The sequence below is a fragment of the Trichomycterus rosablanca genome, chromosome 15, assembly GCF_030014385.1.
Source record: "Trichomycterus rosablanca isolate fTriRos1 chromosome 15, fTriRos1.hap1, whole genome shotgun sequence".
Lineage (NCBI taxonomy): Eukaryota > Metazoa > Chordata > Actinopteri > Siluriformes > Trichomycteridae > Trichomycterus > Trichomycterus rosablanca.
This window is the reverse complement of record NC_086002.1, coordinates 24,900,731-25,040,730: the sequence shown is the minus strand read 5'-3', so window position 1 is coordinate 25,040,730 and position 140,000 is coordinate 24,900,731. Positions and strand designations below refer to the sequence as shown.

The window sequence follows — 140,000 nt, the reverse complement described above, 5'->3', positions numbered from 1 at the left end:
TCCAGGTCGAAACCTAATAAAGCTGGTTGAGAAAATTTCAAAGAGTGTGCAAATCTGTCATTAAAGCAAAAGATGGCTACTTTGAAGAATCTAAAATATAAAACATATTCTGGTTTGTTTAACACTTTTTTGTTTACTACATAATTCCATATGTGTTCCTTCATAGTTTGGATATCTTTAGTATTAATCTACAATGTAGAAAATTTTAAGAAATTAAGAAAAGAAAAACCACAGGAATGAGAAGGTGTGTCCAAACTTTTGGCCTGTATTGTGTATATATATATATATATATATATATATATATATATATATATATTAATTATAAATAACCATACAACAATAATAAAAAAAAATCTTTATCTCTATATCTGTTTTTTCTCTCTCTATTTTATTCAAAGAGCTTAATTAGTATGATGTTGTAGTACTTACAGTATTGCTAAAGCATTGAAATGACAGAATATGAATGTATATACAGGGAAAAAAGGAAATATAAATTAAAACAATAAAAAGTAATAAAATAAAAAACATGTATATATGGAACACTTTCTCTTTGTGGGTTAATTCAGACTGTTCCTCTGTTCGGGTGTATCAGTCCGTGTCTCTCAGACTGTTGCAGGCAGATACATACTGAGCTGCTACAGTGCTTCTCTCCTTCTCCTCTCCTAACATGATGCTCAGTTTCTGACTGCTGTTATTTATGTAGTATGTAGATTCAGATTCAAGTAGCTCTATAGGCATGACAGTAGAAAATAATATTGCCAAAGCAGTACAAACTATAAACAGTAAAACTGAACAGAGAACACAAATAATAGACAATAAAAAAAATATTTGTCTAATTTACATAAAGATATACAGAGGATATAAAAATGTTCTTAATAAACATATATAGGTGTGTGTGTGTACACAAATTTGTTACCCACTGTCTCTCAGGTGGTGTAGCGCTGACAGTGTGCGGCGAGCGTTTTCTGTAATTTTTCTAATTCTGTAAGTGTTTGGTAATTTGGGATTTGTTGTTTAAATCTGTCTGTGACATTTTCTTGTGTTGGTTTGAATTTTTGGCAGTGAAGAAGGAAGTGCATCTCTGTCTCCACCGTGAGATGTGGCTCCAGTTTATATTTACTTTTTATTTCACGATGGTATTCTAGTCTACTGTGAGATTGGATTTGGTTCTCCCAGTGTTCTAGATACCTGTTCTTACTGTTAGCTATGAGCTGTTGGACAGTGCTGTGATCTATGTGATCTATACAGTACAATGGGCTGTATCACACTAACAAATAATTTACTTCATTGAGGTGAGAATGTCAATGTTGTAAAATCTCCTACTGATTGCGTACAGGCCTCTGCCGGCTTTTTCCTTTAGTGCATTCACTGCCATGCTGAAACTCCCTGATGCAGTAATGCGTACAGCCGTGGCCTAGTGGTTAGCGTACTGGACTAGTAATCAGAAGGTTGCTGGTTCAAGCCCCACCACTGACAGGTTGCTGCTGTTGGGCCCTTGAGCAAGGTCCTTAACCCTCAATTGCTCAGATTGTACACAGTAACTGTACTGTACGTTGCTTTGGATAAAGGCGTCTGCTAAATGCTGAAAATGTAAATGTAATGATGAGACCAAGGTAAGTGTACTGCATTGTGTGCTCCAGGGCAGTGCTGACCATGGTAAACTGGTGCCATGTGTTCCTGACATCTAGGTTTGTTTTTGGAAGACAAAAATTTTTGTTTTCTTCAGATTTACTGTTAGGGCCCAGTTCTGGCAGTACTGCTCCAACAGGTCTAGGTGCAGCTGCATAGAGTAGAAATTTTACTTCCCCGTCCTGCAGAGTGAGTCCGGGGGCTGCACACTAATTCATTTATGTAGATATTAAACAGTGTTGGACTCAGACTGCAGTTCTGCAATTCTGTGTTGTGTGTTGTGTATGTTTGTCACCAGTTCTTACAGCACTTTTGTTTCTTAGTAGTATCTGTGTGTGTTTGAGTAAAATGTATGTATACACACTCACACACACACACACACACAAATACATAAAAAAATACATACATAAAAGAAAACACATATACAGTACATGTGTAGGGCAGTTGTAGCCTAGCGGTTAAGGTACTGGACCAGTAATTAGAAGGTTGCCGTTTCAAGCCCCGCCACTGCCAGGTTGCCACTGTTGGGCCCTTGAGCAAGGCCCTTAACCCTCGATTGCTTAGATTGTATACTGTCACAGTACTTTAAGTCGCTTTGGATAAAAGCGTCTGCTAAATGCTGAAAATGTAAATGTATGAACGTAACAGCTACATGACATTTTGTTCGTGTGTTTTCACATTTTGGCCACCAGATGGGAGCCACGCTCCACTAATTGTCTATTGGTTTTCCATAACATTATAAGTAACTAGTTATATTATAAGTTACTACTACAACTACCTTCACCAATAATAATTTTATTACGAAAACAACTATAATAGAATTTTTTTTTTGATTATTATGAGTAATTATGATTATTTACAGTTAATATTTTACAATATGTCTGTCCTAAAATGCCTGTAAGTACCCTGTGTTCAGTACTTAGAATAGTATTTAATTATTGATATTAATATATTATTCTGATCTCTCTCTCTCTCTCTCTCTCTCTCTCTCTCTCTCTCTCTCTCTCTCTCTCTCTCTCTCGCTCTCACTCTCACTCTCACACTCTCTCTCTCACTCACTCTCACTCACTCTCTCACTCTCCTAAACACATTTTTACCCACATGTTTTATTCACCCTACACCTCCTCCTACACCACTGCAGGTGTTTTAGATGTTTTTTTTTTTTTTTATCCTAACGTGTCTCTAATGCTACTTTCACAAGCACTGAAAGGTTTCTAAAGCTATTTGATTGTTTTATTTCAATTTCACTACAACTGTACTGATTTGACTTAATATGATTTTTTTATCATACACTGCTCTGTTCTCCCACTCTGTCTCATATCCTAGTATGGGGTTTTTTTTGGGTTACATTGTCATGTCTCTAATGGCTATCTGTCCCACCTAAGTGTACAGTATTAAAAAATGCGACAAATATGGTGATTATGAAACCCCTGGCAAAAATTATGGAATCACCACTCTTGGAAGATGTTCTTTCAATTGTTTAATTTTGTAGAAAAAAAATAAATCACAGACATGCCACAAAACTATCATTTTTCAAAATGTCAACCTTCTGGCATTAAGAAACAATAAAAAAAAAAGAAACAAATATAATAGTTGTTGTCAGTCACAATTGCTTTTTTTTTAGATCAAGTAGAGGAAAAAAATATGGAATCACTCAAATCTGAGGAAAAAATTATGGAATCATTAGAAAACACTGCACCATTATTACTTTGTTGCACCACCTCTGGCTTTTATAATGGTTTAAACTCTCTGAGGCATGGAGTTAACTAATGACAAACAGTATTCTTCATCAATCTGCCTTCAACTGTCTCTTATTGCTGTTGCCAGATCAGCTTTGCAGGTTGGAACCTTGTCATTGACCATTTTCTTCAATTTCCACCAGAGATTTTCAAATAGATTGAGATCCGGACTATTTGCAGGCCATGCCATTGACATTATATGTTTTCTTGAAGGAAAGTTTTCACGTCCTTTGCCCTATGGCAAGATGCATTATCATCTTGAAAAATTAAGTCATCATCACCAAACATCCTTTCAACTGATGGAATAAGAAAAGCGTCCAAAATTTCAATGTGGACTTTGGCATTTATTGAAGACCATCTCCCCTGTGCCTTTACCCGACATGCAGGCCCATATCATCAACAACTGTGGAAATTAACATGTTTTCTTTAGGCAATTATCTTCATAAATTTCATTGGACAGACACCAAACAAAAGTTCCAGCATCATCACCTTGCCCAATGCAGATTCGTGATTCATCACTGAAGATCACTTATATCCAGTCACCCACAGTCCACGATTGCTTTTCTTTAGCCTACTTTAATCTTGTTCTTTTCTTTTTAGGTGTTAATGATGGCTTTTGTTTGGCTTTTCTGTATGTAAATCCCATTTCTTTTAGGTGATTTCTTACAGTTCAGTCACAGACATTGACTCCACTTTCCGGCCACTTGTTTCTCATTTGTTTTGTTGTGCATTTTCTGTTTTCAAGACATATTGCTTTAAGTTTTCTATCTTGATGCTTTGATGTCTTACTTGGTCTACCAGTATGCTTCCCTTTTACAACCTTCCTATTTTGTTTGTACTTGGTCCAGATTTTAAACACAGCTTACTGGGAACAACCAACATCTTTTGCGACATTCCACAATGATTTATCTTCTTGAAGGAGTTTTATAATCCTCTCACTTGTTTCAACTGACATATCTTGTGTTGGAACCATGATTCATGACAATCTGCTTTGTGCAACAGCTCTCCGAGGTGTAAGCACTCTTTTTAAACTGAAGAATAATTAGCAAATCTAATCTGCTGCAGATGTTTTGTTTTTAAACTGCAAATTACAGAGTGATTCCATAATTTTTTCCTCAGATTTGAATAATTCCATATTTTTTTCCTCTACTTGATCTAAAAAAAGCAATTGTGACTGACCACAACTATTATATTTGTTTCTTTTTTTTATTGTTTCTTGATGCCAGAAGGTTGACATTTTGAAAAATGATAGTTTTGTGGCATGTCTGTGATTTATTTTTTTTCTACAAAATTAAACAATTGACAGAACATCTTCCAAGAGTGGTGATTCCATAATTTTTGCCAGGGGTTGTAGTACATTGTAATAGGGTTTAGGGTTGCATATAAGTCCTGTTGAATTTCTTTTTTTAACATGTTTAAAACTGCAAAATGTTTAAAATTAACTTTATTTACAGAAAAAAACAAACATCAAATCGATTGTGGAACAATTTAGCGGTAGAGAAAAAAGAGTGGCGACACTCCCATAGGGAACTGTTGTAACTTTTTTTTTTTTTTTTTTTTTACTACTTTTACTGGAGTAATATTTTACCTTGGATATCTCTACTATAACTCAACTACATGGTTTCTGTAGCTTCTCCACCTTTTACATTAGACAAAATGAACTTATGCATATTTATAATGAATTCATTAATGTATTACATGTAGAAATCAAGGTTATAACAGTTTTGGATTTTTCATTATAGTTTAGTTTTATTTCGTTTTGACTTTATTTTCTCTAATTTAGGTTTTAAAGTGGGTTTGCTAGTTTTTTTATTAGTTTTTATTATGTTTAATGCTTTAGTTTATGCTAATGTTTTAGTTTAGCTTTTATTAGTTCTAGTATTGGTTTGAGTTTTTTTTATACTTTGGGTCATTTTTCAGGTGCAGGATTTAAAAAGGTCAGAGTAAATATTGTGTAATAAAAACTCAACAAAAGATACCATTTAATTTTTTTACATTTTTTTTTTAAGACTGTTGAACAATAAACTGTCCACAAAACTGGTAACAGTCCACATAATAGCAGCCGTAAGTGCAAAATGTGTATAATACTGCTACTGAAATGAAGTTGTTGACAGTTACCATATTTCAGCCAGTTTTTTAAAATGAGTCTGTTTACATGAACTGGTAAAAGTGAGGATCTTTACCTGTTCATAACCCTGCCACTGAAAACAGGCGCTCATAATATGAACCATTTCTAGATGCAACACCAGTGGTGTAACTAGGAGCTCATGGGCTTCAGTGCAAAAAAAAAATGTTGGGCCCCCTCAACAAATTGCATCTGCTGATAGCTGATCAGAATGAATTAAAAGTCACTCAGAAGTTACACTTCAAGTTCAAATTCCTGCCTCTGGTATTTTTAATGCACAGTTTTTTTTTATTTTACTTAACAAAAATATTGTAATATAATAATAAGGACCTGGCGAGTGCAGCCAGTGGTAGTGAGGTGAGAGGTTAATGTTGTGGAGGCCCCCCTGCCATGGGCCCCGGTGCACCTTCTGTATCTGCCGTAGTTTTTCCTGCCCTTGTAATTCACACAAGAACTATTTTTCCTTAAAAATGTTTCCTCTCACCTGTCATGTAATGTGAATTACACATCTAGTGTCTGGCCCTTTAAGAATGTTAAGTGTACTATAGTGCGCAGGGAGCGAGTGTGTAGGGAAGCTATCAGAAGTTCTGTTCATCAGAGTTCTGCTTCATGCACTTTTAAGGAACGCAAATTACCACAGAGACGCAAATTTACGTGACACAAACAGCTCAGTAAAAATAGTTTGATTAAAAAATTTTCATTATTAAAAATGTATCGATTATTTTTTTTTTTATCTCGATTAAAATTTTTAACGCTTTAATCGCGTTAATTACCGTGATTAACGACAGCCCTAATAATAATATAAACTATTTCATGAGACACACATCAGTCCGGGTCTCTCAGACTGTTGCAGGCAGATACATACTGAGCTGCTACAGTGCTTCTCTCCTTCTCCTCTCCTAACATGATGCTCAGTTTCTGACTGCTGTTATTTATGTAGTATGTAGATTCAGATTCAAGTAGCTCTGTAGGCATGACAGTAGGAAACAATATTGCCAAAGCAGTACAAACTATAAACAGTAAAACTGAACAGAGAACAAAAATAATAGACAATAAAAAATTATTTGTCTAATTTACATAACGATATACAGAGGATATAAAAATGTTCTTAATAAACATATATAGGTGTGTGTGTGTGTGTGGGTGTGTGTGTGGGTGTGTACACACAAATTTGTTACCCACTGTCTCTCAGGTGGTGTAGCGTTGACACATACTGTGCGGCGAGCGTTTTCTGTAATTTTTCTAATTCTGTAAGTGTTTGGTGATTTGGGATTTGTTGTTTAAATCTGTCTGTGACATTTTCTCCATTTTCAAATGGATTTCTGGATCAATGTCATTTCCAAACTCATACATCTTTTGTTCAGTTTTATCAAATGTTTTAAAACTCAAATGATCATACTCACTCCATAGTTTGTGTGGAAGCTTTATATAGTTCTTCATTTGTATGGGTTCAAATCTTTCAGTTCCTTTTGTCATAATTACTTTGGCTTCCTCCGGTGTTCCGTTTAGCCGTATCATCACTTTACAGTTCCTAGTCCATGTGACTTGTATTTTATGTTGTTTTCTAAGTATACGTGCTTGTCTTGCAATATCTGCATTCTTTTTGGTAAGATTCTCATTGATGTACACTCCTGTTCCCTTCAGCTTCTTCGCCTGCCTCAGTAGTTCAGTCCTGTGCTTTCTATTCACAAACCTGACCACTATGGCAGGCTTTGTTTTGCTGTTTTTTTCTGGGCAGAGTATGGCAAGCTGAAATATTGTTAGTTTGTAAGTTTATATTCTTTCTTTCAAATAACTTTTTAACTTGCCATTCCAGAGATTGCAGTTCCTCTGATGAGACGTCTTCACCATCTTTGCATTCAGCTACACTGGCGTAGGATCTATGTGAAATTTCCAGTCTGCTTATTATTAAATCTTCCATCTTTGTATACTGTTCCAGGTCATCAATTCTTCGTTCTAATCCATAAATGATTTTGTCTTTTTCTTTAACTCTGGTCTTTAACTCTTTAACTTCATCCATTAAGTCCAGTAGCATGCTCTGCTGTTTCACCACTTTACTCAGTTCCGCAGACATAAAATCCAGAGATTTTTTATCTCTTCTATTTCCTCAGATATGTTATTGATTTTCTTGGGTAGCATGTTGTTCAGTGTCCTTGTATTATGATAGATAGTACAGTGTAAATAGCATATCGGCCTTAGAACATAATAGATAGCTTAGCTTACAATGCTCATAAATAAATGACAAACATGAAAACGCGAAGGCTATTCTATCTATAATTTTAATACGTTCTCGTTAGTTTTGTAAACGCCTAATACAGTTAGTTATCGTTTTTTTTTTTTTTTTTTTTTTTAAGTGCCGGGTTTGTTTGGCGAGATCAAGGAGTGTAGCATCTCTCTCTCTACGGCTCTGAGTGTATTATAATAACTTTGAGTACAGTGATATTTTGTGTAATCTCCGAAACTCACCACATAGTGAGTCGTGTACAACTCGTGAAAAACAGCAGTGCCCAAAACTAGTAATATATTAATAAATAAATCAAGTATTATAAACATGGGAAGCTAGCTAGATAGTGTGTATGACATATTCAGACAGAATATAAAAAAAAAAAGAGGAAAATTCTCTTAACTTGATAAGATGGGTGGCTCTTAAAAGAGCCGTTGGTTTGCCAGAGCGACTAAGGCGCTTTACTTGGAGCTGGTGTACTTGGTGACGGCCTTGGTACCCTCGGACACGGCGTGCTTGGCCAGCTCACCGGGAAGCAGCAGGCGCACGGCGGTCTGGATCTCCCTGGAGGTAATGGTGGAGCGCTTGTTGTAGTGAGTCAGACGAGAGGACTCACCAGCGATACGCTCGAAAATGTCGTTGACGAAGGAGTTCATGATGCCCATAGCCTTGGAGGAGATCCCGGTATCAGGGTGGACCTGTTTCAGGACCTTGTACACGTAGATAGCGTAGCTCTCCTTCCTGGACTTTCTGCGCTTCTTGCCTCCTTTGACGGCGGTCTTGGGGACGGTTTTCTTGGAGCCCTTCTTGGGCGCGGACTTCGCTGGTTCGGGCATGATGCTGCTGTTTCCTTTAGAGCAAACTGCAAGTGAATATAGACGCTCTACACGCCCGCTTTATTAACCCTGCATGCTGAGTAAGACAAGATGAAACACGTAACTCTGATTGGTCCAAGGTCCTGGGTTTCTATTGGACAGAGAACATACCGTTCCACGCCCCCTTCTGCCCCATTCACTAGAACCTGTTCTTTGTTGTCTGTTCCCGCTTAATCTGAGGTCGATACATGTTTACAAACCGAATATAAAAGAATAAATAGCAATATTTTATTACATTTTATATATAAATATATAGATAGGATAGATGTATGTTTTTTGTTTGTTTTTTAAGCGAGGCATTTGGGCACAATGTTTTACTGTATTTTACACAGAGATCGTGTTAATGATTGTAGTGTAATCTACAGTATGGATGTACATTGGTAGTATGCAAACACGCCGTATGACAGCTAAACAATAATACTAAAATTACTAATGATAATTCCAAGCTTTTAGGGCTACATAAAGTGAATGTGTTATTTTTACTTATAATAATGATTTCAAGCTTTTGGGGCTAAACGACTGATTTGCAAATGTACGCATCTGTGAACGTACTACTACTAATAATAACAATATTAATAATAAAAAAGGAGAACTTTCTCTTTTGTAGAAAATATGGGTGGCTCTTAAAAGAGCCGTTGTGTTAGCGTGGAGGTCTGAACGTTTAACCGCCGAATCCGTACAGGGTGCGTCCCTGGCGTTTCAGAGCGTACACCACGTCCATTGCGGTGACGGTCTTTCTCTTGGCGTGCTCGGTGTAGGTGACGGCATCACGGATGACGTTCTCAAGGAAAACCTTGAGCACACCGCGGGTCTCCTCGTAGATCAAGCCGGAAATACGCTTCACACCGCCACGGCGAGCCAAACGGCGGATAGCGGGTTTAGTAATACCCTGGATGTTATCACGGAGAACTTTGCGGTGACGCTTAGCGCCTCCTTTTCCAAGACCTTTGCCGCCTTTTCTTTTTTTTTTTTTTTTTTTTTTTTTTTTTTTTTCTTTTTAATATTTTATTTAAACTTCATCAGAGTACATGGAAATTACATTACATTATCAAGACAATCATTTACAATTTTAAAATCTTCCACAATTCAGAGTCCTTAAATAAAATATTCATTGTTCGTATTCTTTTCAGTTCAGTTCTTATATTTTTATAAACATTCTCTGCTGAAACAAACTGTTGGTCAATAGTCATTCTGCATCTTGTTTTCCATAATTTAGACTTCACAATACACAGTACTAACCACAAGAAGTCATGTTTATCTTTAGACATGATTTCATCAAAAATACCGAAACAGACGGACTTCATATGAATTTTAATCTCAAGACCTAAATTTTCCATTTTGCTCCATACTTCTTGGGAACGATAACACTCTAGAATAAAATGTTCTAAAGTTTCCTCTGTCTGGCATTTTGGCATAGGGCACATGTTTGTCTTCACAAAACAACTCCACTTCACTACAGATCTCACTGGAAGTCTCCTCACTGCTACCAACCATGTAATATCCCTTAACTTCTCAGATATTTTTTTACATAAAATATTATTTACACATTCTTTCTTTTCTTCCTCTCTAAGGCCTCTAAAATCCACTATATTACAATATTTCAAATCTACTATTAGCTTGTAAATCTTTTTATTAGAATCCTTAATCCAATCTATATTCAAAACATTAAATTTATTTATAAAATCACCATAAATTAATTTATAATAAGGAACTAAAGCTCTAGAGCGGCCTTTTTTCTGTTTCCAATTTGTGATGTTTCCAATCCAATCAGCTTGTCTGTAAATGCCATTTGCAATAATTTTACATACAAAAATTTTTGTTTTAATGGAAAGATCAATTGCTCCTAGACCACCCATTTTTTTCTGTTTATATAAAAGTTCACGCTTAGTTACTTCACGTGTTGAATTCCAAATAAAATTACAACATAATTTATTCATATTTTTAAGCCATTTATCTGTGGGAGGGAAAATACAGGATAAAAATATTATTTTTGATAAGATAAAGGTCTTAACCATATTTATTCTTGTTTTATAACTTAAATTACAATTTTTCCATTTACTAAATTCTTCTTTAATAATTTGTTCTTTTTCTTTCCAGTTATAATCTACACAGCCATTGTTATCAAAATATATACCTAGGACTTTAAGATGTTCAGTCTCAGGTACATCAATTGGAAATTTTTTATTAATGTCTCCAATCCACACACATTCTGATTTTAAAACATTCAGGGTGGCTCCCGACACTTTCTCATATAAGGAGAAATGTTCATAAATAATGTCTAAATCTTTTCTTGTTTTAATGAACACAGTAATATCATCAGCATATGCAGAAATTATAAATTGGTTGTCACCTAATCTAACTCCTTGTAGTCGTTTATCATTTCGAATTTTAGTAATTAATGGACTTAAGCCAAGAACATAAAGGGCAGCACTGAGGGGACAACCTTGTTTAACACCTCTCATGACTTGAAAACATTCTGTCAAATTACCATTAACATTAATCTGCACATTAGATTTTATATACATACACTTAATCATGGCAATGAAATCATCAGAAAAATTATACATTTTCAAAACTTCCCATAAATATTCTCTTGATACAAAATCAAAGGCTTTCTTCTGGTCCAAAGTGACCATATAAAAACTTTCACCACTCTCAAACACCAATTCCCTCGAAATATTTAAATTATCCCACATTAGTCTTCCTTTGATAGCACAGGTTTGTTCTTTAATTATTATTGAATCTAATACATCTTCTAACCTATTCATTATTATTTTTTCTAAACATGTTGTGCCAAAAGAAAGAAAGACAAACAAACAAACAACCCTAAACCCTATGCAACCCTAAACCCTATACAATGTAGTGAATATTGAATTTGAAACAAACAAATAGCTTTAGAAACCTTTCAGTGCTTGTGAAAGTAGCATTAGAGACACGTTATGATAAAAACAAAGATCTAAAACACCTGCAGCAGTGTAGGAGGAGGTGTAGGGTAAATAAAACATGATGGTAAAATTGTGTTGGAATGTGTAATATATAAATGGACAACACCAGTGTTTGTTGCTAGCTTTTGCAGATGTGTGTGTGTGTGTGTGTGTGTGTGTGTGTGTGTGAGAGAGAGAGAGAGAGAGAGAGAGAGAGAGAGTTTAAAAAAAAAAAAAAGTAAAATAGGTGGATATTTACATTTTCAGCCTTTAGCAGACACCTTTATCCAAAGCAACTTACATTACAGTGACAGTATACAGTCTGAGCAATTGAGGGTTAGGAGCCTTGCTCAAGGGCCCAACAGTGATAACCTAGCAGTGGTGGGGCTTGAACCAGTGACCCTCTGGTTACTGGCCTAGTACCTTAACCACTAGGCTACAGCTGGCCCTGGATATGTGTCACCTGGACTGCTAGAGCCATAGATGTTTTGTTAAAGTGAGTGTTAGGGTCATGAATGAGTGAATAACTAAATAAATACATAAACAATGAACACATTAAACACATAAATACATAAAAAATGTGTAAAGCAGTGTTTGGATTCTTCTGTGCTTAACAATACTGATGCAAGTCTTTATAAGTGACATCTGTGTTAAAAATGTGTTTGTATATTCACTGTATTGTGAGAAATGGGACGTTATAAGTCATATTCTGCTAAAGCATAACATTTCATAAACATATTTCAAAGTCAGAAACATCTTGATTAAAGTGAAAGTGGTCAAAGCTGTGTATCAATAGAATCCAAATAAGTGAAAGAAGACATTTTATGTTTCAGTGTTAGCTGTGTTAAAGCCATTTCTGAGTTTTAAAAAGAATTATTATAAAAAAAAAGTGCATCTTAATAAGTGAGATGTATCACATAAAAAAACTTAAAATAGACTTGAATCTGTTGTGTAAGTGTAGGAGCCATGTGTTGTTTTAGAAATGAGTCAGTGTATGTGAGCTCAAATTATAATTTTTTTTATTTCTTTTCTTTTTAGGGGGGGGTGGACTTTTTTATTTTCCTCTCAGTTTACAATTTAAGTGTGTGCGAGTGTATCCAGCTTCACCGTTCGCAAACAGAACTGTGAGTGCAATAGATAGAAACTGCAATTTCTTAACAAAACATGGGCATCTATTTATTTACTGAAGTCAGAAGTAAAGCCGGTTAAGGTTTACAATTTAATTCCCCATTACGGCACTAAACACTGTGAAATACAAGAATGTGAACAATGTACAACATTCAGGTGTGAAGCTTTGCTAGCTCAAATACAAAAGCAACAAGGTCTTTTTATAGCGCTTTATGTACTTTTTGGACATCACAAAGCTGGTCTTGACTGCTTCAAAGGACTGAAAAACAGCAAATGAAGTCATTAAGTTCCAAAAGTTATAGAAATAAGATTTTGTGTATTGTTAATGTGAAAACCTACACTTTTTATGCTCACCTGTTTTCGTGAAAGTAAATTAAGTTACCTAATTTGGGTTAGATACATGTTGGGGTTATCATAGTTTAGGTTAGAAATAACTTGGGGTTATCGTAATTAGGGTTAGAAGGAAGTTGGGCTTAAATTGGACTCAACAGAAATCATCTGTGCTGCATCGGAACACAAGGCACATCTGGAGGTGATGAACCACACCTGGGTCCTCATGCCTTCAGATCAGGTAGCGAGAACAATGAGTTCCAGCCTGAGTGTGAGAACCAGCCGGAGAACCTGCAAACGGAGACAAAAACCCGTCAGAAATGGGAGTCGGTGCTGCGGGACTCAGAGGGCAAAGGTTAAAGTTACACACACACAGTGGCGGCTCAAACACATGAATTACCAAATTAGAAAAGGCATCATTGTGAATACGGTTGTTTTATTACCATTATTACAATAACCAGTCTTATGGTTAACATACAATATTCTGCTCATTCCTTATGCCTTCATCCAGCGTGTTTACATTCTACCAATGTACAGCCATACTGTAGATTACACTACAATCAGTTAATACGATCTCTGTGTAAAATACAGACTGTGTACACCGTGCAACACCAACGCCACTAAATCCTCCTAACAATTTTTATATTACATGAAAATACATAAAAATATACATACATAAAAGAAAACACACACATACACACATAAACACACAGATTTAGTTCGTGTTTTCACATTTTGGCCACGAGATGGAAGAAACGCTTCACTAACCGTCTATTGGTTCTCCATAACATTATAATTACAGTTACTACTACTACTACCATCACCAATAATACTATTATTACAACAGTTATAATAGAAATAAAAATCATTATTATGAGTAATTATGATTATTTACACTTAATATTTTACAGTATATCTGTTCTAAAATGCCTGTAATTACCCAGTGTTGAGTACCTAGAATAGTATTTTATTATTGATTTATTATTCTGAATAAATGTGTTTATAATTGTTGTAAGAATGTAAAGTACATCTCTACACACACACACACAAACACTTTTTCCTAATATTTATAACTGATAAATATAACTAAATTATAACTCGGAACACACACACACAATGGAATAATAAATAAACAAAAAAAGTTATGAAAAGTGCCCATTTCAGTGGAAACATGTAAGTGGCTCTTAAAAGAGCCTTTGGGGATAACTGGATGGAGTGGGATCGTTTAAGCACGCTCTCCGCGAATACGGCGGGCCAGCTGGATGTCCTTAGGCATGATGGTCACCCTCTTGGCATGGATGGCGCACAGATTGGTGTCCTCGAACAGACCGACCAGGTAAGCCTCACTGGCCTCCTGCAGAGCCATGACGGCAGAACTCTGGAAGCGCAGATCGGTCTTAAAGTCCTGAGCGATCTCTCTAACCAGGCGCTGGAAGGGAAGCTTGCGGATGAGCAGCTCAGTGGACTTCTGATAACGGCGGATTTCACGCAGAGCCACGGTACCTGGCCTGTAACGGTGAGGTTTCTTCACACCGCCAGTAGCCGGGGCGCTCTTGCGGGCAGCCTTAGTGGCGAGCTGCTTCCTCGGCGCTTTACCACCGGTGGATTTACGAGCGGTCTGCTTGGTTCTTGCCATCGCGTCTGGAACTCTGCACTTCACGAACTATAGGACAGAATATGTTAGCCCGCCCAACACGCTCTATTTAAGTACCAGAGCCGCTCTGCGCTCATTGGGCGTCTTGATGATGCACTTTTCTCATTGGACGATCGTGCTTACATCAAATGTCGCTTACTGGTCGGCGTTCTGCCGCTGCCTCGTTTCGGAAAACATAATATTTCCTCCATGCTGTTGGCGGGATTTATAATACTTTCCTTTGTTTCTTTGTGCTTTTAAAACACAGCCTACAATCGCATTTAAAGTATATACCTTTTTAAAAAATATATTATTTCGTTCATTTTGCTTATTATTAGTTATTATTAGCATTATTATTATTTTTGTTCCATGTGTATTACACAAACACGTTTGTTGCACCACTTTAAATTGTCTGTATTGTTGGTTTTGCTTCTGCAAGTGATATAAAACTTCATTTATGTATGTATATAGAGATATATGTAAAGATAGAGAAAAAACAAATCGTACATATTGATTTGTTAATTTTACTATGTCATAAATCATGTGAGTTTTATGCCGTGTGAGCCTATGAAACGATATTATATCTTTTTTTTTTTACATTATCTGTGGAAATTGCACTTTTTCTGTGGAAATGGGCGGCTCTTAAAAGAGCCTTTTGGTTAGAACACGAGAGCGAGTTTACTTGGCCTTGGCTGCTTTCTCGGTCTTCTTGGGTAACAGAACAGCCTGGATGTTAGGCAGCACACCGCCCTGAGCGATGGTTACACCTCCAAGCAGTCTGTTCAACTCCTCGTCGTTACGCACGGCCAACTGCAGATGACGAGGGATGATACGAGACTTCTTGTTATCTCTGGCGGCGTTACCAGCCAACTCGAGGATCTCAGCGGTCAGATACTCCAGCACGGCAGCCAAGTAGACAGGAGCACCAGCTCCCACACGGTGGGCGTAATTACCCTTACGTAGCAGTCTGTGAACACGGCCCACGGGGAACTGAAGGCCGGCACGGGATGAACGAGTCTTGGCCTTAGCCCTAACCTTACCACTGGTCTTCCTTTTTAAATATGATCTTTATTAATACATGATTTTCAGAACAAAGTTATTATCATTACATTACAATCCGAACAAGATAAAGAACACAGCAATAACACATACAAAACATAAAATCTATTACATACAAATTTTTACAACTTAAGTATCGACCATGGAAATTTTTTCTTAGCTTTAAGATCTTCAGTTCGCAACCGTCTTAAGTGACAAACAATCTGTTTAAAAACAATGTCAGCACTTATATTAATTTGGTCTATAATTATTTTGCATCTTGTTTTCCAAATCTTTGTATTCACCACACAAATAATTAGCCAGTAAAATTCTTCAATATTTGTATGTACATTATCAAAAATACCATACATTATTGTTCTCATATTTATATCAAAATCCAAATTTAATGTTTTTACTTTATTCCAAATGTTGGTGGTTCTTGTACAGTTCAACAAAAGATGTTCAATTGTTTCTTCTTCCAGACAACCATGTATAGGACATTTAGTGGTGGTGACATAACAACTCCATTTCACAATTGTTCTAACAGGTAGTCTATAATTTATTATTAGCCACATTGTGTCTCTTATATTTTCAGAAATATTTTTAGAGAGTATGTTCTTTATTATTATCTTACTTTCATTTAAATCTGTCTGTCTATACTGTAAGGTTTCTCCATGATAAAATGTATTAATTAATTTATAAATTTCTTTATTTGATAAGTTAATCCAGTCAATATTTAAGTTTGTATGCTTAAATGTGAAATCACCATAAATAAGTTTATAATAAAATACATCTTTTCTTTTCTTTCCTTTTTGTTTCAACCATTCAGATTCCTTTAGTATCCACTTAGCCTTCCTTTCCATTGCTTGTGCTATGTTTTTACAAAATGCAATTTTTAATTTACTGCCTAAGTCAATTGCTCCTAACCCTCCTTGTAACTTTGGTTTAAACAGAAGTGTTCGTTTTGTTACCTCCCTATTTGTATTCCATATAAATTTAATACACAATTTGTTCAGGCGATTAATACATTTTTCATCTGGTGGAAAAACAGTAGCAAGAAATAATAATTTAGATAAAATAAAGGTTTTAATAATATGTATGCGAGTTTTATAGTTAGAGCCTTTGAATTTGTCCAGTTCATGTTTCACTGACTCTTCTTTCTTTTCCCAGTTTAGTTCACGTGCTCTATCTTTAGATACATATATACCCAGTACTTTTATTTCTTCTTTTATATTAACTTCTAGATAGGGTTGTGTATTTCCTCCTATCCAAATACCTTCTGTTTTCATTTGGTTAAGTTTTGCACCTGCTATTATTTCATATTCATTAAAATAGTCTTTTAATATATTGTATTCAAATTGGTTTTTAATAAAAACTGTTATATCATCAGCGTAAGCTGAGATTTTAATTATGTTGTTCTTAGAAAGTTTTATACCTTGTATTCTTGGGTCATTCTTGATTTTATTTAGAAGAGGGCTAATAGCTAGTACATAAAGGGCTGCACTTAAGGGGCAGCCTTGTTTAACTCCCCGTTCCACTAAGAAGGAATCTGTCAAAACACTGTTTACTTTTACTTGTGTCACAGATGTTTTATATAATAGCTTAACCATATGTATAAATTTAGGAGGAAACCCATAGTGTTCCAACACCAACCAAAGATACTCTCTAGATATTAAATCAAAAGCCTTCTTTTGGTCAAGAGCAATAATAAAATAATCGTTAATGTTTTTATTTGTCATTATCTCTCTTAAAGAATTCAAGTTGTCCCACATATATCTGCCTTTTATTGCACATGTCTGTTCCAATTCTATCAAATTGTCTAAATGTTCATTTATTCTATTCATTAAAATCTTAGCAAATATTTTATAATCTACGTTCATTATTGTAATTTGTCGCCAATTATCAAAATCATGTGAATCTCCTTTTTTAAAAATTAAGTTAATTACACTTTGATAAAAAGATTCATGCATTTTGCAGTTATTTATTCCATCATTAAAAGCGGATGCCACTGGTCTTCCCTCGGCCACTCATTTTGATGATCAGATGCGTTAGCGGAACAAAACTGAAGTAAACTTGGAGAGAGCTCGAAGCGGTGTTATATAGGCAAACTGGCCTCTCTCCTATTGGCTTAGAGCGAAGGCTCAGCTGAGCCAATCATAAACGCGCCGTCATGTCTCAGGGAAACACATACACGCCCCCTCACATACTGCCCCCCTCCTCCCCTCTCTTCTCCTCCGTTCTCCCGCCCGTGTAATGTATGATACAGAAAAGCTTCTCTTAAACAACAATTATATTATATTATGTCACAATAACATTTACATTATGTAAAGAGCTCATATACGTGAGTGCACATACATATACACATTTATGAGGATGTGTGACAAAATCATTATTACACATAAAACAGGACCAGTCATACTTAGTGTTAACTCCTTGCTTATCACTCTCTCCACAAAATATGTATGTATGGATGGTTGCATGTATGAATAGTTGTATGTTTGCATGCATGCTTATATGTATGTGTTTAGGAAACGACTCTTTATGGGAGGAAATAGGTGGCTCTTAAAAGAGCCGTTTTAAGAAAATAAAAATAATAAAACAGGAACATGTTTACTTCTTCTTGGGTGCAGCTTTTTTGGCCTTGGCCGCTTTGGGCTTAGCGGTCTTGGGTTTGGCTGCCTTGGCTTTTTTAGGACTTTTGGCTGCCACCGGCTTCTTAGCCTTCCTGGGGCTCTTGGTGGCTTTCTTAGCGGCAGCAGCGGGTTTCTTGGTCTTCTTGGGGGACTTCTTAGCGGCGGGTTTCTTGGCTGTTACCTTCTTGGGCTTCTTTGCAGCGGCGGGTTTCTTTGCGGCCTTTTTCACTTTAGGAGCGGCGGCTTTTTTGGCCGCGGGCTTCTTCGCCTCGGTCTGCTTCTTGTTGAGCTTGAAAGAGCCTGAGGCGCCGGTGCCCTTGGTCTGCACCAGGATGTCCTTGGTCACCAGGCTTTTGACGGCGAGTTTGACGCGGGAGTTGTTCTTCTCCACGTCGTATCCACCTGCAGACAGAGCTTTCTTCAGGGCGGCCAGGGACACGCCGCTCCTCTCCTTGGAAGCGGAAACAGCTTTGACGATCAGCTCGCCGACGCTGGGACCCGCTTTCTTGGGTTTGGCCGCGGTCTTCTTTTTAGGAGCCTTGGCGGGGGCCGAGCTGGCCGGTGCTGGAGCTTCTTCTACCATCGTTGTTGGAGCTAAAACGGCGCTAAGAAAGAGCGAGTGAAGCGCTGTGCTCTGTTGTACAGAGACTCCTCCCTCTTACGAGAGGGGGCGGGGCTTTATAGCACACATGAGAACTGTGTAGACTCAGCTCGGCCAGCGCCCCGTCTGTGTGCTTCCGTGACACATGCGCACTTGTGTTTTCTCATGGCAAATAATGATTAAAATACAAGTCCTGATATAAAATACGAGATAATAAAGTGCACGTCGGCCGAACATAAGCTCTCTCGTTCATGTAAAAGCCCGCAAAGGGAACCTAACGATGCTCTGTTTCCTTGTGTTCTGCTAAAACAGCACACCGCTCCTGATGCGTAAAGCGACGCAGCGCACATTTCACATCTTATTACACGTAAAAATATGCTGAGGAAACCCGATCTTCTTGTAGACACAAGCTGAAAAGAGCAAACAAAGCCTTGGTGTTTTCCACATGTATTTTTAAGCGGATGTGAGCTTCATTTTCTACTAGAAAAATAGACTGTTTAGTGTGAAGTAAAACACAGCTACCAAGCAGGACTAGGTCGAGTCCAGGGTGCTTAACTGTCATGTAGCTGAAAGAACAAATGTAAGAAAAAAGTAAATATAACAATTTAGAATAATAATCATGATAATGAGAAGAATATTTTAATACACTAACATTCATTTCAGTCATTCCTACATATTTGTGCTGTAAGATCTACAGAACATCACCGTGTCAGCTTTAAGTTCACATATACTGACACATTTCTAAAACAACACATGGCTCCAACATTCACATTCTACTGATCTTTCTAACACTCACAAAACAGATTCAAGTCTATTTTAGTGATTTATCTGATACATCTCTTTTATAAAGATGCACTTTTTAATGTTTAACTCAGAAATGCCTTTAACACATCCGACACATACAATGTCTTATTTCACTTATTTGGCTTTTATTGATACACAGCTAAGATCACTTTCACTACAACTAAGATGTGTCTGACTTTGAAATATCACAGATGTCACTTATAAAGACTTGCGTCAGTATTGTTCAGCACCGAAGAATCTGAACACTGTTTTACACAATTTTTTTTCTCTCTCTCTCTCTCTCTCTCTCTCTCGTTGCATGATGGGAGTTGGTGGGTGTGAGTAGCGTGCGCGTGTGAGAGCGAATGAGTCTCTTAAACTAAAAAAACTTATTTTCTGACTTTCCCGATCTGTTTTTTTTCTGATCTGGAGCGTCGTTACACCTATAAAAACACATAAATAAAACCGTGGTATCGGTTAGCGCGCATAATAGCGAGTTTAACGTGATTATTGTTAAGCCGGTGGCGGGGTCCAGAATGGCCGCGGCTCACCTGAGCGGTGAAGCCCGTCCTCTCTCCTTCCGTCACGGGGCGCGGTGTGAGGTGGGTGCTGAGGTACCGGTGGAGCAGGTGTTGTTAGCGGTGGGCGAGTGTGTCGGCTGTGAGAACATCGTGTCGGCGTCTCGCATGAACAAAGCGGTGGTGGCGTTTCTGAGGGAACAGGAACTCGTACACCAGCTAATAGCATCAGGAATCAAGGTAGGAGATAGTTTCTTTTCTGTTACTCCGCTGGGAGGAACAACTAAAAAAGTTACCATCTCTAATGTTCCCTCGTTTATACCAGACGAGGTGATAGAAAGGGAACTGACTCGGTTTGGTAAAATAGTGAGCAGTATGAGAATTGTTCTTTTAAACTGCAAAAATCCTGCATTACAGCATGTAGCTTCCTTTAGGAGAACAGTGCTCATGTTTCTAAAGGAACCTTATTTAGATGTCTCTTTTAGGGTACACCATGAAGAGAAATCTTTCATGTTATACGCAAGCACTGGTAACATGAAGTGCTTTGAATGTGGGGATTTGGGCCATAAAAAGGTCACCTGTCCTGGACTGCTAACACATAAAGTTAAGGGAGTTAAGCAAGGATGTCCACTAAGTGCAGCTTTATATGTGATAGCGATTAGCCCTCTGTTGTTCAAAATTAAAAAAGATCAAATGTTATCAGGGGTTCAGGTTAACAATCAAATGAACAGATGTATAATATCAGCTTACGCAGATGACATAACTTTGTTCATAAAAAAACCAAAGAGAATTAGATAGAATCAATGATCACTTTTTAAATTATGAGAAAGTATCTGGAGCAGTTTTGAATCAAAATAAAACAGAAGCAGTATGGATTGGTGACCCAAATAGTAAACCAAGTCTTAGTATACAAGTAAAAGATGAAATCACAGTACTTGGTATACAAATAAGCAATGAGAATGCATTAGATAAAAATTGGAATAAGAAAATATTAGAAATGACTGAAGAGTCCAACAAATTAATGAATTGGAAAACAAGTTATGAAGCAAAAATAAATTTAATTAATGTCTTTATATTAGCAAAATTATTGTTTCTATCCATTGTATTTCCACCAACGCAAAATATAATAACAAAATTGAACAAAATTTGTATCAGAACAATATGGGGTAGGAACTTCGAAATAGTTAAAAGAGAATTCCTATATAAAGCTAAAAAGAATGGAGGACTAGAAGCAACTAATTTTGGAATAAAGCTTAAAATTAATTATTGCAAACATATTAGTTTAAGCTTAGCTCGAAAAGCAGCTTGGTTAGGGAATACTGATGAATGGGCCAAACTAAGAGGGAAGAAAAGGAAAGATGTCCCCTACTATAAACTCTTATATGGCGACTTTGTCGAAAAATATAGACTTTTGGAAATAAATTGGGTCACGCAGTCCAATAAAATAATTCATAAAGAAATTGCGAATTACATTTATAATGGTATGATACAGTTTAAAGACTGCACAAAAGAGGAAAATGAAAATCTTATAGATTTATTACAAAATAAAATAATATCTAGAAAAATGAAAGATACAATGTGGTTGTCAGCCTTAGGTAGATTACCGGTGAGAGCAGTAGTAAAGTGGAGTTGTTTTGTTAAAACTAACTTATGTCCAATGCCAAATTGCAACGAAACAGTTGGGCATTTACTAGTAGACTGTCAACGCTCCAGAGAAATTTGGAATTGTATTAAGGACTTGGGATTAGATATAGAACTGTCTAGGAAAAACGTCATTTATGGTGGCTTTAACCTTGATAAACTATGTGGAAAAAGACTATTGTACTGGATTGTGATTGCTGTAGTGGTGAATCAAATATGGAAAACTCGATGTAAAATGACAACTGAAAATGTGTATATTGATTGTGAAGATGTAGTTAAACAATGTATGGCCAAATTAAAATGCATGAAAAAATGTAAAATGAAATCTAAACGCATGACAATTCCATGGGACCTTTTTAATGGACTTTAGACAAATAGTGATCGAGTTTAATTAATTCTAAAAGAAAATGTAAATATTTGTATTATTACATGAAATGTATCAATTAATGTAATATTACTGTACGTGTATGATGTAAATGATATTTGTAATGTGATATAAATTTGTACAATAAAGTTTATTTAAAAACCCTAACACATAAAAACACTACAGGGAAGAGACGTACTGTGGTTGCATTGCATTAAGTGTCAGAAAAATCCTCTCTTGTGTAGATGTGCCTGTGTTTGTTTCTGCTTTAAAACATACGTGCCATGACCCAATCAGATTTAACATCATTAAACAAGTTTATAGTTTATTTCCAGAGGTGGAAAGTAACGAATTACATTTACTCGCGTTACTGTAATTGAGTAGTTTTGTTGTGTACTTGTACTTTTTAAAGTAGATTTTACAACCTGTAATTTTACTTTTACTTAAGTATGTTTTGTATTAAGAATTGTAATTCGCTTCATTTTAAATAACATCCGTTACTGAGTAAAAAAAAGAAAGAAAAAGAAAACAATAAAAAAAAACTCGACATTAAACTGTTTGATCCGGCCCGCTGAGCATTTACGCATTTGTGTTCTTTAGAGTCGGGCTTGAGAACTGAATCACTGAGTTAACTAGTCAGAAACGACTCACTCTGTTTCATTATGATGTTGTGCATAAACAACTCCATGAATCGGTTCATTTAGTGAAGAGATTCAGATGTATAAAGCAATCAGAGCTTCACATTCTGGGTGGAATTTCAATCTCTTTCTTCATTGGTTGTTCTATAAATGACAGTTTAGTGAACGAATCACCAATTTAAGCTTTTTACCGGGAAATCCGAGAGAACAAATCTAGTTTTCATTAGTTAGGTGGATAAGACAGTTGGGTCTGGATTTATATATTCTGGAAACATACAAGATGGTTTTATATAAAGTGGATTATATCCTTAATGGAACTATACATGGATATGTAGATCAGGTAAGCAGATAAGTGGTTATGATTTTCTGTTGCTGTGTGACTGATCTGGGTCGCGGTTCTGCTGCTGCTTACGGTTGGCTACGATAGTAAAGCATTATGAAATATTGTGATTTTTTATGTTCATTATTTTTGAGTATTTATTTAAGCATAAATGTGATTGTGAGATTATGCTGGTTTGTTTTGGATTTTGATCATGTTCCTATGACGGTGTAAGACCCATTATATTTTTTATAGGTGCAACCGTAACCACCTAACCCTTCTATTGAGGATAAACAGAAATAATGCGGTTTTGAATTGACAACAGCAGTTGCAGTGTGTTAGGTGTGTAGAGGTTAAATCCACACATGAACTGCTGATATGCTGCATGGTAACGTTTACTCTGAGTACATTTTAAATTACTGAGTAATCTTTTTACTTGAGTAGATTTTTAGACTAGTAATTTTACTCGTACTTAAGTAAAAAATCATTAAAGTAATAGTACTTTTACTTGAGTACAATATTTTAGTACTCTTTCCACCTCTGCTTTTAGGCTATGTCTGGAACATGGCTGCCATCTTGAAAGCCCCCATATTGGATCAAGGGCAAGTTTTTCCAATGGGAAGGTGGTCATGTAGCACATCAAAGATGCCAAGACCGAGACAGACTGTAAACTGTTGCCTGTAAACTTTAAAAGCTCTGGTTAAGTATAGACCGCTACAAGGCTATGTTAAGAGCCCTTGCAGATAGTCAGGTGGCTAAGTGGGTAGCACTTTCGTCTCATAGCAAGAAGGTCCTGTGTTTGATTCCCAGGTAGGGATGTTAGGGTCCTTTCTGTGTGGAGTTTGCATGTTCTCCCCGTGTCCGTGTTGGTTTCCACCGGATGCTCCGGTTTCCTCCCACAGTTCGAAGACGTGCAAGTGAGGAGAATTAAAGACACTAAATTGTCCAAGACTGTGTTTAATATAACCTTGTGAAATGATGAACCTTGTGTAATGAGTAACTATCGTTCCTGTCATGAATGTAACAAAAGTGTAAAACAAGACATTAAAATCCTAATAAACAAACAAACAAACCACTGTAATTTTGGCTTTGTGTTTGTTTTGCCATCAGTTTTGTTAAGATTGTTCATTTTTCTCCTTCTTCCTTACCCACTTTCCCCATTGTGAACAGGAAAGGAGGCAGCCATACATTCATACATGTAGGTATTATTATGTTTAGCCTATTAGGTAAAAAGTGGGTGCTTCCCCTTATATTTTTTTTCTTTGTTAGTTAGTTTAGGCCTGATTAGGCAGTGTAGCTGTTGTTCTTATTTGTTTTATTTGGCACTGTCTACAGTTCACTTTGTGAGTGGGAGCTTTGTTGGATTTTAAGTTCCAGTGTGTACATTTGTGTTCTCTAATTAATACACTTTGTTTGTAAAAACCTGTAACATTTAAAGACCTGCTAAGTGAAGTTGATTTAGCTGGGTATGAATCTGGTTTTCTGCTTATTTTTACACCTCTTCACTGAGTTATGTACCAGCAATTACTGTACCTTTAAACCATGACTAACCATGTACATGTAACAGATATGGTAATATGAGATCATGTGACCATGGTAAAAAAAAAAAAATTTGAGATGTTGCCCTCTTGTGGCACTTTTATGTCTTTGGACTGTGGGAAAAAAACCTTAGCATCTGGAGGAAAACCATGCAGACAAAGGGAGAACATGCAAACCTCCTCTTGTGGAACTTTTGGAGAATTGTAAAAAAAAAAAAGTAATATGATATAATACAAGATCTTGTGATCATGTTGAAAAAAATCTGATGTTGCCTTCTTGTGGCACTTTTAAAGAACTGTTAAAAATGAGTTATGATATGGCAATATGAGATCTTGTTAACAAGGGTAAAAAAAATCTTGTGATGTTGCCCTCTTTTGGCACTTTTGGAGAATTGTAAAAAAAAGTAATCTGGAATGTTAAAACACTATATTGCCAAACGTATTCACTCACCCATCCAAATAATTGAATTCAGGTGTTCCAATCACTTCCATGGCCACAGGTGTATAAAATCAAGCACCTAGGCATGCAGACTGCTTCTACAAACATTAGTGAAAGAATGGGTCTCAGGAGCCCAGTGGATTCCAGCATGGTACTGTAATAAGATGCCACCTGTGCAACAAGTCCAGTCGTGAAATGTCCTCGCTACTAAATATTCCACAATCGACTGTCGGTGGTATTAAAACAAAGTGGAAGCGATTGGGGATGACAGCAACTCAGCCACAAAGTGCTAGTCCATGTAAAATGACAGAGAGCGGATGCTGAGGCACAGTGCGCAGAGGTCGCCAACTTTCTGCAGAGCCAATCAATACAGACCTCCAAACTTCATGTGGCCTTCAGATTAGCTCAAGAACAGTGTGTAGAGAGCTTCATGGAATGCATCCAAGCCTTACAACACCAAGCATAATGCAACACGTCGGATGCAGTGGTGTAGAGCACACCGCCACTGGACTCTAGAGCAGTGGAGACGTGTTCTCTAGAGTGATGAATCACGCTTCTCTGTCTGGCAACCCGATGAACGAGTCTGGGTTTGGCAGTTGCCAGGAGAACGGTACTCGTCTGACTGCATTGTGCCGAGTGTAAAGTGTGGTGGAGGGGGGGGGTCATGGTGTGGGGTTGTTTTTCAGGAGTTGGTCTCGGCCCCTTAGTTCCAGTGAAAGGAAATCTTAATGCTTCAGCAGACCAAGAGATTGTGGACAATTTCATGCTCCCAACTTTGTGTTCCCAGTTTGGGGATGGTCCCTTCCTGTTCCAACATGACTGTGCACCAGAGATAATGCATAAAGACTTAGACGAGCGAGTTTGGTGTGCAATAACTCGACTGGTCTTCACAGAGTCCTGACCTCAACTCGATAGAACACCTTTGGGATGAATTAGAGCTGAGACGGTGAGCCAGGCCTTCTCGTCCAACATCAGTATCTGACCTCACAAATGCGCTTCTGAAAGAATGGTCAAAATTCCCATAAACACATTCCTAAACCTTGTGGAAAGCCTTCCTTGAAGAGTTGAAGCTGTTATAGCTGCTAAGGGTACATCATTTTAAACCCTATGAATTAAGAATGATGCATCACTCAAGTTCATATAGGTGTGAAGGCAGGTGAGTGAATACTTAAGGCAATATATTATATGTCTTGTGACCATAATAGAAAAAATCTTTGTAATGTCGCCCTCTTAGAACACTTTTGGAGAATTGTAAAAAAAAAGAACATGAAATGGTAAAATGAAAACATGTGACCATGTTGGTAAAAAATTCTTGTAATGTCGTGTTTGGTTGTTCTCTCTTTCTGTCATTTTGCAGTACAAGTGGCTGCTGATTGGTTGCAGCCTGTTTTCCACTGCAACCAATGCGAAATATGCCCCCAATCCCAATCCGCTCCCTACTCACTCCGCCTCTCCACTCCACCTCCGTTTGAGCGTTCACGTGGAGTGCTCACCACATTAAGGGCTGTCCCAAAGTAATTAGGACGGAGGGGAAGTGAACTGTAAAACCCTTCAACAGCGAGTGAACACAAGAGCACACTCAACCACCACACTCCACAGAAGTGCAGCTAGGAAAGGTGAATGGAGGAAACACCTTACAAATGTAAAATATTATATTAAATTATCCTCATAAGGTGTAAGGGAAAATTTAGTCTTCTTCAGTCTTTTTAAAGAAAGTAATGAAATCTGTGATCGGTGAACTTAAACTTCAGAAATGGCAAAATTATTTTACCCCAACAATACCATCACTAACATTCTTATCATATTTACAGTTTTTTTCTCAGTCGCTTTGGTGCATTTCTCACATCACTATTAACATTTGCACAACAGTAAGTGCATTTCTCAAAACAATTAGTACAAACTGCAAAACCTAGTTGATAACTTGCAAAAGCGTGTCACTTGCTCCAAATGAAAAGTTCATTCCTCAAAAGCAAGTATTCATGTCAATAAGTGTCAGTGTCATCAAAAAAAAGTCCTGACTCCATTGTTTATGAACAAGATAGTCAAATGGCTTTGTCATGTTTTCATTATGACAGTTCACTCTGTAAGTGTTTTCCAATGCAAAAAAGTCAGATCATGGTGACACTACCTGAAAATGCTCAAGACAGCACTATACACTATTAGCACACCCATCTGAAATCTACAGTTAGGTTACACATTACTGTATTTAGTGAGGTAAATGAGTACAAGACACTCAATATGTATGTTTTACATTTTTACTGAATATGCTCTTTGCAATTCTAATTTGTTCACAGCATTGTGCTATAGCAAAGTACAAACTTATTTACAACAAACATAAGAAACACCCTTTGGGTAGAGCTGTGCACAACTGTAAACAATATTGCAGTACATATTGGAACTGAATTGGAACATACAACATACACAGTACTGCAGAGAATTGTATGGAAGCAATTGATGCATGTCCAAAAGCATTTGTAATTTGTTGGAAGGAATGAGAAACTGCTACTATGATGTGCACAAATGACTAAATCTTGTGGAGGCTGAACTAACAGTTATGAGAATTTTCATTCTGATCAGAGAAATGCACCAAAGCAATTGAGAAAAACTGTAACACCATTTTTTGGAGAATTAAAACATAACTATACATTTGTACTAATTATAAAGTAGCAGGTGCTTGCGTCTCCTAAGCTCATATTTCCGCTTGGAGATGCTGAAATGATAACGGAGCGCAAGACATGACGGCAAGGCGAGAAAAGCATCTATCTGTAGCCATGGTGACGGCAGCTTCCTTATTCCACTCGAAAGCAAAGAGGGCGTCCCAGAGTTGACTCCTGAATTTAGACTCTCCCCTTAATTGGAAGCTCCCTTCACAGCACAGTGTGACTTCATATGGAGTGTGACTCTGTAGTGGAGTGTTAGTGAGGAGGGAACGGTTTGGGCCGATGGTGAAGTGACTAAACATAAGCAGTACAAGTGGCTGCTGATTGGTTGCAGCCTGTTCTCTACTGCAACCAATTACAATGTATACTTTTAAAGCACTGGTTAAGTAAATACAGCTACAGGCTATGTTAAGAGCACATGCAGGTAGACAGACCACTGTAATTTTGGCCTTGTGTTTATTTGTGGCCACCAGTTTTCTTGTGAGCATGGTACAAAAAAAAATCTTGTAATGTCGCCCTCTTGTGGCACTTTTGGAGAATTGCTTAAAAGATAGATGATAGATAGATATAAGCCACAACACAAATAAAAAAAGTCACAACGCAAATAAATTAAGCCACAACATGAATTAAAAAAATCACAATGCAAATAAATTAAGCCACAACACAAATAAAACTAGTCACAACGCAAATAAAAAAAGTCACAACGCAAATAAATTAAGCCAAAGACAAAGACAAGACAAACATAGAGTCTATACTTTTAAAGCACTGGTTAAGTAAATACAGCTACAAGGTTATGTTATGAGCACATGCAGGTCTTGTGATTATTTGTGGACACCAGTTTTCTTGTGACCATGGTAAAACAAAATTGAGATGTCGCCCTCTTGTGGCATTTTTGGAGAATTGTTATGAAAACTAATATGATATGGTAATATGAGGTCTGTTGACCATGGTAAAATAAATATTTGTAATGTCGCCCTCTTGTGGCAGTTTTGGGGAATTGTAAAAAAGTAATATGATGTGGTAATATGAGATCCTGTGACCATGGTAAAAGAAATATTTTCTGTTTTCATGTATTTGTGTTTGGTTGTTCTCTCTCTTTCTGTCTTTCTGCCTTTTTGCAGTACAAGTGGCTGCTGATTGAATGCAGCATTTTATCCACTGCATCCAATGAGAGATATGGTGGAGTGACTGAGGGCGAGGCTTCCAGTAAAAAACACAGCAAGAGACTGGCATGATTAAAAAAAAGAAAAGGATAGAATGTCAAGACAAAGATAGAGTGTATACTTCTAAAGCACTGGTTGAGTCAATACAGCTACAAGGTTATGTTATGAGCACATGCAGGTAGACAGACCACTGTAATTTTAGCCTTGTGATTATTTGTGGCCTGTTTTCTTGTGACTGTGGTTAAAAGAAAAATTGAGATGTCGCCCTTTTGTGGCACTTTTGGAGAATTGCAATAAAGTAATATGATGTGGTAATATGAGGTTTTGTGAATATGAAAAAAAAAAAAAAGATCCTTGTAATGTCGTCGTCGTCTTGTGGCAGTTTTGGAAATCTGTAAAAAAAATTACCATGACATGGTAAAATGAGTTCATGTGACCGAATTGGTAAAAACAATCTTTTAATGTCGCCCTCTTAAGGCACTTTTGAAAAATTGCAAAAGAAAATAGTGATATGATATTGTTACGAGCCTGTTCTCTACTGCAACCAATTAGAGACATGGTGGAGTGACTGGTGGGACTTTCAGTATAAACACAAAAGAAAAGAATCTCAAGAGCAGTTGTAGCCTAACGGTTAAGCTACTGGACTAGTAAGCAGAAGATTGCTTGTTCAAACCTCATCACTGCCAGGCTGCCACCGCTGGGCCCTTGAGCAAGGCCCTTAACCCTCAATTGCTTAGACTGCAAAATATAAGTCGCTTTGGATAAAAGCGTCTGCTAAATGCTGAAAATGTAAAGGCAAAGCTAGAGTGTTTACTTTTATTAATTGATTATTTGTGGCCATTTTTTTGTGTGACCGTGGTAAAAAAATAAATTGTAATGTCGCCCTCTTGTGGCACTTTTTGAGCATTGCAATATGATGTGGTAATATGAGGTCTTTTGACCATGGTAAAAAAAGATCCTTGTAATGTCGCTGTCTTGTGGCAGTTTTGGAAAACTGTAAAAAAAAAAAATCACATGATATGGTAAAATGAGTTCATGTGACCAAATGGGTAAAAAAATATATTTTAATGTCGCCCAATTTAAAAAATTGCAAAAAAGTAATATGATGTGGTAATATGAGTTCTTGTGACCATGGAAAAAAAAATGTAATGTTGCCCTGTTGTGGCACTTTTGGAGAATTGCAAAAAAAGTAATATGATGTGGTAATATGGGATCTTGTGATCATGTTAAATAAATCTTTGTCGCCCTGTTGTGGCACCTTTGGAGAATAAAAAAAAAAAATAGTGATATGATATTGTTACGTGCATGTATTAGTGTTTGGTTGTTCTCTCTTTCTGTCTTTTTGCAGTACAAGTGTCTGCTGATGTTATGAGCACATGCAGGTAGACAGACCACTGTAATTTTAACCTTGTGATTATTTGTGGACACCAGTTTTCATGTGACTATGGTTAAAAAAAAAATTAAAATGTCGCTCTCTTGTATCACTTTTGGAGATTTGTTATAAAAACTAACATTATACATTATTATATAATATTATAGTGAAATGAGATCATGTGACCATGCTGTTAAAAAATCTTGTAATGTCGCCCTCTTGTGGCGCTTTTGGAGAATTGCAAAATAAAAAAATAGTGACATGATATTGTTACATGCCTGAGGGACACGTTTTTTTTTCTTTTATGTATTTGTGTTTGGTTGTTTTTTTTTTTTTTTTGGTTGCAGCGTTTTCTCCACTGCATCCAATGAGAGGCATGGTGGAATGACTAAGCATCAGCAGTACAAGTGGCTTCTTATTGGTTGCAGCCTGTTCTCCACTGCAACCAATGAGCGATAGGGTGAAGTGACTGAGTGCGAGGCTTCCAGTAAAAAAAACAGCAGGAGACAGTTTTGGAAAACTTAAAAAAAAAAATTAACATGATATGGTAAAATGAGTTCATATGACCAAGTTGGTTATAAAAAAATCTTGTAATGTCGCCCTCTTGTGGCACTTTTGGAGATTTGCAAAAAAGTAATATTATGTGGTAATATGAGATCTTGTGACCATGGTAAAAAAATCTTTGTAATGTCGCCCTGTTGTGGAACTTTTGGGGAATTCAAAAAAAAATAGTGATTTCATATTGTTACATGCCTGAGGGACACGTGTTTTTTTTGTTTTCATGTATTTGTGTTTGGTTGTTCTCTGTTTCTGTCTTCCTGTATTTTTGCAGTACAAGTGGCTGCTGATTAGTTGCAGCCTGTTTTCCACTGCAACCAATCAGAGATATGATGGACTGACTGGGGATAAGCAGTACAAGTGGTTGCTTATTGGTTTAAGCCTGTTCTTCACTGCATCCAATTAGAGAAATGGTGGAGTACCTGGGGGCGGGGCTTCCAGTAAAAAAAAACAGCAAGAGACCGCCACGAATAAAAAAAGAAAATTATGTCAATACAAAGATAGAGTGAATACTTTTAAAGCACTGGTTAAGTAAATACAGCTACAAGGTTATGTTATGAGTACATGCAGGAAGACAGACCACTGTAATTTTAGCCTTGTGATTATTTGTGGCCAGTTTTCTTGTGACCATGGTAAAAAAAAAAAAAAGAAAAAGAAAGAAATGTTGCCTTCTTGTGGCACTTTTAAAGAATTGTTATAAAAGCTAATATGATATGGTAATTTGAGGTCTGTTGACCATGGTAAAGCAAAAAATCATTGTAATGTCGCCCTTTTGTGGCAGTGTTTTAAAAAACTGTAAAACAAATTAACATGATATTTAAACTTAGATCATGTGACCATGGAAAAAAAATCTTGTAATGTCGCCCTCTTGTGGCACTTTTGAAGAATTGCAAAAAAAAGTTATTATAATTTTATATAATATAATATAATATTATGTGGTAATATGAGGTCTTTTAACCATAGTAAAAATATCCTTGTAATGTCGCTGCTTTGTGGCAGTTTTGGAAAACTGTAAAAAAAAATTAACATGATATGGTAAAATAAGTTCATGTGACTGAACGGGTAAAAAAAAAAAAACATTTTAATGTCGCCCTGTTGTGGCACTTTTAAAAAATTGCAAAAAAGTAATATGATGTGGTAATATGAGTTCTTGTGACCATGGTAAAACAAATCTTTTTAATGTCGCCCTGTTGTGGCACTTTTGGAGAACTGTAAAAAACAAATTGTGAGATAATATTGTTACGTGCCTGAGGGACACGTGTTTTTTTGTCTGTTTTCATGTACAGTATTTGTGTTTGGTTGTTCTCTCTTTCTGTCTTTCTGTATTTTTGCAGTACAAGTGGCTGCTGATTGGTTGCAGCGTTTTCTCCACTGCATTCAATGAGAGCTATGATGGAGTGACGGGGGCGGGACTTTCAGTAAAAAAGCAGCAGACGACCGCCACAAATAAAAAAAAGAAAGAAAAGAATGTCAAGACAAAGATAGAGTGAATACTTCTAAAGCACTGGTTGAGTAAATACAGCTACAAGGTTATGTTATGAGCACATGCAGGTAGACAGACCCCTGTAATGTTAGCCTTGTGATTATTTGTGGTCAGTCAAAAAAAAATTGAAATGTCGCCCTCTTGTATCAGTTTTGGATATTTGTTATAAAAACTAATATAATTTTTTATTATATAATATTATGGTAAAATGAGATCATGTGACCTAGCTGGTAGAAAAAATCTTGTAATGTCGCCCTCTTGTGGCACTTTTGGAGAATTGAAAAATAAAAAAATACTGATATGACATTGTTACGTGCCTGAGGGACACGTTTTTTTTTTCTGTTTTCATATATTTGTGTTTGGTTGTTCTCTCTTTCTGTCTTTTTGCAGTACAAGTGGCTTCTGATTGGTTGCAGCCTGTTCTACACTGCAACCAATGAGTGATAGGGTGGAGTGACTGAGGGCAGGGCTTCCAGGTAAAAACAGCAGGAGACCGCCAGAAATAAAAAACAAAGAAAAGAATGTCAGGATAAAGATGGAGTGTATACTTAAATCATATACGTATGAAAGCTCTGGTTAATTAAATACAGCTACACGGCTATGTTATGAGCATATGCAGGTAGACAGACCACTGTAATTTTGGACTTATGTTTATTTGTGACCACCAGATTTCTTTTGACCGTGGTAAAAAAAAAAAATGGTGTTGCTTCCCTCTGGTGGAACCTTTGGAGAATTGTAAAAAGTAATATGATATGTTAAAATTCCCAGATTTTACCAATTCTTCCCAGTCTCAGGTCTGCAATCTTGCTGTCATTCTAGACTCCACTCTTTCTTTTAAATTTCACATAAAAAATGTTGCTAAAACTGGATATTTTCACCTTAAGAACATCTCTAGACTGCGCTCCTTTATTTCATTCTCTTCAACTGAAACTATTGTAATGGACTATTGTAATGCTGTTATTTATGGGCTCCCTGTCTCCGGGCTGAAGAGGCTACAGAATGTACAAAATTCAGCCGCGAGGGTCCTAACACATACAAGATCACGTGATCACATAACTCCTTCACTTAAACGGCTCCACTGACTACCCATCCAATACCACATTCAATAAAAGGTTCTTTTGTTGGTTTTTAAAGCCTTGCATGGCCAAGCACCTACATATCTCACTGATTTACTTCATCCATACTCACCTACTCGTTCACTTCGGTCATCAGATGAAAACGTACTTGTTGTCCCCCCTTTCAGGCTTTGTTCTATGTGACAGGGCTTTTAGTATATCTGATCCCAAATTCTGGAACTCCATTCCTGAGAAGCTCCGAGCATGTACTTTGTTTTGGCTGAGCGGGAGTCATCTCTTCCCTTCCTACGCCACCAACCAGACACACCGCCAAAGTTTTTTATGTCGTGTTGTGTATCTTCTCTGGTAGTTAAAAGTTTAACTTAGTTATGTAATATTTTAATCAAACTTAAAAGCAGAGTAGGGGGTGAAGCCCTTTTTTTGTTGTTTGTTTTTTGTTTTCTCCTGGTAACAGTAGAGAGAGAGGCAGGAAAAACATTGTATTTTGATTAGTTTAGTACCTTGTACTGTGGCCGAGAAGTGCAAAACAAATTAACATTTTAGAAAATAAAATTAAAAAAAAAAACTAAAAAAAAATGTACAAGAGCTGAAACACTTTTACCAATGCCGAGACAAATTTACAAACGGCCGATCTGAAGAAAATGGTAGGTACAATAAACAGGAAGTGCTCGTTGCTTACCTGCTGCCAATCAAACTGTTTCTCGGGGGTAAAGTGAACAGAGTTTGTGATGGTAACGCTAAACAATGTTTTGTCTATTTTGTGGAAATAATTTTATCCAGTTCACCTGCTTTTGTTTTTCTTGTAGTCTTGAAGTCCTTAGATTGTTTGTGCAGACATTTAGACGTGGCCTGTTCATCTCTATCTACTGTCCGCTTCTCTAAACATCTAAGGAATTCCCACAAGAAAAACAAAAGCGGGTCAACTGGCTGAAATAATTAACACAAAATGGACAGAACATTGTTTATTAGGGATGGAACATTTGATACCGAGACTTTGAAGCTTGTTTCACTTTTGTAACACTGGACTCAGTGTATTGGAGCTTATATTAAACCAGCAGGAATGTGCGGGACTGATTCAAAGCTTTGGTGCTTTTATCTCACTGACTATATAAGAAACAGTAAAACTACTCTAATAAGTAATGTGTCATTTTTTCTACACAACTACTGTGTCCTGCAGTCTGTAACATGTTTTGTGTCATTTTTGGCCACTTTTTACACAGACACGTAAAGTAACTCCAATAGTTAGTCTACACATATATGTGTAGAACTGTGAGAAAATACACTGTTTAAAAATATATATTTATTCAATTTTAATTACATTTGTTGGATAAAATAATGGCATTTCTGACTAGAAACATAGATTTTTTTTCCCCCATGGAAGATTACAAATAAATTAATAAATAAAAATAAGCGTTAACCAGTCACATTTCTCCTATCAAGTATATCTGTGTTTCATGGTTGATTTCCTCTTTTTGGACCATGCAAGGAAAGGAGCAGGACTCCTCCTTATTGGTAAGTTGCAAAAGCAGTGGGGTTTCAAACTAGTCTAGTATTGAGTATGTTTTATTAATGTTTATTTAGTTCATGCTCATCAGTGTTTTGTTGTGTGTTTTATGAAGTCAAGCAAAGCTATAAAAAGTAGGTTTTAACCCTGTGACCTGTTTTAACTTACAATAGACTCACAATAGACTTAGTTAAGTAAAAAAGGAGGCACTGAATTACATTAATATAAACCTAAGTTTGCTTTTCTGTTCCTATTCAGTAATAAATGTTCTGTTAAACCTGACTAGTCTTTCTTTTTATTGGTATTATTTATCGTTAGCTAACTGGCTAACCGTTAATCGGACTTTTAGTTTGATAAAAATGGCGCCACAACAGAATGACCGTGGATGAGGTTACCATAGCAACCCTCTGTGTTTTCAGTGTTCTCAAGGTAATTTACTTAACTGAACTATTGGGACTATGTGGTTATGGAGTAACATTATTGAAGTTAAATCTCATTATGAGAAGCGAATTTTAATCATTTTAACATTTTTAGCTCAGTTCGTTTTACTAAATCGGTTCTTTTAAATCATCTGTTTAAACGAATCGAAAAACTGAATCGATTGATTCATTAGTGCTTAAGAGAAGCTAATGCAGTCGGTTCGGAAGTGCAGAATTGTTTCAGAAGAATCGGTTCTTTAAATCGAATTGTTAGCAACATTGCTTATTGTTATTAGCATTAAAGCTGGTAGTGGTGGATATATTTAGGGTAAAGCACAACTCTTCCAAAATTCATCATCCGATTTACTTTATTCTGGTAAAGGAAACATTTTAGCTTGTATGCTGTAACTCTAGTTTTCAGGTGACTTGTTTAATAATTTGTTAAACAGCCTATGTGAATAATTAGAGACATGACAAATTTGGAGGAATATTAGTTGTGTTCTGATAACTTATTTGGTTGGTTGACTAATCAGAATGTTATTCAAAATATTAAATGTTGTAAATGTCTAATTCAGTTAATATTTTGTATTGTGATTACACAAGACTCTCTGAGAGAGAAACACAGAACCTTGTAATGATATTTCTGTCTTTCTTTTAGGACAGAGAAACAGACGTTTTACGAGTTTTTGCAACCATCTTTAAGAATGGAAAGAAGTTCAAGCAAGATATATTTTGTACCTTTACTGTTAAACTGTTTGTAATCTTGTTTTAATTTATTACTTGTCACAAAAAAGAATGTTATTTAAACATTTGTAATATTATACAGTAAAATAAAATGGCTACATTTGTATTAGTCTTTATTTTACCCATTTTCTTGATTACACATAATCAACACACATTGTGTAAGAACAACACATTGTGTGTGTTAATTATCCTAACACGGTGGGTGTGCAAAAACAGGATGATACATTTACTGTGTTTAAATCAACATATAGTATGTGTCGTCCCTGAGCACACTCCTCACATGTGTTGAAATTCCACACAGTGTGTGTCGTTTTTAACACATTTCTTTTTAGAGTGTAGGATTACCAACCGCCTCCTAAAATACAGAATCGATCTTTATTTGGAGACTAAACGCCACGTTCCGTATTGAACTGATACAGGATGAGCTTTGTATGAAACTGAAGGATACTGCTGCTACCGTGGGAATTAGAAAGCGTTTGGTTATTATATTAAGTAGTATTCGCTTTTATTCTTAGTAACGGTGTGTGTGAGCAGGTTTATCAGCATAACAACCTGTTTAATACACCGCTGTATGAGTAGCGCAGTGGGCTGAGTGTGTTGTTTTGCCTAAAATATGGTTCTGCCTTATTATTATAAAGAATGAAAATAATATTTGTTAAACACCCTAAATAAAACATTTTGATAATGTTCTCATGACGGTGTAAGACACGTCATATTTTTTATAGTTGCAACCCTAACCACCCCCCTCCTCCCCCACTCAGCTATTTTCAGCACAATCAGGAAAAACTTCAAAAGCTTTAATGAGGCTTCATCTGCACATCACTATTGTTTAGTGTTACCATCACAAACTCTGTTCACTTCATCCCTGCAAAACAGTTTGATTGGCAGCAGGTAAGCAACAAGCACTTCCTGTGTATTGTACTTACCCTTTCCGTCAGATCGGCCGTTTGTAAATTTGTTTCGGCATTGGTAAAAGTGTTTCAGCTCTTGTAAATTTGTTTTTGTTTTTGTAATTTTGTTTTCTAAAATGTTAATTTGTTTTGCACTTCTTGGCCACTGTAGTTTTTCTTCAGTAAATTGGTCCACAATCGATTTGATGTATTACACATGATTTTTTCTGTAACTAAAGTTTAATTTTAATAATTTTAAACATGTTAAAAAATAAATTCAACAGGGCTTCTATGCAACCCTAAACCATATTACAATGTACTATAATCGCCATATTTGTCACATTTTTTTAATATTGTACAATTTGGTGGGACAGATAGCCATTAGAGACATGACAATGTAGCCAAAAAAATAACCCATACTAGGATATAAGACAGAGTGGGAGAATAGAGCAGTGTGTGATAAAAAAAATCATATTAGGTCAAATCAGTAAAATTGTAGTGAAATTGAAATAAAACAAACAAATAGCTCTAAAAATCTTTCAGTGCTTGTGAAAGTAGCATTAGAGACACGTTAGGATAAAAAAAAAATACATCTAAAACACCTGCAGTGGTGTAGGAGGAGGTGTAGGGTGAATAAAACATGAGGGTAAAATTGTGTTTAGGAATGTGTAATATATAAATGGACAACGCTTGTGTTTGTTGCTAGCTTTTGCAGGTTTGTGTGTGTGTGTGTGTGTGTTGTGTTTGGTTCTAGCTTTTGTGCGCGTGTGTGTGTGTGTGAGAGAGAGAGAGAGAGAGAGAGAGAGAGTAAAAAATGTAAGTAAAATAGGTGGATATGTCTCACCTGGACTGCTAGAGCCATTAATGTTATGTTAAATTGGGTGTTAGGGTCATGAATGAGTGATTAACTAAATAAACCATGAATACATTAAACAAATAAATAAATACAAATTGAGTAAATAAGTTTTCAGATTCTTCTGTGCTTAACAATACTGACTTATAAAGTCTTTATAAGTGACATCTGTGTTAAAAATGTGTTTGTATATTCCACTGTATTGTGAGAAATGGGACGTTATAAGTCATATTCTGCTAAAGCATAACGTTTCATAAACATATTTCAAAGTCAGACACATCTTGGTTAAAGTGAAAGTGATCTTAGCTGTGTATCAATAAAAACCAAATAAGTGAAAGAAGACATTTTATGTGTCGGTGTTAGCTGTGTTAAAGCTATTTCTGAGTTAAACATTAAAAAGTGCATCTTTATAAAAGAGATGTATCAGATAAATAACTAAAATAGACTTGAATCTGTTTTGCGAGTGTTAGAAAGATCAGTGGAATGTGAATGTTTGAGCCATGTGTTGTTTTAGAAATGTTTCAGTATATGTGAACTTAAAGCTGACACGGTGATGTTCTGTAGATCTTACAGCACAAATATGTAGGAATGACTGAAATGAATGTTAGTGTATTAAAATATTCTTCTTATTATCACCATTATTATTCTAAATTGTTATATTTACTTTTTTCTTCCATTTGTTCTTTCAGCTACATGACAGTTAAGCACCCTGGACTCTAGTCCTGCTTGGTAGCTGTGTTTTACTTCACACTAAACAGCCTATTTTTCTAGTAGAAAATGAAGCTCACATCCGCTTATAAATACATGTGGAAAACACCAAGGCTTTGTTTACCCTTTTCAGTCTGTGTCTACAAGAAGATCGGGTTTCCTCAGCATATTTTTACGTGTAATAAGATGTGAAATGTGCGCTGCGTCGCTTTACGCATCAGGAGCGGTGTGCTGTTTTAGCAGAACACAAGGAAACAGAGCATCGTTAGGTTCCCTTTGCGGGCTTTTACATGAACGAGAGAACTTATGTTCGGCCGACGTGCACTTTATTACCTCGCATTTTATATCAGGACTTGTATTTTAATCACTATTTGCCATGAGAAAACACAAGTGCGCATGTGTCACGGAAGCACACAGACGCTGCACTGGCCGAGTTGAGTCTACACAGTTCTCATGTGTGCTATAAAGCCCCGCCCCCTCTCGTAAGAGGGAGGAGTCTCTGTACAACAGAGCACAGCGCTTCACTCGCTCTTTCTTAGCGCCGTTTTAGCTCCAACAACGATGGTAGAAGAAGCTCCAGCACCGGCCAGCTCGGCCCCCGCCAAGGCTCCTAAAAAGAAGACCGCGGCCAAACCCAAGAAAGCGGGTCCCAGCGTCGGCGAGCTGATCGTCAAAGCTGTTTCCGCTTCCAAGGAGAGGAGCGGCGTGTCCCTGGCCGCCCTGAAGAAAGCTCTGTCTGCAGGTGGATACGACGTGGAGAAGAACAACTCCCGCGTCAAACTCGCCGTCAAAAGCCTGGTGACCAAGGGCACCCTGGTGCAGACCAAGGGCACCGGCGCTTCAGGCTCTTTCAAGCTCAACAAGAAGCAGACCGAGGCGAAGAAGCCCGCGGCCAAAAAAGCCGCCGCTCCTAAAGTGAAAAAGGCCGCAAAGAAACCCGCCGCTGCAAAGAAGCCCAAGAAGGTAACAGCCAAGAAGCCCGCCGCTAAGAAGTCCCCCAAGAAGGTCAAGAAACCCGCTGCTGCCGCTAAGAAAACCACCAAGAGCCCCAAGAAGGCTAAGAAGCCGGCGACCCCCAAGAAGGCAGCCAAGAGTCCTAAAAAAGCCAAGGTAGCCAAACCCAAGACCGCTAAGCCCAAAGCGGCCAAGGCCAAAAAAGCTGCACCCAAAAAGAAGTAAACTTGTTCCTGTTTTATTATCTTCATTTTCTTAAAACGGCTCTTTTAAGAGCCACCTATATCTTCCCATAAAGAGTCGCGTTTCCTAAACACATACATACATATAAGCATGCATGCAAACATACAACTATTCATACATGCAGCCGTCCATACATACATATTTTGTGGAGAGTGTAATAAGCAAGGAGTTAAAAACACTAAGTATAACTGGTCCTGTTTTATGTATAACAATGATTTTGTCACACATCCCCATAAAACTGTGCGTATAAATGTGTATATGTATGTGCACTCACGTATATGAGCTCCTTACATAATGTAATTATTAGTGTAAATGTTATTGTGACATAATATAATGTAATTGTTGCTTAAGAGAAGCTTTTCTGTATCATACATTACACGGGCGGAAGAACGGAGGAGAAGAGAGAGGAGGAGGGGGGGGGGGCAGTATGTGAGGGGGCGTGTATGTGTTTCCCTGAGACATGACGGCGCGTTTATGATTGGCTCAGCTGTGCCTTCGCTCTAAGCCAATAGGAGAGAGGCCAGTTTTCCTATATCATACAGCTTCGAGCCTTCCCCCGGTTTACTTCAGTTTTGTTCTCCGAACGCATCTGATTATCTAAATGAGTGGCCGAGGGAAGACCAGTGGTACCTGGTAACTGAGTTATTAAACAACTTGCCCTATGTCTCCCAGTGTTGCCTCCTCACCTCCGGTGGGGAGGCACTGGGCTCGGCTTAGATATGTGGGCGACAAGGAAGCTCCAAACCGCTCGGAAGTGGGTTTTCACCTTCTCCAAAGCGAATGGATTAACGCCACAGACATCTACTCCTTTATTGCTCTCCCAAACAGAAAGGACTTTGAAATATGTTTTTTCCGCTCACAGACTTTGGCAAAATTCACCAATATATTTAGTAATGGTGCAGGAAGTGGTTTCTGGAAACACTGGGAACTGGTTTCTTCAATTCCAAATGACGTAAAGTTCATCGTTGTAAAGTTCTGGACTGGAAGAGTTGCGGATGAGGATGTCGATCAGTACATTATGAGGTTTGCACATATACTACAACCTGTTCAAAAACCAGTAGACCAGTTTGGAATATGGTATGGTGTACGGAGGTACAAAATAAAAGTCAAGAGGGACGATGGTGGAAACCTAATGCAAATCCCAAACTCCATCTCGATGGGGCCGTACAACGGGAACATCACCTTTCCTGGACAACAACAACGGTGCTACATTTGTACATCTTCAAGTCATCAAGCTAAAGAATGCGACACGATTAAATGCTGGAAATGCGGTCAACTGGGACACAAAGCCAAACTATGTGACAATTCTGAGATCTGCAATTTATGCAGACAAGAAGGACATTCATACTTTTCCTGCCCACAATCGTATAGTAATAGAACTAAAATTCTGCAAAGTCCTTGTACAGTATCCGTCGTAAATGTTGCAAACACGCAGCTGCCTGCACAGACGCCTTCAACTCAACAGCAAATAGAAGAGGTACTTCCGACTCAAGAGCAAAAGAAAGATCAACAAGAAGAGAGTTCAGATTCTGATGGATCCACCACTACCTCCTCCGATACAGACAGCGACACCGAGGACTCAACATCTTCAAACGCTACATCTGATGAAGAACCTCCCCCGATACCCAAAGTTGATTCAGGTGAAAGACAAACTGACACCACAACAATGAATGATGAAAATTCTGTTCAAACAGTAATAAAAAAAGCTAACTCACCTAACACAGTTAACATAGTGGCTGAAAAAAAAGGCATCTCAAAAAAGAGACGTAAAAAAATTTCATCTATAGCGGACACGAGTAAACGAGTAAAAGATGCAGACTAAATATTGTTAGTTGACATCTTACCTGAATGATCTCATTAGGTATTAAACGTAACACTTAAATTATTTTAAAATGACATTGAATATAATATCAATAAATGTAAGAGGGATGAAATCTGATAAAAATATGAATATAAAAATAGCTAAATTTATGAATAAACGCTGTGATATAATATGTTCCCAAGAATTAAGATTGACAACTTTAGAAGATGTAAAAAAAATGTCTTCACTATGGACAATAGGAGAATGTATTATATCAATAGGTAAAGATAGAGCCGACGGAATTGGAATCTTTTTTAAAAAAAAAACAGTAAGAATAATTAAGACTAGACATCTTGTGCCGGGTCGTCTACTTTTGGTCGACTGTTTTTTTAATAATAAAAAAATAAGAATCATAAATGTTTATGCACCCACAGATCGTTCAGGTAAGATGAAAATACTACATAAACTTCTCGAGATACTATATGTTGGTTTCCCCGTAATAATGTGTGGAGATTTTAATATAATTTCTGACTTAAAAGATAGAATACCGTATAGGGATATACCTTTATCTAGGGATGGTAAATTTTTAAACAAAATATGTGAAATGTCAGAGCTAAAAGACGCGTTTAGACAGATTTACCCGATCGATATTGGCTTTACTAGAATGGACAAATCAGTTAAAACAAGGATTGATAAAATATATGTATCACAAAATATACATGTCAAATCGTATAAAACTGAGCTGTTAGTTGATTCTGATCACCTAGCTCTAAATGTAAAACTATTATTATATAGATATGAACAAAAAGGTTATTGGAAATTAAATACTCGTTGTTTAAAAGAAGAAATAATTATCTCCGACACTAAAAATGAAATTAATAGGATAAAACAACTAAAAGTATTAACAAGATCAAATATTGAATTATGGCAAGTTTTAAAAGAACAAATTAGAATGTTTTTTAAACGAAAATGTAGGGAATTGCATCAACAAAATAACGACATTTATGATAAACTGTTGGATGAATATATTGAATTATTTACAAAATCTGGGTTGACCTCTGAAGAAGAGAATAGATTAAATGACATTAAAAAAAAATTAACTGAAATTAATGATGAACTAACTATAAGCCCTCAAATGCAAGCAGGTCATGACATAAATCAACCAGCAAATATTACAAATATAATTAAACAATTAAGAGAAGGAAAATCAAATAAATATATTGCCGGGATACGAAATGATAAGGGAAAAATAATTGAGGATGAAAGTGAAAAATGTATATTAATAAGAAATATCTGTGAAAAGATGTATAAAAAAATAGAAGTAGACATTACAAAAGTGCGGTCCTTTTTGAGTACATGCACAAAAGATACTGTTTATTGTTCAGAAGACCTAGGAAGACCTATATCATGTGATGAAACTCTTATTGCCATTAAACAACTAAATAAAGGTAAATCTCCCGGCACAGATGGCATACCCACCGAATTCTATCAGTTATTTAAACAAGATGTGGGGGAATTATTGGCATCCGCTTTTAATGATGGAATAAATAACTGCAAAATGCATGAATCTTTTTATCAAAGTGTAATTAACTTAATTTTTAAAAAAGGAGATCCACATGATTTTGATAATTGGCGACAAATTACAATAATGAACGTAGATTATAAAATATTTGCTAAGATTTTAATGAATAGAATAAATGAACATTTAGACAATTTGATAGAATTGGAACAGACATGTGCAATAAAAGGCAGATATATGTGGGACAACTTGAATTCTTTAAGAGAGATAATGACAAATAAAAACATTAACGATTATTTTATTATTGCTCTTGACCAAAAGAAGGCTTTTGATTTAATATCTAGAGAATATCTTTGGTTGGTGTTGGAACACTATGGGTTTCCTCCTGAATTTATACATATGGTTAAGCTATTATATAAAACATCTGTGACACAAGTAAAAGTAAACAGTGTTTTGACAGATTCCTTCTTAGTGGAACGGGGAGTTAAACAAGGCTGCCCCTTAAGTGCAGCCCTTTATGTACTAGCTATTAGCCCTCTTCTAAATAAAATCAAGCATGACCCAAGAATACAAGGTATAAAACTTTCTAAGAACAACATAATTAAAATCTCAGCTTATGCTGATGATATAACAGTCTTTATTAAAAACCAATTTGAATACAATATATTAAAAGACTATTTTAATGAATATGAAATAATAGCAGGTGCAAAACTTAACCAAATGAAAACAGAAGGTATTTGGATAGGAGGAAATACACAACCCTATCTAGAAGTTAATATAAAAGAAGAAATAAAAGTACTGGGTATATATGTATCTAAAGATAGAGCACGTGAACTAAACTGGGAAAAGAAAGAAGAGTCAGTGAAACATGAACTGGACAAATTCAAAGGCTCTAACTATAAAACTCGCATACATATTATTAAAACCTTTATTTTATCTAAATTATTATTTCTTGCTACTGTTTTTCCACCAGATGAAAAATGTATTAATCGCCTGAACAAATTGTGTATTAAATTTATATGGAATACAAATAGGGAGGTAACAAAACGAACCCTTTTGTTTAAACCAAAGTTACAAGGAGGGTTAGGAGCAATCGACTTAGGCATTAAATTAAAAATTGCATTTTGTAAAAACATAGCACAAGCAATGGAAAGGAAGGCTAAGTGGATACTAAAGGAATCTGAATGGTTGAAACAAAAAGGAAAGAAAAGAAAAGATGTATTTTATTATAAACTTATTTATGGTGATTTCACATTTAAGCATACAAACTTAAATATTGACTGGATTAACTTATCAAATAAAGAAATTTATAAATTAATTAATACATTTTATCATGGAGAAACCTTACAGTATAGACAGATAGATTTAAATGAAAGTAAGATAATAATAAAGAACATACTCTCTAAAAATATTTCTGAAAATATAAGAGACACTATGTGGCTAATAATAAATCATAGACTACCTGTTAGAACAATTGTGAAATGGAGTTGCTATGTCACCACCACTAAATGTCCTATACATGGTTGTCTGGAAGAAGAAACAATTGAACATCTTTTGTTGAACTGTACAAGAACCACCAACATTTGGAATAAAGTAAAAACATTAAATTTGGATTTTGATATAAATATGAGAACAATAATGTATGGTATTTTTGATAATGTACATACAAATATTGAAGAATTTTACTGGCTAATTATTTGTGTGGTGAATACAAAGATTTGGAAAACAAGATGCAAAATAATTATAGACCAAATTAATATAAGTGCTGACATTGTTTTTAAACAGATTGTTTGTCACTTAAGACGGTTGCGAACTGAAGATCTTAAAGCTAAGAAAAAATTTCCATGGTCGATACTTAAGTTGTAAAAATTTGTATGTAATAGATTTTATGTTTTGTATGTGTTATTGCTGTGTTCTGTATCTTGTTCTGATTGTAATGTAATGATAATAACTTTGTTCTGAAAATCATGTCTTAATAAAGATCATATTTAAAAAGGAAGACCGGTGGTAAGGCTAGAGCTAAGGCCAAGACTCGTTCATCTCGTGCCGGACTTCAGTTCCCCGTGGGCCGTGTTCACAGACTGCTACGTAAGGGTAATTACGCCGAGCGTGTGGGAGCTGGAGCTCCTGTCTACTTGGCTGCCGTGCTGGAGTATCTGACCGCTGAGATCCTCGAGTTGGCTGGTAACGCCGCCAGAGATAACAAGAAGTCTCGTATCATCCCTCGTCATCTGCAGTTGGCCGTGCGTAACGACGAGGAGTTGAACAGACTGCTTGGAGGTGTAACCATCGCTCAGGGCGGTGTGCTGCCTAACATCCAGGCTGTTCTGTTGCCCAAGAAGACCGAGAAACCATCCAAGGCCAAGTAAAGTCGCTCTCGTGTTATAACCAAAAGGCTCTTTTAAGAGCCACCCATTTCCACAGAAAAAGTGCAATTTCTTCAGCTAATGTGTAAACAAAACAAATGTAATATCGTTTCATAGACTCACACGGCATAAAACACGTGATTTATCACGTTAAAATTAACAAATCAATATGTACGATTTATTTTTTCCCTATCTATCTTATCTTTACATATATCCCTATATATGTATACATTAGCCAAGTTATAGATCACTTGCAGTAACAAAACCAACAATATAGACGATTAAAAGTGGTGCAACAAACGTGTTTGTGTAATACACATGAAACTAAAATAATAATAATGCTAATAATAACTAACAACAAGCAAAATGAACGAAATATTCAATAATATATTTTTTAAAAAGGTATATGCTTTAAATGCGATTGTAAGCTGTGTTCTAAAAGCACAAAGAAAGAAAGGAAAGTATTATAAATCCCGCCAACAGCATAGAGGAAATATTATGTTTTTTGAAACGAGGCAGCGGCAGAACGCCGACCAGTAAGCGACATTTGACGTAAGCACGATCGTCCAATGAGAAAAGAGCGTAATCAAGACGCCCAATGAGTGCGGAGCGGCTCTGGTACTTAAATAGAGCGTGTTGGGCGAGCTAACATATTCTGTTCTACAGTTCGTGAAGTGCGGAGTTCCAGACGCGATGGCAAGAACCAAGCAGACCGCTCGTAAATCCACCGGTGGGAAAGCGCCGAGGAAGCAGCTCGCCACTAAGGCTGCCCGCAAGAGCGCCCCGGCTACTGGCGGTGTGAAGAAACCTCACCGTTACAGGCCAGGTACCGTGGCTCTGCGTGAAATCCGCCGTTATCAGAAGTCCACTGAGCTGCTCATCCGCAAGCTGCCCTTCCAGCGCCTGGTTAGAGAGATCGCTCAGGACTTTAAGACCGATCTGCGCTTCCAGAGTTCTGCCGTCATGGCTCTGCAGGAGGCCAGTGAGGCTTACCTGGTCGGTCTGTTCGAGGACACCAACCTGTGCGCCATCCATGCCAAGAGGGTGACCATCATGCCTAAGGACATCCAGCTGGCCCGCCGTATTCGCGGAGAGCGTGCTTAAACGAACCCACTCCATCCAGTTATCCCCAAAGGCTCTTTTAAGAGCCACTTACATGCTTCCACTGAAATGGGCACTTTTCATAACATTTTCTTTTATTTATTTGTGTGCGTGTGTCGGTTCCGAGTTATAAGTTAATTATGTTTATCAGTTATAAATAGTAAAAACGGGTTACATAAGTACAGCAGATTAAAGATTGTCAGGTGGCGTCTTATAACACATAATTATAATATTGTATTATAACATACTGATTAATAATTTTTATAGTGTGTATGTTTACGGGGTTCTGTTAAGCATTAAGTTAGTACGAGTAATATAGTCGTTATGAGTAGTAGAGTAAATTATTATTCAGAATAATGTATTAATGTCAATAATAAAATACTATTATAGGTAATTAACACAGCAATTACAATTTTGAACATATTGTAAAATATTAACTGTAAATAATCATAATTACTCATAATAATGCATTATTTCTATTATACATTGTTGTAATAATAGTATTATAGGCAGTAATAGTACTAGTAGCTGTAATTATAATGTTATGGAGAATCAATTAGTGGAGCGTGGCTCCCATCTCGTCGTTAAAATGTGACAACACAAACTAAATCTGTGTGTATGAGTATGTATGTGTTTTCTTCTCTGTATGTATAATATGTATTTTTATGTGTGTGTATATATATATATATATATATATATATATTTATATATATATATATATATATATACATAAATATATATTAACTGTCCACTTGTCATAGACTAAAATCTTTACATATTACAATACACTGACATTCATTTTATTTAGTGTTACACATTTGTGCTGTAAGTTCTACAACTACACATTTTTTATTTTTTTTGTTTAATGTTTTCATTTTGTAATTTTTTTTTTCAGTTTTTTTTTTACTCAGACATCTCTCTCTCTCTCTCTCTAATTTACTCAAATTTTACTCTAAATTTTCTTATTTCAACTACCATTTTGATCATAAACTGAACATTATCCCCTGGTATAGATTTTATTGGCTACATTGTCATGTCTCTAATGGCTATTTGTCCCACCTAATTGTACAATATTAAAACTGAGACAAATATTGCGGATCTACTACATTATAATAGGTTTTAGTGTTGTATAAAAGCCCTGTTGAATTTTTTTCTTTTTTCTTTTGTTTCTTTGTTTGTTTCTTTTTTATCCTGTTGGCAAAGCATTCCTAAAAACTGCACAGCGTACATCAGTTACAATAATAGTTATGTGGAAAACATTGGATGGATCGTGAGCCGATTTACTGTGAAAAACAGTGGAGGCACTAGCACGTTCTATAAGATCTACTCCGAGCAACTGCGGTCACAGTGGGCGGTCGCTGCTTAACTCCGCCCCATCGTCTTCAACTAGGTCCAATAGAGGGAAATAACAGGCTCGCTGTGAACGCTCGTCCTGCATTGACTCGCTTAATCTCGACGAGAGCAGTAACGATGTCCGGAAGAGGGAAGGGCGGCAAATATTGAAATATTGTAATATAGTGGATTTTAAAGGCCTTAGAGAGGAAGAAAAGAAAGAATGTGTAAATAATATCTTATGTAAAAAAATATCCGAGAAGTTAAGGGATATTACATGGTTTGTAGCAGTGAGGAGATTTCCAGTGAGATCTGTAGTGAAGTGGAGTTGTTTTGTGAAGACAAACATGTGCCCTATGCCAAAATGCCAGACAGAGGAAACTTTAGAACATTTTATTCTAGAGTGTTATCGTTCCCAAGAAGTATGGAGCAAAATGGAAAATTTAGGTCTTGAGATTAAAATTCATATGAAGTCCGTCTGTTTCGGTATTTTTGATGAAATCATGCCTAAAGATAAACATGACTTCTTGTGGTTAGTACTGTGTATTGTGAAGTCTAAATTATGGAAAACAAGATGCAGAATGACTATTGACCAACAATTTGTTTCAGCAGAGAATGTTTATAAAAATATAAGAACTGAACTGAAAAGAATACGAACAATGAATGTTTTATTTAAGGACTCTGAATTGTGGAAGATTTTAAAATTGTAAATAAAATATTAAATAAAAAAAAAAAGAAAGGGCGGCAAAGGTCTTGGAAAAGGAGGCGCTAAGCGTCACCGCAAAGTTCTCCGTGATAACATCCAGGGTATTACTAAACCCGCCATCCGCCGTTTGGCTCGCCGTGGTGGTGTGAAGCGTATTTCCGGCTTGATCTACGAGGAGACCCGCGGTGTGCTCAAGGTTTTCCTTGAGAACGTCATCCGTGATGCCGTCACCTACACCGAGCACGCCAAGAGAAAGACCGTCACCGCAATGGACGTGGTGTACGCTCTGAAACGCCAGGGACGCACCCTGTACGGATTCGGGGGTTAAACGTTCAGACCTCCACGCTAACACAACGGCTCTTTTAAGAGCCACCCATATTTTCTACAAAAGAGAAATTCCTTCTTGTTTATTATATTATTATTAGTGTTTAGTAATAGCACGTTCACTGATGCGTTTGTAGATGTGCAGATCACTCGTTTAGCCCCCATAGCTTGAAAGCATCATTATAAATAAAAATAACACATTCACTGATGCATTTTTTATCAGTTCACTTATGTAGCCCTAAAAGCTTGGCGTTATCATTAGTAGTGTTAATATTACGTTTACTATCAGATCTCTCGTTTAGCCTTCAAACGGCGTGTTTGCATACTACCAATGTACAGCTATACTGTAGATTACACTACAATCATTAACACGATCTTTGTGTAAAATACAGTAAAACATTGTGTCCGAATGCTTCGCTTAAAAAACAAACAAAAAATTATCTATCTATTTATCCTAACTATAAAATATTGATAAATAAAATATTGCTATTGATTCTTTTATATTCGGTTTTAAAACATGTATCGACCTCAGATTAAGCGGGAAAAGACAACAAAGAACAGATTCTAGTGAATGGGGCAGAAGGGGGCGTGGAACGGTATGTTGTCTGTCCAATAGAAACCCAGGAGCTTGGACCAATCAGAGTTACGTGTTCCAACTTGGCTTACTCAGCATGCAGGGTTAATAAAGCGGGCGTGTAGAGCGTCTACAGTCACTTGCAGTTTGTTCTAGAGGAAACAGCAGCATCATGCCCGAACCAGCGAAGGCCGCGCCCAAGAAGGGTTCCAAGAAAACCGTCCCCAAGACCGCCGGCAAAGGAGGCAAGAAGCGCAGAAAGGCCAGGAAGGAGAGCTACGCTATCTACGTGTACAAGGTCCTGAAACAGGTCCACCCTGATACCGGGATCTCCTCCAAGGCTATGGGCATCATGAACTCCTTCGTCAACGACATTTTCGAGCGTATCGCTGGTGAGTCCTCTCGTCTGGCTCACTACAACAAGCGCTCCACCATTACCTCCAGGGAGATCCAGACCGCCGTGCGCCTGCTGCTTCCCGGTGAGCTGGCCAAGCACGCCGTGTCCGAGGGTACCAAGGCCGTCACCAAGTACACCAGCTCCAAGTAAAGCGCCTTAGTCGCTCTGGCAAACCAACGGCTCTTTTAAGAGCCACCCATCTTATCAAGTTAAGAGAATTTTCTTCTTTTTAAATATTAGATCTGAATATGTCATACACATTATCTAGATAGCCTCACATGTTTATAATACTTTATTTTTTTATATTTATTAATATATTACTATTTTTGGTCACTTGTTTTTCACGGTTTGTCCACGACTGTCACTATGTGGTGAGTTTAGGAGATTACACAATAAAATGTCACTGTACTCTTAAAGTTATTATAATACACTCAGAGCCGTAGAGAGAGAGATGCTACACTCCTTGATCTCGCCAAACAAACCCGGTGCTGTTAAAAAAAAAAAAAAAAACGATAACTAACTGTAACTGTATTAGGCGTTTACAAAACTAACGAGAACGTACTAATATTATAGAAAGAATAGCCTTCGTTTTCGTGTTCATCATTTTATTCATGAGCATTGTGAACTGATATGAAATCGATGTTTTCCACTCGAGCACCGTACTGTACCTCATGCGGTCTTTCCCAATCCGCTCCCTCCTCACTAACACTCCACTACAGAGGGACCCTCCACGTGAACGCGCAAACAGAGGCGGAGTGAAGAGGGGGAGTGAGTAGGGAGCGGATTGAGATTGGGGGGATTGGGCTCCCTGACGGCACTTCATGTTTACATTCCGTTTCTGCTCTCCACGCTAGCCTGCAAAATGACCACAGCAAAAGTTAAGTTGATGTTTTTCTGATGTGTCATGAATTAGTTTATATTATTATTAGGGCTGTCGTTAATCGCGGTAATTAACGCGATTAAAGCGTTAAAAATTTTAATCGCGATTAAAAAACAATCGAGGAGATTTTTTTAATCAAACTATTTTTATTGAGCTGTTTGTGTCACGTAAATTTGCGTCTCTGTGGTAATTTTTGTTTCTTAAAAGTGCATGAAGCAGAACTCTGATGAACAGAACTTCTGATAGCTTCCCTACGCACTCGCTCCCTGCGCCCCTATAGTGCACTTAACATTCATGAACTTTTACCAGTTCATGTGAACAGACTCATTTTAAATAACTGACTGAAAGATGGTAACTGTCAACAACTACATTTCAGCAGCAGTATTATACACATTTTGCACTTACGGCTGATATCTTGTGGACTGTTACAGTTTTTGTGGACAGTTGGTTGTTCAACAGTATTTGAAAAACATTTTTAAATGGTATCTTTTGTTGAGTTTTTATTACACAATACTTACTCTGACCTTTTTGAATCCTACACCTGAAAAATGGCCCAAAGTATAAAAAAAACCTAAAACTAATACTAGAACTAATAAAAACTAAACTAAAACTAAGCATTAAAACAATAATAAAAATTAAAAAGAACTAGCAAACCCATTATAAAAACTTATTAAAACTAACTAAATTAGAGAGAAAAAAGTCACAACGAAATAAAACTAAACTATAATGAAAAATCCAAAACTGTTATAACCTTGATTCCTACATGTAATACATTAATGAATTCATTGTGAATATGCACAAGTTCATTTTGTCTAATGTAAGTGCTGGAGAAGGTACAGAATGTAGTTGAGTTAAAGTAGAGATATCCAAGGTAAAATATTACTCCAGTAAAATTAGTAAAAAAAAAAAAAACATTACAACGGTTCTCTATGGGAGTGTTACCACTCTGTTCTCTCTACCGCTCTGGATACACTTAAAATATCGTCTCGTTATTATTGTTAGGATTGAAGTTTTGTTTAAGCTGAGAGTGTAATGGTCAACTATTATCATTAAACAGCATTAAGTGGCTCCATTTATATGCATTCTGACACACACACACAAAATTCAACAGGGCTTCTATGCAACTCTTAACCCTATTACAAAGTACTATAATCGCCATATTTGTCGCATTTTTTAATATTGTACAATTAGGTGTGACAAATAGCCATTAGAGACATGAAAATGTAGCCCAAAAAATAACCCATACTAGGATATGAGACAGTGTGGGAGAATAGAGCAGTGTATAATAAAGAATTCATATTAGGTAAAAGTAGTGAAATTGAAATAAAACAAACAAATAGCTTTAGAAACCTTTCAGTGCTTGTGAAAGTAGCATTAGAGACACGTTAGGATAAAAAAAAAAAAACATCTAAAACACCTGCAGCGGTGTAGGAGGAGGTGTTGGGTGAATAAAACATGAAGGTAAAATTGTGTTTAGGAATGTGTAATATATAAATTGACAACGCTTGTGTTTGTTGCTAGCTTTTGCAGAAGTGTGTTTGTGAGAGAGTAAAAAATGTAAGTAAAATAGGTGGATATGTCTCACCTGGACTGCTAGAGCCATTAATGTTTTGTTAAATTGGGTGTTAGGGTCATGAATGAGTGATTAACTAAATAAACAATGAATACATTAAACAAATTAATAACTAAAAATTGAGTAAAAAAGTTTTCAGATTCTTCTGTGCTGAACAATACTGACTTATAAAGTCTTATAAAGTGACATCTGTGTTAAAAATGTGTTTGTATATTTCACTGTATTGTGAGAAATGGGACGTTATAAGTCATATTCTGCTAAAGCATAACGTTTCATGAACACACTTCAAAGTCAGACACATCTTGGTTAAAGTGAAAGTGATCTCAGCTGTGTATCAATAAAAGCCATATAAGTGAAATAAGACATTGTATGATCTATTAATTAATCTATATGACCAATTAGCCATTACTTATTCAGGAAAGTTTAGCTTTACTTAAAAATATTGTCCTACACAGGTTCAGTATTTATATTGTAGAATTAATCATGTTTTAATAAAATAAAGACATGAAGCACAAAAGATCCTCTGTACTTTGTATAGTTTATTAAACAATTCAAATTCAAATTAGTCTGTGACCATGTTTGATATTAAACTTCCTCTTGAGACTGTAAACCTTCTTGTACAGTTTTTCCTCCATCAAGTTCCAGATTAAGTTTCTGGAATCTTTCAAATGTATATTTCAGCTTCACAGGAAACTCAAGGTTCAAGGTACTTGAGGCCATTGATCAATCCCATTACCAGCATGCATGCCCGGGCTTGGTTTCCACATCCGGGTTGTCCTCTATCAGAATAGACACGTCTACCAACTCATTCTCAGCAATTGGATTATGGATCACAAGCACCTTCATGGTTTGGTCCACGTGGAGCTCACATTCATTCTTCATGTTGAAAAGTAAAAAAGCAAAGGAATTTTAAATATAAAACAAGTATGTGTGTAATCCTGTAAGTATCTTCTTGAAAAAGCTCTTCTTGATGTTCCCCAAGGTACTCGATAAGGTAACAGATAACTGCATCCCTTTTTACTCAACACTCTGCAATGGTAAGGAGACGTTAATAATTCAGCCTTTATTCATCACATCTACATTAAAGCATAGTGAAATTTGTCTTTGCACTCTGTCTTTGTTGGAAAGTTGGGTTCAGAGCATGAGGGCAGTTATAGCACAGCTCCCCTCTCAAGATCAGGAACTCAGGGTGTTATTTCTCCCAATCCAAAAAAAAAAAACAGGTACAAAATATTAAACATAAAAATTTATTTCACCAAGATATTCATACACTCAAACCTGGCCTAAACTAATAAACAAACTTTAAACTAAACTTCAGTGCATCTCAATTATTACACCACCATTACAACTCCCACATGCCCAACCAAACAAACTCCTTTTTTTCCCTTAAATACTCATGAGGGTTTGGACCAAACCAACTATAGGTAACATAGCATTTCCTAAGTTCACCACTATCAAAAAGTCATTGGTCTATGACAATTACATTGAGACAATCACAATTATATAAATCCCATTAACCATCAGTGCTCGGGTCCTTTGACTCCCAGCACAGCTGCCTGTATGCCTGGTGCAAACCTGTAAGTACAACAAACCTTTTTTGGTTAAAAATTAACACTACTAACCCTACAAACATTTATCCCACGTTTTACCCTTATTCCCCTTCAATTAAATAATCAGTAAATGATTTAATAAGTAAATGATTGTGGTGTTTGTACATTACAGTCCATATAACCCTTGAAACAACATTAGCTTTGTTACACAGGGACTTAACACCTCGAGCTAATTACACCCATTGTAAAAGTGTCAAATTAAAAAGTACCTCATTTACAGTGGATAGGAGAGGACGCATCTCAGCACCAGCAGCTCCTCCTCTGGCACGCATTAGCTGCAGAAGACGTGATGTGTACCCATCGAGATTAAGCATGAACGTCTCTTCCAGGGCAATTGTCGTAATATGACGGAACTCCTCTTTGATCTAGTAAATAAGTTTGATTTGATACATTTGATAAGAGTTGACAAGGAAAGCAGCAGCAGTTTACCTACCAGTCCTGCAGATCATGTTCTAATATCACAAAGAAAGCCTACTATAATAAATCAGATATTGATTTATGACATTATGCATCACACTGGAATCACTCATACATCAATCCTAAATCAGGTTAAGTTCTGTATATGCAATACAACATTTAAAATGATTTAAAAAAAGCAATTAAAGCAAATAACAAGGACACAGACAGGTTTCTTTTTACTTAAATAACAAATATTAGATTAGATTCAACTTTACTGCAATTTTGCAGAGTCCAGAATACAACTGAATAAGAATATGACATGGTCATGGTCATATTCATGTAAAAAAGGGACTGTGCCAGTTTAAAACATTATTGCGCTGTAATATGAACTGCTCATTTAAACATGGAAAAAGACTATATTATTCAACACTGCTGTAGGCCATTTCACTTGGTGAACAACTATTACACAGTTAAACTTCACAGATATGTATAATTACTACAGCCTGGTTTTACCTGCACCTGAAAGTAAAACTTGCTGATAAACACAAGTGAATAATTGGTGTGATCATGCAAGCTCACTTTGTCTAGTCAAATACACCAAGCAACATGTACGTAATTCCACTGCAAACACACCTATTAGCTGTTCTAATTATTATTAATTAATCATTGTGAAATTAATTGCCTTCTCTGAAGTTCTTCCTAGTTTTACTCATTATGCTTTAACAGTGACAATGGCACCCGTCTCGTTCCTTCCACTTACTGCTGTCGGCAGGTTACACTTGAGCTGAACACAAACATTAGTGCATAGAGCATCTTGGCATCTGTGTGCATTTGTTGCTTACTTAAGCTGAGCTTAGTAAACCCTGTTTTACGGTACTGGTCATATTGTGTACACAAACCTGTTTAGCTCATCGGTAGGGAGGCACTGTTGGATGAAGAGGTTGGTTGGGATGGCCCATAACTTGTGAGAGTTTGGATGCCCTTCCACATATGCCGGGGGTCAGAGTTGTGGAAGTTTTCCTCAACAGACGGTTTGTATGTGTGTTTGGCTGTTCTGGTGCTCTGTTTCAGATTTGCCCTGGCTAAGCTGTAGGCCTCAGTGTCACCCGATCTGAACGCAGCGTCTCGTGCTTTCAGCAGAGGACAAACCTCTGCATTCATCCAGGGCTTCTGATTGGGGAAGGTTTTCACATGCTTGACAGAGGTGACATCTAGTTTATATAGTATATTACAAATGAAGTGTACATGTCCAAGTCTTTGTCCATGGAGGCTTGAGACAAAAACATGCTCCAATCAGTGTTATGAAACTGATGCTGTAGGGAGGAGATGACTTTCAGTTACAGTGGACCTTCTCCTTTACTCTTACTAAAGTTAACTGCCACTCTGAACGTGCTTCGTCCGTCCAGCTTATATATTAAATATAGTATGTTATATTTTCCTCCAACATGGTCACAAGATCTTTTGATCCAGACTCAAATTTACTGTTCTATTGTTAAATCTTTGTGGCACTTTTGAAGCAAAGTAATATGATATGGAAATATAAAATCTTGTGACCATGTTAAAAGTGTTTGTGATGTCGCCCTCTTGTGGCACTTTTGGAGAATTGTAAAATATCAATATGAAATGATAATATAAAATCTTGGTAAAAAATAAAGAATCTTTGTGCACGTATGGGTTTATTTTATTGGTAAATGTTTATGCTCCATGGTGATTAACACTCTCTCTGTCCAAATGCATGAGCCGCTTTTAGAGATTGTCATGCCTGATGATCCGCAAAGCAGGACAACGCTGAGGCGGGAACTGATAAATTGTTTAAGTCATATAAGTGACGTGAGGATTAGTCGAAAAAGATTTTCAGTCGAAAACAAATACTCATCCTGGTAGCAATCTCCATTGACATGGTGACAATCAAGTAACTTGTTTTGTTGTATATTGTGCGAGTGCCGATTATCATCGGTGGTGAGAATTTTCAGGTTTTTTTTGTAACTTTGTGTTAATTTAGCTGAAGTACATACGGATTGTTTTGTGTTTCCTCATGCCGTCGCTAGAAATTGTAAAGGAAGTCGAACCCTTGTATTTGTGTGTGTATGTGTCTGTGCCTCCTGCTCAGTGTTTCAGCTAAATTAAATGTACCGTCACTATGTACAGTCAGGTGGTTGTATTTCAGGGCCTGGGCAGGTAAGTAAGGGCAAGCCCATACATATTGCTACAGGTAAGAAGCCATCTGTCTAAATACATTAAGTTGTACATGTATTTTTGTTAAGACAGATAATCCTAGTGTAGCTAGGTTTTGTTTTGTCTTTTGTTTGTTAGGGAATTTGTTATGTTTTATTATTTTCTTTGCTTTAGCACCACCTAAGCCCAGAGCCTCATGTTTTTTTTTCTTTATTATGTAAATTTATATTGTATATATTTTATTTATAGATTGTACCATAAATATCTGTTTTGTGAATTGTTTTTCTCATTTTTTCCAGTAAAAAGTCAGTACAATCCAGAGTTTGTGTCTGGGTCTGTTCGCTCTCTGCTAGTCTGGTACTTTACAAAAGGTTATTTTTTTAGATACTGACCCCATCAATACCCCTATACCATCAAAAGGAATCGTAACATTATAGTAAAACGAGATCTTGTAACCTATGTTTAAATTTTTTTTGTGTTGCCGCCCTCTGGTGGCACTTTTGGAGAATTGTAAAAAGTAATATGATATGTTGAAATTCCCAGATTTTACCAATTCTTCCCTGTCTCAGGTCCGCAATCTTGGTGTCATTCTAGACTCCACTCTTTCTTTTGAATCTCATAAAAAATGTTGCTAAAACTGCTGATTTTCACCTTAAGAACATCTCTAGACTGCGCTCCTTTCTTTCATTCTCTGTAACTGAAACTCTCATTCATGCACTAATCACTTCCCGACTAGACTATTGTAATGCTGTTCTTTATGGGCTCCCTGTCTCCGGGCTGAAGAGGCTACAGCATGTACAAAATTCAGCATCGAGGGTCCTAACACATACAAGATCACGTGATCACATAACTCCTACACTTAAACAGCTCCACTGGCTACCCATCCAATACCACATTCAATATTAGGTTCTTTTGTTGGTTTTTAAGGCCTTGCATGGCCAAGCACCTACATATCTCACTGATTTACTTCATCCACACTCACCTACTCGTTCACTTTGGTCATCAGATAAGAACATACTTGTTGTCCCCCTTTCAGGCTTCGTTCTGTGTGACAGGGCTTTTAGTATATCTGGTCCCAAACTCTGGAACTCCATTCCTGAGAAGCTCAGAGCATGTACTTTGTTTTGGCTGAGCGGGAGTCATCTCTTCCCCTCCTGCGCCACCAACCAGACAAACCGCCAAAGTTTTTTTATGTCGTGTTGTGTATCTTCTCTGGTAGTTAAAAGTTTAACTTAGTTATGTAATTTTTTATTATTATTTTAATCGAACCTAAAAGCAGAGTAGGGGGTAAAGCCCTGTTTTTTTTTTTTTTTTGTTATTCATGACGTTTTCTCCTGGTAACAGTAGAGAGAGAGGCAGGAAAAACATTGTATTTTGATTAGTTTAGTACCTTGTACGGTGGCCAAGAAGTGCAAAACAAATTAACATTTTAGAAAACAAAATTACAAAAAAACAAAAACAAATTTACAAGAGCTGAAACACTTTTACCAATGCCGAGACAAATTTACAAATGGCCGATCTGACGGAAATGGTAGGTACAATACACAGGAAGTGCTTGTTGCTTACCTGCTGCCAATCAAACTGTTTCTCGGGGGTAAAGTGAACGGAGTTTGTGATGGTAACGCTAAACAATGTTTTGTCTATTTTGTGGAAATCATTTTATCCAGTTGACCGGCTTTTGTTTTTCTTGTAGGAAGTTTTTGGATTGTTTGTGCAGATGTTTAGACGTGGCCTGTGCATCTCTATCTACCGTCCGCTTCTCTAAACATCTAAGGAATTCAACAAGAAAAATAAAAGCTGCCAACTGGCTGAAATAATTAACACAAAATGGACAGAACATTGTTTATTAGGGATGGAACATTTGATACCGAGACTTTGAAGCTTGTTTCACTTTTGTAACACTGGACTCAGTGTATTGGAGCTTGTATTAAACCAGCAGGAATGTGCGGGACTGATTCAAAGCTTTGGTGGTTTTATCTCACTGACTTTATAAGAAACAGTCAAACTACACTCTAATAAGTAATGTGTCATGTTTTCTACACAACTACTAGGGCTGCACGATATATCAGTTCAGCATCATCATCGCGATGTGTGCATGCGCAATAGTCACATTGCAGGACGTGCGATGTCATTTAATGCAAATTAAATCAAATACGTCATGCTTCAACTTTTTTGCTGCTTGACACAAAACTCAAATTCACACCGTCCTCGTTTTCCATGACGTATCTACACCAGTATGTTTGAAATCCTAGTGAGCCGCCTCGCTGTCTTACTGCCTACATATGCAGCTGCCTCAGTAGAGAGGATTCTAATAAGTCATTAACTTTTATAAGGCAGGTTATTTGAACGCGCTACTTAGCAATTCCATCGGGTTTCGCGTTTCGCTTTCAGCATCTTGCCATTAAAACCAATAGAATGATGTGGGACGGCGCTAACATGTCATTATTCGACATGTCGATTCGCGTACAGATAACTGTTACATTTGCTGACAAGCCCAAACTTGCAAATAAAAACACCCGTTAAAAATCAATAATTATTTATTTACGTTTGAAAATAACTTTGTCCGCACCGTCAGCTATGTTTACTTTTCTGTGAGAGAAGAGATGCCGCAATGAATTCTGGGATTGCCTTCATCACTAATGACGCTTCCGATTCTCACTCGTTCTTGTCAAAATAACATTGAAATATTAAGATGCCTCAGTAGTGAACTTAGTAAGGCATCTCGGATTTGGAACAGGTGTATAGCTGCTCTTTTGTTTGTATAGTTTTAAAAAAAAATAATATTTACTACTTCAAGAGGTTTTGATTGTGAAATAAAATATTAAATGACCCATTTTGTCAATCTTGTTAGTTCCCTCATGTGATCTTGAAGCTTTCTTAGTTTAATGCTCAGTTTCAACCGAGTACAAAGATGTAGCTTGTCATAATCTCTTGTATCCTTGTAGGCACCACCATTTTTTTCACATATGAGCCCCTTATTTAGAGTAAGATACATGCATTATTAATATTATTAATATATATATTTTTTTTAATCGCAATATACTGTACATCGCAGGAAGAAAATAAATCGCAATGTCAGTTTTTTCCAATAACGTGTCGCAACAACTACTGTGTCCTGCGGTCTGTAACATGTTTTGTGTCATTTTTGGCCACTTTTTACACAGACACGTAAAGTAACTCCAATAGTTAGTCTAAACATTTATGTGTAGAACTGTGAGAAAATACAATGTTTAAAAATATGTATTTATTCAATTTTTATTAAATTTGTTGGATAAAATAATGGCATTTTTGACTAGAAACATAGATTTTTTTTTCCCATGGAAGATTAAAAATAAATTAATTAATAAAAATATGCATTAACCAGTCACATTTCTCCTATCAAGTATATCTGTGTTTCATGGTTGATTTCCTCTTTTTGGACCATGCAAGGAAAGGAGCAGGACTCCTTATTGGTAAGTTGCAAAAGCAGTGGCGTTTCAAAATAGTCTAGTATTGAGTATGTTTTATTAATGATTATTTAGTTCATGTTTATCAGTGTTTTGTTGTGTGTTTTATGAAGTCAAGCAAAGCTATAAAAAGTAGGTTTTAACCCTGTGACCTGTTTTAACTTACAATAGACTTACAATAGACTTAGTTAAGTAAAAAAGGAGGCACTGAATTACATTAATATAAACCTAAGTTTGCTTTTCTGTTCCTATTCAGTAATAAATGTTCTGTTAAACCTGACTAGTCTTTCTTTTTATTGGTATTATTTATCGTTAGCTAACTGGCTAACCGTTAATCGGACTTTTAGTTTGATAAAAATGGCGCCACAACAGAATGACTGTGGATGAGGTTACCATAGCAACCCTCTGTGTTTTCAGTGTTCTGAAGGTAACTTACTTAACTGATCTATTGGGACTTTATTGAAGTTAAATCTCATTATGAGAAGCGAATTTTAATCATTTTAACATTTTTAGCTTAGTTTAGCTCAGTTCGTTTTACTGAATCGGTTCTTTTAAATCATCCGTTTAAATGAATCGAAAAACTGAATCGATTGATTCATTAGAGGTCCTAATGCAGTCGGTTCGAAGTGCAGAATCGTTTCGGAAGAATCGTTAGCAACATTGCTTATTGTTATTAGCATTAAAGCTGGTAGTGGTGGATATACTTAGGGTAAAGCACAACTCTTCCAAAATTCATCATTCGAGTTACTTTATTCTGGTAAAGGAAACATTTTAGCCTGTATTCTGTAACTGTAGTTTTCAGGTGACTTGTTTAATAATTTGTTAAACAGCCTATGTGAATAATTAGAGACATCTGATGACAAATTTGGAGGAATATTAGTTGTGTTCTGATTACCTATTTGGTTGGTTGACTAATCAGAATGTTATTCAAAATATTAAATGTTGTAAAATCTCCTCCTGATTGCGTACAGGCATCTGCCACCTTTTTCCTTTAGTGCATTCACTGCCATGCTGAAACTCCCTGATGCAGTAATGAGTACAGCAGTGGCCTAGTGGTTAGGGTACTGGACTAGTAATCAGAAGGTTGCTGGTTCAAGCCCCACCACTGCCAGGTTGCTGCTGTTGGGCCCTTAACCCTCAATTGCTCAGATTGTATACTGTAACTGCACTGTAAGTTGCTTTGGATAAAGTTGTCTGCTAAATGCTGAAAATGTAAATGTAATGATGAGACCAAGGTAAGTGTACTGCATTGTGTGCTCCAGGGCAGTGCTGACCATGGTAAACTGGTGCCATGTGTTCCTGACATCTAGGTTTGTTTTTGGAACACCATCATTTTTGTTTTCTTCAGATTTACTGCTAGGGCCCAGTTCTGGCAGTACTGCTCCAACAGGTTTAGGTGCAGCTGCATAGAGTAGAAATTTTACTTCCCCGTCCTGCAGAGTGAGTCCGGGGGCTGCACACTAATTCATTTATGTAGATATTAAACAGTGTTGGACTCAGACTGCAGTTCTGCCATTCTGTGTTGTGTATTGTGTATGTTTGTCACCGGTTCTTACAGCACTTTTGTTTCTTAGTAGTATCTGTGTGTGTTTGAGTAAAATGTGTGTATATACACTTACACACACACACTTACGCATGCACGCACGTGCACACACACACACACACACACACAAATACATAAAAAAATACATACATAAAAGAAAACACATATACATGGGTATGGCATGTGTATGGCAGTTGTATGGCATGTGTAGGGCAGTTGTAGCCTAGTGGTTAAGGTACTGGACCAGTAATCAGAAGGTTTCCGGTTCAAGCCCCACCACTGCAAGGCTTGCCACTGTTGGGCCCTTGAGCAAGGCCCTTAACCCTCGATTGCTTAGATTGTATACTGTCACAGTACTGTAAGTCGCTTTGGATAAAAGCGTCTGCTAAATGCTGAAAATGTAAATGTATGAACGTAACAGCTACATGACATGTTGTTCGTGTGTTGTCACATTTTGGCCACTAGATGGGAGCCACGCTCCACTAATTGTCTATTGGTTTTCCATAACATTAAAAGTAACTAGTTATATTATAAGTTACTACTACTACTACCATCACCAATAATACTATTATTACGACAACAACTATAATATTAAAACCAAATTGATTATTATGAGTAATTATGATTATTTACAGTTAATATTTTACAATATGTCTATCCTAAAATATATACCCTGTGTTGAGTACCTAGAATAGTGTTTTATTATTGATATTGATACATTATTCTGAATAATAATTACTGATTATTATTCCTCTTTTTTTGCAAGCTGCAATTTTCTGCTCCCTCTTCTTTACTGGCATGTTTTTGTTCTGTTACTCTGTTAAGTGCGAAGTGAAACACAGCTACCAATCAGGACTAGATCGAGTCCAGGGTGCTTAACTGTCATGTAGCAGAAATGGAAGAAAAATATAAACATAACAATTTATAATAATAATGGTGATAATAAGAAGAATATTTTAATACACTAACATTCATTTCAGTCATTCCTACATATTTGTGCTGTAAGATCTACAGAACATCACCGTGTCAGCTTTAAGTTCACATATACTGACACATTTCTAAAACAACACATGGCTCCAACATTCACATTCTACTGATCTTTCTAACACTCACAAAACAGATTCAAGTCTATTTTAGTTATTTATCTGATACATCTCTTTTATAAAGATGCACTTTTTAATGTTTAACTTAGAAATAGCTTTAACACAGCTAACACCGACACATAAAATGTCTTATTTCACTTATTTGGCTTTTATTGATACACAGCTAAGATCACTTTCACTTTAACCAAGATGTGTCTGACTTTGAAATATGTTTATGAAACGTTATGCTTTAGCAGAATATGACTTATAATTTCCCATTTCTCACAATATAGTGAAATATACAAACACATTTTTAACACAGATGTCACTTATAAAGACTTTATAAGTCAGTATTGTTCAGCACAGAAGAATCTGAAAACTTATTTACTCAATTTGTATTTATTTATTTGTTTAATGTATTCATTGTTTATGTAGTTAATCACTCATTCATGACCCTAACACCCAATTTAACATAACATTAATGGCTCTAGCAGTCCAGGTGAGACATATCCACCTATTTTACTTACATTTTTTACTCTCTCTCTCACACACACACCTGCAAAAGCTAGCAACAAACACAAGCGTCCATTTATATATTACACATTCCTAAACACAATTTTACCTTCATGTTTTATTCACCCTACACCTCCTCCTACACCGCTGCAGGTTTTTTAGATGTATTTTTTTATCCTAACGTGTCTCTAATGCTACTTTCACAAGCACTGAAAGGTTTTTAAAGCTATTTGTTTGTTTTATTTCAATTTCACTACAAATTTGACTTAATATGACTTTTGGTCATACACTGCTCTATTCTCCCACTCTGTCTTAGTATGGGTTATTTTTTGGGCTACATTGTCATGTCTCTAATGGCTATCTGTCCCACCTAATTGTACAATATTAAAATTATAGTATATTGTAATAAGGTTTAGGGTTGCATAGAAGCCCTGTTGAATTTCTTTTTTTAACATGTTTAAAACTGCAAAATTATTAAAATTAACTTTAGTTACAGAAAAAAAAAACATCAAATCGATTGTGGACCAATTTACTGAGGAAAAACTACAGTGGCCAAGAAGTGCAAAACAAATTAACATTTTAGAAAACAAATTTACAACAAAAACAAATTTACTAGAGCTGGGGGGTATTCCAGAAAGCGGGTTTAACAAACTTCAAACTTAAACCTGAACTCCGAGTTGACTTATCTCACCGTGTCATAGCCGGAGTTTTCGGTTCCAGAAAAGCGGTTCAGGGTTAGATTACTCAACTCTGAGTAGATTGAACCCGGCAGAAGCGCGTTCACGGTTACCTATAAACAGGCATTCTCAATGGAGTGGCGATAAATGGATTCACCATGGATGTGAATGAAAGAAAAAGTAGTCCGTAATATTTTGCACCAATAGAACTGTTTATTTCAATGTTTGCATGTGCAGATCATGAAAATGTTTTAAATGTAAAAGTAATACAGCATCGTCCGTAAAAAAAGATGTCGCAAATGGCAAATAAAAAAAAGTTAGTTAAATGTGAGTTAATGCGTGAGTTTAAATTCAATAAAAAAGCTTGTTGAAACATAATTCAACATTTAGCAGAAGGATAGGGCAAAATGTTTAATATGTCAATTTGTCACGATTTTACACGTTTTTTCCCTTTCATTTACTTAATCTAGGTGTAATCCAAGTGGAATCAGATGCACATAGCAGCAGATAAAAATAAAATACAAAAACTGCCTATGTTCAAGGCATGTTTATTACATGTAAATCATTAGTCTGTAGTGCATAAACTGTGGAATATTAAGAACTGCATTGGTACAGTCTGAATACTTTTTATTGCCATCCCTTCAGTGATTGGTGGAGTGGTTTTGAGCCTCCTGCAGATGTTAGTGATCTAAATGTCCCTAGATCCTGATGAGTATAAATAATGTTCTTTAATACAAAAAAAAAACACTGTTGAAGGACGATAAAGAAACCATCTCCGCTGCCTTAGAGTGGGATGATACTGGGAGGCCTACAGAGGAACAGTATATGTTGAACATAGAGCATGGCATTTCATTTGATCTACCATGATGATGTGTGTGACTGTCCTCTAACAGAATGTGATGGGCAGTTCCGATTCAAATGAGGGACCATCCACCTCCAAAGCTCAGCTTAGAACAGTAAAAATGTCTTACCAAATATCTGAAATATTTAGAACACATTAAGCTATGGTTGATCATAACATGCTATTTTTGTCTCTTAATTTCAAGTTGGGTGTAAATAAGATGGATTATACAAGGTCTATCTGGAGTAACAAACTGCAAAGTGTGATCCTCAGGTGGAGCATATAAAACAGTAAAGGCTAGAAATTCAGTTGCTTGAATTTAAGTTGGGTGTCAGTGCTAAGGGTGTATAAATATAAATGTTCTTACTAAAGAATAAGGACAAGGAAATGAACTTGTTGCATTATTTTATTTTCAGTGATCATTAACAGAGCCTGACCATTTGTCTTCAATGTTTGTAATGTGGGGAGCATCACATAGGATCTTGATGAAAGCATCTGCATAAGATGGAGAACAGTATACTATAGGTTATACTAACCTATAGGTTGCAGAACATGTATTAAATGTTACACTGTTTTATTTGACATTCGTTCATTTTTTAAGATAATGGTCACTACCTGTATGTGGAGGAATATTCTGTCTGCTGTTCAAATAATAAAAGACAACATTTTAATAAAATAAAATCCACATCTGTCAGCTACCCACCCACACACAACTGTAACATATATGCATATGATAATATGTGTAAAAATAATACTTGAACAGACCCATAACAGGGCAGTTGCAACATTCATTGATAAGTACAGTGAGGGAAATAAGTATTTGATCCCCTGCTGATTTTGTAAGTTTACCCCCTTACAAAGACTTGAACAGTCTATAATTTTTATGGAAGGTTTATTTTAACAAAGAGAGACAGAATATCAACATAAAATCCAGAAAAAAAACATTAAATAAAATGTATGAATTAATTTGTATTTAATTAAGGGAAATAAGTATTTGATCCCCTACCAACCAGCAAGAATTCTGACCCCCACAGACCGGTTATGTGCCCATGAGGCACACAAATTAGTCCTGTCCCTGTATAAAAGACTCCTGTCACAGAATCAGTTTCTTCCGTTCAAATCTCTCGACCACCATGGGCAAGACCAAAGAGCTATCAAAGGACGTCAGGGACAAGATTGTAGACCTGCACAAGGCTGGAATGGGCTACAAGACCATCAGCAAGAAGCTTGGTGAGAAAGAGACCACTGTTGGTGCAATCATTCGAAAATGGAAAAAATACAAGATCACAGTCAATCACCCTCACTCTGGAGCTCCATGCAAGATCTCACCTGGTGGGGTAAGAATGATTCTGAGAAAGGTGAGGTCAGTCCAGAATTACATGGGAGGAGCTTGTCAATGATCTCAAGGGAGCTGGGAGCAAAGAAATGCTGGATATGACCCCAAGAACACCATCCCCACCGGGCATTTCTCTGCCTGCAAACACGGCAAATGGAGTTGATGCCAAAGAGCTCAATTTTGGTCTCATCTGACCATATCACATTCTCCCAAGCTTTCTCTGAATCATTCAGGTGTTCATTGGCAAACTTCAGACGGGCCTGTACATGAGCCTTCTTGAGCAAAGGGACTTTGCGGGCACTGCAGGATCTCAATCCATTACGGCGAAGTGTGTTACTAATGGTTTTCTTAGTGACTGTGCTCCCAGCTCCCTTGAGATCATTGACAAGCTCCTCCCGTGTAATTCTGGGCTGACCTCACCTTTCTCAGAATCATTCTTACCCCACCAGGTGAGATCTTGCATGGAGCTCCAGAGTGAGGGTGATTGACTGTGATCTTGTATTTTTTCCATTTTCGAATGATCGCGTTTTTTATAGAGAGTTTTTTTCTCTCTAATTTAGTTAGTTTTAATACACTTTTATAGTGGGTTTGCTAGTTCTTTTTAATTTTTATTATTTTTTTAATGCTTAGTTTTAGTTTAGTTTTTATTAGTTCTAGTATTAGTTTTAATTTAGTTTAAATAAGTATTGTGTAATAAAAACTCAACAAAAGATACCATTTAAAAATGTTTTTCAAATACTGTTGAACAACCAACTGTCCACAAAAACTGTAACAGTCCACATGATAGCAGCCGTAAGTGCAAAATGTGTATAATACTGTTGCTGAAATGTAGTTGTTGACAGTTACCATCTTTCAGCCAGTTATTTAAAATGAGCTGGTAAAACATGAACTGGTAAAAGTGAGGATCTTTACCTGTCCATAACCCTGCCACTGAAAACAGGCGCTCATAATATGAACCATTTCTAGATGCAACACCAGTGGTGTAACTGGGAGCTCATGGGCCCCAGTGCAAAAAAAAAAATGTTGGGCCCCCTCAACAAATTGCATACACTGTAAAAAATGAATCAGTGGTCCAGTAGATTTTTTACAAATGTTTTGTGTTAAATTTATTTAATGGAATTAAGTTCTTGAATTTATGGCTATTATTTGAGTAAATTTTACAGTAGTGTTCAAAATAATAGCAGTTCAACACCATTAACCTGATAAATCACTGTTTTTAGTAGAAATGCTATTTCTACATAGCAAAAAATTGACTTGAAAGTGCAGTAGAGTAATGAAAACAAAACAAACCCAACAATTAGGACATGCATGCCGCTCATCCTGAGTAATCGAAGCATTGATTGAAAGGGGGTTGTTCAAAATAATAGCAGTGAGGAGTTCAGTTGGTGAAGTCATTCATTCTGCAGAAGAACGGGTGTCAGTTTTGGCCCTTATTTAAGGTAGGAGGGTGGCAAATGTTGCACAGCTTGGTCATAGCACATTTTCTTCTGAAATACTGGGGAAAATGAGTTGTTCCAGACATTGTTCTGATGAACAGCATACTTTGATTAAAAAGTTGATTGTAGAGAGAAAAAACATACAGAGAAGTGCAGCAAATTATAGCCTGCTCAGCTAAAATGATCTCAAATGCCTTGAAGTGACAACCAAAACCTGAAAGATACGGAAGGAAGCGTGGAACTACTGTTCAATTGGATCGAAGATTAGCCAAAATAGCAAATACTCAGTCAATGATCACCACCAGAAAGATCAAGGAACATGTGAAGTTACCAGTGAGTACAGAAGATGATTAAATGAAGCCAATTTACCAGCAAGAACTCCTTGCAAAGTCCCGTTGTTAAGAAAAAGACGTTTCCTGAATGGGTTCAAATCTGCCAAGGAACACATTGACTGGTCCAAAGAGAAATGGCTCAACATTGTGGACTGGTGAAAGCAAAATTGTTCTATTTGGGTCTAGTGGCCGTAGACAATATGTCAGACGACCCTCGAGCACTGAATTCAAGCCAAAGTTCACTGTGAAGACAGTAAAGCATGGTGGTACAAAATGATAATATTGGGATGTTTATCATACCATGGTGTTACGCCTATTTATCACATACGAGGGATCATGGATCAGTTTAAATATATCAGAATACTTGAGCAGATCATGTTGTCTATAACGAAGAAGAAATGTCCTTAAAATGGGTGTTTCAACATGACAATGACCCAAAACATCTTGGTGACAGACAAACAAGATTGAGGTAATAGAGTGACCAGCCCAATCCCCTGACTTCAATCCCATAGAGAACTTGTGGGCTGACGTCTGAAACACGTTTTTTTGAGGCAAAACCCAAAATTGCAGAAGAACTGTGGAATGTCGTCTAATCATCCTGGACTGGAATACCTGTTCAGAGGTGCCAGAAGTTGATCGACTCCATGCAACACAGATCTCGGAAACAATTGTTCTGCCACTAAATATTAGTTCAGTAATTTAAAGTAAAGAGAAACCTTAAACATTTTTTCATGTTATAGACACATTTTTTGAGTTTTTAAAGAAAAATGCTGGCACTGCTATTATTTTGAACAGCCTAATATTCATTTTTCTTAATTTTCTGTAAAGGATTGACACAAACTGGCTAAATGTTGTTAATGTTTTGATTTAGAATTGAAAGTGTAGTATTTTCAGTGCATTTGCATTTATGGAAATAAAAGTTATTATAATGATTTTGTGCTTTATTCGCTTTTTTAAAATCACTGTTATTTTGAACACCACTGTACTTATTAAACAATGCTATAAAATCTACTTATTTTATTTGTGTGAATATAAAAATAATAAGTTATATAAATAAGTTGCTTTCAATTTGCAAGCACTTCCAGTCTGTGCGCGTGCGTTTTTTTTTTTTTTTTTTTTTTTTTTTTTTAAATACACCTTCTAACCCGCAACGGTTGTGAAGAACCTCCACAACGGAATCCAGATTGCACAGTTTGTGAGCAAATTAACTAAGGTAAGTAATTCTGTTCTATTAATCTGTATAGTTACCAGTTTATTACTGTAAACTTAGAATTAGTGTGTTAGAATGTGTCGGAATGCATGTCGTTATTACACTTACTTTAAATCAACCTCATTATATGTGAGAGATGCTGTAATGAGTCTTGTAGTTTGATTTATTGCAACGTCTCACTTTTCTCATTTGAAAATAGGTTGAACTGTTCTTTAGGCTTGCCACTCACTCACACACACACTCACACACACTCACTCACACACACACACTCACTCACACACACACTCACTCTCTCACACACACACACACACACACACACACACACACACACACACAAACACTCACACACATTCACACACAAACACACACAAAAACTCTCACACACACACACACACACACACACACACACTCACTCACACACACTCACAAACACACACACACACACACACACACTCAAACACTCACTCACACACACACTCACTCACACACACACACACGCTTCTCATAAAACTTGAAACTGTATCTGTCGGAATTTGGACCCATTCTGTCAAAAAGGCTTTTGTATGGCTTCAAACTGATGTTGATTTCAGGAGGGCCTTGATCGATATTACGGAAAACCTGAATTCCTCAGCTGTGCAGTGGGGCTTCGGTCAGGCCACAGGAGTTTCTTGAAGTCGAGCTTTTCTTTATGTGTTTGTGGATTTTGCTTTAGAAGTCGCTTATGACACTTGTTAACACTTGTTTGCTATCGTTGCGGCTGAAACACATGAATTTCCAAATGAGAAAAAGCATCATTGTGAATACGGTTGTTTTTTTGGCCATTAGTACTATTACCAGTATTATGGTTAACATTAAATATTCTTCTTATTATCATCATCATTATTCTAAATTGTTATGTTTATTATTTATTTTTAGTTTTTTTTTTCCATTTGTTAACTGAGGTAGTTAGGTGGTTCATTTTTCAACCTTTTTTAGTAACTTGGCAAACATCTCTTTTGGCTGAGGTAAGTTAGCTAGCTAATAAAAACTTCTCATTTTAATGCATTGAGGAAACAACTTTAACCCAGTGTTGAGAGCAAAGTTAAAACTCGATAACACAGATGATTAGATGAATGAAGTTTTATCTGAAGCTGGAAAAAAGTTTTGCATTTATCTGTAAACATGCTCAGCTTGTTAGAGAAAACATAGTTAACTTAATTTAAACCTCATGTCAGGTTAGTTAACTTGGTTAACCACAACATAACGAGTCATTTTTTTGCAAACCTCAATTATCTTAATATTCAGTCATTTGTGAGACATATTTTAATTATTCCAATTTGGTGCATTTCATTCTAATATAGATAAAACTATAAAAATGTAATTAAAATGAAACTTGTTAATGTGACAATTAGTCCAAAAATGTAATGTTTATTAACTGCATGTTTTGACAAGACAAATTAAAGTATTAACAAATTACTTTTGACCCTTTTCATACCATAATAATTGATGTTGCAGGAACCTGAAGGTTCAGAAGTGGACCAGCCCTCATTGGCAGTAGTTGTGATGATGAACATGAGAGCTTCTGCAGGTGACACACTAAAGGACATCATGATTATTATTGAGAAAGTACATGTCATCACAGGACTAAAAGATAATGCTATAGCTTGTGCTGCCTTCCTTGGCTTGACCTATGTGCTAAACCTCAGTTATCCCAGCCGGCAGACATTACAAAGGCATGGCTGTGGAAGAAGAGAGCCAAGTATTGGACCGGCCTACCAGAGAGAACGTGTGGAGAATTTTGTAAGAAGTGACTATGACAACAACCGTGTACTGTTGCACACCTTAAGACTTCAGTTTTCAGGAACAATGGCACAAAATACACCAGAACACTTCATTGCCAGATATTCAAGGTGCCAAAACATCTTTGTGTTGAGACGGAATGGCAACATTACAAAGTGGTAAATGCTTTACCATCCCAGCTTTTCTGGAAGGTGCTGCAGCCCTGAAATGCAAGAATGGATGTTTACTAACACATGAAATAAAGCTGACCAGGCAAAAACTGAAATTAACCTTTATCGCGTTAATTACCGCGATTAACGACAGCCTTAATAATAATATAAACTATTTCATGAGACACACATCAGGGAGCTCAATCTGAGAACATCAACTTAACTTTTGCTGTGGTCATTTTGCAGGCTAGCGTGGAGAGCAGAAACGGAATGTAAACATGAAGTGCCGTCAGGGAGCCCAATCCCCCCAATCTCAATCCGCTCCCTACTCACTCCCCCTCTCCACTCCGCCTCCGTTTGCGCGTTCACGTGGAGGGTCCCTCTGTAGTGGATTGTTAGTGAGGAGGGAGCGGATTGGGAAAGACCGTATGAGGTACTGTACGGTGCTGGCAGCTCACCTAAAACTGCTCGAGTGGAAAACATCGATTTCATATCAGTTCACAATGCTCATAAATAAAATGATGAACACGAAAACGAAGGCTATTCTATCTATAATTTTAGTACGTTCTCGTTAGTTTTGTAAACGCCTAATACAGTTACAGTTAGTTATCGTTTTTTATTTTATTTTAACAGCACCGGGTTTGTTTGGCGAGATCAAGGAGTGTAGCAACTCTCTCTCTACAGCTCTGAGTGTATTATAATAACTTTTTTAAGAGTAGAGAATAAGTAGAGAGATAAGTTTTAAGAGAGAGAGAGAGAGAGAGAGAGAGAGAGAGAGAGAGAGAGAGAGAGAGAGAGAGAGAGAGAGAGAGAGAGAGAGAGAGAGAGAGAGAGAGAGAGAGTTTAAGAAAAAAGTAAAATAGGTGAATATTTACATTTTCAACAGACGCCTTTATCCAAAGCGACTAATATTACAGTGTACAGTCTGAGCAGTTGAGGGTTAAGAGCCTTGCTCAAGGGCCCAACAGTGATAACCTAGCAGTGGTGGGGCTTGAACCAGTGACCCTCTGGTCACTGGCCTAGTACCTTAACCACTAGGCTACAGCTGGCCCTGGATATGTGTCACCTGGACTGCTAGAGCCATAGCTGTTTTGTTAAAGTGGGTGTTAGGGTCATAAATGAGTGAATAACTAAAAAAATACATAAACAATGAATACATTAAACACATAAAAAATGTGTAACGCAGTGTTTGGATTTGTCTGTGCCGAACAATACTGATGCAAGTCTTTAAAAGTGACATCTGTGTTAAAAATGTGTTTGTATATTTCACTGTATTGTGAGAAATGGGACGTTATAAGTCATATTCTGCTAAAGCATAACGTTTCATAAACATATTTCAAAGTCAGACACATCTTGATTAAAGTGAAAGTGGTCAAAGCTGTGTATCAATAAAATCCAAATAAGTGAAAGAAGATATTTTATGTTTCAGTGTTAGCTGTGTTAAAGCCATTTCTGAGTTTTAAAAAGAATTATAAAAAAAAAAAAAATAGATTTGAATCTGTTGTGTAGGAGCCATGTGTTGTTTTAGAAATGTGTCAGTGTATGTGAACTCAAATTAATTAATTAATTTCTTTCTTTTATTTTTTTATGGGGGGGTTGGACTGGTTTTTTTTTATTTCCCTCTCAGTTCACATGAGTTATGATTTAGGTGTGTGTGAGTGTATCCAGCTTCACCGTAATGTGTTCGCGAATAGAACTGTGAGTGCAATAGATAAAAACTGCCATGGGCGTCTATTTTTTTACTGAAGTGAAACATGGGGTTATATTAGTTTGGGTTAGAAGGAGGTTGGGCTTAAATTGAGCTCAACAGATATCATCTGTGTTGCCTAGGAACACAAGGCGCACCTGGAGGTGATGAACCACACCTGGGTCCTCATGCCTTCAGATCAGGTAGCGAGAACAATGAGTTCCAGCCTGAGTGTGAGTGCCAGCCGGAGAACCTGCAAACGGAGACAAAAACCCGAACCCAGAAATGGGAGTCGGTGCTGCGGGACTCAGGGGGCAAAGGTTAAAGTTACACACACACACACACACACAGTGGCGACTGAAACACATGAATTACCAAATTAGAAAATGCATAATTGTGAATACGGTTGTTTTATTACCATTATTACAATAACCAGTCTTATGGTTAACATTCATTTACATTTTCAGCATGCGCTTTTTTCCAAAGCGACTTACACAATGAGCTGAACACGATGAGCAATTGAGGGTTAAGGGCCTTGCTCAGGGACCCAACAGTGGCAACTTGAACCGGCAACCTTCTGTTTACTAGTCCAGTGCCTTAACCACTGAGCTACCACTGCCCTACATTCAATATTCTGCTCATTCCTTATGCCTTCATCCAGCGTGTTTGCATTCTACCAATGTACAGCCATACTGTAGATTACACTACAATCAGTTTATACCATCTCTGTGTAAAATACAGACTGTGTACACCGTGCAACACCAACGCCACTAAATCCTCCTAACAATTTTTTATATTACATAAAATATAATATAATATTCTATATGCTTTATAGAACCCCATAAACATACACCACTATAAACATTATTAATCATGTGTTATAAGACACCTGTCAATCTTTAATCAGCTGTACTTATGTAACCTTGTTTATAATTGTTGTAAGAACATGTAAAGTACATCTCTACACACACCAAAACATATTAAACAGTTTTTCCTAATATTTATAACTGATAAATATAACTAAATTATAACTCCGAACACGCACACACGATGGAATAAAAAATAAATAAAAAAATGTTATGAAAAGTGCCCATTTCAGTGGAAGCATGTAAGTGGCTCTTAAAAGAGCCTTTGGGGATAACTGGATGGAGTGGGTTCGTTTAAGCACGCTCTCCGCGAATACGGCGGGCCAGCTGGATGTCCTTAGGCATGATGGTCACCCTCTTGGCATGGATGGCGCACAGGTTGGTGTCCTCGAACAGACCGACCAGGTAAGCCTCACTGGCCTCCTGCAGAGCCATGACGGCAGAACTCTGGAAGCGCAGATCGGTCTTAAAGTCCTGAGCGATCTCTCTAACCAGGCGCTGGAAGGGCAGCTTGCGGATGAGCAGCTCAGTGGACTTCTGATAACGGCGGATTTCACGCAGAGCCACGGTACCTGGCCTGTAACGGTGAGGTTTCTTCACACCGCCAGTAGCCGGGGCGCTCTTGCGGGCAGCCTTAGTGGCGAGCTGCTTCCTCGGCGCTTTCCCACCGGTGGATTTACGAGCGGTCTGCTTGGTTCTTGCCATCGCGTCTGGAACTCCGCACTTCACGAACTGTAGAACACAATATGTTAGCTCGCCCAACACGCTCTATTTAAGTACCAGAGCCGCTCCGCACTCATTGGGCGTCTTGATTACGCTCTTTTCTCATTGGACGATCGTGCTTACGTCAAATGTCGCTTACTGGTCGGCGTTCTGCCGCTGCCTCGTTTCAAAAAACATAATATTTCCTCTATGCTGTTGGCGGGATTTATAATACTTTCCTTTCTTTCTTTGTGCTTTTAGAACACAGCTTACAATCGCATTTAAAGCATATACCTTTTTAAAAAATATATTATTGAATATTTCGTTCATTTTGCTTGTTGTTAGTTATTATTAGCATTATTATTATTTTAGTTTCATGTGTATTACACAAACACGTTTGTTGCACCACTTTTAATCGTCTATATTGTTGGTTTTGTTACTGCAAGTGATCTATAACTTGGCTAATGTATACATATATAGGGATATATGTAAAGATAAGATAGATAGGGAAAAAATAAATCGTACATATTGATTTGTTAATTTTAACGTGATAAATCACGTGTTTTATGCCGTGTGAGTCTATGAAACGATATTACATTTGTTTTGTTTACACATTAGCTGAAGAAATTGCACTTTTTCTGTGGAAATGGGTGGCTCTTAAAAGAGCCTTTTGGTTATAACACGAGAGCGACTTTACTTGGCCTTGGATGGTTTCTCGGTCTTCTTGGGCAACAGAACAGCCTGGATGTTAGGCAGCACACCGCCCTGAGCGATGGTTACACCTCCAAGCAGTCTGTTCAACTCCTCGTCGTTACGCACGGCCAACTGCAGATGACGAGGGATGATACGAGACTTCTTGTTATCTCTGGCGGCGTTACCAGCCAACTCGAGGATCTCAGCGGTCAGATACTCCAGCACGGCAGCCAAGTAGACAGGAGCTCCAGCTCCCACACGCTCGGCGTAATTACCCTTACGTAGCAGTCTGTGAACACGGCCCACGGGGAACTGAAGTCCGGCACGAGATGAACGAGTCTTGGCCTTAGCTCTAGCCTTACCACCGGTCTTCCTTTTTAAATATGATCTTTATTAAGACATGATTTTCAGAACAAAGTTATTATCATTACATTACAATCAGAACAAGATACAGAACACAGCAATAACACATACAAAACATAAAATCTATTACATACAAATTTTTACAACTTAAGTATCGACCATGGAAATTTTTTCTTAGCTTTAAGATCTTCAGTTCGCAACCGTCTTAAGTGACAAACAATCTGTTTAAAAACAATGTCAGCACTTATATTAATTTGGTCTATAATTATTTTGCATCTTGTTTTCCAAATCTTTGTATTCACCACACAAATAATTAGCCAGTAAAATTCTTCAATATTTGTATGTACATTATCAAAAATACCATACATTATTGTTCTCATATTTATATCAAAATCCAAATTTAATGTTTTTACTTTATTCCAAATGTTGGTGGTTCTTGTACAGTTCAACAAAAGATGTTCAATTGTTTCTTCTTCCAGACAACCATGTATAGGACATTTAGTGGTGGTGACATAGCAACTCCATTTCACAATTGTTCTAACAGGTAGTCTATGATTTATTATTAGCCACATAGTGTCTCTTATATTTTCAGAAATATTTTTAGAGAGTATGTTCTTTATTATTATCTTACTTTCATTTAAATCTATCTGTCTATACTGTAAGGTTTCTCCATGATAAAATGTATTAATTAATTTATAAATTTCTTTATTTGATAAGTTAATCCAGTCAATATTTAAGTTTGTATGCTTAAATGTGAAATCACCATAAATAAGTTTATAATAAAATACATCTTTTCTTTTCTTTCCTTTTTGTTTCAACCATTCAGATTCCTTTAGTATCCACTTAGCCTTCCTTTCCATTGCTTGTGCTATGTTTTTACAAAATGCAATTTTTAATTTAATGCCTAAGTCGATTGCTCCTAACCCTCCTTGTAACTTTGGTTTAAACAAAAGGGTTCGTTTTGTTACCTCCCTATTTGTATTCCATATAAATTTAATACACAATTTGTTCAGGCGATTAATACATTTTTCATCTGGTGGAAAAACAGTAGCAAGAAATAATAATTTAGATAAAATAAAGGTTTTAATAATATGTATGCGAGTTTTATAGTTAGAGCCTTTGAATTTGTCCAGTTCATGTTTCACTGACTCTTCTTTCTTTTCCCAGTTTAGTTCACGTGCTCTATCTTTAGATACATATATACCCAGTACTTTTATTTCTTCTTTTATATTAACTTCTAGATAGGGTTGTGTATTTCCTCCTATCCAAATACCTTCTGTTTTCATTTGGTTAAGTTTTGCACCTGCTATTATTTCATATTCATTAAAATAGTCTTTTAATATATTGTATTCAAATTGGTTTTTAATAAAGACTGTTATATCATCAGCATAAGCTGAGATTTTAATTATGTTGTTCTTAGAAAGTTTTATACCTTGTATTCTTGGGTCATGCTTGATTTTATTTAGAAGAGGGCTAATAGCTAGTACATAAAGGGCTGCACTTAAGGGGCAGCCTTGTTTAACTCCCCGTTCCACTAAGAAGGAATCTGTCAAAACACTGTTTACTTTTACTTGTGTCACAGATGTTTTATATAATAGCTTAACCATATGTATAAATTCAGGAGGAAACCCATAGTGTTCCAACACCAACCAAAGATATTCTCTAGATATTAAATCAAAAGCCTTCTTTTGGTCAAGAGCAATAATAAAATAATCGTTAATGTTTTTCGTAATTAATCGTAATTTTGTTTTCTAAAATGTTAATTTGTTTTGCACTTCTTGGCCACCGTACAAGGTACTAAACTAATCAAAATACAATGTTTTTCCTGCCTCTCTCTCTACTGTTACCAGGAGAAAACGTCATGAATAACAAAAAAAAAAAAAAAACAGGGCTTTACCCCCTACTCTGCTTTTAGGTTCGATTAAAATAATAATAAAAAATTACATAACTAAGTTAAACTTTTAACTACCAGAGAAGATACACAACACGACATAAAAAAACTTTGGCGGTTTGTCTGGTTGGTGGCGCAGGAGGGGAAGAGATGACTCCCGCTCAGCCAAAACAAAGTACATGCTCTGAGCTTCTCAGGAATGGAGTTCCAGAGTTTGGGACCAGATATACTAAAAGCCCTGTCACACAGAACGAAGCCTGAAAGGGGGACAACAAGTATGTTCTTATCTGATGACCAAAGTGAACGAGTAGGTGAGTGTGGATGAAGTAAATCAGTGAGATATGTAGGTGCTTGGCCATGCAAGGCCTTAAAAACCAACAAAAGAACCTAATATTGAATGTGGTATTGGATGGGTAGCCAGTGGAGCTGTTTAAGTGTAGGAGTTATGTGATCACGTGATCTTGTATGTGTTAGGACCCTCGATGCTGAATTTTGTACATGCTGTAGCCTCTTCAGCCCGGAGACAGGGAGCCCATAAAGAACAGCATTACAATAGTCTAGTCGGGAAGTGATTAGTGCATGAATGAGAGTTTCAGTTACAGAGAATGAAAGAAAGGAGCGCAGTCTAGAGATGTTCTTAAGGTGAAAATCAGCAGTTTTAGCAACATTTTTTATGAGATTCAAAAGAAAGAGTGGAGTCTAGAATGACACCAAGATTGCGGACCTGAGACAGGGAAGAATTGGTAAAATCTGGGAATTTCAACATATCATATTACTTTTTACAATTCTCCAAAAGTGCCACCAGAGGGCGGCAACACAAAAAAAATTTAAACATAGGTTACAAGATCTCGTTTTACTATAATGTTACGATTCCTTTTGATGGTATAGGGGTATTGATGGGGTCAGTATCTAAAAAAATAACCTTTTGTAAAGTACCAGACTAGCAGAGAGCGAACAGACCCAGACACAAACTCTGGATTGTACTGACTTTTTACTGGAAAAAATGAGAAAAACAATTCACAAAACAGATATTTATGGTACAATCTATAAATAAAATATATACAATATAAATTTACATAATAAAGAAAAAAAAACATGAGGCTCTGGGCTTAGGTGGTGCTAAAGCAAAGAAAATAATAAAACATAACAAATTCCCTAACAAACAAAAGACAAAACAAAACCTAGCTACACTAGGATTATCTGTCTTAACAAAAATACATGTACAACTTAATGTATTTAGACAGATGGCTTCTTACCTGTAGCAATATGTATGGGCTTGCCCTTACTTACCTGCCCAGGCCCTGAAATACAACCACCTGACTGTACATAGTGACGGTACATTTAATTTAGCTGAAACACTGAGCAGGAGGCACAGACACATACACACACAAATACAAGGGTTCGACTTCCTTTACAATTTCTAGCGACGGCATGAGGAAACACAAAACAATCCGTATGTACTTCAGCTAAATTAACACAAAGTTACAAAAAAAACCTGAAAATTCTCACCACCGATGATAATCGGCACTCGCACAATATACAACAAAACAAGTTACTTGATTGTCACCATGTCAATGGAGATTGCTACCAGGATGAGTATTTGTTTTCGACTGAAAATCTTTTTCGACTAATCCTCACGTCACTTATATGACTTAAACAATTTATCAGTTCCCGCCTCAGCGTTGTCCTGCTTTGCGGATCATCAGGCATGACAATCTCTAAAAGCGGCTCATGCATTTGGACAGAGAGAGTGTTAATCACCATGGAGCATAAACATTTACCAATAAAATAAACCCATACGTGCACAAAGATTCTTTATTTTTTACCAAGATTTTATATTATCATTTCATATTGATATTTTACAATTCTCCAAAAGTGCCACAAGAGGGCGACATCACAAACACTTTTAACATGGTCACAAGATTTTATATTTCCATATCATATTACTTTGCTTCAAAAGTGCCACAAAGATTTAACAATAGAACAGTAAATTTGAGTCTGGATCAAAAGATCTTGTGACCATGTTGGAGGAAAATATAACATACTATATTTAATATATAAGCTGGACGGACGAAGCACGTTCAGAGTGGCAGTTAACTTTAGTAAGAGTAAAGGAGAAGGTCCACTGTAACTGAAAGTCATCTCCTCCCTACAGCATCAGTTTCATAACACTGATTGGAGCATGTTTTTGTCTCAAGCCTCCATGGACAAAGACTTGGACATGTACACTTCATTTGTAATATACTATATAAACTAGATGTCACCTCTGTCAAGCATGTGAAAACCTTCCCCAATCAGAAGCCCTGGATGAATGCAGAGGTTTGTCCTCTGCTGAAAGCACGAGACGCTGCGTTCAGATCGGGTGACACTGAGGCCTACAGCTTAGCCAGGGCAAATCTGAAACAGAGCACCAGAACAGCCAAACACACATACAAACCGTCTGTTGAGGAAAACTTCCACAACTCTGACCCCCGGCATATGTGGAAGGGCATCCAAACTCTCACAAGTTATGGGCCATCCCAACCAACCTCTTCATCCAACAGTGCCTCCCTACCGATGAGCTAAACAGGTTTGTGTACACAATATGACCAGTACCGTAAAACAGGGTTTACTAAGCTCAGCTTAAGTAAGCAACAAATGCACACAGATGCCAAGATGCTCTATGCACTAATGTTTGTGTTCAGCTCAAGTGTAACCTGCCGACAGCAGTAAGTGGAAGGAACGAGACGGGTGCCATTGTCACTGTTAAAGCATAATGAGTAAAACTAGGAAGAACTTCAGAGAAGGCAATTAATTTCACAATGATTAATTAATAATAATTAGAACAGCTAATAGGTGTGTTTGCAGTGGAATTACGTACATGTTGCTTGGTGTATTTGACTAGACAAAGTGAGCTTGCATGATCACACCAATTATTCACTTGTGTTTATCAGCAAGTTTTACTTTCAGGTGCAGGTAAAACCAGGCTGTAGTAATTATACATATCTGTGAAGTTTAACTGTGTAATAGTTGTTCACCAAGTGAAATGGCCTACAGCAGTGTTGAATAATATAGTCTTTTTCCATGTTTAAATGAGCAGTTCATATTACAGCGCAATAATGTTTTAAACTGGCACAGTCCCTTTTTTACATGAATATGACCATGACCATGTCATATTCTTATTCAGTTGTATTCTGGACTCTGCAAAATTGCAGTAAAGTTGAATCTAATCTAATATTTGTTATTTAAGTAAAAAGAAACCTGTCTGTGTCCTTGTTATTTGCTTTAATTGCTTTTTTTAAATCATTTTAAATGTTGTATTGCATATACAGAACTTAACCTGATTTAGGATTGATGTATGAGTGATTCCAGTGTGATGCATAATGTCATAAATCAATATCTGATTTATTATAGTAGGCTTTCTTTGTGATATTAGAACATGATCTGCAGGACTGGTAGGTAAACTGCTGCTGCTTTCCTTGTCAACTCTTATCAAATGTATCAAATCAAACTTATTTACTAGATCAAAGAGGAGTTCCGTCATATTACGACAATTGCCCTGGAAGAGACGTTCATGCTTAATCTCGATGGGTACACATCACGTCTTCTGCAGCTAATGCGTGCCAGAGGAGGAGCTGCTGGTGCTGAGATGCGTCCTCTCCTATCCACTGTAAATGAGGTACTTTTTAATTTGACACTTTTACAATGGGTGTAATTAGCTCGAGGTGTTAAGTCCCTGTGTAACAAAGCTAATGTTGTTTCAAGGGTTATATGGACTGTAATGTACAAACACCACAATCATTTACTTATTAAATCATTTACTGATTATTTAATTGAAGGGGAATAAGGGTAAAACGTGGGATAAATGTTTGTAGGGTTAGTAGTGTTAATTTTTAACCAAAAAAGGTTTGTTGTACTTACAGGTTTGCACCAGGCATACAGGCAGCTGTGCTGGGAGTCAAAGGACCCGAGCACTGATGGTTAATGGGATTTATATAATTGTGATTGTCTCAATGTAATTGTCATAGACCAATGACTTTTTGATAGTGGTGAACTTAGGAAATGCTATGTTACCTATAGTTGGTTTGGTCCAAACCCTCATGAGTATTTAAGGGAAAAAAAGGAGTTTGTTTGGTTGGGCATGTGGGAGTTGTAATGGTGGTGTAATAATTGAGATGCACTGAAGTTTAGTTTAAAGTTTGTTTATTAGTTTAGGCCAGGTTTGAGTGTATGAATATCTTGGTGAAATAAATTTTTATGTTTAATATTTTGTACCTGTTTTTTTTTTTTGGATTGGGAGAAATAACACCCTGAGTTCCTGATCTTGAGAGGGGAGCTGTGCTATAACTGCCCTCATGCTCTGAACCCAACTTTCCAACAAAGACAGAGTGCAAAGACAAATTTCACTATGCTTTAATGTAGATGTGATGAATAAAGGCTGAATTATTAACGTCTCCTTACCATTGCAGAGTGTTGAGTAAAAAGGGATGCAGTTATCTGTTACCTTATCGAGTACCTTGGGGAACATCAAGAAGAGCTTTTTCAAGAAGATACTTACAGGATTACACACATACTTGTTTTATATTTAAAATTCCTTTGCTTTTTTACTTTTCAACATGAAGAATGAATGTGAGCTCCACGTGGACCAAACCATGAAGGTGCTTGTGATCCATAATCCAATTGCTGAGAATGAGTTGGTAGACGTGTCTATTCTGATAGAGGACAACCCGGATGTGGAAACCAAGCCCGGGCATGCATGCTGGTAATGGGATTGATCAATGGCCTCAAGTACCTTGAACCTTGAGTTTCCTGTGAAGCTGAAATATACATTTGAAAGATTCCAGAAACTTAATCTGGAACTTGATGGAGGAAAAACTGTACAAGAAGGTTTACAGTCTCAAGAGGAAGTTTAATATCAAACATGGTCACAGACTAATTTGAATTTGAATTGTTTAATAAACTATACAAAGTACAGAGGATCTTTTGTGCTTCATGTCTTTATTTTATTAAAACATGATTAATTCTACAATATAAATACTGAACCTGTGTAGGACAATATTTTTAAGTAAAGCTAAACTTTCCTGAATAAGTAATGGCTAATTGGTCATATAGATTAATTAATAGATCATACAATGTCTTATTTCACTTATATGGCTTTTATTGATACACAGCTGAGATCACTTTCACTTTAACCAAGATGTGTCTGACTTTGAAGTGTGTTCATGAAACGTTATGCTTTAGCAGAATATGACTTATAACGTCCCATTTCTCACAATACAGTGAAATATACAAACACATTTTTAACACAGATGTCACTTTATAAGACTTTATAAGTCAGTATTGTTCAGCACAGAAGAATCTGAAAACTTTTTTACTCAATTTTTAGTTATTAATTTGTTTAATGTATTCATTGTTTATTTAGTTAATCACTCATTCATGACCCTAACACCCAATTTAACAAAACATTAATGGCTCTAGCAGTCCAGGTGAGACATATCCACCTATTTTACTTACATTTTTTACTCTCTCACAAACACACTTCTGCAAAAGCTAGCAACAAACACAAGCGTTGTCAATTTATATATTACACATTCCTAAACACAATTTTACCTTCATGTTTTATTCACCCAACACCTCCTCCTACACCGCTGCAGGTGTTTTAGATGTTTTTTTTTTTTTATCCTAACGTGTCTCTAATGCTACTTTCACAAGCACTGAAAGGTTTCTAAAGCTATTTGTTTGTTTTATTTCAATTTCACTACTTTTACCTAATATGAATTCTTTATTATACACTGCTCTATTCTCCCACACTGTCTCATATCCTAGTATGGGTTATTTTTTGGGCTACATTTTCATGTCTCTAATGGCTATTTGTCACACCTAATTGTACAATATTAAAAAATGCGACAAATATGGCGATTATAGTACTTTGTAATAGGGTTAAGAGTTGCATAGAAGCCCTGTTGAATTTTGTGTGTGTGTGTCAGAATGCATATAAATGGAGCCACTTAATGCTGTTTAATGATAATAGTTGACCATTACACTCTCAGCTTAAACAAAACTTCAATCCTAACAATAATAACGAGACGATATTTTAAGTGTATCCAGAGCGGTAGAGAGAACAGAGTGGTAACACTCCCATAGAGAACCGTTGTAATGTTTTTTTTTTTTTTACTAATTTTACTGGAGTAATATTTTACCTTGGATATCTCTACTTTAACTCAACTACATTCTGTACCTTCTCCAGCACTTACATTAGACAAAATGAACTTGTGCATATTCACAATGAATTCATTAATGTATTACATGTAGGAATCAAGGTTATAACAGTTTTGGATTTTTCATTATAGTTTAGTTTTATTTCGTTGTGACTTTTTTCTCTCTAATTTAGTTAGTTTTAATAAGTTTTTATAATGGGTTTGCTAGTTCTTTTTAATTTTTATTATTGTTTTAATGCTTAGTTTTAGTTTAGTTTTTATTAGTTCTAGTATTAGTTTTAGGTTTTTTTTATACTTTGGGCCATTTTTCAGGTGTAGGATTCAAAAAGGTCAGAGTAAGTATTGTGTAATAAAAACTCAACAAAAGATACCATTTAAAAATGTTTTTCAAATACTGTTGAACAACCAACTGTCCACAAAAACTGTAACAGTCCACAAGATATCAGCCGTAAGTGCAAAATGTGTATAATACTGCTGCTGAAATGTAGTTGTTGACAGTTACCATCTTTCAGTCAGTTATTTAAAATGAGTCTGTTCACATGAACTGGTAAAAGTTCATGAATGTTAAGTGCACTATAGGGGCGCAGGGAGCGAGTGCGTAGGGAAGCTATCAGAAGTTCTGTTCATCAGAGTTCTGCTTCATGCACTTTTAAGAAACAAAAATTACCACAGAGACGCAAATTTACGTGACACAAACAGCTCAATAAAAATAGTTTGATTAAAAAAATCTCCTCGATTGTTTTTTAATCGCGATTAAAATTTTTAACGCTTTAATCGCGTTAATTACCGCGATTAACGACAGCCCTAATAATAATATAAACTAATTCATGACACATCAGAAAAACATCAACTTAACTTTTGCTGTGGTCATTTTGCAGGCTAGCGTGGAGAGCAGAAACGGAATGTAAACATGAAGTGCCGTCAGGGAGCCCAATCCCCCCAATCTCAATCCGCTCCCTACTCACTCCCCCTCTTCACTCCGCCTCTGTTTGCGCGTTCACGTGGAGGGTCCCTCTGTAGTGGAGTGTTAGTGAGGAGGGAGCGGATTGGGAAAGACCGCATGAGGTACAGTACGGTGCTCGAGTGGAAAACATCGATTTCATATCAGTTCACAATGCTCATGAATAAAATGATGAACACGAAAACGAAGGCTATTCTTTCTATAATATTAGTACGTTCTCGTTAGTTTTGTAAACGCCTAATACAGTTACAGTTAGTTATCGTTTTTTTTTTTTTTTTTAACAGCACCGGGTTTGTTTGGCGAGATCAAGGAGTGTAGCATCTCTCTCTCTACGGCTCTGAGTGTATTATAATAACTTTAAGAGTACAGTGACATTTTATTGTGTAATCTCCTAAACTCACCACATAGTGACAGTCGTGGACAAACCGTGAAAAACAAGTGACCAAAAATAGTAATATATTAATAAATATAAAAAAATAAAGTATTATAAACATGTGAGGCTATCTAGATAATGTGTATGACATATTCAGATCTAATATTTAAAAAGAAGAAAATTCTCTTAACTTGATAAGATGGGTGGCTCTTAAAAGAGCCGTTGGTTTGCCAGAGCGACTAAGGCGCTTTACTTGGAGCTGGTGTACTTGGTGACGGCCTTGGTACCCTCGGACACGGCGTGCTTGGCCAGCTCACCGGGAAGCAGCAGGCGCACGGCGGTCTGGATCTCCCTGGAGGTAATGGTGGAGCGCTTGTTGTAGTGAGCCAGACGAGAGGACTCACCAGCGATACGCTCGAAAATGTCGTTGACGAAGGAGTTCATGATGCCCATAGCCTTGGAGGAGATCCCGGTATCAGGGTGGACCTGTTTCAGGACCTTGTACACGTAGATAGCGTAGCTCTCCTTCCTGGCCTTTCTGCGCTTCTTGCCTCCTTTGCCGGCGGTCTTGGGGACGGTTTTCTTGGAACCCTTCTTGGGCGCGGCCTTCGCTGGTTCGGGCATGATGCTGCTGTTTCCTCTAGAACAAACTGCAAGTGACTGTAGACGCTCTACACGCCCGCTTTATTAACCCTGCATGCTGAGTAAGCCAAGTTGGAACACGTAACTCTGATTGGTCCAAGCTCCTGGGTTTCTATTGGACAGACAACATACCGTTCCACGCCCCCTTCTGCCCCATTCACTAGAATCTGTTCTTTGTTGTCTTTTCCCGCTTAATCTGAGGTCGATACATGTTTTAAAACCGAATATAAAAGAATCAATAGCAATATTTTATTTATCAATATTTTATAGTTAGGATAAATAGATAGATAATTTTTTGTTTGTTTTTTAAGCGAAGCATTCGGACACAATGTTTTACTGTATTTTACACAAAGATCGTGTTAATGATTGTAGTGTAATCTACAGTATAGCTGTACATTGGTAGTATGCAAACACGCCGTTTGAAGGCTAAACGAGAGATCTGATAGTAAACGTAATATTAACACTACTAATGATAACGCCAAGCTTTTAGGGCTACATAAGTGAACTGATAAAAAATGCATCAGTGAATGTGTTATTTTTATTTATAATGATGCTTTCAAGCTATGGGGGCTAAACGAGTGATCTGCACATCTACAAACGCATCAGTGAACGTGCTATTACTAAACACTAATAATAATATAATAAACAAGAAGGAATTTCTCTTTTGTAGAAAATATGGGTGGCTCTTAAAAGAGCCGTTGTGTTAGCGTGGAGGTCTGAACGTTTAACCCCCGAATCCGTACAGGGTGCGTCCCTGGCGTTTCAGAGCGTACACCACGTCCATTGCGGTGACGGTCTTTCTCTTGGCGTGCTCGGTGTAGGTGACGGCATCACGGATGACGTTCTCAAGGAAAACCTTGAGCACACCGCGGGTCTCCTCGTAGATCAAGCCGGAAATACGCTTCACACCACCACGGCGAGCCAAACGGCGGATGGCGGGTTTAGTAATACCCTGGATGTTATCACGGAGAACTTTGCGGTGACGCTTAGCGCCTCCTTTTCCAAGACCTTTGCCGCCCTTTCTTTTTTTTTTTATTTAATATTTTATTTACAATTTTAAAATCTTCCACAATTCAGAGTCCTTAAATAAAACATTCATTGTTCGTATTCTTTTCAGTTCAGTTCTTATATTTTTATAAACATTCTCTGCTGAAACAAATTGTTGGTCAATAGTCATTCTGCATCTTGTTTTCCATAATTTAGACTTCACAATACACAGTACTAACCACAAGAAGTCATGTTTATCTTTAGGCATGATTTCATCAAAAATACCGAAACAGACGGACTTCATATGAATTTTAATCTCAAGACCTAAATTTTCCATTTTGCTCCATACTTCTTGGGAACGATAACACTCTAGAATAAAATGTTCTAAAGTTTCCTCTGTCTGGCATTTTGGCATAGGGCACATGTTTGTCTTCACAAAACAACTCCACTTCACTACAGATCTCACTGGAAATCTCCTCACTGCTACAAACCATGTAATATCCCTTAACTTCTCGGATATTTTTTTACATAAGATATTATTTACACATTCTTTCTTTTCTTCCTCTCTAAGGCCTCTAAAATCCACTATATTACAATATTTCAATATTTCAATATTTCAATATTTGCCGCCCTTCCCTCTTCCGGACATCGTTACTGCTCTCGTCGAGATTAAGCGAGTCAATGCAGGACGAGCGTTCACAGCGAGCCTGTTATTTCCCTCTATTGGACCTAGTTGAAGACGATGGGGCGGAGTTAAGCAGCGACCGCCCACTGTGACCGCAGTTGCTCGGAGTAGATCTTATAGAACGTGCTAGTGCCTCCACTGTTTTTCACAGTAAATCGGCTCACGATCCATCCAATGTTTTCCACATAACTATTATTGTAACTGATGTACGCTGTGCAGTTTTTAGGAATGCTTTGCCAACAGGATAAAAAAGAAACAAACAAAGAAACAAAAGAAAAAAGAAAAAAATTCAACAGGGCTTTTATACAACACTAAAACCTATTATAATGTAGTAGATCCGCAATATTTGTCTCAGTTTTAATATTGTACAATTAGGTGGGACAAATAGCCATTAGAGACATGACAATGTAGCCAATAAAATCTATACCAGGGGATAATGTTCAGTTTATGATCAAAATGGTAGTTGAAATAAGAAAATTTAGAGTAAAATTTGAGTAAATTAGAGAGAGAGAGAGAGAGATGTCTGAGTAAAAAAAAAACTGAAAAAAAAAATTACAAAATGAAAACATTAAACAAAAAAAATAAAAAATGTGTAGTTGTAGAACTTACAGCACAAATGTGTAACACTAAATAAAATGAATGTCAGTGTATTGTAATATGTAAAGATTTTAGTCTATGACAAGTGGACAGTTAATATATATTTATGTATATATATATATATATATATATAAATATATATATATATATATATATATATATACACACACATAAAAATACATATTATACATACAGAGAAGAAAACACATACATACTCATACACACAGATTTAGTTTGTGTTGTCACATTTTAACGACGAGATGGGAGCCACGCTCCACTAATTGATTCTCCATAACATTATAATTACAGCTACTAGTACTATTACTGCCTATAATACTATTATTACAACAATGTATAATAGAAATAATGCATTATTATGAGTAATTATGATTATTTACAGTTAATATTTTACAATATGTTCAAAATTGTAATTGCTGTGTTAATTACCTATAATAGTATTTTATTATTGACATTAATACATTATTCTGAATAATAATTTACTCTACTACTCATAACGACTATATTACTCGTACTAACTTAATGCTTAACAGAACCCCGTAAACATACACACTATAAAAATTATTAATCAGTATGTTATAATACAATATTATAATTATGTGTTATAAGACGCCACCTGACAATCTTTAATCTGCTGTACTTATGTAACCCGTTTTTACTATTTATAACTGATAAACATAATTAACTTATAACTCGGAACCGACACACGCACACAAATAAATAAAAGAAAATGTTATGAAAAGTGCCCATTTCAGTGGAAGCATGTAAGTGGCTCTTAAAAGAGCCTTTGGGGATAACTGGATGGAGTGGGTTCGTTTAAGCACGCTCTCCGCGAATACGGCGGGCCAGCTGGATGTCCTTAGGCATGATGGTCACCCTCTTGGCATGGATGGCGCACAGGTTGGTGTCCTCGAACAGACCGACCAGGTAAGCCTCACTGGCCTCCTGCAGAGCCATGACGGCAGAACTCTGGAAGCGCAGATCGGTCTTAAAGTCCTGAGCGATCTCTCTAACCAGGCGCTGGAAGGGCAGCTTGCGGATGAGCAGCTCAGTGGACTTCTGATAACGGCGGATTTCACGCAGAGCCACGGTACCTGGCCTGTAACGGTGAGGTTTCTTCACACCGCCAGTAGCCGGGGCGCTCTTGCGGGCAGCCTTAGTGGCGAGCTGCTTCCTCGGCGCCTTACCACCGGTGGACTTACGCGCGGTCTGCTTGGTTCTTGCCATCGCGTCTGGAACTCTGCACTTCACCAACTGTAGGACAGAATATGTTAACCCGCCCAACACGCTCTATTTAAGTACCAGAGCCGCTCCGCGCTCATTGGGCGTCTTGATGAAGCTCTTTTCTCATTGGACGATCGTGCTTACGTCAAATGTCACTTACTGGTCGGCGTTCTGCCACTGCCTCGTTTCAAAAAACAAAGTATTTCCTCTATGCTGTTGGCGGGATTTATAATACTTTCCTTTCTTTCTTTGTGCTTTTAGAACACAGCTTACAATCGCAATTAAAGTATATACCTTTTTAAAAAATATATTATTGAATATTTCGTTCATTTTGCTTATTATTATTTTTGTTCCATGTGTATTACACAAACACGTTTGTTGCACCACTTTTAATCGTCTATATTGTTGGTTTTGCTACTGCAAGTGATCTATAACTTGGCTAATGTATACATATATAGGGATATACGTAAAGATAGATAAATGGGGATAAAAAAAAATAAGTCGTACATATTGATTTGTTAATTTTACCATGTCATAAATCATGTGGTTTCTGCCGTGTGAGTCTATGAAACAATATTACATTTATTTACACATTATCTGAGGAAATTGCACTTTTTCTGTGGAAATGGGTGGCTCTTAAAAGAGCCTTTTGGTTAGAACACGAGAGCGAGTTTACTTGGCCTTGGCTGCTTTCTCGGTCTTCTTGGGCAACAGAACAGCCTGGATGTTAGGCAGCACACCGCCCTGAGCGATGGTTACACCTCCAAGCAGTCTGTTCAACTCCTCGTCGTTACGCACGGCCAACTGCAGATGACGAGGGATGATACGAGACTTCTTGTTATCTCTGGCGGCGTTACCAGCCAACTCGAGGATCTCAGCAGTCAGATACTCCAGCACGGCAGCCAAGTAGACAGGAGCACCAGCTCCCACACGGTGGGCGTAATTACCCTTACGTAGGTGTCTGTGAACACGGCCCACGGGGAACTGAAGGCCAGCACGGGATGAACGAGTCTTGGCCTTAGCTCTAGTCTTACCACCGGTCTTCCCTCGGCCACTCATTTTGATGATCAGATGCGTTCGTCGAACAAAACTGAAGTAAGCTGGGAGAGCGCTCGAAACGGTATGATATAGGCAAACTGCCTCTCTCCTATTGGCTTAGAGCGAAGGCAAAGCTGAGCCAATCCTAAACGCGCCGTCATGTCTCAGGGCAACACATACACGCCCCCTCACATATTGCCCCGCCCCTCCCCCCTCTCTTCTCCTCCGTTCTCCTGCCCGTGTAATGTATGATACAGAAAAGCTTCTCTTAAGCATCAATTACATTATATTATGTCACAATAACATTTACACTAACAATTACACTATGTAAGGTGCTCATATACGTAAATTCACATACATATACACATTTATACGGACAGTTTTAAGGGGATGTGTGACAAAATCATTAATACACATAAAACAAGACCAGTCATACTTAGTGTTTTTAACTCCTTGCTTATCACTCTTTCCACAAAATATGTTTGCATGCATGCTTATATGTATGTATGAGTTTAGGAAACGCGACTCTTTATGGGAAGATATAGGTGGCTCTTAAAAGAGCCGTTTTAATAAAACAAAAGTAATAAAACAGGAACAAGTTTACTTCTTCTTGGGTGCAGCTTTTTTGGCCTTGGTCGCTTTGGGCTTAGCGGTCTTGGGTTTGGCTGCCTTGGCTTTTTTAGGACTCTTGGCTGCCTTCTTAGGGTTCTTGGCTTTCTTAGCGGCCGCAGCGGGTTTCTTGACCTTCTTGGGGGACTTCTTAGCGGCGGGTTTCTTGGCTGTTACCTTCTTGGGCTTCTTTGCAGCTGCGGGTTTCTTTGCGGCCTTTTTCACTTTAGGAGCGGCGGCTTTTTTGGCCGCGGGTTTCTTCACCTCGATCTGCTTCTTGTTGAGCTTGAAAGATCCTGAGGCGCCGGTGCCCTTGGTCTGCACCAGGATGTCCTTGGTCACCAGGCTTTTGACGGCGAGTTTGACGCGGGAGTTGTTCTTCTCCACGTCGTATCCACCTGCAGACAGAGCTTTCTTCAGGGCGGCCAGGGACACGCCGCTCCTCTCCTTGGAAGCGGAAACAGCTTTGACGATCAGCTCGCCGACGCTGGGACCCGCTTTCTTGGGTTTGGCCGCGGTCTTCTTTTTAGGAGCCTTGGCGGGGGCCGAGCTGGCCGGTGCTGGAGCTTCTTCTACCATCGTTGTTTGAGCTAAAACGACACTAAGAAAGAGCGAGTGAAGCGCTGTGCTCTGTTGTACAGAGACTCCTCCCTCTTACGAGAGGGGGCGGGGCTTTATAGCACACATGAGAACTGTGTAGACTCAGCTCGGCCAGCGCAGCGTCTGTGTGCTTCCGTGACACATGCGCACTTGTGTTTTCTCATGGCAAAAAGAGATTAAAATACAAGTCCTGATATAAAATGCGAGGTAATAAAGTGCACGTCGGCCGAACATAAACTCTCTCGTTCATGTAAAAGCCCGCAAAGGGAACCTAACGATGCTCTGTTTCCTTGTGTTCTGCTAAAACAGCACACCGCTCCTGATGCGTAAAGCGACGCAGCGCACATTTCACATCTTATTACACGTAAAAATATGCTGAGGAAACCCGATCTTCTTGTAGACACAGGCTGAAAAGAGCAAACCAGACCTTGGTGTTTTCCACATGCATTTATAAGCGGATGTGAGCTTCCTTTTCTACTAGAAAAATAGGCTGTTTAGTGCGAAGTAAAACACAGCTACCAAGCAGGACTAGGTCGAGTCCAGGGTGCTTAACTGTCATGTAGCTGAAAGAACAAATGGAAAAAAAAAACTAAAACTAAATAATAAACATAACAATTTAGAATAATAATGATGATAACAAGAAGAAAATGTAATGTTAGTCAGAACAAGTCAAAACAACCGTATTCACAATGATGTCTGTTCTAATTAGGAAATTCATGTGTTTCAGCCACAACGATAGCGAACAAGTGTTAACAAGTGTCATAAGCGAATTAGATAAAAACCATGACTGAAATAGATCAGTTTAGGGAATGTCGTGAGTTTCAGCTGTTCATCTTTTACAAAGCGTTTTCCTAGATTAAATGAAAAAAAAAAAAAAAACATCAACAAGTCAAGTACCTCTACTTATATATATATCATATATTTTATATATTATAAGTTATTGCGTGTTTGTCAATTTAAAAACTAAAAATGGTCTTCAACAAATGATTTGAATGAATACAGAGCATTAACGTCATTGTAACACTTACAGATTGACATCATTTTTAATGCTGCGTTTCAGTGAGCAATGACACAACGACTTTCATATTACATGATGCCCTTAAATGATCATAATGTTTCTTTACTGGAGAATGCGGGCATCGATCCCGCTACCTCTCACATGCTAAGTGAGCGCTCTACCATTTGAGCTAATTCCCATAAAAAATAACCCTCTTTTACCCTTTATAAATTGTAATGTAGTAACAGAGCTTTGATGCTGCAACTGTAAGGCCTAAAATAGTGCAGGATCTACCAACTGTTTAGTGCAGTGCAATAACAAAGCGGCTCTGTGAAGCAAGAACTGAAATTATGATGCATGTAATTCATCATAAAATATATGTAGGTATTAATATCTAGAACTCAGTGCATTATTAGGCTGCACATAAATATAGATTTAAACTGTCCTCTATTTACTACAGTGTGTTTGAAACAGCTGGGTGTACAACTAGTCTGTGTGGAGAACATGTTACACATACAGTGTGCTATTATTTCAAGCTGATCAAGTGCATGATATTTTAGTTAGATATATCTCACTAAGTACAAATCCTTTAACTTTCTAAATAAACCACATTGTACAGGACATTAGTGCTTAACAACTCACCCAAACAGAGACTTGAACTCTGGACCTTCAGATTAAAAGTCTGATGCTCTACCGACTGAGCTATTCGGGCCCTACATACTGCTTTATTCCTCACAAGGATGTGACATGAATTAAAAACTTTAACATACGTTGTCCTGTAAAACTGCAATTAATATAAAATGTTTTAATGTTTTTGCAAATATGTGAAATACACCATTTTTATTTTATATGTTGATTTAACTTATTAAGCCAAGCAAAAGAAGTTTCATCCTGAAAAAGTACTTTTAACTGTATTTTTTTTTTATAGTTTGAAACCTTAAGATGAGTCAATTTGACCCATAACCTAACAGGAGGGTTAAACCTTTTGTCACTTCTCGAGTTTGTTTTCGTGACTGAACGTAGTTTGGGAGACCAGAGGAGCTCTCCTGTGATTCCAGTTGGTGATAGATGGTGTAGTGTGTGACCCCCTATCACCGATCAGCCGTGTAGTGTGAAAGCCACACCGACTTGAAAGACTCCCGATTACAAGAGATCCAGTTGTGTAGTGTGAACATAAGATGAATCCCCACTAGACCGTGGATAGTGACACCAGAGTTCCAGCAGCTTTTATTTAAAACAGACCAGTTTTTTTTACATCTGACCATCCGGACAAGTTTTATTTCAACATAAATTAGGAATTCAGAGTTTGTTTGGCAAAAATATCACCGTTTTGTGTAATCTTGTCCTTCAAGACAGTTGCTGCTTTTGTACAGAACAGATTATCTTCGTGGCAAGTACAATTTATTTAGTTATTAGGATTTTAACATTATAATTTACACACTTTGGCTACATTCATGACAGGACAGGTAGTTACTGCTTACACCAGTTAACAAGTTTATTGTCAAACACAGTCACTGATAATTTAGTATATCCAATTTCCTTTACTTGTACGTTTTTCAACTGTGGGGTGAAACTTACACAGACACTGGGAGAACATGCAAACTCGACACATAAAGGACTCTGACCGCCCCACCTGGGGATCGAACCCAGGACCTTCTTGCTGCGAGGAGACAGTGCTACCCACTGCGCCACCACCCACACATCAGTACAAAAAGGCAATAAATAGGTAATGATTTGAACAATATAAAAACACAGACAGACGAATTGTTCTCTGTAATCTAAATTATTTGGGCTTATATATCACTTATAAACCCAAAGTATTAGTGGTTAAGGTACTGGACTGATAATCAGAAGGTTGCTGGTTCAAGCCCCCCAACTGTCAGGCTGTAAGTCAAAGTATTCAAATCAAATCAAGGTTTTATCTGTCACATATATAGTCACAGATAGTACAAACTGGCAGTGAAATGCTTTATTGTAATATTGTAAGTCTCATTGAATAAAAGTGTCTGTTAAATGCAATGTAAATGTAATGTAAAAGATGAGTAAACCACTAGTACTAGGAGCATAAGAAGAACAGGACAAAATTAGAAAAGGTTGTCTTTATTTGTTGATGTCTTCATTTTTTTAATGTTCACAATATTGCAACCAACATTATTAACGTAGATGATTTTTTTTAACATAAGAATGCTGCCAGCTTAACAAAAATATTTACGTTTAATAGTCTTATAAATTAAATGCTTTGTTTTTGGTTACCTCAACACTTTTAACGTGTGCCACCTAAACTACCAGTTGCTGAAGCAATTGCTATGCAGCAGTAAGAAGTCTGAACATGGCAGTGGTGTAGCACATGTGTATTGTTTTATCTGTGATGTATATGATCAGTCAGACTGTGTGGTGCTGTTTCAGGGTGGCAGTCAGTCTTTACCAAATCTTATATCTGTCTGATTTGCATTTTATGACAGGATTGTTTGGCTGGTCTTCCATTAAGCAGCAGAGAAGTGGATGTGCAATTCTAGAGACCCGCTTTACACTGAGGACATTTAACATTAAAATACACTAACTAACTTTCAAGGACATTCAACACAGCCTATTTTGATTCTGAACAACAGGAAACACCCTTGGCACACCTGTCCAACACCGAGCAGACACACACACACACACACACACACACACACACAGTAATTTTAGCAGCTCAAATTGACCTGACTGCATGTCTTTAGACTTGTGAGTGGAAACTGGAGCACCAGGAGGAAACCCAGGGGCGAGGTCTATAATCTTTATTTTATTTGTAAAATAAGTCACTTAACAAGCACAATTTATTAAAAAAAACATGTATTTAACTCATGTAAACAGAACAAAAGCAGCAACTGATTACATTAATAACAATAATAATAATAATTATTTTGGCCATGTTTGTCTGAGGCTGAGTTTCATCCAGTCCGTCCAGTCTTTGTGCTTCTTTCTCCATCTACAGAACTGCTACCTTCTCAAATCTTTCCACAGCTAACCGGAGTCTTTCTCCTAACAGTGTCTGCTGCATTTGCTCCTTCAGTCGGAGCTCCTCGAGTTCTCTGATCTTTCTCATCATTTCTTCTCCTCCTCCCACTGAGCTTTCAGACTTTCCACTTTCAGTCGGTGTTGCTCTGTCTCCATCAGACTGAGCTTTTGTTCCTCCAGCAGGTCGCTCCTGATGTTCTTCACCTCCTCCTGATTTGATTTCAGGAATTCCTGTGTTTTTCAGTCTGAGCATTGAACGTGAGCTCCTTACACAAGTCCTTCGCTATAATATCGTTCTTCTCCATCTCACTGGTCATCCTCAGATTCTTCTTTTTATTGATCATCTCCAGCAGATCTTTTCTCTCGTCCTCCCACATGGTTTCCAGCCTCTGTCTCTCCTCCTTCTCGGCCCTCAGCTGGACCTTCAGCTCCTTCTTCCCGTTTCTCCCAGTACTGCAGCATCTCAGGAACGACCGCAGTCGGTCTTCAACAGCTGTACATGTCACGGTTGTAGCGAATAATCAAACTGTTTTAATAAACGTAGCGCACAGTCGTACAGCAACAAGTCTCTTGATCTGTCAAATCGAAATGAGGCTGAAATGCACAGTGCCGCCTTATATAGGCTGGTTGTACTTGTGACGTCATCTCTCTAAACCAGGGGTCTCAGACTCGCGGCCCGCAGGCCGATATTTTGTGGCCCCCGACATAACGTCAAAGTTCATTGTTAGTGTGGCCCGCACGGTTTTCTCACATGCACCTATTTTGCCGAGTCGTTGCGCAACTCTTTACTCTTCGCATTTTATTATTTTTTTCACTTAGCAACGTATTAGCAACGTCACTTGGCTGAAACGTGATTCAGAGCGACACCAAGTGGAAGAAAAATATATCCTGTCAGCCAGTGCAAGGTACAGAGGACAGAAAGGTGCGATCGGAAAAGAAAACAAATTTACCAAGAACAATTTAATCAAAAAGAGCAAGAATTTAAAATATATAAAACAGACAATGCACTTGATATTAAGAATTAAGAGAGGTGAAGTAACATGGACACCAGAGTTAGCTCAGTGGCAGAGAGATTTGGTAGAGCAGAAGGATGTGTAGGATGTTAACAAAAAGAATAAAATCTAGATCACTTTATTTATGAATGTGAAATTCCTCTAAGAATATATAGAAAGGGCTTTCTGAATAATATCCCAAACACTCAGGTACTGGGCAGAGGTGGAAAGAGTACTAAAATGTTGTACTCAAGTAAAAGTACTACTACTTTAAATAATTTTTACTGAAATACGAGTAAAATTACTATTCTAAAAACCTACTCAAGTAAAAAAGAAAACTCATTTAAAACGTACTCAGAGTAAACGTTACTTCGTTACTTGTGTTAGTAAAAAAAAAATTCTTAACAGCAGGGGGGGTCTCTCCTGTGTAATGCAAACAGGACAAGTGGATATAAATCTCACAATAGTTGTTTTTAATTGAAATATAATAGAAAAAACATGTTGATAGAACATTTAAAGCTTTTAGGAATGTAATATGTTATTTTAGTACAGAACATCCCATAAAACACTTTCAAACTGTATAACCACTGAAGTTGGCATTAATTGGGGATTCTATAGAGCAGTCTTCTTTATACAAATACAAATACCAAACAACATCCTACTGCAGATCTCATAACTCAAAACAAGTCACGGTTACAGGTGTTGTGACTTTCACTAAATGACCCAAAGAAAACCTTCAAGATGTAAGACAATTCTGGGAATAATGGATCTTTGAAGGGAGCTGGATCTTTAGGTTTCTGGCAGCAAAGAGTAGGTAAAAGAAGCCTATGTTCTGAAAAATTGTTCATGTTCTGAACTGTTATTAATAAAGATTGAGAAGTTTGGATCAGTTGTACTTTTTTTGGAATACCTGAAACCCTTTTTTTGTGGAATACTTGATGCGGCCCAGCCGCTCCTAGACTCTACCTCCAGCGGCCCCCAGATTTTGAGACCCCTGTACTAAACTAATCAAAATACAATGTTTTTCCTGCCTCTCTCTCTACTGTTACCAGGAGAAAACGTCATGAATAACAAAAAAAAAACAAAAAAAAACAGGGCTTTACCCCCTACTCTGCTTTTAGGTTTGATTAAAATAATAATAAAAAATTACAAAACTAAGTTAAACTTTTAACTACCAGAGAAGATACACAACACGACATAAAAAACTTTGGCGGTTTGTCTGGTTGGTGGAGCAGGAGGGGAAGAGATGACTCCCGCTCAGCCAAAACAAAGTACATGCTCGGAGCTTCTCAGGAATGGAGTTCTAGAGTTTGGGACCAGATATACTAAAATCCCTGTCACATAGAACAAAGCCTGAAAGGGGGGGCAACAAGTATGTTCTTATCTGATGACCGAAGTGAACGAGTAGGTAAGTGTGGATGAAGTAAATCAGTGAGATATGTAAGTGCTTGGCCATGCAAGGCCTTAAAAACCAACAAAAGAACCTAATATTGAATGTGGTATTGGATGGGTAGCCAGTGGAGCTGTTTAAGTGTAGGAGTTATGTGATCACGTGATCTTGTATGTGTTAGGACCCTCGATGCTGAATTTTGTACATGCTGTAGCCTCTTCAGCCTGGAGGCAGGGTGCCCATAAAGAACAGCATTACAATAGTCCAGTCAGGAAGTGATTAGTGCATGAATGAGAGTTTCAGTTACAGAGAATGAAAGAAAGGAGCGCAGTCTAGAGATGTTCTTAAGGTGAAAATCAGCAGTTTTAGCAACATTTATAATGAGATTCAAAAGAAAGAGTGGAGTCTAGAATGTCACCAAGATTGCGGACCTGAGACAGGGAAGAATTGGTAAAATCTGGGAATTTCAACATATCATATTTTTTACAATTCTCCAAAAGTGCCACCAGAGGGCGGCAACACAAAAAAAATTTAAACATAGGTTACAAGATCTCGTTTTACTGTAATGTTACGATTCCTTTTGATGGTATAGGGGTATTGATGGGGTAAGTATCTAAAAAAATAACCTTTTGTGAAGTACCAGAGTAGCAGAGAGCAAACAGACCCAGACACAAACTTTGGCTTGTACTGACTTTTTACTGGAAAAAATGAGAAAAAACAATTCACAAAACAGATATTTATGGTACAATCTATAAATAAAATATATACAATATAAATTTACATAATAAACAAAAAAAAACATGAGGCTCTGGGCTTAGGTGGTTCTAAAGCAAAGAAAATAATAAAACAAATCCCCTAACAAACAAAAGACAAAACAAAACCTACACTAGGATTACCTGTCTTAACAAAAATACATGGGGTGGCACACACCTCTTACCTAATGTATTTAGACAGATGGCTTCCTACGTGTAGCAATATGTATGGGCGCGCCCTTACTTACCTGCCCAGGCCCTGAAATACAACCACCTGACTGTACATAGTGACGGTACATTTAATTTAGCTGAAACACTGAGCAGGAGGCACAGACACATACACACACAAATACAAGGGTTAGACTTCCTTTACAATTTCTAGTGACGGCATGAGGAAACACAAAACAATCCGTATGTACTTCAGCTAAATTAACACAAAGTTACAAAAAAAACCTGAAAATTCTCACCACCGATGATAATCGGCACTGGCACAATATACAACAAAACAAGTTACTTGATTGTCACCACGTCAATGGAGATTGCTACCAGGATGAGTATTTGTTTTTGACTGAAAATCTTTTTCGACAAATCCTCACGTCGCTTATATGACTTAAACAATTTATCAGTTCCCGCCTCAGCGTTGTCCTGCTTTGCGGATCATCAGGCATGACAATCTCTAAAAGCGGCTCATGCATTTGGACAGAGAGAGTGTTAATCACCATGGAGCATAAACATTTAACAATAAAATAAACCCATACGTGCACAAAGATTCTTTTTTTTTTTTACCAAGATTTTATATGACCATTTCATATTGATATTTTACAATTCTCCAAAAGTGCCACAAGATAGCGACATCACAAGGATTTTATTAACATGGGCACGAGACTGAGCTCCACGTGGACCAAACCATGAAGGTGCTTGTGATCCATAATCCCATTGCTGAGAATAAGTTGGTAGACGTGTCTATTCTGATAGAGGACAACCAAGTACTGAACGCAGACATCCCAAGTGTCCCGGAGGTTCCGGGAGTCTCTCACATATACAGTGTATCACAAAAGTGAGTACACCCCTCACATTTCTGCAAATATTTTATTATATCTTTTCATGGGACAACACTATAGAAATAAAACTTGGATATAACTTAGAGTAGTCAGTGTACAGCTTGTATAGCAGTGTAGATTTACTGTCTTCTGAAAATAACTCAACACACAGCCATTAATGTCTAAATAGCTGGCAACATAAGTGAGTACACCCCACAGTGAACATGTCCAAATTGTGCCCAAAGTGTCAATATTTTGTGTGACCACCATTATTATCCAGCACTGCCTTAACCCTCCTGGGCATGAAATTCACCAGAGCTGCACAGGTTGCTACTGGAATCCTCTTCCACTCCTCCATGATGACATCACGGAGCTGGTGGACGTTAGACACCTTGAACTCCTCCACCTTCCACTTGAGGATGCGCCACAGGTGCTCAATTGGGTTTAGTCCATCACCTTTACCTTCAGCTTCCTCAGCAAGGCAGTTGTCATCTTGGAGGTTGGGTTTGGGGTCGTTATCTTGTTGGAAAACTGCCATGAGGCCCAGTTTTCGAAGGGAGGGGATCATGCTCTGTTTCAGAATGTTACAGTACATGTTGGAATTCATGTTTCCCTCAATGACCTGCAGCTCCCCAGTGCCAGCAACACTCATGCAGCCCAAGACCATGATGCTACCACCACCATGCTTGACTGTAGGCAAGATACAGTTGTCTTGGTACTTCTCACCAGGGCACCGCCACACATGCTGGACACCATCTGAGCCAAACAAGTTTATCTTGGTCTCGTCAGACCACAGGGCATTCCAGTAATCCATGTTCTTGGACTGCTTGTCTTCAGCAAACTGTTTGCGGGCTTTCTTGTGCGTCAGCTTCCTTCTGGGATGACGACCATGCAGACCGAGTTGATGCAGTGTGCGGCGTATGGTCTGAGCACTGACAGGCTGACCTCCCACATCTTCAACCTCTGCAGCAATGCTGGCAGCACTCATGTGTCTATTTTTTAAAGCCAACCTCTGGATATGACGCCGAACACATGGACTCAACTTCTTTGGTCGACCCTGGCGAAGCCTGTTCCGAGTGGAACCTGTCCTGGAAAATCGCTGTATGACCTTGGCCACCATGCTGTAGCTCAGTTTCAGGGTGTTAGCAATCTTCTTATAGCCCAGGCCATCTTTGTGGAGAGCAACAATTCTATTTCTCACATCCTCAGAGAGTTCTTTGCCATGAGGTGCCATGTTGAATATCCAGTGGCCAGTATGAGAGAATTGTACCCAAAACACCTAATTTAACAGCCCTGCTCCCCATTTACACCTGGGACCTTGACACATGACACCAGGGAGGGACAACGACACATTTGGGCACAATTTGGACATGTTCACTGTGGGGTGTACTCACTTATGTTGCCAGCTATTTAGACATTAATGGCTGTGTGTTGAGTTATTTTCAGAAGACAGTAAATCTACACTGCTATACAAGCTGTACACTGACTACTCTAAGTTATATCCAAGTTTTATGCCTATAGTGTTGTCCCATGAAAAGATATAATGAAATATTTGCAGAAATGTGAGGGGTGTACTCACTTTTGTGATACACTGTACATAGCGGCTCCCTGATGCCCGCAAGTCAGATAAAATCTCCCGGAATCTAGAACGAGCGGCCAAGAGCGACACAAACGCGCACGCAGGCGACACAGACTTTATTCCCCGATTGGGTATTAAATCCGTTATCTGATATACAATCTAGTGAACTGTGTAGGAAACATAAATCAAGTGTCTAATATACAGTCTAGTGCACTGTGTAGGGAACATAAATCAAGTGTCTAATATACAATCTAGTGCACTATGTTGGGAACATAAATCCGTTATCTGATATACAATCTAGTGCACTGTGTAGGGAACATAAACCAATTGTCTAATTCACTATCTAGTGCACTACATAGGGAACATAAATTCATATTTAAAATACTATCTAGTGCACCATGTAGGGAACATAAATTCGTTATCTGATATACAATTTAGTGCACTATGTAGGGAACATAAATCCGTTAACTAATACGCCACCTAAAGCATTATGTAGGGAACATAAATTATCTATTATCTTTCACACTATCTAGTGCACTATGAAGTACACATTAATGTGTTTGTGACACAAACAGTTAGCTTAGTAGCTCAGTTAGCAGCTCCTTTTTATTTTTTTGAGCTTGGGGGGTCGGGGTCGAGGTCCGGGGGTACCTCCCTGAAATGAGTTTTTGCAACTTGGGATGTCTGTAAACAGATGTGGAAACCGAGCCCGGGCATGCATGCTGGTAATGAGATTGATTCATGGCCTCAACCTTGAGTATCCTGTGAATCTGAAATATATATTTGAAGTATTCCAGAAACTTTTTCTGGAACTCGATGGAGGAAAAGCTGTACAAGAGGGTTTACAGTCTCAAGAGGAAGTTAATGGAGTAAAAGTATTTCTAAGGTAACTTGTTACATGTTGATCTTATATTTATTGATTTATTAAAATTTTAACATCATGTTTTACACTTTGCTTACATTCATAAAAGAATCAGTAGTTACACAAGATTCATCAGTTCACAAGTTTAATATCAAACACAGTCACAGACTGAAATGAATTTGAATTGTTCAGTAAACTATGCAAAGTACAGAGGATCTTTTGTGCTTAATTTCTTTATTTTATTTAAGACATGATTAATTCTACAATATAAATACTGAACCTGTGTAGGACAGTATTTTTAAGTAAAGCTAAACTTTCCTGAATAAGTAATGGCTAATTAGTTATATAAATTAATTAATAGATATAATTATTGAATAAATTAATATTATCTACTAGCAGTTGAAGAATAAATACTACACACTTTTTGTAAATAATTATTTGTGTAATAAAATGAGATGTTTTAAGTAGATTTTATTTACTTTCTATTAGTATTTCAGAGATGTTCAATTTGAGTAAAATCTACCCAAACAAAATGAGTGTAAATTGTTACCTCACATGTTTTGAGTAGATTCTATAGGTAGTGTTTTAGTGTAGGTAAGCTGATCGAACCAGGTGGTGCACACACACACACACACACACACACACACACCTCTTAATTGCACAAAGGTTCAAGGTTGGATTATTGCAATGTCTTAAAAAGTGAAAATTAAGGAGCTACGTGTGTGTGTGTGTGTGTGAGTGTGTGTGTGTGTGTGTGTGTGTGTGTGTTTATGTATAAAACAGGGGGGAGGAGTCTAAACAGGACTGAAAGGTGCAGAGCTGTAGAACACGATGATGTCACAGACAGGATGACATCACACGTACAGCCCCTATATAACCACACACTTGGTGACTTTTAGATCACTTCAGTTTCGACGACTCGAGAGACTCGTCTGTGTTTGGTGTTCGTGCTACGTTCCTTTGTTTAAGTAAAAAAAAAAACCTGGCGGTACAACCATGCCGTGGTCGGCTGTTCGAGACCGGCTGGCGGCTGGCGACGGAGAGACTGCGGGCCAGGCAGGGTTGGGACAGAAAGGGTCTGCTGGAGGAAGTGGACCATCAGATAAGGATGAGGATGCTCTCCGAGTCAGTGAGGAAGAGGCACCTGCTGACCTCTGTGTGGAAGGAGCACCTCTGTGAGACCCAGCTCCAGCAGTACAAGGAGAACGTGACGTCCACGACCGAGGAGACGGAGAGAGCCAGACACAACCTGCAGGACGTGTGGAGGCTCCGACTGATGGAGGAAGAGCAACACAGACTGGAGGAGAAAAGTATGAAAGTGTGCTGGGAGGAGGAGAGAAGCACCATGAGGCAGGAGAACGAGGAGCTTATGAGAAGAGTCGGAGAACTAGAGGAGCTCCGACAAAAAGACAGAGAGCAGCAAACACTGCTAGAAAAAAGACTCCTGCTAGCTGTGGAGAAAGCCGAGGAGCTAGTGGCCACGTGGACGGGGAGAGAGGAGCAAAGATCGGACGCATAGGGTGAACTGGGATCGTGCAAACTGGGAGGAGAAAAAGAACTTCAAAAAGTAACTGTTTTTTCCTCATCATTTCTCTAGATGAAGATTTTACGAGTCGCTACGTTTATTCTGTTTCAGTCACTAAATAAATGTGATTTCTTCAACAGATCGAACAACAAAAGAAAGGAAGGAAGGAAGGAAGGCAGGAAGACAGGAAGAAAGGAAGACAGACAGACAGACAGACAGACAGACAGACAGACAGACAGACAGACAGAAAGAAAGAAAGAAAGAAAGAAAGAAAGAAAGAAAGAAAGAAAGAAAGAAAGAAAGAAAGAAAGAAAGAAAGAAAGAAAGAAAGAAAGAAAGAAAGAAAGAAACCCCTCAGCAATTAAATACGCCTCATCATCTCACAGGAAGAAGGTCCCGGGTGACCTGGGAATCGAACCCAGCTAAATTTCAGCAGCTTAACCCTTAGATGCATGAGTGACTGGACCTTACACTCTTCCATAAGTGGGTCAAAAATGACCCGTGGTACAATCAATGTGTTTTTATGCCACATTTGTCATTTTAATTAAAAATAATCATTTATATTATATTTAGTAATATATTCTGGTCCACAAAAGAATTATTTCATGTTTGAAATATTTGTATTTTTCACTTTTTAAGCATTTTTAAAACATTTTTAAAATTGGAAAAGAAAATTACACAACAGCAATAGAACAATGTCAACATCTATTTTGTGTGTGTGTGTGTAAGAGAGAGAGAGAGAGAGAGTGTGTGTGTGTGTGTGAGAGTGAGAAAAAGAGAGATAGAGAGAGTGTATCCCACGGTATGCAGTTGTGACAAACTACCTGTGTCTGGCTGTAATCATTTTGCACACAGACTGTTGACTTTACGATCTTTGTTACTTGGGCAGATCTGAAACCTCTTTCTCTTCGCTTGACTCTGTCTGATTCTTTCCTGTGGCTGAATTGTGGCTTTTATCTCCCCACACTTTTCCAATGCGTTAATGATTGGGGTTTGCAGTTGGGTGCAACCTTCCAGTCAACGTCTCATGTGTGGGTTGATAAGATCCATCCATCCATCCATCCATCCAATGTTAGCTAGCTTGGTTAGCTAGCTAGTTTCCACTGATGTCAGTAACGCGTTACTTAGTAACTCTAATTTGACCACATTTTTCATTACCAAGTAATCTAACGCGTTACTATTTCCAATCCAGTAATCAGATTAAAGTTACTTATCCTATTTTTGCAACTCGGGGAGTGACGTCTGGCCTATGCGACAATTAAGTCACGAGCTGCGTCCGAAATCGCATACTTACAGAGTATGCACTAGATTGGAGGAAGTATGCACTACTCTGCCGGTAAATAAGTACATACAGTGCCTTGCAAAAGTATTCAGCCCCCTTGAACTTTTCAACCTTTTGCCACATTTCAGGCTTCAAACATAACGATATGAAATTGTAATTTTTTGTGAAGAATCAACAACAAGTGGGACACAATCGTGAAGTGGAACGAAATTTATTGGATATTTTAAACTTTTTTTAGAAATAAAAAACTGAAAAGTGGGGCGTGCAATATTATTCAGCCCCCTTGCGTTAATACTTTGTAGCGCCACCTTTTGCTGCGATTACAGCTGCAAGTCGCTTGGGGTATGTCTCTATCAGTTTTGCACATCGAGAGACAGAAATTTTTGCCCATTCTTCCTTGCAAAACAGCTCGAGCTCAGTGAGGTTGGATGGAGAGCGTTTGTGAACAGCAGTTTTCAGCTCTTTCCACAGATTCTCGATGGGATTCAGGTCTGGACTTTGACTTGGCCATTCTAACACCTGGATACGTTTATTTGTGAATTATTCCATTGTAGATTTTGCTTTATGTTTTGGATCATTGTCTTGTTGGAAGATAAATCTCCGTCCCAGTCTCAGGTCTTTTGCAGACTGCAACAGGTTTTCTTCCAGAATGGTCCTGTATTTGGCTCCATCCATCTTCCCATCAATTTTAACCATCTTCCCTGTCCCTGCTGAAGAAAAGCAGGCCCGAACCATGATGCTGCCACCACCATGTTTGACAGTGGGGATGGTGTGTTCAGGGTGATGAGCTGTGTTGCTTTTACGCCAAACATAACGTTTTGCATTGTGGCCAAAAAGTTCGATTTTGGTTTCATCTGACCAGAGCACCTTCTTCCACATGTTTGGTGTGTCTCCCAGGTGACTTTTTATAGATATCTTTGAGAAATGGCTTTCTTCTTGCCACTCTTCTATAAAGGCCAGATTTGTGCAGTGTACGACTGATTGTGTCCTATAGACAGAGTCTCCCACCTCAGCTGTAGATCTCTGCAGTTCATTCAGAGTGATCATGGGCCTCTTGGCTGCATCTCTGATCAGTCTTCTCCTTGTTTGAGCTGAAAGTTTAGAGGGACGGCCGGGTCTTGGTAGATTTGCAGTGGTCTGATACTCCTTCCATTTCAATATGATCGCTTGCATAGTGCTCCTTGAGATGTTTAAAGCTTGGGAAATCTTTTTGTATCCAAATCCGGCTTTAAACTTCTCCACAACAGTATCTCGGACCTGCCTGGTGTGTTCCTTGGTCTTCATGATGCTCTCTGCGCTTTAAACAGAACTCTGAGACTGTCACAGAGCAGGTGCATTTATACGGAGACTTGATTACACACAGGTGGATTCTATTTATCACCATCAGTCATTTAGGTCAACATTGGATCATTCAGAGATCCTCACTGAACTTCTGGAGTGAGTTTGCTGCACTGAAAGTAAAGGGGCTGAATAATATTGCACGCCCCACTTTTTAGTTTTTTATTTCTAAAAAAAGTTTAAAATATCCAATAAATTTCGTTCCACTTCACGATTGTGTCCCACTTGTTGTTGATTCTTCACAAAAAATTACAATTTCATATCGTTATGTTTGAAGCCTGAAATGTGGCAAAAGGTTGAAAAGTTCAAGGGGGCTGAATACTTTTGCAAGGCACTGTACTTTCAGTACAGAAGTGTGCAGTATGCACTAAACACCGCTACGTACTACACGTGGGGACGTGATGATGTAATATCACCATAGTTACAGACTCATTACAAACCCCACTCGCCAAAATTTTGGATATTTATCGTCTTTTTGTTATTTATTTGTCTTTAAAATTTTTGTTTTATTTATCTTACTTAAACTTGTGAACAGAGGACTCCGTTTTCCGCGTCTTTCTTGTTTCTTATTCCGCTTCAATCGCCTACGCAGCTCCAGTTGCATTACGGCAGCTGCTGAATGTAACTAATAAAGTAACTTGTAATCTAACTCAGTTACTTTTAAAATCAAGTAATCAATAAAGTAACCAAGTTACTTTTTAAAGGTAACTATGCCATCACTGCTAGTTTCACAAACTACAAATTAGGCAAATTTGATGATAGATGATAAGAAACACATACAGTGTATCACAAAAGTGAGTACACCCCTCACATTTCTGCAGATATTTAAGTATATCTTTTCATGGGACAACACTGACAAAATGACACTTTGACACAATGAAAAGTAGTCTGTGTGCAGCTTATATAACAGTGTAAATTTATTCTTCCCTCAAAATAACTCAATATACAGCCATTAATGTCTAAACCACCGGCAACAAAAGTGAGTACACCCCTAAGAGACTACACCCCTAAATGTCCAAATTGAGCACTGCTTGTCATTTTCCCTCCAAAATGTCATGTGATTTGTTAGTGTTACTAGGTCTCAGGTGTGCATAGAGAGCAGGTGTGTTCAATTTAGTAGTACAGCTCTCACACTCTCTCATACTGGTCACTGAAAGTTCCAACATGGCACCTCATGGCAAAGAACTCTCTGAGGATCTTAAAAGACGAATTGTTGCGCTACATGAAGATGGCCAAGGCTACAAGAACATTGCCAACACCCTGAAACTGAGCTGCAGCACAGTGGCCAAGATCATCCAGCGTTTTAAAAGAGCAGGGTCCACTCAGAACAGACCTCGCGTTGGTCGTCCAAAGAAGCTGAGTGCACGTGCTCAGCGTCACATCCAACTGCTGTCTTTGAAAGATAGGCGCAGGAGTGCTGTCAGCATTGCTGCAGAGATTGAAAAGGTGGGAGGTCAGCCTGTCAGTGCTCAGACCATACGCCGCACACTACATCAAATTGGTCTGCATGGCTGTCACCCCAGAAGGAAGCCTCTTCTGAAGTCTCTACACAAGAAAGCCCGCAAACAGTTTGCTGAAGACATGTCAACAAAGGACATGGATTACTGGAACCATGTCCTATGGTCTGATGAGACCAAGATTAATTTGTTTGGTTCAGATGGTCTCAAGCATGTGTGGCAGCAATCAGGTGAGGAGTACAAAGATAAGTGTGTCATGCCTACAGTCAAGCATGGTGGTGGGAATGCCATGGTCTGGGGCTGCATGAGTGCAGCAGGTGTTGGGGAGTTACATTTCATTGAGGGACACATGAACTCCAATATGTACTGTGAAATACTGAAGCAGAGCATGATCCCCTCCCTCCGGAAACTGGGTCGCAGGGCAGTGTTCCAGCATGATAATGACCCCAAACACACCTCTAAGACGACCACTGCTTTATTGAAGAGGCTGAGGGTAAAGGTGATGGACTGGCCAAGCATGTCTCCAGACCTAAACCCAATAGAACATCTTTGGGGCATCCTCAAGCGGAAGGTGGAGGAGCGCAAAGTCTCGAATATCCGCCAGCTCCGTGATGTCGTCATGGAGGAGTGGAAAAGCATTCCAGTGGCAACCTGTGAAGCTCTGGTAAACTCCATGCCCAGGAGAGTTAAGGCAGTTCTGGGAAATAATGGTGGCCACACAAAATATTGACACTTCAGGAACTTTCACTAAGGGGTGTACTCACTTTTGTTGCCGGTGGTTTAGACATTAATGGCTGTATATTGAGTTATTTTGAGGGAAGAATAAATTTACACTGTTATATAAGCTGCACACAGACTACTTTTCATTGTGTCAGTGTCATTTTGTCAATGTTGTCCCATGAAAAGATATACTTAAATATCTGCAGAAATGTGAGGGGTGTACTCACTTTTGTGATACACTGTACTTCTTTACACAATATACATAAATGACACCTACACACATGCACACACATGCACACAGTACATACAGTAATGTTAGCTAGCTTAATTAGCTAGCTAGTGCTAATTTGTTGATACATGATAATTACAGATCATCTTTCACACAGTAGTCATGTATGACACGCACTCACACATTTCTAAGGTAAAAAAAAAATGAAGATAATATTTACATGTATCTTGCTGTGTCTTTTGTCCGAGTTGATAGAAACTTTCCAACTGATCACATTTTCTATCAGCACAGCAGCAAAATTAACACTGGTTTCTGTAGCCGTGCACAAGGTCTGTATCTTCATCTGGCAGTTGAACAATGGGTCCTCATGCAGAGCTGCTGCAATCCTTACGTCGTGAAAATGGCCGATCACATATTTGACACAGCTTGAATCCATAAACTCAGCCTGCCTTGTGTCTATAGAATGTCAGACTGTTTGAGTATTGTTGCTGACCATGTGCATCCTTTCATGACCATTTCACTTGCAATTGAACAAACTGATTACAATGATTACAGTTACTCCCTTTTTTCTTTATTAGTGACCCAATTTCATTTGTTTGACAGCACTTGGAAATGGATGCTGAAACTCCAAATCCCAATCCTGGTCACCTTTGGTAAGTTCTCTTGGTCATTTGTATGGTTGTTAACTTGACTGCCTATAATGAATCATCTTATTTATAGTTTTTTTCCTTAATGCTGTTATAGTTTCTACTGGTGAATAGATTTCTGTTTATGAACTGTGATTTGAGCTCAATTTTATGGCCCACATACAATGACCAGCTTAGGTTTGCTTTCAGTCTTAAATTATCAATTAATAACAAGCACAAAAGCATTTGCTAAATGTGAATTAAATTTCGATTGGACAGTTTAACCAATAATCGTAACTCTGCAATGCTTCCTCCTGAGCCTCCAACACATTCTCACTCAGCAGATGTTAACAGCTGTAGATCATTCTGAAATGGCAGATGAATGTTAACATTAAACAAAAAGTTTGGAATAAACGTTGCCTGTTACATTTCCTGTTTCAAAAGTGCTCATCAAATCTCAAGCCGTCACATCATAAGATTAAAACTTTGTTGCCATGGTTATCATTTAATTAGACTTCTCACTTTTACTAAGATGATGGTATACTAACAGAACTCCATACAGCTTGGTAATCTCAGACCCTGCTGTTTCAACGGAACAAATGTTTGATAGTAAGGTGAGCAAAGCATGTTCTAGTGGACATGATGCACCAGTCAGTGAAGGAAGGTCATCAATGCCCAATTTCACTGCTCATTTACAAAAAATGCAGAGCTGAACTTCATTGCATAACTCAAAATTGCAGTACTACTTACAAATGACTGAGTTCTGGCTGCTTTGTTAGTTCCATCACTGGCATGCTGAGTAATAAACTTTCACAAAAACCCTTGTGGTTAAGTGAAAGCAGCAGTGTAAACGTCTTTCAGCTCTGTGCAAATTACTGTAGCATATCACAGTGCTCAAACAATGAGATACTACAGCTATAATTTAGGATTCAGGCATTCCGGAGAGACAAATGGTAAAAATTTAACAAACAACTGACGGTTACTAAAAGGAAACTCAAAATGCAGTATATCACAGTGCTCAAACACTTCTGAATATTACAGAAACTGTTGGTATGTGTGTGATACAGACAGAAGCTTTTTTAGCCAGCTGATGAAGTAAAAAAAAAAAAAAAAGGTTAGCTATACTATTTGGGCCCAACTGATGACCGTGACCCAAATGGAGCATTATGTTGGCCAGCTGCAGCAGAGCTCTCACACAGCATCCTTAGTTCAGGTGCTTTATTAAGCTTATGCAGTGGAAGTGAGTTTACACTGCTTTCTTTTAGCTGGAGGGAAGCACAGGCTTTTTTGTCGATGTTACATTTCTCAAAAACTTAAACCTCATTTGAATCTTAAGACATTTAGTTGAAAGTTAAATATAAGTAATACAAAGTGTATTTTCCAGATGAAGTGTTTTGTTGCAGCAGTGCACACACACTAATGCACACAGTTATAAGGACACTTCCTTCTACTACTTGTAGAATTTCTACAGTGCACCTTTTCTGTATTGTAAATCTTGCTGTTTTTGTTTCTAGGTGAATGCAGACATCATATGTGTTGCCTGTAGCAGCCATGCAAGGGGTTTGAGTTGTCTTGAAAGTTTCTGATGAGTGGCGTTTTAACCCAGTTTCCATCTGCTGCACCTGTACTGCATGGATTCTTGACCATTTCTGCATGGTAGTATAAACACTGCTACCCTCCTCGCTCCTGTAATGCAGACCACATTTACAGCTTCGTAAAGTGTTTAATTACTTTGACTCTTGCTGAACTTTAAATTTGTGCATGTCGCAACACGCATGGAACACATGAGCAAAGAAGAGTGTAACGTTTCTTAAGGCATTGATCTATGCTACTTCTGTTACTATTTGCAATAAAATAAGTGTGCTTACCTTCAACGTGTCTTGCTTCATTTTCGTTTTGCGATGTTGAACTTGGGTCCATCAGGTCATCAAATGCCAAATACAGTAGTCTTTTGCTGAGTTATCCATGTTTTTGTTTTGATTTTGTAATGTAACTGTAAGTATGAAAAGTAAACAAAGATCTTGTTCAGCTACTGGACAATTTCCAACCTAATTTTCAGGGCTTGGTATAAGGTGCGAATTCATGCATGCTGCAATTAGTCCAAGTCTAATGTACACGTGTGTGTATATAAATATTTTTTTACTATATTAAGTAGATTAAATATTCAAATGTCTAAACTTTTCTTAGCAGAGGTAAGATCCATGAATGTTATACATTAACATTAACTTTAAAGAAACTTATTTTTCTTGCATGTACTTGACCCTTTATTTAGCTCTGTTTAGACAAGTATGAGGTTTCCTAGTTGCACTAGTGGAGAATAAATTCATATGGTCATATGTACAAATCAGCTTGGCCACAGCAGAAACTGCAACAACGTAATCAATGGTGTGTTTTTTTTATTTTTATTTTTTTATTTCATCCTTTTCCAAAGGTAGGTCATGTGTGCCTGCCTGTATGAACTGATGAGCCCTGCGACCTCGCCCAGTGTAATTATGTCCTAAGTGCGAGTTAATAAAGAGGTTAAAAACCAGTAATAATTCTACCTTCCAGCGTACTGAATACAATACTAACTACTTTTTCATGTTGTGAGCATATGGTGTAAAAGTTCGACGAGTCCGAATCCGAACTGGGAAATTGCAGCTCGGGTGAAAATCGCTGCATAATGCAGATGTCAAAAAGACGTGTATGCGTATGCGTTCAATATGTAGAACGCGGTGATGATGATAAGACCAATGTAAGATCAAGTTAAACGGAACGCGATGCATTTAAGATGTTCCGACCTTTTCCAGACGTCTCTGAGACGTATGTGTGCTATCAGGGTTTGTACCTGTAAAAAATGCATTTGTATTTTTATTTTCGATGTGAGAATAAAAACATTACAGCACAGTTTCAAATCTGCTCGCCACCAGTTTTACAAAAAAAAAATATCTGTCAGCCTGATGCAAATCGCTAGTTACGAATGTAACTGTGGTTATGTGAGTAGTGGATGACCGCCAGGGTGGTACTTATGTAGTGGATAATCCCGCGCGTGCGCGCTCAGATCGAGATATTTGTATACCAAATTAGTCACACGTGACCCCTGCAGTGATGTAACTCATGGTATTTGCACCTGTGACCACTGCAGGACTGCCTCAGGAACCTGGAACGTCTCGCATACTCCGAGTGACCAGGAACCCTGGCGGTCATCCACTACTCACTACTCACATAACATTCGTAACTAGCGTTATGTTTCGTATCTCCTGACCGCCAGGGCGGTACTTACGTAGTGGATGATTTATGCCCACGCCGTCACGAGGAGTACTTCAACATCTACTCGTGGAAAGAGCCAGGACAGCCGGTGCCAAGCTAGATCAAGCTGCGACGTTCACGTTGTAAAAACGTGAAAAGGTACATGGCGAAGACCAAGTGGCTGCCGCACAAACCTCCGCAATGGGGACCCCTCTTAAGGTGGCCCAAGATGTGGAAACTCTCCTGACAGAGTGACCAGATGACCAAGCGGGTACGGGACGGTTGGATGTCGTGTAGGCCATCCCAATGACCTCCGCCAGCCAGCGAGAGACTCGCTGCTTAGAAAGGCGATGTATAATGTATAAAATAATGTAAATAATGTATAAAATAATAATAATACATAATAAAAGAGAATGTAAAGAAATAAACTGGTTTTATTACGTGTATTTACCTTGAAAATAAGACGAAGATGCTGGCGGAGGTGGAGATTGGCAGAGGAAGTTGGGGGAGTGTTTCATTTCGTGCTCTATCACTTAACTTACTCGCTACACACTTAATGTTACAATATACAGTGGTATAAGTCCAACTTGGTATACGTCCTGTTTGGATGTGAACACCGCCCGCTACTCTTGTTTACCTATCGCGAGACAAAGCCACGAGCGTCATTACACCAGTTGCTACCGTTCAGTAAGCAACCCGCGCTATAATCTACAGCCATAACGTTCTATATAATTTTTTTACTTCACTTAATCTTATTCTTCACCGACTTTTGGCTTTTTCGTCACATTTTCCTCTTTTTTACTTGCTTGTACGGCAAGATAACCAGGTGAACTGAACTCAGCTGAGCTCGTAACTCAGATCTCGGCTCGTATCACAAAGCAAAAAATCGACCAAGTGACAGCTCGTATTTTGAAAAATTCGTAAGTTGGGTCACTCGTAAGTCGAGGTTCCACTGTATGTATATATATATATATATATATATATATATATATATATATATATATATATATATATATTGAGAAGCCCACCAATTCACATAATGTTTAGTTTATGCTTTATGACTCATCAGATGTAAGGCATTGCTGATCAAACAAATTAGGGCCCCTTAAGTTAGTGTAGCTTAAAATGATGGCAAATGGTTAAGGTTTTTTTGCGTTCAAGTTTTTTTCCATTTGTGGATAATGGCTTTTACTGTGGTTTGTTGGAGTCCTCCTCATGTTCTCCTCCAGGCAGAATCTAAACATCTCCAGTAGCTTTAAACTTCTTTTAACTTCTTTCATTACATGTCAGATAGTGAACAGCATGCTAATGCATCAAGCTAATGCAGGGTTTTCTAAAGCAGTCCTCATTGACCCTCACCCTGTTTTGCAGCTCCTAACTCAGTCTATCAGATTAATTCAGATGGTACCAGAAACTTGATGGACTCTCTAATCTCATTGCTTCAGTACTGATGTATAGAAGGAGGAGATGAAGGTCCATAAGCACTTCAGAGTGGGTTTGAGAGTGTTGATCTTGTACAGGAAGTGATGTCATACACACAGTTATACAGAAAGCATGTTTACGGATTTGAGCAGTAGTAAGTTGAACAAAGTGTCACCATGTAGAATCCCAGTGTGAAGAGTAGATGGTGTTTATCTTCACTGCTCTTCATCTTCTCACAATTCAATGTGCATTAGAATCAGAAGCTGTAGAAGAGATCAGACAAGATCAGATGTTTCAGTCACCTATCAGACTCAACACAATCAGAACCACTAAAAACACCAGCACACACACACACACACACACACACACACCAGCTGGAACAATGAAAGAACATTTTACATGATTCATTGTCCACTGGAGAACCCTGATACAGATGAAGTTCTGCTAATGAGCTGCTCTGATTCCACAATAGGACAGACATACACTGCATGTGTGTGTAATGTGTGCATGTGTGTGTAATGTGTGCATGTGTATGTAATGTGTGCATGTGTGTGTGATGTGTGCATGTGTGTGTAATGTGTGCATGTGTATGTAATGTGTGCATGTGTGTGTAATGTGTGCATGTGTGTGTAATGTGTACATGTGTGTGTAATGTGTGCATGTGTGTGTAATGTGTGCATGTGTATGTAATGTGTGCATGTGTGTGTAATGTGTGCATGTGTGTGTAATGTGTGCATGTGTGTGTAATGTGTGCATGTGTGTGTAATGTGTGCATGTGTGTGTAATGTGTGCATGTGTGTGTAATGTGTGCATGTGTATGTAATGTGTGTGTAATGTGTGCATGTGTGTGTAATGTGTGCATGTGTATGTAATGTGTGTGTAATGTGTGCATGTGTGTGTAATGTGTGCATGTGTATGTAATGTGTGTGTAATGTGTGCATGTGTGTGTAATGTGTGCATGTGTGTGTAATGTGTGCATGTGTGTGTAATGTGTGCATGTGTATGTAATGTGTGTGTAATGTGTGCATGTGAGTGTAATGTGTGTGTAATGTGTGTGTAATGTGTGCATGTGAGTGTAATGTGTGTGTAATGTGTGTGTAATGTGTACATGTGTGTGTAATGTGTACATGTGTGTGTAATGTGTACATGTGTGTGTAATGTGTGCATGTGTGTGTAATGTGTGCATGTGTGTGTAATGTGTGTGTAATGTGTGTGTAATGTGTGTGTAATGTGTGTGCATGTGTGTGTAATGTGTGCATGTGTGTGTAATGTGTGTGTATTGTGTGCATGTGTGTATGTGTGTGTAATGTGTGCATGTGTGTGTAATGTGTGCATCTGTGTGTAATGTGTGCATGTGTATGTAATGTGTACATGTGTTTGTAATGTGTGCATGTGTATGTAATGTGTGCATGTGTATGTAATGTGTGCATGTGTATGTAATGTGTGCATGTGTGTGTAATGTGTGCATGTGTATGTAATGTGTGTGTAATGTGTGTGTAATGTGTACATGTGCATGTGTGTGTAATGTGCGCATGTGTGTGTAATGTGTGTAATGTGTGTGTAATGTGTGCATGTGTGTGTAATGTGTACATGTGTATGTAATGTGTGCATGTGTATGTAATGTGTGCATGTGTATGTAATGTGTGCATGTGTGTGTAATGTGTGCATGTGTATGTAATGTGTGTGTAATGTGTGTGTAATGTGTACATGTGCATGTGTGTGTAATGTGCGCATGTGTGTGTAATGTGTGTAATGTGTGTGTAATGTGTGCATGTGTGTGTAATGTGTACATGTGTATGTAATGTGTGCATGTGTGTAATGTGTGCATGTGTGTGTAATGTGTGTGTAATGTGTGTGAAATGTGTGTGTAATGTGTGTGTAATGTGTGTGCATGTGTGTGTAATGTGTGCATGTGTGTGTAATGTGTACATGTGTGTGTAATGTGTGTGTAATGTGTGTGTAATGTGTACATGTGTGTGTAATGTGTGTGTAATGTGTGCATGTGTGTGTAATGTGTGCATGTGTGTGTAATGTGTGTGTAATGTGTGTGTAATGTGTGTGCATGTGTGTGTAATGTGTGCATGTGTGTGTAATGTGTGTGTAATGTGTACATGTGTGTGTAATGTGTGTGTAATGTGTACATGTGTGTGTAATGTGTGCATGTGTGAGTAATGTGTACATGTGTATGTAATGTGTGCATGTGTGTGTAATGTGTACATGTGTGTAATGTGTGTGTAATGTGTGTGTAATGTGTGTGCATAAGTGTGTAATGTGTGCATGTGTGTGTAATGTGTGTGTATTGTGTGCATTTGTGTATGTGTGTGTAATGTGTGCATGTGTGTGTAATGTGTGCATGTGTGTGTAATGTGTACATGTGTGTGTATTGTGTGTGTAATGTGTGTGTAATGTGTACATGTGTGTGTAATGTGTGCATGTGTATGTAATGTGTGTATGTAATCTGTGCATGTGTGTAATGTGTACATGTGTGTGTAATGTGTGCATGTGTATGTAATGTGTGCATGTGTGTAATGTGTACATGTGTGTGTAATGTGTGCATCTGTGTGTAATGTGTGTGTAATATGTGTGTAATGTGTGTGTAATGTGTGTGTAATGTGTGCATCTGTGTGTAATGTGTGTGTAATGTGTGTGTAATGTGTGTAATGTGTGTGTAATGTGTGCATGTGTGTAATGTGTACATGTGTGTGTAATGTGTGCATGTGTATGTAATGTGTGCATGTGTATGTAATCTGTGCATGTGTGTAATGTGTACATGTGTGTGTAATGTGTACATGTGTGTGTAATGTGTACATGTGTGTGTAATGTGTGCATCTGTGTGTAATGTGTGTGTAATGTGTGCATGTGTGTGTAATGTGTGCATGTGTGTGTAATGTGTACATGTGTGTGTACATGTGTGTGTAATGTGTGCATCTGTGTGTAATGTGTACATGTGTGTGTAATGTGTGCATCTGTGTGTAATGTGTGTGTAATGTGTGCATGTGTGTGTAATGTGTGTGTAATGTGTGCATGTGTGTGTAATGTGTACATGTGTGTGTAATGTGTACATGTGTGTGTAATGTGTGCATGTGTGTGTAATGTGTGTGTAATGTGTGTGTAATGTGTGCATGTGTGTGTAATGTGTGTGCATGTGTGTGTAATGTGTGCATGTGTGTGTAATGTGTGCATGTGTGTGTAATGTGTGTATGTGTGTGTAATGTGTACATGTGTGTGTAATGTGTGTGTAATGTGTGCATGTGTGTGTAATGTGTGCATGTGTGTGTAATGTGTGTATGTGTGTGTAATGTGTACATGTGTGTGTAATGTGTGCATGTGTGTGTAATGTGTGTATGTGTGTGTAATGTGTGTGCATGTGTGTGTAATGTGTGCATGTGTGTGTAATGTGTGTGTAATGTGTGTGTAATTTGTGTATGTGTGTGTAATGTGTGCATGTGTGTGTAATGTGTGCATGTGTGTGTAATGTGTGCATGTGTGTGTAATGTGTGTGTAATGTGTGCATGTGTGTGTAATGTGTGCATCTGTGTGTAATGTGTGTGTAATGTGTGTGTAATGTGTGCATGTGTGTGTAATGTGTGTGTATGGTGTGCATGTGTGTGTAATGTGTGCATGTGTGTGTAATGTGTGTGTAATGTGTGTGTAATGTGTGCATGTGTGGGTAATGTGTGCATCTGTGTGTAATGTGTTTGTAATGTGTGTGTAATGTGTGTGTAATGTGTGCATGTGTGTGTAATGTGTGCATGTGTGTGTAATGTGTGCATGTGTATGTAATGTGTGCATGTGTGTGTAATGTGTGCATGTGTGTGTAGTGTGTGCATGTGTATGTAATGTGTGCATGTGTGTGTAATGTGTGCATGTGTGTGTAGTGTGTGCATGTGTATGTAATGTGTGTGTAATGTGTGCATGTGTGTGTAATGTGCGCATGTGTGTGTAATGTGTGCATGTGTATGTAATGTGTGCATGTGTATGTAATGTGTGCATGTGTGTGTAATGTGCGCATGTGTGTGTAATGTGTGCATGTGTGTAATGTGTACATGTGTGTGTAATGTGTGCATGTGTATGTAATGTGTGCATGTGTATGTAATGTGTGCATGTGTATGTAATGTGTACATGTGTATGTAATGTGTGCATGTGTGTGTAATGTGTGCATGTGTATGTAATGTGTGCATGTGTATGTAATGTGTGCATGTGTGTGTAATGTGTGCATGTGTGTGTAATGTGTGCATGTGTGTGTAATGTGCGCATGTGTGTGTAATGTGTGCATGTGTATGTAATGTGTGCATGTGTATGTAATGTGTGCATGTGTATGTAATGTGTGCATGTGTATGTAATGTGTACATGTGTATGTAATCTGTGCATGTGTGTGTAATGTGCGCATGTGTGTGTAATGTGTGCATGTGTATGTAATGTGTGCATGTGTATGTAATGTGTGCATGTGTGTGTAATGTGTGCATGTGTGTGTAATGTGTGCATGTGTGTGTAATGTGCGCATGTGTGTGTAATGTGTGCATGTGTATGTAATGTGTGCATGTGTATGTAATGTGTGCATGTGTATGTAATGTGTGCATGTGTATGTAATGTGTACATGTGTATGTAATCTGTGCATGTGTGTAATGTGTACATGTGTATGTAATGTGTGCATGTGTATGTAATGTGTGCATGTGTGTGTAATGTGCGCATGTGTGTGTAATGTGTGCATGTGTGTGTAATGTGTGCATGTGTGTGTAATGTGTGCATGTGTATGTAATGTGTGCATGTGTGTGTAATGTGCGCATGTGTATGTAATGTGTGCATGTGTATGTAATGTGTGCATGTGTGTGTAATGTGTACATGTGTATGTAATGTGTGCATGTGTATGTAATGTGTGCATGTGTATGTAATGTGTGCATGTGTATGTAATGTGTACATGTGTATGTAATCTGTGCATGTGTGTAATGTGTGCATGTGTATGTAATGTGTGCATGTGTGTGTAATGTGTGCATGTGTATGTAATGTGTTCATGTGTATGTAATGTGTGCATGTGTATGTAATGTGTGCATGTGTATGTAATGTGTGCATGTGTGTAATGTGTACATGTGTGTGTAATGTGTGCATGTGTATGTAATGTGTGCATGTGTGTGTAATGTGTACATGTGTATGTAATGTGTGCATGTGTATGTAATGTGTGCATGTGTGTGTAATGTGCGCATGTGTGTGTAATGTGTGCATGTGTATGTAATGTGTGCATGTGTATGTAATGTGTGCATGTGTGTGTAATGTGTACATGTGTATGTAATGTGTGCATGTGTATGTAATGTGTGCATGTGTGTGTAATGTGCGCATGTGTGTGTAATGTGTGCATGTGTGTAATGTGTACATGTGTGTGTAATGTGTGCATGTGTATGTAATGTGTGCATGTGTGTGTAATGTGTGCATGTGTATGTAATGTGTTCATGTGTATGTAATGTGTGCATGTGTGTAATGTGTACATGTGTGTGTAATGTGTGCATGTGTATGTAATGTGTGCATGTGTGTGTAATGTGTGCATGTGTATGTAATGTGTGCATGTGTGTGTAATGTGTGCATGTGTATGTAATGTGTGCATGTGTGTGTAATGTGTACATGTGTATGTAATCTGTGCATGTGTGTAATGTGTACATGTGTGTGTAATGTGTGCATGTGTATGTAATGTGTGCATGTGTGTGTAATGTGTACATGTGTATGTAATGTGTGCATGTGTGTGTAATGTGTACATGTGTGTGTAATGTGTGTGTAATGTGTGTGTAATGTGTGCATGTGTGTGTAATGTGTGCATGTGTGTGTAATGTGTGTGTAATGTGTGCATGTGTGTGTAATGTGTGTGTAATGTGTGTGTAATTTGTGTATGTGTGTGTAATGTGTGCATGTGTGTGTAATGTGTGCATGTGTGTGTAATGTGTGCATCTGTGTGTAATGTGTGTGTAATGTGTGTGTAATGTGTGCATGTGTGTGTATTGTGTGCATGTATGTGTAATGTGTGCATCTGTGTGTAATGTGTGTGTAATGTGTGTGTAATGTGTGTGTAATGTGTGTGTAATGTGTGCATGTGTGTGTAATGTGTGCATGTGTGTGTAATGTGTGCATGTGTGTGTAATGTGTACATGTGTGTGTAATGTGTACATGTGTGTGTACATGTGTGTGTACATGTGTGTGCAATGTGTGCATGTGTGTGTAATGTGTGCATCTGTGTGTAATGTGTACATGTGTGTGTAATGTGTACATGTGTGTGTACATGTGTGTGCAATGTGTGCATGTGTGTGTAATGTGTGCATGTGTGTGTAATGTGTACATGTGTGTGTAATGTGTACATGTGTGTGTACATGTGTGTGCAATGTGTGCATGTGTGTGTAATGTGTGCATCTGTGTGTAATGTGTGTGTAATGTGTGCATGTGTGTGTAATGTGTGCATGTGTGTGTAATGTGTGTGTAATGTGTGCATGTGTATGTAATGTGTACATGTGTATGTAATGTGTGCATGTGTATGTAATGTGTACATTTGTATGTAATGTGTGTGTAATGTGTGTGTAATGTGTGTGTAATGTGTGCATGTGTGTGTAATGTGTACATGTGTATGTAATGTGTGCATGTGTGTAATGTGTGCATGTGTATGTAATGTGTACATTTGTATGTAATGTGTACATTTGTATGTAATGTGTGTGAAATGTGTGTGTAATGTGTGTGTAATGTGTGTGCATGTGTGTGTAATGTGTGCATGTGTGTGTAATGTGTACGTGTGTGTAATGTGTGTGTAATGTGTGTGTAATGTGTACATGTGTGTGTAATGTGTGTGTAATGTGTGCATGTGTGTGTAATGTGTGCATGTGTGTGTAATGTGTGTGTAATGTGTGTGTAATGTGTGTGCATGTGTGTGTAATGTGTGCATGTGTGTGTAATGTGTGTGTAATGTGTACATGTGTGTGTAATGTGTGTGTAATGTGTACATGTGTGTGTAATGTGTGCATGTGTGAGTAATGTGTACATGTGTATGTAATGTGTGCATGTGTGTGTAATGTGTACATGTGTGTAATGTGTGTGTAATGTGTGTGTAATGTGTGTGCATAAGTGTGTAATGTGTGCATGTGTGTGTAATGTGTGTGTAGTGTGCATTTGTGTATGTGTGTGTAATGTGTGCATGTGTGTGTAATGTGTGCATGTGTGTGTAATGTGTACATGTGTGTGTATTGTGTGTGTAATGTGTGTGTAATGTGTACATGTGTGTGTAATTTGTGTATGTGTGTGTAATGTGTGCATGTGTGTGTAATGTGTGCATCTGTGTGTAATGTGTGTGTAATGTGTGTGTAATGTGTGTGTAATGTGTGCATGTGTGTGTAATGTGTGTGCATGTGTGTGTAATGTGTGCATGTGTGTGTAATGTGTGTGTAATGTGTGTGTAATTTGTGTATGTGTGTGTAATGTGTGCATGTGTGTGTAATGTGTGCATGTGTGTGTAATGTGTGCATCTGTGTGTAATGTGTGTGTAATGTGTGTGTAATGTGTGCATGTGTGTGTAATGTGTGCATGTGTGTGTAATGTGTGTGTAATGTGTGTGTAATGTGTGTGCATGTGTGTGTAATGTGTGCATGTGTGTGTAATGTGTGTGTATTGTGTGCATGTGTGTATGTGTGTGTAATGTGTGCATGTGTGTGTAATGTGTACATGTGTTTGTAATGTGTGCATGTGTGTGTAATGTGTGCATGTGTATGTAATGTGTGCATGTGTATGTAATGTGTACATGTGTTTGTAATGTGTGCATGTGTGTGTAATGTGTGCATGTGTATGTAATGTGTGCATGTGTATGTAATGTGTGCATGTGTGTGTAATGTGTGCATGTGTATGTAATGTGTGTGTAATGTGTACATGTGCATGTGTGTGTAATGTGCGCATGTGTGTGTAATGTGTGTAATGTGTGTGTAATGTGTGCATGTGTGTGTAATGTGTACATGTGTATGTAATGTGTGCATGTGTGTAATGTGTGCATGTGTGTGTAATGTGTGTGTAATGTGTGTGAAATGTGTGTGTAATGTGTGTGTAATGTGTGTGCATGTGTGTGTAATGTGTGCATGTGTGTGTAATGTGTACATGTGTGTGTAATGTGTGTGTAATGTGTGTGTAATGTGTACATGTGTGTGTAATGTGTGTGTAATGTGTGCATGTGTGTGTAATGTGTGCATGTGTGTGTAATGTGTGTGTAATGTGTGTGTAATGTGTGTGCATGTGTGTGTAATGTGTGCATGTGTGTGTAATGTGTGTGTAATGTGTGTGTAATGTGTACATGTGTGTGTAATGTGTGCATGTGTGAGTAATGTGTACATGTGTATGTAATGTGTGTGTAATGTGTGTGTAATGTGTGTGCATAAGTGTGTAATGTGTACATGTGTGTAATGTGTGTGTAATGTGTGTGTAATGTGTGTGCATAAGTGTGTAATGTGTGCATGTGTGTGTAATGTGTGTGTATTGTGTGCATTTGTGTATGTGTGTGTAATGTGTGCATGTGTGTGTAATGTGTGCATGTGTGTGTAATGTGTACATGTGTGTGTATTGTGTGTGTAATGTGTGTGTAATGTGTACATGTGTGTGTAATGTGTGCATGTGTATGTAATGTGTGTATGTAATCTGTGCATGTGTGTAATGTGTACATGTGTGTGTAATGTGTGCATGTGTATGTAATGTGTGCATGTGTGTAATGTGTACATGTGTGTGTAATGTGTGCATCTGTGTGTAATGTGTGTGTAATGTGTGTGTAATGTGTGTGTAATGTGTGTGTAATGTGTGCATCTGTGTGTAATGTGTGTGTAATGTGTGTGTAATGTGTGTAATGTGTGTGTAATGTGTGCATGTGTGTAATGTGTACATGTGTGTGTAATGTGTGCATGTGTATGTAATGTGTGCATGTGTATGTAATCTGTGCATGTGTGTAATGTGTACATGTGTGTGTAATGTGTACATGTGTGTGTAATGTGTACATGTGTGTGTAATGTGTGCATCTGTGTGTAATGTGTGTGTAATGTGTGCATGTGTGTGTAATGTGTGCATGTGTGTGTAATGTGTACATGTGTGTGTACATGTGTGTGTAATGTGTGCATCTGTGTGTAATGTGTACATGTGTGTGTAATGTGTGCATCTGTGTGTAATGTGTGTGTAATGTGTGTGTAATGTGTGCATGTGTGTGTAATGTGTGTGTAATGTGTGCATGTGTGTGTAATGTGTACATGTGTGTGTAATGTGTACATGTGTGTGTAATGTGTGCATGTGTGTGTAATGTGTACATGTGTGTGTAATGTGTACATGTGTGTGTAATGTGTACATGTGTGTGTAATGTGTGCATGTGTGTGTAATGTGTACATGTGTGTGTAATGTGTACATGTGTGTGTAATGTGTGCATGTGTGTGTAATGTGTGTGTAATGTGTGTGTAATGTGTGCATGTGTGTGTAATGTGTGTGTAATGTGTGCATGTGTGTGTAATGTGTACATGTGTGTGTAATGTGTACATGTGTGTGTAATGTGTGCATGTGTGTGTAATGTGTGTGTAATGTGTGTGTAATGTGTGCATGTGTGTGTAATGTGTGTGTAATGTGTGCATGTGTGTGTAATGTGTACATGTGTGTGTAATGTGTACATGTGTGTGTAATGTGTGCATGTGTGTGTAATGTGTATGTAATGTGTGCATCTGTGTGTAATGTGTGTGTAATGTGTGTGTAATGTGTGCATGTGTGTGTAATGTGTGTGTAATGTGTGCATGTGTGTGTAATGTGTACATGTGTGTGTAATGTGTACATGTGTGTGTAATGTGTGCATGTGTGTGTAATGTGTGTGTAATGTGTGTGTAATGTGTGCATGTGTGTGTAATGTGTGTGCATGTGTGTGTAATGTGTGTATGTGTGTGTAATGTGTACATGTGTGTGTAATGTGTGTGTAATGTGTGCATGTGTGTGTAATGTGTGCATGTGTGTGTAATGTGTGTATGTGTGTGTAATGTGTACATGTGTGTGTAATGTGTGCATGTGTGTGTAATGTGTGTGTAATGTGTGCATGTGTGTGTAATGTGTGTGCATGTGTGTGTAATGTGTGCATGTGTGTGTAATGTGTGTGTAATGTGTGTGTAATTTGTGTATGTGTGTGTAATGTGTGCATGTGTGTGTAATGTGTGCATGTGTGTGTAATGTGTGTGTAATGTGTGTGTAATGTGTGCATGTGTGTGTAATGTGTGTGTAATGTGTGCATGTGTGTGTAATGTGTGCATGTGTGTGTAATGTGTGTGTAATGTGTGTGTAATGTGTGTGTAATGTGTGCATGTGTGTGTAATGTGTGTGTAATGTGTGTGTAATGTGTGCATGTGTGGGTAATGTGTTTGTAATGTGTGTGTAATGTGTGTGTAATGTGTGCATGTGTGTGTAATGTGTGCATGTGTGTGTAATGTGTTTGTAATGTGTGTGTAATGTGTGTGTAATGTGTGCATGTGTGTGTAATGTGTGCATGTGTGTGTAATGTGTGCATGTGTATGTAATGTGTGCATGTGTGTGTAATGTGTGCATGTGTGTGTAGTGTGTGCATGTGTATGTAATGTGTGCATGTGTGTGTAATGTGTGCATGTGTGTGTAGTGTGTGCATGTGTATGTAATGTGTGCATGTGTGTGTAATGTGCGCATGTGTGTGTAATGTGTGCATGTGTATGTAATGTGTGCATGTGTATGTAATGTGTACATGTGTATGTAATGTGTGCATGTGTGTGTAATGTGTGCATGTGTATGTAATGTGTGCATGTGTATGTAATGTGTGCATGTGTGTGTAATGTGCGCATGTGTGTGTAATGTGTGCATGTGTGTAATGTGTACATGTGTGTGTAATGTGTGCATGTGTGTGTAATGTGTGCATGTGTATGTAATGTGTGCATGTGTGTGTAATGTGTACATGTGTGTGTAATGTGTGCATGTGTATGTAATGTGTGCATGTGTATGTAATGTGTGCATGTGTATGTAATGTGTGCATGTGTATGTAATGTGTTCATGTGTATGTAATGTGTGCATGTGTATGTAATGTGTGCATGTGTGTGTAATGTGTGCATGTGTGTGTAATGTGTGCATGTGTATGTAATGTGTTCATGTGTATGTAATGTGTGCATGTGTGTAATGTGTACATGTGTGTGTAATGTGTGCATGTGTATGTAATGTGTGCATGTGTGTGTAATGTGTGCATGTGTATGTAATGTGTGCATGTGTGTGTAATGTGTGCATGTGTATGTAATGTGTGCATGTGTATGTAATGTGTGCATGTGTATGTAATGTGTGCATGTGTGTGTAATGTGTGCATGTGTATGTAATGTGTTCATGTGTATGTAATGTGTGCATGTGTATGTAATGTGTGCATGTGTGTGTAATGTGTGCATGTGTGTGTAATGTGTGCATGTGTATGTAATGTGTTCATGTGTATGTAATGTGTGCATGTGTGTGTAATGTGTACATGTGTGTGTAATGTGTGCATGTGTATGTAATGTGTGCATGTGTGTGTAATGTGTGCATGTGTATGTAATGTGTGCATGTGTGTGTAATGTGTGCATGTGTGTGTAATGTGTACATGTGTATGTAATCTGTGCATGTGTGTAATGTGTACATGTGTGTGTAATGTGTGCATGTGTATGTAATGTGTGCATGTGTGTGTAATGTGTACATGTGTATGTAATGTGTGCATGTGTGTGTAATGTGTGTGCATGTGTGTGTAATGTGTGCATGTGTGTGTAATGTGTGTGTAATGTGTGCATGTGTGTGTAATGTGTGTGTAATGTGTGTGTAATGTGTGCATGTGTGTGTAATTTGTGTATGTGTGTGTAATGTGTGCATGTGTGTGTAATGTGTGCATGTGTGTGTAATGTGTGCATCTGTGTGTAATGTGTGTGTAATGTGTGTGTAATGTGTGCATGTGTGTGTATTGTGTGCATGTATGTGTAATGTGTGCATGTGTGTGTAATGTGTACATGTGTGTGTAATGTGTGTGTAATGTGTGTGTAATGTGTGTGTAATGTGTGTGTAATGTGTGCATGTGTGTGTAATGTGTGCATGTGTGTGTAATGTGTGCATGTGTGTGTAATGTGTACATGTGTGTGTAATGTGTACATGTGTGTGTACATGTGTGTGCAATGTGTGCATGTGTGTGTAATGTGTGCATCTGTGTGTAATGTGTACATGTGTGTGTAATGTGTACATGTGTGTGTACATGTGTGTGCAATGTGTGCATGTGTGTGTAATGTGTGCATGTGTGTGTAATGTGTACATGTGTGTGTAATGTGTACATGTGTGTGTACATGTGTGTGCAATGTGTGCATGTGTGTGTAATGTGTGCATGTGTGTAATGTGTACATGTGTGTGTAATGTGTGCATGTGTGTGTAATGTGTGCATGTGTATGTAATGTGTGCATGTGTATGTAATGTGTGCATGTGTATGTAATGTGTACATGTGTATGTAATGTGTGCATGTGTGTGTAGTGTGTGCATGTGTATGTAATGTGTGTGTAATGTGTGCATGTGTATGTAATGTGTGCATGTGTATGTAATGTGTGCATGTGTATGTAATGTGTACATGTGTATGTAATGTGTGCATGTGTGTGTAATGTGTGCATGTGTATGTAATGTGTACATGTGTATGTAATGTGTGCATGTGTATGTAATGTGTGCATGTGTGTGTAATGTGTGCATGTGTATGTAATGTGTGCATGTGTATGTAATGTGTGCATGTGTGTGTAATGTGTGCATGTGTGTGTAGTGTGTGCATGTGTATGTAATGTGTACATGTGTATGTAATGTGTGCATGTGTATGTAATGTGTGCATGTGTGTGTAATGTGTGCATGTGTGTGTAGTGTGTGCATGTGTATGTAATGTGTGCATGTGTGTGTAATGTGTGCATGTGTGTGTAGTGTGTGCATGTGTATGTAATGTGTGCATGTGTGTGTAATGTGTGCATGTGTGTGTAGTGTGTGCATGTGTATGTAATGTGTGTGTAATGTGTGCATGTGTGTGTAATGTGCGCATGTGTGTGTAATGTGTGCATGTGTATGTAATGTGTGCATGTGTATGTAATGTGTGCATGTGTATGTAATGTGTGCATGTGTATGTAATGTGTACATGTGTATGTAATGTGTGCATGTGTATGTAATGTGTGCATGTGTATGTAATGTGTGCATGTGTATGTAATGTGTGCATGTGTATGTAATGTGTGCATGTGTATGTAATGTGTACATGTGTATGTAATGTGTGCATGTGTATGTAATGTGTGCATCTGTGTGCATGTGTGTGTAATGTGTGCATGTGTGTGTAATGTGTACATGTGTATGTAATCTGTGCATGTGTGTAATGTGTACATGTGTGTGTAATGTGTGTGTAATGTGTGTGCATGTGTGTGTAATGTGTGCATGTGTGTGTAATGTGTGTGTAATGTGTGTGCATGTGTGTGTAATGTGTGCATGTGTGTGTAATGTGTGTGTAATGTGTGCATGTGTGTGTAATGTGTGTGTAATGTGTGTGTAATGTGTGCATGTGTGTGTAATTTGTGTATGTGTGTGTAATGTGTGCATGTGTGTGTAATGTGTGCATGTGTGTGTAATGTGTGCATCTGTGTGTAATGTGTGTGTAATGTGTGTGTAATGTGTGTGTAATGTGTGCATGTGTGTGTAATGTGTGCATGTATGTGTAATGTGTGCATCTGTGTGTAATGTGTGTGTAATGTGTGTGTAATGTGTGTGTAATGTGTGTGTAATGTGTGCATGTGTGTGTAATGTGTGCATGTGTGTGTAATGTGTGCATGTGTGTGTAATGTGTACATGTGTGTGTAATGTGTACATGTGTGTGTACATGTGTGTGCAATGTGTGCATGTGTGTGTAATGTGTGCATCTGTGTGTAATGTGTACATGTGTGTGTAATGTGTACATGTGTGTGTACATGTGTGTGCAATGTGTGCATGTGTGTGTAATGTGTGCATGTGTGTGTAATGTGTACATGTGTGTGTAATGTGTACATGTGTGTGTACATGTGTGTGCAATGTGTGCATGTGTGTGTAATGTGTGCATCTGTGTGTAATGTGTGTGTAGTGTGCATGTGTGTGTAATGTGTGCATGTGTGTGTAATGTGTGCATGTGTATGTAATGTGTACATGTGTGTGTAATGTGTACATGTGTGTGTACATGTGTGTGCAATGTGTGCATGTGTATGTAATGTGTGCATGTGTGTGTAATGTGTGCATGTGTGTGTAGTGTGTGCATGTGTATGTAATGTGTGCATGTGTATGTAATGTGTGCATGTGTATGTAATGTGTACATGTGTATGTAATGTGTGCATGTGTATGTAATGTGTACATGTGTATGTAATGTGTGCATGTGTGTGTAATGTGTGCATGTGTGTGTAATGTGTGCATGTGTATGTAATGTGTGCATGTGTATGTAATGTGTGCATGTGTATGTAATGTGTACATGTGTGTGTAATGTGTGCATGTGTGTGTAGTGTGTGCATGTGTATGTAATGTGTGCATGTGTATGTAATGTGTGCATGTGTGTGTAATGTGTGCATGTGTATGTAATGTGTACATGTGTATGTAATGTGTACATGTGTATGTAATGTGTGCATGTGTATGTAATGTGTGCATGTGTATGTAATGTGTACATGTGTATGTAATGTGTGCATGTGTGTGTAATGTGTACATGTGTATGTAATGTGTACATGTGTATGTAATGTGTACATGTGTATGTAATGTGTGCATGTGTGTGTAATGTGTACATGTGTATGTAATGTGTACATGTGTATGTAATGTGTACATGTGTATGTAATGTGTACATGTGTATGTAATGTGTGCATGTGTATGTAATGTGTGCATGTGTATGTAATGTGTACATGTGTATGTAATGTGTGCATGTGTGTGTAATGTGTACATGTGTATGTAATGTGTACATGTGTATGTAATGTGTGCATGTGTATGTAATGTGTGCATGTGTATGTAATGTGTACATGTGTATGTAATGTGTGCATGTGTGTGTAATGTGTGCATGTGTATGTAATGTGTACATGTGTGTGTAATGTGTGCATGTGTGTGTAATGTGTGCATGTGTATGTAATGTGTGCATGTGTGTGTAATGTGTGCATGTGTGTGTAATGTGTGCATGTGTGTGTAATGTGTGCATGTGTGTGTAATGTGTGCATGTGTATGTAATGTGTGCATGTGTATGTAATGTGTACATGTGTATGTAATGTGTGCATGTGTGTGTAATGTGTACATGTGTATGTAATGTGTACATGTGTATGTAATGTGTACATGTGTATGTAATGTGTGCATGTGTGTGTAATGTGTACATGTGTATGTAATGTGTACATGTGTATGTAATGTGTACATGTGTATGTAATGTGTACATGTGTATGTAATGTGTGCATGTGTATGTAATGTGTGCATGTGTATGTAATGTGTACATGTGTATGTAATGTGTGCATGTGTGTGTAATGTGTACATGTGTATGTAATGTGTACATGTGTATGTAATGTGTGCATGTGTATGTAATGTGTGCATGTGTATGTAATGTGTACATGTGTATGTAATGTGTGCATGTGTGTGTAATGTGTGCATGTGTATGTAATGTGTACATGTGTGTGTAATGTGTGCATGTGTGTGTAATGTGTGCATGTGTATGTAATGTGTGCATGTGTGTGTAATGTGTGCATGTGTGTGTAATGTGTGCATGTGTATGTAATGTGTGCATGTGTGTGTAATGTGTGCATGTGTGTGTAATGTGTGCATGTGTATGTAATGTGTGCATGTGTGTGTAATGTGTGCATGTGTATGTAATGTGTGCATGTGTATGTAATGTGTGCATGTGTGTGTAATGTGTGCATGTGTGTGTAGTGTGTGCATGTGTATGTAATGTGTACATGTGTATGTAATGTGTGCATGTGTGTGTAATGTGTGCATGTGTGTGTAGTGTGTGCATGTGTATGTAATGTGTGCATGTGTGTGTAATGTGTGCATGTGTGTGTAGTGTGTGCATGTGTATGTAATGTGTGCATGTGTGTGTAATGTGTGCATGTGTGTGTAGTGTGTGCATGTGTATGTAATGTGTGTGTAATGTGTGCATGTGTGTGTAATGTGCGCATGTGTGTGTAATGTGCGCATGTGTATGTAATGTGTGCATCTGTGTGTAATGTGTGCATGTGTATGTAATGTGTGCATGTGTGTAATGTGTACATGTGTATGTAATGTGTGCATGTGTATGTAATGTGTGCATGTGTATGTAATGTGTGCATGTGTATGTAATCTGTGCATGTGTGTAATGTGTACATGTGTATGTAATGTGTGCATGTGTATGTAATGTGTGCATCTGTGTGTAATGTGTGCATGTGTATGTAATGTGTGCATGTGTATGTAATGTGTGCATGTGTGTGTAATGTGTGTGCATGTGTGTGTAATGTGTGCATGTGTATGTAATGTGTGCATGTGTATGTAATGTGTGCATGTGTATGTAATGTGTGCATGTGTGTGTAATGTGCGCATGTGTGTGTAATGTGTGCATGTGTGTAATGTGTACATGTGTGTGTAATGTGTGCATGTGTATGTAATGTGTGCATGTGTGTGTAATGTGTGCATGTGTATGTAATCTGTGCATGTGTGTAATGTGTACATGTGTATGTAATGTGTGCATGTGTATGTAATGTGTGCATGTGTGTAATGTGTACATGTGTATGTAATGTGTGCATGTGTATGTAATGTGTGCATCTGTGTGTAATGTGTGCATGTGTATGTAATGTGTGCATGTGTATGTAATGTGTGCATGTGTGTGTAATGTGTGTGCATGTGTGTGTAATGTGTGCATGTGTATGTAATGTGTGCATGTGTATGTAATGTGTGCATGTGTATGTAATGTGTGCATGTGTGTGTAATGTGCGCATGTGTGTGTAATGTGTGCATGTGTGTAATGTGTACATGTGTATGTAATGTGTGCATGTGTGTGTAATGTGTGCATGTGTATGTAATGTGTGCATGTGTATGTAATGTGTGCATGTGTATGTAATGTGTGCATGTGTGTGTAATGTGCGCATGTGTGTGTAATGTGTGCATGTGTGTAATGTGTACATGTGTGTGTAATGTGTGCATGTGTATGTAATGTGTGCATGTGTATGTAATGTGTACATGTGTATGTAATGTGTGCATGTGTGTGTAATGTGTGCATGTGTATGTAATGTGTACATGTGTATGTAATGTGTGCATGTGTATGTAATGTGTGCATGTGTATGTAATGTGTGCATGTGTGTGTAATGTGTGCATGTGTGTGTAATGTGCGCATGTGTGTGTAATGTGTGCATGTGTATGTAATGTGTGCATGTGTGTGTAATGTGTGCATGTGTGTGTAATGTGTGCATGTGTGTGTAATGTGTGTGTAATGTGTGTGCATGTGTGTGTAATGTGTGCATGTGTGTGTAATGTGTGTGTAATGTGTGCATGTGTGTGTAATGTGTGTGTAATGTGTGTGTAATGTGTGCATGTGTGTGTAATTTGTGTATGTGTGTGTAATGTGTGCATGTGTGTGTAATGTGTGCATGTGTGTGTAATGTGTGCATCTGTGTGTAATGTGTGTGTAATGTGTGTGTAATGTGTGTGTAATGTGTGCATGTGTGTGTAATGTGTGCATGTATGTGTAATGTGTGCATCTGTGTGTAATGTGTGTGTAATGTGTGTGTAATGTGTGTGTAATGTGTGTGTAATGTGTGCATGTGTGTGTAATGTGTGCATGTGTGTGTAATGTGTGCATGTGTGTGTAATGTGTACATGTGTGTGTAATGTGTACATGTGTGTGTACATGTGTGTGCAATGTGTGCATGTGTGTGTAATGTGTGCATCTGTGTGTAATGTGTACATGTGTGTGTAATGTGTACATGTGTGTGTACATGTGTGTGCAATGTGTGCATGTGTGTGTAATGTGTGCATGTGTGTGTAATGTGTACATGTGTGTGTAATGTGTACATGTGTGTGTACATGTGTGTGCAATGTGTGCATGTGTGTGTAATGTGTGCATCTGTGTGTAATGTGTGTGTAGTGTGCATGTGTGTGTAATGTGTGCATGTGTGTGTAATGTGTGCATGTGTATGTAATGTGTACATGTGTGTGTAATGTGTACATGTGTGTGTACATGTGTGTGCAATGTGTGCATGTGTATGTAATGTGTGCATGTGTGTGTAATGTGTGCATGTGTGTGTAGTGTGTGCATGTGTATGTAATGTGTGCATGTGTATGTAATGTGTGCATGTGTATGTAATGTGTACATGTGTATGTAATGTGTGCATGTGTATGTAATGTGTGCATGTGTGTGTAATGTGTACATGTGTGTGTAATGTGTGCATGTGTATGTAATGTGTACATGTGTATGTAATGTGTACATGTGTATGTAATGTGTGCATGTGTATGTAATGTGTGCATGTGTATGTAATGTGTACATGTGTATGTAATGTGTGCATGTGTGTGTAATGTGTACATGTGTATGTAATGTGTACATGTGTATGTAATGTGTACATGTGTATGTAATGTGTGCATGTGTGTGTAATGTGTACATGTGTATGTAATGTGTACATGTGTATGTAATGTGTACATGTGTATGTAATGTGTACATGTGTATGTAATGTGTGCATGTGTATGTAATGTGTGCATGTGTATGTAATGTGTACATGTGTATGTAATGTGTGCATGTGTGTGTAATGTGTACATGTGTATGTAATGTGTACATGTGTATGTAATGTGTGCATGTGTATGTAATGTGTGCATGTGTATGTAATGTGTACATGTGTATGTAATGTGTGCATGTGTGTGTAATGTGTGCATGTGTATGTAATGTGTACATGTGTGTGTAATGTGTGCATGTGTGTGTAATGTGTGCATGTGTATGTAATGTGTGCATGTGTGTGTAATGTGTGCATGTGTGTGTAATGTGTGCATGTGTATGTAATGTGTGCATGTGTGTGTAATGTGTGCATGTGTGTGTAATGTGTGCATGTGTATGTAATGTGTGCATGTGTGTGTAATGTGTGCATGTGTGTGTAATGTGTGCATGTGTATGTAATGTGTGCATGTGTGTGTAATGTGTGCATGTGTATGTAATGTGTGCATGTGTATGTAATGTGTGCATGTGTGTGTAATGTGTGCATGTGTGTGTAGTGTGTGCATGTGTATGTAATGTGTACATGTGTATGTAATGTGTGCATGTGTATGTAATGTGTGCATGTGTGTGTAATGTGTGCATGTGTGTGTAGTGTGTGCATGTGTATGTAATGTGTGCATGTGTGTGTAATGTGTGCATGTGTGTGTAGTGTGTGCATGTGTATGTAATGTGTGCATGTGTGTGTAATGTGTGCATGTGTGTGTAGTGTGTGCATGTGTATGTAATGTGTGTGTAATGTGTGCATGTGTGTGTAATGTGCGCATGTGTGTGTAATGTGCGCATGTGTATGTAATGTGTGCATGTGTATGTAATGTGTGCATGTGTATGTAATGTGTGCATGTGTATGTAATGTGTACATGTGTATGTAATCTGTGCATGTGTGTAATGTGTACATGTGTGTGTAATGTGTGCATGTGTATGTAATGTGTGCATGTGTATGTAATGTGTGCATGTGTGTGTAATGTGTGCATGTGTGTAATGTGTACATGTGTGTGTAATGTGTGCATGTGTATGTAATGTGTGCATGTGTATGTAATGTGTGCATGTGTGTGTAATGTGTGCATGTGTGTAATGTGTACATGTGTGTGTAATGTGTGCATGTGTATGTAATGTGTGCATGTGTATGTAATGTGTGCATGTGTATGTAATGTGTGCATGTGTATGTAATGTGTGCATGTGTATGTAATGTGTACATGTGTATGTAATGTGTGCATGTGTATGTAATGTGTGCATGTGTATGTAATGTGTGCATGTGTATGTAATGTGTGCATGTGTATGTAATGTGTATGTAATGTGTGCATGTGTGTGTAGTGTGTGCATGTGTATGTAATGTGTATGTAATGTGTACATGTGTGTGTAATGTGTGCATGTGTGTGTAATGTGTGCATGTGTATGTAATGTGTACATGTGTATGTAATGTGTGCATGTGTATGTAATGTGTGCATGTGTATGTAATGTGTATGTAATGTGTGCATGTGTGTGTAGTGTGTGCATGTGTATGTAATGTGTATGTAATGTGTACATGTGTGTGTAATGTGTATGTAATGTGTGCATGTGTGTGTAGTGTGTGCATGTGTATGTAATGTGTATGTAATGTGTGCATCTGTGTGTAATGTGTGCATGTGTATGTAATGTGTGCATGTGTATGTAATGTGTGCATGTGTGTGTAATGTGTGTGCATGTGTGTGTAATGTGTGCATGTGTATGTAATGTGTGCATGTGTATGTAATGTGTGCATGTGTATGTAATGTGTGCATGTGTGTGTAATGTGCGCATGTGTGTGTAATGTGTGCATGTGTGTAATGTGTACATGTGTGTGTAATGTGTGCATGTGTATGTAATGTGTGCATGTGTGTGTAATGTGTGCATGTGTATGTAATGTGTGCATGTGTATGTAATGTGTGCATGTGTATGTAATGTGTGCATGTGTGTGTAATGTGCGCATGTGTGTGTAATGTGTGCATGTGTGTAATGTGTACATGTGTGTGTAATGTGTGCATGTGTATGTAATGTGTGCATGTGTATGTAATGTGTACATGTGTATGTAATGTGTGCATGTGTGTGTAATGTGTGCATGTGTATGTAATGTGTACATGTGTATGTAATGTGTGCATGTGTATGTAATGTGTGCATGTGTATGTAATGTGTGCATGTGTGTGTAATGTGTGCATGTGTGTGTAATGTGCGCATGTGTGTGTAATGTGTGCATGTGTATGTAATGTGTGCATGTGTATGTAATGTGTGCATGTGTGTGTAATGTGTGCATGTGTGTGTAATGTGTGCATGTGTGTGTAATGTGTGCATGTGTGTGTAATGTGCGCATGTGTGTGTAATGTGTGCATGTGTGTGTAATGTGTGCATGTGTATGTAATGTGTGCATGTGTGTGTAATGTGTGCATGTGTATGTAATGTGTACATGTGTATGTAATGTGTGCATGTGTGTGTAATGTGTGCATGTGTGTGTAATGTGTGTATGTGTGTGTAATGTGTACATGTGTGTGTAATGTGTGTGTAATGTGTGCATGTGTGTGTAATGTGTGCATGTGTGTGTAATGTGTGTATGTGTGTGTAATGTGTACATGTGTGTGTAATGTGTGCATGTGTGTGTAATGTGTGTGTAATGTGTGCATGTGTGTGTAATGTGTGTGCATGTGTGTGTAATGTGTGCATGTGTGTGTAATGTGTGTGTAATGTGTGTGTAATTTGTGTATGTGTGTGTAATGTGTGCATGTGTGTGTAATGTGTGCATGTGTGTGTAATGTGTGTGTAATGTGTGTGTAATGTGTGCATGTGTGTGTAATGTGTGCATCTGTGTGTAATGTGTGTGTAATGTGTGTGTAATGTGTGCATGTGTGTGTAATGTGTGTGTAATGTGTGCATGTGTGTGTAATGTGTGCATGTGTGTGTAATGTGTGTGTAATGTGTGTGTAATGTGTGCATGTGTGGGTAATGTGTGCATCTGTGTGTAATGTGTTTGTAATGTGTGTGTAATGTGTGTGTAATGTGTGCATGTGTGTGTAATGTGTGCATGTGTGTGTAATGTGTTTGTAATGTGTGTGTAATGTGTGTGTAATGTGTGCATGTGTGTGTAATGTGTGCATGTGTGTGTAATGTGTGCATGTGTATGTAATGTGTGCATGTGTGTGTAATGTGTGCATGTGTGTGTAGTGTGTGCATGTGTATGTAATGTGTGCATGTGTGTGTAATGTGTGCATGTGTGTGTAATGTGTGCATGTGTGTGTAGTGTGTGCATGTGTATGTAATGTGTGTGTAATGTGTGCATGTGTGTGTAATGTGCGCATGTGTGTGTAATGTGTGCATGTGTATGTAATGTGTGCATGTGTGTGTAATGTGTGCATGTGTGTGTAATGTGTGCATGTGTGTGTAGTGTGTGCATGTGTATGTAATGTGTGTGTAATGTGTGCATGTGTGTGTAATGTGCGCATGTGTGTGTAATGTGTGCATGTGTGTGTAGTGTGTGCATGTGTGTGTAATGTGTGCATGTGTATGTAATGTGTGCATGTGTGTGTAATGTGTGCATGTGTGTGTAGTGTGTGCATGTGTATGTAATGTGTGTGTAATGTGTGCATGTGTGTGTAATGTGCGCATGTGTGTGTAATGTGTGCATGTGTATGTAATGTGTGCATGTGTATGTAATGTGTACATGTGTATGTAATGTGCGCATGTGTGTGTAATGTGTGCATGTGTGTAATGTGTACATGTGTGTGTAATGTGTGCATGTGTGTGTAATGTGTGCATGTGTATGTAATGTGTGCATGTGTGTGTAATGTGTACATGTGTGTGTAATGTGTGCATGTGTATGTAATGTGTGCATGTGTATGTAATGTGTTCATGTGTATGTAATGTGTGCATGTGTATGTAATGTGTGCATGTGTGTGTAATGTGTGCATGTGTATGTAATGTGTGCATGTGTATGTAATGTGTGCATGTGTATGTAATGTGTTCATGTGTATGTAATGTGTGCATGTGTATGTAATGTGTGCATGTGTGTGTAATGTGTGCATGTGTGTGTAATGTGTGCATGTGTTGTGTAATGTGTGCATGTGTATGTAATGTGTGCATGTGTGTGTAATGTGTGCATGTGTATGTAATGTGTGCATGTGTATGTAATGTGTGCATGTGTATGTAATGTGTTCATGTGTATGTAATGTGTGCATGTGTATGTAATGTGTGCATGTGTGTGTAATGTGTGCATGTGTGTGTAATGTGTGCATGTGTATGTAATGTGTGCATGTGTATGTAATGTGTGCATGTGTGTGTAATGTGTGCATGTGTGTGTAATGTGTGCATGTGTATGTAATGTGTACATGTGTATGTAATGTGTGCATGTGTGTGTAATGTGTGCATGTGTATGTAATGTGTGCATGTGTATGTAATGTGTACATGTGTATGTAATGTGTGCATGTGTGTGTAATGTGTGCATGTGTATGTAATGTGTGCATGTGTATGTAATGTGTGCATGTGTATGTAATGTGTGCATGTGTATGTAATGTGTGCATGTGTATGTAATGTGTACATGTGTATGTAATGTGTGCATGTGTGTGTAATGTGTGCATGTGTATGTAATGTGTGCATGTGTATGTAATGTGTGCATGTGTGTGTAATGTGTGCATGTGTGTAATGTGTACATGTGTGTGTAATGTGTGCATGTGTGTGTAATGTGTGCATGTGTATGTAATGTGTGCATGTGTGTGTAATGTGTGCATGTGTATGTAATGTGTGCATGTGTATGTAATGTGTGCATGTGTATGTAATGTGTTCATGTGTATGTAATGTGTGCATGTGTATGTAATGTGTTCATGTGTATGTAATGTGTGCATGTGTATGTAATGTGTGCATGTGTATGTAATGTGTTCATGTGTATGTAATGTGTGCATGTGTATGTAATGTGTTCATGTGTATGTAATGTGTGCATGTGTATGTAATGTGTGCATGTGTGTGTAATGTGTGCATGTGTGTGTAATGTGTGCATGTGTATGTAATGTGTGCATGTGTATGTAATGTGTGCATGTGTATGTAATGTGTGCATGTGTATGTAATGTGTTCATGTGTATGTAATGTGTGCATGTGTATGTAATGTGTGCATGTGTGTGTAATGTGTGCATGTGTGTGTAATGTGTGCATGTGTATGTAATGTGTTCATGTGTATGTAATGTGTGCATGTGTGTGTAATGTGTGCATGTGTATGTAATGTGTGCATGTGTATGTAATGTGTGCATGTGTATGTAATGTGTGCATGTGTGTGTAATGTGTGCATGTGTATGTAATGTGTGCATGTGTGTGTAATGTGTACATGTGTATGTAATGTGTGCATGTGTGTGTAATGTGTACATGTGTGTGTAATGTGTGCATGTGTATGTAATGTGTGCATGTGTGTGTAATGTGTGCATGTGTATGTAATGTGTGCATGTGTGTGTAATGTGTGCATGTGTATGTAATGTGTGCATGTGTGTGTAATGTGTACATGTGTATGTAATCTGTGCATGTGTGTAATGTGTACATGTGTGTGTAATGTGTGCATGTGTATGTAATGTGTGCATGTGTGTGTAATGTGTACATGTGTATGTAATGTGTGCATGTGTGTGTAATGTGTACATGTGTGTGTAATGTGTGTGTAATGTGTGTGCATGTGTGTGTAATGTGTGCATGTGTGTGTAATGTGTGTGTAATGTGTGCATGTGTGTGTAATGTGTGTGTAATGTGTGTGTAATGTGTGCATGTGTGTGTAATTTGTGTATGTGTGTGTAATGTGTGCATGTGTGTGTAATGTGTGCATGTGTGTGTAATGTGTGCATCTGTGTGTAATGTGTGTGTAATGTGTGTGTAATGTGTGCATGTGTGTGTATTGTGTGCATGTATGTGTAATGTGTGCATGTGTGTGTAATGTGTACATGTGTGTGTAATGTGTGTGTAATGTGTGTGTAATGTGTGTGTAATGTGTGTGTAATGTGTGCATGTGTGTGTAATGTGTGCATGTGTGTGTACATGTGTGTGCAATGTGTGCATGTGTGTGTAATGTGTGCATCTGTGTGTAATGTGTACATGTGTGTGTAATGTGTACATGTGTGTGTACATGTGTGTGCAATGTGTGCATGTGTGTGTAATGTGTGCATGTGTGTGTAATGTGTACATGTGTGTGTAATGTGTACATGTGTGTGTACATGTGTGTGCAATGTGTGCATGTGTGTGTAATGTGTGCATGTGTATGTAATGTGTACATGTGTATGTAATGTGTGTATGTAATGTGTGCATGTGTATGTAATGTGTGCATGTGTGTGTAATGTGTGCATGTGTGTGTAGTGTGTGCATGTGTATGTAATGTGTACATGTGTATGTAATGTGTGCATGTGTATGTAATGTGTGCATGTGTGTGTAATGTGTGCATGTGTGTGTAGTGTGTGCATGTGTATGTAATGTGTGCATGTGTGTGTAATGTGTGCATGTGTGTGTAGTGTGTGCATGTGTATGTAATGTGTGCATGTGTGTGTAATGTGTGCATGTGTGTGTAGTGTGTGCATGTGTATGTAATGTGTGTGTAATGTGTGCATGTGTGTGTAATGTGCGCATGTGTGTGTAATGTGTGCATGTGTATGTAATGTGTGCATGTGTATGTAATGTGTGCATGTGTATGTAATGTGTGCATGTGTATGTAATGTGTACATGTGTATGTAATGTGTGCATGTGTATGTAATGTGTGCATGTGTATGTAATGTGTGCATGTGTATGTAATGTGTGCATGTGTATGTAATGTGTACATGTGTATGTAATGTGTGCATGTGTATGTAATGTGTGCATGTGTATGTAATGTGTGCATGTGTATGTAATGTGTACATGTGTATGTAATGTGTGCATGTGTATGTAATGTGTGCATGTGTATGTAATGTGTGCATGTGTATGTAATGTGTACATGTGTATGTAATGTGTGCATGTGTATGTAATGTGTGCATGTGTATGTAATGTGTGCATGTGTATGTAATGTGTGCATGTGTGTGTAATGTGTGCATGTGTGTGTAGTGTGTGCATGTGTATGTAATGTGTACATGTGTATGTAATGTGTGCATGTGTATGTAATGTGTGCATGTGTGTGTAATGTGTGCATGTGTGTGTAGTGTGTGCATGTGTATGTAATGTGTGCATGTGTGTGTAATGTGTGCATGTGTGTGTAGTGTGTGCATGTGTATGTAATGTGTGCATGTGTGTGTAATGTGTGCATGTGTGTGTAGTGTGTGCATGTGTATGTAATGTGTGTGTAATGTGTGCATGTGTGTGTAATGTGCGCATGTGTGTGTAATGTGTGCATGTGTATGTAATGTGTGCATGTGTATGTAATGTGTGCATGTGTATGTAATGTGTGCATGTGTATGTAATGTGTACATGTGTATGTAATGTGTGCATGTGTATGTAATGTGTGCATGTGTATGTAATGTGTGCATGTGTATGTAATGTGTGCATGTGTATGTAATGTGTACATGTGTATGTAATGTGTGCATGTGTATGTAATGTGTGCATCTGTGTGCATGTGTGTGTAATGTGTGCATGTGTGTGTAATGTGTACATGTGTATGTAATCTGTGCATGTGTGTAATGTGTACATGTGTGTGTAATGTGTGTGTAATGTGTGTGCATGTGTGTGTAATGTGTGCATGTGTGTGTAATGTGTGTGTAATGTGTGTGCATGTGTGTGTAATGTGTGCATGTGTGTGTAATGTGTGTGTAATGTGTGCATGTGTGTGTAATGTGTGTGTAATGTGTGTGTAATGTGTGCATGTGTGTGTAATGTGTGCATGTGTGTGTAATGTGTGCATGTGTGTGTAATGTGTGCATCTGTGTGTAATGTGTGTGTAATGTGTGTGTAATGTGT

The 140,000-nt window shown here is 37.8% G+C and overlaps 14 protein-coding genes, 1 long non-coding RNA gene, 1 other non-coding gene and 1 pseudogene across 17 annotated transcripts; 6 read left to right on the top strand and 11 right to left on the bottom strand.

Moving 5' to 3' along the window:
* The window catches only part of LOC134329062 (uncharacterized), a 66,139-nt pseudogene extending 56,595 nt beyond the window's left edge, over window positions 1-9,544 (bottom strand).
* LOC134329040 (histone H2B-like) lies at window positions 8,164-8,553 on the bottom strand. The gene has a single exon (XM_063010284.1). It carries the CDS (start codon window positions 8,551-8,553, stop codon window positions 8,179-8,181), a length of 375 nt encoding a protein of 124 aa, XP_062866354.1. The 3' UTR covers window positions 8,164-8,178.
* Window positions 9,545-14,199: 4,655 nt separating the features above from the next.
* Window positions 14,200-19,500, bottom strand: LOC134328911 (histone H3-like). The gene is made up of 2 exons (XM_063010153.1): window positions 19,482-19,500; window positions 14,200-14,615 (listed from the first exon to the last, which is right to left on the bottom strand). Exons 1-2 carry the CDS (start codon window positions 19,498-19,500, stop codon window positions 14,200-14,202), a joined length of 435 nt encoding a protein of 144 aa, XP_062866223.1.
* On the bottom strand, window positions 18,256-18,861 carry LOC134328876 (histone H1-like). Its single transcript, XM_063010107.1, has one exon. The coding sequence runs from the start codon at window positions 18,859-18,861 to the stop codon at window positions 18,256-18,258; it is 606 nt and encodes a 201-aa protein (XP_062866177.1).
* A 19,569-nt stretch (window positions 19,501-39,069) lies between the features above and the next one.
* On the top strand, window positions 39,070-39,728 carry LOC134328854 (histone H1-like). Its single transcript, XM_063010086.1, has one exon. The coding sequence runs from the start codon at window positions 39,111-39,113 to the stop codon at window positions 39,726-39,728; it is 618 nt and encodes a 205-aa protein (XP_062866156.1). The 5' UTR covers window positions 39,070-39,110.
* A 3,894-nt stretch (window positions 39,729-43,622) lies between these two features.
* LOC134328413 (histone H2A-like) lies at window positions 43,623-45,455 on the top strand. The gene is made up of 3 exons (XM_063009511.1): window positions 43,623-43,640; window positions 44,852-44,928; window positions 45,048-45,455. The coding sequence occupies exons 1-3, from the start codon at window positions 43,623-43,625 to the stop codon at window positions 45,433-45,435; spliced, it is 483 nt and encodes a 160-aa protein (XP_062865581.1). The 3' UTR covers window positions 45,436-45,455.
* Window positions 45,456-46,125: 670 nt separating this feature from the next.
* Window positions 46,126-46,551, top strand: LOC134328921 (histone H3). The gene has a single exon (XM_063010162.1). The coding sequence runs from the start codon at window positions 46,126-46,128 to the stop codon at window positions 46,534-46,536; it is 411 nt and encodes a 136-aa protein (XP_062866232.1). The 3' UTR covers window positions 46,537-46,551.
* Window positions 46,552-48,626: 2,075 nt separating this feature from the next.
* On the top strand, window positions 48,627-48,899 carry LOC134329102 (histone H4-like; the record flags this gene model as incomplete). Its single annotated transcript, XM_063010350.1, has 1 exon — window positions 48,627-48,899. A coding segment is annotated over one exon (273 nt), but the record flags the coding sequence as incomplete, so codon positions are not given.
* A 742-nt stretch (window positions 48,900-49,641) lies between these two features.
* Window positions 49,642-50,069, top strand: LOC134328412 (histone H2B-like). Its single transcript, XM_063009510.1, has one exon. It carries the CDS (start codon window positions 49,642-49,644, stop codon window positions 50,014-50,016), a length of 375 nt encoding a protein of 124 aa, XP_062865580.1. The 3' UTR covers window positions 50,017-50,069.
* Window positions 50,070-73,694: 23,625 nt separating this feature from the next.
* On the bottom strand, window positions 73,695-74,105 carry LOC134328958 (histone H3). Its single transcript, XM_063010199.1, has one exon. The coding sequence runs from the start codon at window positions 74,103-74,105 to the stop codon at window positions 73,695-73,697; it is 411 nt and encodes a 136-aa protein (XP_062866269.1).
* A 690-nt stretch (window positions 74,106-74,795) lies between these two features.
* On the bottom strand, window positions 74,796-78,377 carry LOC134328411 (histone H2A-like). The gene is made up of 2 exons (XM_063009509.1): window positions 78,340-78,377; window positions 74,796-75,183 (listed from the first exon to the last, which is right to left on the bottom strand). The coding sequence occupies exons 1-2, from the start codon at window positions 78,375-78,377 to the stop codon at window positions 74,796-74,798; spliced, it is 426 nt and encodes a 141-aa protein (XP_062865579.1).
* A 6,452-nt stretch (window positions 78,378-84,829) lies between these two features.
* LOC134328410 (uncharacterized) lies at window positions 84,830-95,681 on the bottom strand. The gene is made up of 6 exons (XM_063009508.1): window positions 95,630-95,681; window positions 95,285-95,467; window positions 94,961-95,205; window positions 92,553-92,574; window positions 90,516-90,772; window positions 84,830-85,171 (listed from the first exon to the last, which is right to left on the bottom strand). Exons 1-6 carry the CDS (start codon window positions 95,679-95,681, stop codon window positions 84,830-84,832), a joined length of 1,101 nt encoding a protein of 366 aa, XP_062865578.1.
* On the bottom strand, window positions 88,326-88,736 carry LOC134328959 (histone H3). Its single transcript, XM_063010200.1, has one exon. The coding sequence runs from the start codon at window positions 88,734-88,736 to the stop codon at window positions 88,326-88,328; it is 411 nt and encodes a 136-aa protein (XP_062866270.1).
* LOC134329001 (histone H2A-like) lies at window positions 89,406-89,792 on the bottom strand. The gene has a single exon (XM_063010242.1). The coding sequence runs from the start codon at window positions 89,790-89,792 to the stop codon at window positions 89,406-89,408; it is 387 nt and encodes a 128-aa protein (XP_062866312.1).
* trnak-uuu (transfer RNA lysine (anticodon UUU)) lies at window positions 92,617-92,689 on the bottom strand. The gene has a single exon. It is a non-coding gene; the product is annotated as a tRNA-Lys (tRNA).
* Window positions 95,682-102,472: 6,791 nt separating the features above from the next.
* On the top strand, window positions 102,473-108,762 carry LOC134328914 (putative golgin subfamily A member 6-like protein 19). Of its 2 annotated transcripts, XR_010014759.1 has the most exons (3): window positions 102,473-103,156; window positions 103,255-103,597; window positions 108,744-108,762. XR_010014759.1 is itself a non-coding variant. In XM_063010154.1 (2 exons), the coding sequence occupies exon 1, from the start codon at window positions 102,698-102,700 to the stop codon at window positions 103,106-103,108; it is 411 nt and encodes a 136-aa protein (XP_062866224.1). In that variant the 5' UTR covers window positions 102,473-102,697; the 3' UTR covers window positions 103,109-103,156; window positions 103,255-103,730. The 2 variants fall into 2 exon arrangements, 1 of the variants encoding a protein (XP_062866224.1); XM_063010154.1 differs by lacking the exon at window positions 108,744-108,762 and having other exon boundaries at window positions 103,255-103,730.
* A 1,207-nt stretch (window positions 108,763-109,969) lies between these two features.
* Window positions 109,970-112,943, bottom strand: LOC134329151 (uncharacterized). The gene is made up of 4 exons (XR_010014806.1): window positions 112,446-112,943; window positions 112,029-112,329; window positions 110,635-110,759; window positions 109,970-110,452 (listed from the first exon to the last, which is right to left on the bottom strand). It is a non-coding gene; the product is annotated as an uncharacterized LOC134329151 (long non-coding RNA).
* Between the last annotated feature and the right edge of the window lie 27,057 nt (window positions 112,944-140,000).

Coding starts and splice junctions, on each gene's coding strand:
- LOC134329040 (XM_063010284.1), bottom strand. CDS start 8,553: ATGCCCGAACCAGCGAAGTCCGCGCCCAAGAAGGGCTCCAAGAAAACC.
- LOC134328876 (XM_063010107.1), bottom strand. CDS start 18,861: ATGGTAGAAGAAGCTCCAGCACCGGCCAGCTCGGCCCCCGCCAAGGCT.
- LOC134328854 (XM_063010086.1), top strand. CDS start 39,111: ATGGTAGAAGAAGCTCCAGCACCGGCCAGCTCGGCCCCCGCCAAGGCT.
- LOC134328413 (XM_063009511.1), top strand. Junction 44,929..45,047: donor CCATGGTCGATACTTAAGTT/GTAAAAATTTGT, acceptor GTCTTAATAAAG/ATCATATTTAAAAAGGAAGA.
- LOC134328921 (XM_063010162.1), top strand. CDS start 46,126: ATGGCAAGAACCAAGCAGACCGCTCGTAAATCCACCGGTGGGAAAGCG.
- LOC134328412 (XM_063009510.1), top strand. CDS start 49,642: ATGCCCGAACCAGCGAAGGCCGCGCCCAAGAAGGGTTCCAAGAAAACC.
- LOC134328958 (XM_063010199.1), bottom strand. CDS start 74,105: ATGGCAAGAACCAAGCAGACCGCTCGTAAATCCACCGGTGGGAAAGCG.
- LOC134328411 (XM_063009509.1), bottom strand. CDS start 78,377: ATGTACAGTCAGGTGGTTGTATTTCAGGGCCTGGGCAG. Junction 75,184..78,339: donor GTATTTCAGGGCCTGGGCAG/GTAAGTAAGGGC, acceptor GTCTTAATAAAG/ATCATATTTAAAAAGGAAGA.
- LOC134328959 (XM_063010200.1), bottom strand. CDS start 88,736: ATGGCAAGAACCAAGCAGACCGCGCGTAAGTCCACCGGTGGTAAGGCG.
- LOC134329001 (XM_063010242.1), bottom strand. CDS start 89,792: ATGAGTGGCCGAGGGAAGACCGGTGGTAAGACTAGAGCTAAGGCCAAG.
- LOC134328410 (XM_063009508.1), bottom strand. CDS start 95,681: ATGTCGGGGGCCACAAAATATCGGCCTGCGGGCCGCGAGTCTGAGACC. Junction 90,773..92,552: donor AGTTAAAGGATTTGTACTTA/GTGAGATATATC, acceptor CTGCAGGTGGAT/ACGACGTGGAGAAGAACAAC. Junction 85,172..90,515: donor CTAAGAAGTCCCCCAAGAAG/GTCAAGAAACCC, acceptor GCGCCCAAGAAG/GGTTCCAAGAAAACCGTCCC.
- LOC134328914 (XM_063010154.1), top strand. CDS start 102,698: ATGAGGATGCTCTCCGAGTCAGTGAGGAAGAGGCACCTGCTGACCTCT.